We start from the raw sequence: 144,179 nt of genomic DNA, 5'->3' as shown, positions 1-144,179 counted from the left end.
ACCTGGCTTGTATTGTCTTGTTCTGTTCATGCCAAATAAAGGTCTGATGTTGTATCTACCTGACTAGCCTCCGAGTTGTCCGATTGATCTTAACGCCGCTTGCCCATGGAACCTGCTAAAAATATTTTAACGGTTCCACGTTCCTTATGAACATCGCTAACACTCCTTACTCTATTCCAGCCCAGTCAGCATTTGACAATCGCTTACTTCATCTGCTTCGAGCAAATTCCAAGAATACTGACAGGGACTAGGAAGAAAGAGCATATTTCTCCTATATTGGCTTGCCTTCATTGGCCCCCTGTTAAATCCAGAATTGAATTCAAAATCCTACTCCTCACATACAAGGTCTTGAATAATCAGGCCCCATCATATCTTAATGACTCATAATACCGTATCACCCCATTAGAGCACTTCGCTCTCAGACTGCAGGCTGACTTGAACCCTCGGTGACCCTGAATCCTCCCTTACTTATCCTGCAATAAGTGTAGGCTGCTGGGGAATTCCCATGATGCATGGAGTATTTCTTCTTCAGTCACCTTTCTCACTCACTATGTGTTAATAGACCTCTCTGCATTGAATCATACTTGTTATTAATCTCTGGCTCTCTTCCCCAGCATGTCTTTTGTGCTGTCTTCCTCCTCTTACCCCAACCGGTCGTCGCAGATGGCTGCCCTCCCTGAGCCTGGTTCTGCTGAAGGTTTCTTCCTGTTAAAAGGGAGTTTTTCCTTCCTACTATCGCCAAAGCTTCCTCAGAGGTGGTCATATGATTGTTGTTTTTTTCTGTATGTATTATTGTAGGGTCTACTTTACAATATAACGCACCTTGAGGCAACAGTTGTTTTGATTTGGTGCTGTATAAATTTTCAGACGCGATTTAAAAGTGTTAAAAGAGTTTGTATCCCGAAGATCTGGTGGAAGTCTCGGGGCAGAACAACTAAAAGCTCTGAGTCCAATGGAAGTCAGGCGAGCAGGTGGAACAGACAGAAGGGAAGCTGAAGAAGAGCGGAGTGTACGAGGGAGTGAGTACATATGCCGAAGATCAGATATATATGGGGGAGTAAGGTTATGAAGTGCTTTGAAAGTAAGAAACAGGAACTTGAAATTCACACGGAGGTGAACTGGAAGCCAATGGAGCTGTTTAAGAACAGGTGTTATATGTTCATTTGATCTAATTTGGAATATAATACAAGCAGCTGTATTTTGAACTAACTGCAATTTATGGAGAGATTCATGGGGTAGACCATAGAGAGGAGAATTACAGTAATCTAAACAAGATGTGACAATAGCATTGACAAGAATGCCAGAGTTATCAATGGATAATGAAAGACTTCTGGCTGGAACTTTAGTCAACTATGATTTGGTGCCTATTAGAATAGATTCTGTTTTATTGCCATTTAGTTTAAGAAATTTATGAGTAAACTAGACCTTGATTTCACTTAAACAATCACAAACAGATGTGGGTGGGAGAGTACCTGTGGGTTTGGAAGATAAGTAGAGTTGGGTGTCATCTGCAAAGCAGTGAAATTGAATGTTATATTTCTTGAAAATATTACCTAGGGCAGGGGTCTGCAACCTTTTACACCCAAAGAGCCATTTGGACCCGGTTTCCACGCAAAAGAAAACACTGGGATCCGCAAATACTTTTTGACATCTAAAATGAAGATAACACTGTATATATTGTTTTTTATCTTTATGCTTAGTGTGAACAACTAAGGTGTGCTGCTTATGAAATCCATGAAGTGCTACAGAGAAAATTAAATTATATTTATGTAATCAACACATTTTGAACTCTTAAAGAAATATAACAAAAGGAAAGACACCAACCTGAACTAAAATGATCCATGTAGCAAACAAAAACTGTTGTCAGCCGCCACCCTTATATCGCCTTTGGGCTGTTGGAGCCTTGACCTGACTCTTAAAAAATAATTGGAAAAAAGCACTATGCTGCTGAAAAATTAAAAATAGATATTTGCAAAATTCTGCCTAAATATGTATTTTACCTGGTTAATGCGTGCGGCGGGGCGTGGTTTGCAGCGCCGCTGCAGGGGAGGCGGACGCACCTGAACGACACCCGCAATCACGCCTCGCTGCCTTTATGTCTGCGCTATCTGTGCTGTTGTGTTGTTGGTGGTGTATGTCGGGCTGTGAGCTGAAAAGCTACAGCCGGCTGTATGCGTACAGCAACCGTGTGTGAAAAGTGCTCAATAAAGAGATGCTCAAAAGCATGCTCATGGAAACATCGTCGGGTCTGCCGTGATTTGTTTACAATGGGACTTCTGCTCCTGAACCTCTGCGCACAGAGTCCGCAAATCGGGGCTATACGAAGTCAGTTTACGCAGGACTGTAAGCTGTCATCTGTCAGGCGTGAACGGTGTTTGTCTTTAACATAGTTCACGGTGGAGAACAGCTGCTGACATAATGTGGATCCGAAGATCCATAATTGGCCTACCTGGGGTTGAAAGTCTCGATAAATGTACGGCGTTTCGGCGGGTACACCGGCTTCCGCGAGTGTGACGCTTATTTTGAGCGATGAAAAAATAATAGAATATAATTTTATTTTTATATTTCAATATCACAATAATCTTCCAATTTAAAACTACGAGTTAAAAGAACTAACATAAATAAAATACACTTCAGCTAAATACTTCTAATTTATTTGCCCAAACCACGCGGAGCCGCACTATAAGGACTAAAGAGCCGCATGTGGCTCCGGAGCCGCAGGTTGCCGACCCCTGACCTAGGGGTAGGAGATAGATAATAAAAAGTAAAGGACCCAGGACAGAGCCTTGGGGTACACCAGAATTAACTGGACTAAATAGTGATCTGTGAGTGAGTAATTGAACAAACTGTGAATGGCCAGAGAAACATGAAGTAAACCAGGCAACTGCTGTACCACTGGTGCCAATAGATGCTAATCTATGGAGAAGGATGCAGTGGGAGATAGTATCGAAGGCTGCTGTAAGGATAAGGAGAATGAGTCCGGAGTCAGCTGTAAGCAGAAGATCATTTGTGATTTTTACCAGAGCTGTTTCTGTACTATGAAATGAATGGAAGCCAGACTGAAACTGTTCATATGTGGGACTCATTTAATGGGTAAACACAGATTAATGTATTGTAATAGATACTCGGTGACATGGGTGACACTCACGCAGGCACTGAATTGGGCAGCTTTGGGGTCCTGTGTGTTTTACTGTACAGATAGCCTGCAGAGTGCAGCTATGCTAAGCTGAAGTGCTTGTGTTTTGTATTTGCAGTGCAAATGAGCAAGTAAAGAGAACAATTCTCTTTACAAGTGTCATTTGTCTAAGTGTGCAACACATACAAGTTATTTCTAGTGAGACGTCTATGAACCTGTGCCACCTCTTTTCCAGGCTTTTGGCTAGTAAAGGCAAATTTGAAATTGGAGTGAAATTATTTAAATTGGAAGGGTCTAAACCATTCTTTTTCAATATTGGAATTATCATTGCAGTTTTAGCAGAGGATGGAACAGAATCATATATAAGAGAGGACTGTACAATATTAGCAATCAACGAGCCAAGAGAGGGAAGTGAAATGTTTAACAAGATTAGTGGGCAGTGGGTCAAGTTTACACAATGATGGCTTTAACTTAGTAATTACAGAAGATAGTTGAATTATTGTAGGAAGTTCAAAATTGGATGGAGAAGATATCAGTTGAGTAGGAGAAAAAATGCAAGTAGAAGAATTGAACATATCATAGGAAGAGGGAAATTGTTGATGAAGATTCATAATCTTGGTATAAAAAAAAAAGTCCAAAAATTTGTTACAGACTGCAGCAGAGTGTGTATGTATGGCAAAGATATCTGGAGGTTTAACAATATTGTGTGATGTAGAAAACAAAGTACGAGAGCTTCCTTTAGCGGACTTGATAATAGAATTGTAGTAAGCAGATTTAGCATGATAAATAGCTTCTTTATAATGTTGTATATGACTGAGATGCATGTCCTTATGAATAGTAAGTCCTGTTTTCCTGAAGAGGTGTTCCAGGCAGTGTCCAATAGCTTTAAGTTAGCAAAGTTCAGATGAATACCAGGGGACAGAGCGAGAGAAGGAAATAGTTGGAGTTTTCTGGTGGGCCAAGGTATCTAAGAGGTTGATAAGTCCGTTGTTATAGTGAGATACCAAGTCGTCTATGGAAGATGAGGCATCAGTGGTTGGTAAATTATTAATGCCACGGGAAAGAGCTCACAGATCAATGCCCCTAATATTTCTAAAAGTAATTGAGCGATTTTGTTTATTTTTGTACAGTGGAAAACTAACACTGAATAAAACTAATTTATGGTCAGAAAAAGTCATACAGCACAGTTCTTTGGGGTGACACCAGTACAGCAGACAAGATCTGTTAAAAGAAAATTGTACATAATGTGATCAGCTACATGAAATGTGCTCTTTTTTGGATCACTAAGCAAACCACATGCCTACGTGACTTTTCACCGAATAACTCTTGTGATGATGAACTTATTCAGCTACTAACCGCTTCCTGTTTTCAGAGAACATTCACATGTAGAAAAGGGAAAAACCCGCTGCTCTGAGTGACGCTGTTATCTTTGTACACACACACACACACACAGACACACAGACAAGTATAAATAAAGCACGCAGACAGTGATGAGACGCAGGTCTTGCGTTCCATGACTGCCCCTCGCGAGTGAAAGACAACTGCAGTGTTTGTGTTTTCTAACTCAGGTGTCTCAGCTGAAGAACTACGAGGTGATTTTTAGAAATCCCCTGTCATTTAAATTGGTCCTTCGAGCTTAGCGATGGAAACAACAGACACGTTTCTGTGACTCCAAATCCAAGGTCTGTCTGCTACATCCTGGCGTCGTGGGAAGCCAGCACCGAAGTCTGTCGACAGCCCTCTCCAGGTAGAGGAGAAAGTCCTGGGACGTTTTGAATTCGGGTCCAGGCCGGTGTTAGTTCTGGTCCACGACACTGGGATCCAGCCAGACGACCTGAACAACCAGCAAAAAGACGACTGAGGGTGAGAAAACACTGTTTGGTCTTAAACCGATAACAGGATGGCGGCGCACACTGTTGCAGCGGCTTACGGCTCTCCGTCTCTACTGTCCATATGTACATAGCACTGCAGAACTGTACCCCCCCCACCAGCATGTTTACACTGAGTAGGAGATCCTCTGTATCTCATTATACAACTGTATAGTGACAATAAAGGCATTCTATTCTATTCTATTCTATTCTAAAATGCGCAAAATAGGTTAGAAGTAGACGTAATTACTTCGTGAAATGCGCAAAATAGGTTGGAAGTAGCCGGAATTACTTCGTGAAACACGTAAAATAGGTTAGAAGTAGCCGTAATTACTTCATGAAACACATGAAATAGGTTGAGTTCGCCGAAAGGAACTAAGTTTAGGCTGGGTTTAGAGGTAGCCGCAATCACTTCGTGATAAATTATGTTTAGACTGGTTTCAGAAGTAGCCGAAAGTACTTCGTGACAAATTAGCACGCAAATGTCTATGTGTGTATGTGTATGTGTCTGGAAGTAAGTTGATTTTACAGCACAATACGCTGCTGAACTACGTCATCAGGCGGGATGGTCCAGGTCATTAATTTAAGACCTACCATAGAACCAAGTCCGCCAGAGCTTATATTATATTTTTACATGCTGTAGTGCCAATTTTTGGAGCATTTCAAGTTGATATACATCAATACAACCATTATAGCCCAAATTTTAATAATATGTATGCATTAAGTGCATAGTAATTACATAAATTGCAAAAAAGTGCAATAAACTACAAAAAAATTGAAAATCGTTTTTGTTTTTTTAACATATATTTCTAGTTAGAGAAATTTAAGAGGCTTATCCCTCAAAACTGTAAATACAAAAAAGTTGCACAATATAGTTTCCCACCACAGGAAATTTATTTTGAGTGTCTTCATAGTTTTATTTTTGAAATACACCAATTTTTATATACTGCAGGAAAAACGAAAATAAATATTATAGTGTAAATTTGCAAAAAAGCAGCATATGCATCAAAATAAACTATTTCCAGCAGTGCAATTTGAGTTCTAAGCATCCCAGAAACGACACAGAAAGTCATAAAGTCAAAGATAACTTTTCAATTCAATTCAATTCAATTTTATTTATATAGCGCCAAATCACAACAAAAGTCGCCTCAAGGCGCTTTATATTGTACAGTAGATAGCACAATAATAAATACAGAGAAAAACCCAACAATCATATGACCCCCTATGAGCAAGCACTTTGGCGACAGTGGGAAGGAAAAACTCCCTTTTAACAGGAAGAAACCTCCGGCAGAACCAGGCTCAGGGAGGGGCGGCCATCTGCTGCGACCGGTTGGGGTGAAAGAAGGAAAACAGGATGAAAGACAAGCTGTGGAAGAGAGACAGAGATTAATAACAGATATGATTCGATGCAGAGAGGTCTATTAGCACATAGTGAGTGAGAAAGGTGACTGGAAGGGAAAAACTCAATGCATCATGGGAATCCCCGGCAGCCTACGTCTATTGCAGCATAACTAAGGGAGGATTCAGGGTCACCTGGTCCAGCCCTAACTATATGCTTTAGCAAAAAGGAAAGTTTTAAGCCTAATCTTGAAAGTAGAGATAGTGTCTGTCTCCCGAATCCAAACTGGAAGTTGGTTCCACAGAAGAGGGGCCTGAAAACTGAAGGCTCTGCCTCCCATTCTACTTTTAAATACTCTAGGAACAACAAGTAGGCCTGCAGTGCAAGAGCGAAGTGCTCTAATAGGGTGATATGGTACTACAAGGTCATTAAGATAAGATGGGGCCTGATTATTTAAGACCTTGTATGTGAGGAGCAGGATTTTGAAATCAATTCTGGATTTAACAGGAAGCCAATGAAGGGAAGCCAAAACAGGAGAAATATGCTCTCTCTTTCTAGTCCCTGTCAGTACTCTTGCTGCAGCATTTTGGATTAGCTGAAGGCTTCTCAGCGAGTTTTTAGGACTTCCTGATAATAGTGAATTACAGTAGTCCAGCCTGGAAGTAATAAATGCATGAACTAGTTTTTCAGCATCACTCTGAGACAGGATATTTCTAATTTTAGAGATGTTGCGCAAATGGAAGAAAGCAGTCTTACATATTTGTTTAATATGTGCATTGAAGGACATGTCCTGGTCAAAAATGACTCCAAGGTTTCTCACAGTGTTACTGGAGGCCAAGGTAATGCCATCCAGAGTAAGAATCTGCTTAGATACCATATTTCTAAGATTTTCAGGGCCGAGTACAATAACCTCAGTTTTATCTGAATTAAGAAGCAGAAAGTTAGCGGCCATCCAGGTCTTTATGTCTTTAAGACATTCCTGCAGTTTAACTAATTGGTGTGTGTTACCTGGCTTCATGGATAGATAGAGCTGCGTGTCATCTGCATAGCAGTGAAAATTTATGCTATGTCTTCTAATGATGTTGCCTAGGGGAAGCATGTATAATGTAAATAGAATTGGTCCTAGCACTGAACCCTGTGGAACACCATAATTGACCTTAGTGTCTGAAGAGGACTCTCCATTTACATGTACAAACTGGAGTCTATTAGATAGATATGATACAAACCACTGCAGTGCAGTACCTGTAATACCTACAGCATGTTCTAATCGCTCTAATAGGATATTATGGTCAACAGTATCGAACGCAGCACTGAGGTCTAGCAGGACAAGCACAGAGATGAGTCCACTGTCAGAGGCCATAAGAAGATCATTTGTAACCTTCACTAAAGCTGTTTCTGTGCTGTGATGAGCTCTGAAACCTGACTGAAACGCTTCAAATAAGCCATTCCTCTGCAGATGATCAGTTAGCTGTTTGACAACTACTCTTTCAAGGATTTTTGATATGAAAGGAAGGTTGGAGATTGGCCTGTAATTAGCTAAGACAGCTGGGTCTAGAGATGGCTTTTTAAGTAAAGGTTTAACTACAGCCAGCTTGAAGGCCTGTGGTACATAGCCGATTATTAGAGATAGGTTGATCATATTTAAGATCGAAGAATTAATTAATGGCAGGACTTCTTTGAGCAGTTTTGTAGGAATGGGGTCTAAAAGACACGTTGATGGTTTGGAGGAATTAATTATTGAAGTTAACTCAGAAAGATCAATTGGAGAAAAAGAGTCTAACTTAACATCGATGGTACTAAGAGTAGCTGTAGATAATATTACATCTGTGGGATGATTATTGGTAATTTTTTCTCTAATGATAAAAATTTTATTTGTGAAGAAGTTCATGAAGTCATTACTAGTTAACGTTAAAGGGATGGTTGGCTCAGTAGAGCTCTGACTTTTTGTCAGCCTGGCTACAGTGCTGAAGAGAAACCTGGGGTTGTTCTTATTTTCTTCAATCAGTGACGAATAGTAAGATGTTCTGGCTTTGCGGAGGGCTTTCTTATAAAGCAGCAAACTATTTCTCCAGGCTAAATGATGATCCTCTAAATTTGTGACACACCATTTCCTCTCCAGCTTACGAGTTATCTGCTTTAGGCTACGTGTTTGAGAATTATACCACGGAGTCAGGGACTTTGGATTTGAGGCCTTAGTTTTCACAGGAGCTACAGTATCCAGAGTCGTACGTAGTGAGGAGGTAAAATTATTAACAAGATAATCGACCTCTGTTGGAGTAGCGTTCAGATAGCTGCTCTGCTCTATGTTGGTACAGGGCATTGAAGATGATAACAGTGGGTGGATTATATTCTTAAACTTAGTTACAGCACTTTCAGAAAGACATCTACTTTGATAAAGTCTACTCTCCACTGCTGTGTAATCAATTATTGTAAATGTAAATGTTATCAGGAAATGATCAGACAGCAGAGGGTTTTCAGGAAACACTGTTAAATATTCAGTTTCTATGCCATATGTTAAAACAAGATCTAGAGTGTGATTAAAGTGGTGGGTGGGTTCTTTTACATTTTGAGAGAAGCCAATTGAGTCTAGTAACAGATTAAATGCGATGTTGAGGCTGTCATTTTTAGCATCTACATGGATGTTAAAATCACCCACAATAATTATTTTATCTGAGCTGAGCACTAAATCAGATAAAAAGTCTGAGAAATCAGAGAGAAACTCTGTGTAAGGCCCAGGTGGACGATAGATGATAACAAGTAAGACTGGTTTCTGAGTTTTACAGCTGGGGTGGACGAGGCTAAGCATCAGGCTTTCAAATGAATTAAAAGTCTGTCTTGGTCTTTCGTTAATTAATAGGCTGGTGTGAAAAATTGCTGCCACACCGCCCCCTCGGCCTGTGCTTCGAGATTTCTGGTAGTTAGAATGACTCGGGGGTGTTGATTCATTTAAACTAACATACTCATCCTGCTGCAACCAGGTTTCTGTAAGGCAGAGTAAATCGATTTGTTGATCAATTATTAAGTCATGTACTAACAGAGACTTGGAGGAGAGAGACCTAATATTTAATAATCCACATTTCACTGTTTTACTCTTTGGTTCAGATGTGGATACTGTATTGTTCTTTCTTTGTGATTTTTTATGTTTAAGTTGTTTATTGCTGGTTTTTAGTTTGTTTTTTGTCTTTTTGGGAGCTGACACAGTCTCAATGGAGATGGGTTTTTGGGGGGGTAGCAGGAGGAGAGAAGCTGCAGAGAGGCGTGTAAGACTGCAACTCTGCTTCCTGGTCCCAACTCTGGATAGTCATATTTTGGGGGGTTTAATAAATTGGTCCATATTTCTAGAAATGAGAGCTGCTCCATCCAAAGTGGGATGGATGCCGTCTCTCCTAACAAGACCAGGTTTCCTCCAGAAGGTTTGCCAATTATCTATGAAGCCCACATCGTTTCTGGGACACCACTCAGACAGCCAGCAATTTAAGGAGAACATGCGGCTAAACATGTCACTCCTGGTCTGATTGGGGAGGGGACCAGAGAAAACTACAGAGTCCGACATTGTTTTTGCAAAGTTACACACCGATTCAATATTGATTTTAGTGACCTCCGATTGGCGTAACCGGGTGTCATTACTGCCGACGTGAATTATGATCTTACTGTATTTACGTTTACCCTTAGCCAGCAGTTTTAAATTTCCTTCAATGTCGCCTGCTCTGGCCCCTGGAAGACAATTGACTATGGTTGCCGGTGTCTCTAGCTTCACATGTCTGAGAACAGAATCACCAATTACCAGAGTTTGACCCCCGGCGGGTGTGTCGCCGAGTGGGGAAAAACGGTTAGACACATGAACAGGTTGGTGGTGTACCTGGGGCTTCAGTTTAAGACTATGCTTCCTCCTCACCGTCACCCAGCCGCCCTCTTTCCCCAGCTGCTTGGGGTCTGCCGGGGAACAGCTAGCGGGGCCTACGCTATCTTCGGCTGCACCAGCTACAGGGGCCTGGCTAGCTACGGGTGAATGAAGGGTGCGAAGCCGAGTCTCCAATTCAGTAATCCTGGCCTCCAGAGCTGCAAATATGCTACATTTATTACAGGTATCATTACTGCTAAAGGAGGCCGAGGAGTAACTAAACATCTGACACAATGAGCAGGAAAGTGCAGGAGGGACAGGTGAAGTAGCCATGGTGCTAACGAGTCGGCTACGAGCTAAGCTAAGCTAGCGAAACAGTAAAGAGACAGTGAGTGAATACTTTGGCTATAAATTAGGTAGTGAGTACACAGAAAGGGTGATTCAGATGAAGCACGTTAAGATTATACTATGAAAAAGGGATGTATCAAAAGATTTAAATTAAATTGCTAAGCAGAAAAGCTACTCAGAAACACCACTGTGTTTGAGCAGGAACAGGAAGTGATACTATACCACAGAGCGAGCGAACACCAGTATAGGCTATGAGGCCCTGATAGTAAAAAAACTACATTTCCGCAAAAATGACGTCACTTCCGGTTTCGGGCAGGTAATGGCGGACATGCGAAAGTTCGCGCTGACATCTATTCCAACGTAGGAAGTGTTATGAACAGCTGATCGGATCAGCAAAGCGCGTTTCTGGAATATTATGTTTTTGTTGCTGCAAGCGCTTTTTATGCAGTTTTTGCAAAGCTATATGTGGAAGGAAACCGTAACCTAGGACAAGCTGATGGCATAAGATGTAAGTACAACTCCTCAGGTTTCATATGCAAAAAAAATTATTGCTCTAGCTTATGTGGTTGCAGAGCTACCGGGATTTAAAAATAGTTACGCAAAACGGAGCATGCCCGCTCCGACCGCTTTTAAAGGGTTAATGTACACTTTTATACTCTAAATTGAAACTTCAGCAAAGGAATTTGTGAGGACATGCATGATCTGTCAAAAAAACAATTCACAAAAGAGGACATTTCCCCACACCACCTCATCCATTTCACACCATTCACATGGACTTTATTGAATTAAGTGAAAGTCAAGGCTCAAAATATGCTCTAGTGATTATAGACGTATTCTCAAAATGGCCAGAAATTTATCCAGTGAAAAAAGCAGATGCAATCTCAGTTGCAAAATGTCTATGTAATCATTTCATCCTAACATATGGCATCCCTACTCTGATAAGATCAGATAATGGGACACATTTTGTCAATGATGTGATCAGCAAAGTCTCTGAAGCACTAGGATTCAGCATAAGAAACCATTGTGCTTATCACCCACAAAGTGCAGGGTTAGTGGAGAGAACTAACGGCACCATAAAACAGAGACTTAGAAAATGCATGGAAGAAACCGGAAGACCATGGCCTGAATGCACAGGCCTAGTAAAAATGTGGATGAGATTAACACAAGGCTCTCAAAAACTTACAGCATTTGAGGTCGTTCATGGTAGGCCTTTTCCACTACCAGTGACAAGCGAACCTTTAGACAAATCTGTCAGAGAAACAACTCTGGCAGAATGGATGGCAAAACTACTAGAAAATAAGGATATTGTTTTGAACAATAAACTGCCGTACGACTCTTCTCCAGTCTCTTGCAGGTTGAAACCAGGCGATTGGGTCCTATTACGTGTGCTCCAGAGGAGAAATTGGAGCTCGCCTCGCTGGGAGGGCCCATACCAAGTGTTATTGACCACACCCACAGCCTGTAAAATTGCAGAGAGACCCTCCTGGATACATCAGAGCCACTGCAAAAAGGTTGAGGTCCCGGGAAGCCCCGACACCAAGGAGGAAGCACATTAGGGAAATCTCACCCATACTTGGTTGCTTCAGTGGTGAGGGGGAAGTGCTGATTGGGCGTAGGGAATTGCTCGCACTTCAACCTCTAACCTCTGATCAACTCTAGGGCAGCCAAGTGACAGGGTGTGACGGACCTGTGTGCAACCATGGGAAGGTGGACCCTCTTGGTTACCTTGACTACGACGCTCACCCTTACAGGACCCCAGCTGATGCCAGAAACAGCTGAGCCACGAGGCAGACAGAGAAGATGGACGCACGACAACTCCCACCTAAGAGACATGACACAAGACCACATCCAGCCTAGGATGAACAATGCCTGATACAGATACGTGTTTAACAGAACCACAGAGAGAGACTGTTACGTCTGCTCGCACATGCCGAGCATATTAACACACCCAACCATATATGGGAAACACCCTGGAACATGTGCACCAATTCTGATCTCTGACCACACCTTCAGAATGACTTGTGTAAAGTGCACAACAACATCGACATCCTCATCGAGGATGAGGATGTCGATGTTGTTGTCCAAAATATGTCCTTTGGAGTGTGTGGAAATTTCCATATATTGGTGTAAGCCAAAATTGTCCAGACAGGATATAAAATCTCATGGATGAATTTGATGTGCTGTCCATGTGGATATTAAAATCTCCCAGCAGTAGTATATTTGGAGATAAGAGTATAATTTCAGCAAGAAAGTCAGAAAAATCAGTTAAAAAGTCAGAGATTAGGTGGGTTTAGGTGGACAGTAAGCAGCAACTAAAATTGTGGTGATTGGTCCATTAATTTGTATCATCATGGATTTAAACGACGAATAGGCAGGAGCAGAAAGAGAAGATACCTTTTACCTTCTGTTGTGTAGGATCGCAAGGCTATCCCCTCATCCCGACACACGGGGTTGACAGGTATAAACAAATCCAGGAGGAGTGGTCAGACAGAGTTCGGCAAAATCATTTGGACGCTGCCAGGTCTTGGTTAGACATAGAAAGTTTATGATCATTATGCTTTTGCAAAAAGAAAAGTTTGAAGCCTAGTCTTAAATAGTAATGTCGTGTCTCCCGAATCCAAACTGGAAGCTGGTTCCACAGAAGAGGGGCCTGAAAACTGAAGGCTCTCCCTGCTATTCTACTTTTAAATATTCTAGGAACAACAAGTAAGCTTGCAGTGCAAGAGTGAAGTGCTCTAATGGGGTGATATGATACTATAAGGTCATTAAGATAAGATGAACCCTGATTATTCAAGACCTTGTATGTGAGGAGCAGGATTTTGAATTCAGTTCGGGATTTAACTGGGAGCCAATGAAGGGAAGCCAGTATAGAATAATGTAAGTTCTCACCATATCCCACCAACTTCTTAAGTGCCCTACCGGGGGAACAGGACACTGGACCATCAAGAAGAGCTACAGAGCGACACCCCTTCCCCACCTGGGACAATCTGACCTCCTCTCTGTCCTCCTCATCCCTGTCTACATCCTCCTCAGAAAACAGACCCCTCCAAGCACCAGCGTCAGTAGAACATGGCCATATGATGCTCTCCTCCAACTACAGGACTGTTTTGATCTGACAGACTGGTCCATCGTTGAACAGCAGAATCTGAGATTCACTCAGTCAGTCCTTTTCTATATTTGTGTTGTGTAGAAAATGTGACAGTGGCAAGAACTAAATGATTTTTTCCTAACCAAATGATGTGTGAAGTCCAGGCTCTGATCAGGAAGAACCTGGACAGGAGCATGAGGTTAGGAGGAGACTGAGAGCACTGAACCCTAGGAGAGGTAGCAGTCCCAACGACATCCCAGGGGCTGTGGTTAAAGCCTGCACAGACCAACTGGCAGGGATCCTCACCAGGCTCTTCAACCTCTCCCTGATTCATGCCACAGTTCCCACCTGTCTGAAGATCTCCACCATCATTCCCCAGTAGATATTGTGCATACCCATCTTCTAGTAGACCTCCAGAGGGTACTTCACCTAGTCTAGGTAATCTGCCATTGAGTGTCCAGGTTTCCTGCTTAGCCATGATCCTGGTCTCTCAGGTCAGCTGCTCTCGCACTTTCCCCCCTGACCTGGCGTCTTGGCTCCCACATGCCGCAGCATTTGTGCTGTACCTCATCGATCTCTAGTTCCTTCTTCCAAATGTTGGTTCCCTGAGCTACTAGTTGTTTTACTGTTAGCCTAGATGTTAGGTATTGAATATTCCATAGGTCCCACATTCTCTTCGTGTAAAACCTTACACTGGGATTACTTGCATAGTAGCATTTTAATAGCGCCGCATTTTCATCAATGGTACCTTAGGTATAGATTGTCTGTACTTTTGCCAATTCTGAGTAGTATTTTGGAAAAGAGTTTATAGACTTGGCTCTGATACAGTCTTATTACATTATGCATGCTATCATTTTGCAGTTATATTCCAATACATTTACATCTCAAGTAGTTGTTGTATTTAACAAGAACTGTTTGGGTGTTATTGTTGTTGGGGGGTTTTTATTATTTGCTTTCATATATATGTCATGGTCCTCCAGTCAGCGTGTGCTTCTCCACCCTTCTGTCTTTCTCTCCTCTTTTTTCTCTATCTCTCTGATCTAATTTGTTGTGCTCTGGATCACCAGGAAGCTGAGCTGGCAAGGCATGAAAGTATGCTGCGCCACATCTCTGGGCAGCAGGAAGCATTATTTCAACAAATTGTAACAGATTCTGTGCCAGTAACCTCTGCTCCACCTCAGCCTCCCAGCATGGCACTTCAATCAATCAATCAATCAATCAATCAATTTTATTTATATAGCACTTTTAAACAACAACTGTTGACCAAAGTACTGTACAATAAAATAATGAGATAAAATTTAAAAGGAAAGTAAAATGAAAGATAAGAAAATAATAAGAATAAAATAATGACAGACTCATACAGAATTAAAAGCTAAAGAGAAAAAATGGGTCTTTAAACGAGTTTTAAAAGTATCCAGTGTTGGAGAGGTCCTGATATGTAAAGGCAGTTTATTCCACAGTTTCATCTGCCACAACCCCCTGAGCCTGCAGAGAGGCCTCCCCCACACTACAACTCTTTTCTGGTGAGTTGGAGTAAAGTGGGATGTTTCTGACTCAAGTGTTTTCTTGTACTCAGACAACAGATCCGTACTTATTCTTCAGACTGTCCCAAGATAGCATTTCTAGTGGAACTGCTGTGGGGATGTGTATTGAATTGGGTGCAGGCCATTTTAAATAAGTACTTGACTCTCTGGTATAACTCTGAAACACGCACCTTACAGCAGATAACTTGTAGGCTGAAAAGGAAATGGCGTCTCACTTAGGGTTGTGCGATATGACCAAAATCTCATATCCCGATATAAGACATTTATCGTCCCGACAATATATATCATAAAAATTGTACATTTTCTGTAAATTCTATGAATCTCGGGCAACTCGATTTGCCTGAAGTTTTTTTTTTTTAGCTGGTCGTGTACCTGGAATCAGAATCAGAATCAGAATACTTTATTAATCCCTAGGGAAATTATGTGGGTTACAGTTGCTCCAGTACAGTAGCATTAACAAAAACAAACTAGACTATTTATCAATACAATATGTTAAGATAAGGAATAGCACAATATATACAATATATACAAGTCACCAAGTAATAAATATTCAGGGTTGACAGATGTGATTATAAATAAATATCAACAAATTGACAGCAACATTAAGAAAGATTGTGTGCAAAAAGGATGTAACTATTGTAGTGTTTACATTGTATTAGATGGAGGAGTTGTACAGGGAGATGGCCACAGGCAGGAATGATTTTCTGTGTCATTCAGTGGTGCTTTTTGGTAATCTCAGTCTCTCACTGAACGTGCTCCTTTGGCTAGCCAGCATGTCATGGAGTGGGTGGGAGGTATTTTCCAACATTGTCTTTATCTTGGACAACATTTGCCTCTCCGACACCACCTTAAGTGAGTCCAGCTCAGGTACTTGCCTGAGTGGAGTCTCCTCATTTGCCTCTGGACCTGGTATTGAGTGAAAGTGATGGGTAGGGAAGGGTGTCAGGACTCACACCCGAGGCCGCAGTGCTCTGTGAAGAGGGAGGGAGACACAGTGGTGTGGCATTGGATTTCAAGCTGACTGCAGGTGAGGTTGTAGGGGTGTGAGCATTCACTGCAGTGTCAAATCTGTTGAAAAACAAATTCAACTCGTTAACTCTATCCTCACCGTCCCCAGCTCCCCTACTGTTGGTTGGCCAGAATCAAGTGATGGTCTTCATGCCACTCCACACCTCTCTCATGCTGTTCTGCTGGAGTTTCCACTCTAGCTTCCTCCTGTAATTGTCCTTAGCCTTAGCCTCTCTGATCTTGTCCCTTAGGAACACCTGAACCTTCCTCACCTCCTCTTTATTGCCCGCTCTGAAAGCCGTCTTCTTATCATTGCGGAGAGTTTTGATGTTTTGATGTCCTTAGTCACCCACGGCTTGTTATTTGGGTAACAATGAACAGTGTGAGCTGGAACAATGGAGTCAGTGCAGAAGGTTATGTAGCCAGTGATACACTCAGTAAGCCCATTGATATCATTGGCAAGAGGCTCACAGAGTGTCTCCCAGTCAGTCACCTCAAAACAGCCCTGTAGTTCCGCTAAGGCCTCCTCTGACCACCTCCTAATGCTTTTCATGGTCACAGGTTCCCTCTCACAATCGGCACATAGCGGGGGGTGAGGTGAATCAGGTTGTAATCTGACCTTCCCAGTGGGGGGAGGGAGGAGGAGCTGTATGCATCCTTGACATTAGCATACAGTAGGTCTAAGATTCTCTACCCCCTGGTGGGACAGGCCAAATACTGTGTGAATGTTGGCAGTGTATTGTCCAAGGTGACATGGTTGAAGTCACCCGAGATCGCAATGAAGGCACTCGGGTGCTGAGTCTGTAACTGGACTATGGCAGAGTGGATAGTGTCACATGCAACTGTGGGGTTAGCAGAGGGAGGAATGTAAACAGCCACCAAGATTACATGGGTAAATTCCCTGGGCAAATAATACGGCCAGATCCCAACAGCACGCAATTCAATGTCCGGGCAGCAAATCCTTTCTTTGATAGTTATATGGGTAGGGTTATACCACCGGTTGTTAACATAAACAGCAAGCCAACCTCCTTTCTGCTTACCGCTTGCAGTGCTGTCTCTGTCTGAACAGTGTGGAAGCCTTCCACAGATACGTTGTAGTCAGGAATATCCTGGTGCAACCATGATTCGGTGAAACACATCAAGCTACACTCCTGGTATTCCCTCTGACTCCGTACAAGCGCTGCCACTTCCACGAGTTTATTTGATAACGACTGAGTATTTCCCATTATGATAGACGGCGGAGACGGTTTGTACCTCCTCCTCACTTCGAGCCTCTGCTGTCTCACCGTCTCCTTCCTTCTCCTCTTCTGTCCTCCACCTCTGCATTCCCGATGTGTTTTCCTCCAGATTTCAGCTGGTACATCTGCGGGTCTGACCGATGAGCCAGCCGGCACAGGGTGACCAGCTGATCTCTAGAGTAAACAGCCTGTGTAGTATGTAGGAGTTGTGCCACGGTCCCGTTCCTCTATAAAAGTAACAGTTCTGCGGCCACCAGCAGAACAAAAACTCTGTCAATCCACATGATTGAGGGAAGATAATAAAACAGATGAAAGTACGAGTCAAGAAAAAGAATAAGCAAGAAAAAAAAAAGCTAAACTAAAGAGGTTAACTAAACTGTAACAGGCAGCATGCTGGTTGGCACATGCTCACTAGGTTTTGTTAAATATCTACACTTCACCGAGTTCTTTTAATTCCTCATAGGCATCCGATGGAAGACAAAACACTGCTCAGTAGACCATTTCACACTTATTCTCTTACACAATTACTTCTAGAAAGGAGATGCGTCCTGCATGACACGGTGGCGCGGATCTCAAAATGGTGATGCGCCCTAACAGTTTTTATAAGAAGCTGTTCCACTCTAGTCTAAACAACAGTGTTTCACAGGCTGTGCAAGTGGTCACGTTGCACAGCGTACCCATAGGTTATTGTCTATTAGCTGCAACACAACTTTCTCAGCTCGGGCGAAGCTGCGACCTTGCCCCACTTCTTCTCTGGCCGTTTCCCGTTATCTCTACTTTTGCAGCCAAGCATGGGTGAGAGTCTCCTGCAAACTTACTTCTAAGAGAGTGACACGCTATAAGAGCCTTTATTATTCAGGGCCGTGTCCACTTAATACTACATTATATAACTTTATATAACACTTATTAATATAAAGCATAGAACTGAGGCACTTCAAATAATTTCATCTCCACAATCCCCCCTTTTGATCTGATCAGATCAGATCAACACTACTGAAAGTTATCACGCATCATTATGTTGTCTGCCTTGGTATCAGATTCCCAACAGCCCTGTTAACCAACCTTAACAATAATCCTCGGATAAAAGGCACACAACAACCACCACAAATTCCCAGAATAGCTATAAAAACGGATAAAGAAACCCTAATGGACATAATAGAACCCTTCCATTGCTCAAAGACAGATGTCATCCACTCCTCCAATGGATTATCAATTCCAAAATATTCATGCATTTTTAAAATGATGTTTTGAGTCTTCCCAGGGCTCTAGTTACAGAACCATCTGGGGCCGTATTGTTGGGAAGGAAAGTGCAGCACATCTCTCCAAACATTTCACACACACAACCTATTTATCCACTAGGTGTCGATTCTCTTAGTTGTCACGCTTCTTTTCCCTCGCTGGGCCCTCTGTCCCCCTTTAACAGGTGGACCACATGTGGGATGACCGCTGTGTTTGGGCAATTGTCATAAAAATCACAGACTATTACTAAAGCTAATACTCTCAGACCTCTCATTATTTTCCAGCTTCCCCTGATCCCCATTCTGGTTGTTTCCTGCTTCCACCTTTGTGCTCAGACTAGAACCTCTGTCTGAGGGGCTTTTGACCTTCTTTACAGTTAAACAACTAATCTTATGGGACGGGCAATTCTCTGCGCTCCTCTCCTCTTCTTACTTCGACCTCAGGGGTGGACTATCCTGAGGTCTTTTCCATGGACCTGGGGATTATTCTGCCCTGTAACTTGAGGTCTGGGATTTTTTCTGACTCAGCCGAGTCAGGGCTTCAGGCCTCCTTGATCTGGTGCTTATGGATCTCCGCCAACCCCCTTTGTGGTTATTGCTGTGGTTCTGGGATCCTCTCAAGGTGACTAGCAGGACCCCAAACGGCATGACCCTTGACCCCAATTGCTGTCTTGGCAGTCTAGGTGTCTGCTGCGAAGGATCCTCATCTCCGTGACCTCATCTGGTGTCTGCTCCTTTCTCCGTAAGAGACAGAAAAGCGAAACACCTCTCTGCCTAGCCTTGATAATCTAATGTTATTATCCATTGTTCTTCTAGTGATTCAAAGTTCTGCTAAATCAGCTGTCGTCCCCATCCAGTCGGTCAAATGCTGGGTCTTCCAGACCATCAGCCTGCCTCCTCATGTGGACGCACTAGACGAACACAGGCATTTTGTCTTCTAAACACAATTTAGTTTCTTTTGATCATTAAAGCTTAAACATGAAAAGAATGATTTATGCTTCTCACTGGTTCTCTAGAAAAAGTCTGGAGTTCTGGGAAATTCTGGGTCATTATAATCTTAAGTTTTACCGTACCTAAATTGTTAAATACACAAATCACCATAAAGTCATAGAAAAATGATCATAGAACACATTGTTTCATATTAAACCTGGAATCCCCCCCCTTTTTACACACTCCCATGTGTCAATTTACCAAAACTATCAAATTAAAAAGAAAAGGTTAGTGACATCATCAGAATTTCTGATGTTGTCTACAACATCAGAAATTCTCCTCTCGAGTATCGTTGCCCCAGCCCTGCCACCTTGTGTTAGGGAATGAAATCAGTTTAGTTATCATCCTAACCCTGTTGAACTCCTGGCTCCACCCAGAGCCTGCATCTGCAGAACTGCCTAGAAACAAAACCTGTGTGTTAATATGAACTTCACAATTGCAACTCCGTTTTCCCCACTGTCTTTCCCTCACTGACCACAGCAGGGGAATTTATGTCTTGGTTCAGCCATGAATCCAGCTCACCTGATTCATCACTGAGCCCAACCGACACTGGCATCTGATAGGGCGGCACTGCATATTCTTCCCTTAATATCACTGTTTTAAATCTGTTAATTAGAGTCCTTAAACATGAAATAGACCGCATCTACAACGAGTCAATACAGCTGTGCATGTGGCCAATTATCAGTCAGTTACCAATCAATGATAAGATGATAGCTTTTATTTTCTACACGCTTCAGTCAACCACTCACCCAGAGGATCTTCAATCCCAGAAAATTCCTTCTCCTCATTTAATAATGTCTGTCATCCTTCCATGCCCTGGTAACGGGCCCATCCAGAGCTGTATCATTTTGAAATGTACATACAACAGGCCAAACCACAGCTTGATCACACCAGCCCTTTTTCCACCCTGAGAATGTCCATCGCCATCCTAGTCTGGACAGTCAAAAGTGACTTTTACACCGACTGTTCTGACAATCCTGTTTACTACATTCCCTGGTCAGATTAGCCAATCTCTGCACATTAGAATAAACATAATCAACATGGTCAAGGTTATATTGGGTGTTATTTCAAAATATTATAGATTCTAACCCTCAATCCCTATGGGGTTTGCTAAATTATATTTATCTAGAACTCCTCTCTGTCTCTAAATTTTGGAGAATTTTATGCTTTGTGTCAAAATTTTCAACTCAATAGTGTGGATGCTGATTAAGCATCCACACTATTGAGTTCCTGTTTCTCTTTATTCTTTATACTTTATTGTGTGGATGCAGTAGGCATCCGCACTATTTAGTTCCTGTTTCTCTTTATTCTCTATACTTTATTGTGTGGATGCAGTAGGCATCCACACTATTGAGTTCCTGTTTCTCTTTATTGTGTGAATGCCTCACAGGGTTAGGGTTACCATGGTGGCCATTTAGAAGTCGGCCATCTTGGATACAACTTTTGTTTTTTCAATAGGAAGAGGGCCATGTGACACATCAAACTTATTGGTAATGTCACAAGAAAAACAATGGTGTGCTTGGTTTCAACGTAACGTTCTTCTTTCATGAGTTATTTACAAGTTTCTGACCACTTGTAAAATGTGTTCAATGTGCTGCCCATTGTGTTGGATTGTCAAAGCAACCCTCTTCTCCCACTCTTCACACACTGATAGCAACACCGCAGGAGAAATGCCAGCACAGGCATCCAGTATCCGTAGTTTCAGGTGCTGCACATCTCGTATCTTCACACCATAGACAATTGCCTTCAGATGACCCCAAAGATAAAAGTCTAAGGGGGTCAGATCGGGAGACCTTGGGGGCCATTCAACTGGCCCACAACGACCAATCCACTTTCCAGGAAACTGTTCATCTAGGAATGCTCGGACCTGGCACCCATAATGTGGTGGTGCACCATCTTGCTGGAAAAACTCAGGGAACGTCCATTCTGCAAATTCTGTGCGCCGATCTGAGTCGTCATCATTGAGATGCTGCAGTAGCTGGAGTTTGTAAGGGTGCCATTTGTGAGTAGCTACCCAGATAGCAAGGAAACATTGAAACAATGTTTAGTCAATATCAGGCGATGTCATTGAATCAACGTTGAGGTGTGACGTTGACCTAACGTCACTCTTGCACCCTTTTTTAATATTGAAACAACGTCAGGTTTTGATATTGAATCAATGTTGAAACCTGACATTGATTCGACGTTATATTTTCTAATACTGTTGACATTGAAACAATGTCAGATTCTGATATTGAAACACTGTTGAACTATGATGTTGATTTTCCAACTCTTTTGCACAGTTGCTTTTTATTGAAAAAAACAAAAAAGGTCAATAGACATGTATCATTTGCAAAAAGACAAAGTTTCCTATTTACATTTCTATGTTTCACGTCACTTTTTATTATTTACTCCGGGATGGGGATGGATGATGTGCGTCCTGCGCCACCCGTACGATCTGGAGCTTATCTGAGCCATTTCTGGACTGCTTAAGCAAAGACCAACTCAGACATAGAGTTCGCCCCTACCTGCTGCGTCAGGCCATCTAGGACAAAAATAGACACACACACACACACACAAAAGACAAAAAAAGGGAATTAGAGCACATGAATAAGCTCTTGTTAATTGTCTCCAGCAGGGAGAAAGTATGTAAACTCCTAGGCTGATAAACATGACAGTCACCAGGCGGAAATCAGCAAACTGACCTGAAAATGTGACATAGGAAATGTGAAACGCACCCAGCACATCAACTGATACCTTTATTGTTCACTTTAGGCTCATAAAACTACAATAAACGGTAAAACTTACCAAATATGCATCTGCACAGCGCTGTCTCTTTAAATGCCCTTTTTTGCTCTGTAAGGTCCTTGGTTTTTTCCCCTGCCCAGTTGAGTACCGAGGCCAGCTCATTTGGCGGTGCGGTGGACTCGCACCTCCAGTGTGGTCCCTCCAATCAAGGCAAAGCGTCTCACCTACAGACACATTTTAAGTGATGGAATTAGCGTGTCTCATATCTTAAATGTGTACACAAGTGCTTGTGTGTTTAATCAACAGGCCATTGTTATGTATTTTAATCACATCTGACAGCTATTACACTTTATAGTTACAAAGTGTATACTTACCATTGCCTTATTTGCCTGATTGAAGAGCTGCCCCTGCATTGTTTAGCTCCTCCATGTTGTGCAAGGGCAAATCCAGAGGCAATACCCCAGCATCTACAGATTCATTGCAGCAGGGATGGCGGTTGGCTCTGACCTCTTCACAGAGTTCGTTAACTGCATCATTAACATCTTTTGTGAGGTCGCATCTGTTTCAAAGAACAATTCTAGAAAGATTAATGGCTTAAGCAGTGGGAGGCGAAAAACTAATATATCCATAAGTGATAGACTTATATGCAGATTGTTAAGCTAAGTTGTTGTAACTGCTAAAAGTGTAAAACTAGTTTTTGCCTGTCACATATATTTGATATTTGTATATGTAGCTTGCCATCACCAGTGTGTGAATGGGTGGATGACTGAATGTGTAAAGCACTTTGGGGTCCTTAGAGACTAGTAAAAGTACTATACAAATATAGGCCATTTACCATTTATACCATGTAAACTGTGAAATTCCAAGATTTTCAAACTTGCCCTGTAATAGTGGCCTCACAGAGTCTCTGGAATCTACAGAAAAAAAATCACAACAAGATGACATTCAGTATAAATTGGTGTTTTGAAGATAAGAGTACAATGACATTGTGATGCAGCTTTAAAACTATTTTAAAAGCATACCATCTATAGGGAAGACATCAACATCAGACTCTGCATGCTGGGGAGATCGCAAAGCTGTGTTGGTTTGTGTGTTGTGCCGGAGTGGCGAAAGGTGCTGGAAGCTGGGTGGGGCATTATGATGGTTGCTATCAGTGGGCTGGGGGGCAGACTGCGGAGTGGTGAGGGCTGTTTAGAAAAAGATATTTTTTTAAGTATTTAAGAATACAAACAACTTTTCAAAAAAGTTTCCTTGTGTCAGACACAGATATGTACACAGACACTAGACATTATTTTATTACCTGGTATTTTCACTCGAGGGGCTCGAGTATGGTGCTCATCCTCTGAGTCCGTATATGTGTACAGGGGATTTGGTCTAAAGAAAAATTAAAAACGGTCCAATTGTAAATGTGCTTTTGGCATATTTTTTCCTAAAATTACAGTTTGATTTCTAACAACACACAGGAAACAGAGACGTGCAAGAAGGTACAGTATACAAGGAATTTTTGAAGTGCACAAGTGTACACGGCTTTGGAGTTTTAAAAAGTTTACAAACTTCCACTTTTTGGACTATATTATGTGGTGATACTGCAGTATGCAAGCACCACAGATATGTATAAAAGACAAGATCATACATTCTTAACAATCAAAGATATGTTTGTGAATGAAAAAGTTTTACTTGTGCTTTCTTTTAAGACTGGTCTGGGTTTCTGCTTCGGACTGAAGGTCAGACGTATCACAGTGTTCACGTAGAGATCTCTGAAGACTGCGTTTTGCTTCGTGAAATGTGCCTGGAAATACAAACACAATGTACAGCCAGACATACATTACGTGTGGACAAAAGGTGCAAACGCATAGAAAAATCTGCATTTTCAGAAATACGCCTGTACGTGTGGACGTAGCCTTATTCATTATTCAAGGCACAAACGGAAAGTCATGTACGCGTGCAACGTAAAGTTAGGTGAGCGTGCAACGTACAGTCACGTGGGCATGCCGCGTGAGCATTCAAACTGAGTGGGTGCTCTCCAATCATCAAAAGTAACAAAGTCATTCAACACGTTTATACAGTTAACTTTACGTTTACCAATCATATATCACAGATTTACACTTTTTTGTAGTACTATGCTAAAAAGCAACTACAGAGCAAAAGTCTGGGTCAGTGGTCGCCGAGGTGACGGCAAGGCTAACAAAGGAACCCTCGAAGCGTTAGGCTAGCTTTGTAAGGGAATATGACTCAAAAGTATGAAACGAAAATGTTTTATTTGTTGATAGACTTTGTTCGCAGTGCAATTTATTTTTTGCCAGCCTTTAAGATAAAAGTAAACACAATTTCGGGCTCCCACATTTTGTACATTAACGAGTTTTTTTTACTATTATTCAAATGCGACCGTGGAAATAACTAATAGAAGAAAATGCATTCATTCTTACCTTATACTAACCATGGTGCAGGCCAGAGCAGTGCCTTCTCCGGTCAATTCCGCTGAGAGTAAACATAATGTCCCACTCGTTACCTGGAGGGATGTACCACTCTGATAGGGGTGCTGCGGAATAGTCCAAGTGATCGCTGCTTTAATTTCCCGGTGAAATATACATAAATTGCACGTCGACACGATTTTTTAAAGCTGGTGAACTAGACCAAAAGTCATTGATAGCAAAAGAACAATAAATCTACTTTCTCCGGTACTTTATACCCGCTCAGTTGCAATGCAATTTAACGCTCAGCTACAAATCGATGGCTTTTTGATGGTGACCGGCACCGAATGATGGTCAACTATAAATAGACGTTTTCTCGACGTTGTTGTTGTCACCTGGTCAACTACAAATAGATCAAATATCAATGACAAAAAAACAACGGTAAATCAACATCATTACAATGTCCCTATAGTAAGACCGTCGGTTTACAACAGTATTACAATGTTGTTACAACACTGGCATTTCAACCCTGACCATAACAACGGATCGGATGAAAAATCAACATCAATTCAATGTCGTCTTGCTATCTGGGTAATATCCGCCGAAGGGATGTTCGACTAATGCCACTCTCCAGTGACATGTGGCGAGTGCTACGCTGTGGGCTCTTGCTGAATGAAGCTAGGACAGCCACTGATGTTTCTTCATTAGTGACAGTTTTCTTGCGTCCACATTTTGGCAAATCCAACACTGAATCAGTTTCACGAAATTTAGCAAGCTGTTTGCTAACTGTAGCATGGGAGATGGGTGGTCTCATAGGGTGTCTTGCACTGAAATCTGCTGCAATGACCCAGTTACTGCGTTCACCAGATATCAACACAATTTCAATCCGCTCCTCACGTGTTAACCTCTTCGACATGTCAATGGCTGTGAACAAAGAGAAACTTGTAAATAACTCATGAAAGAATAAAGTTACGCTGAAACCAAGCACACCATTGTTTTTCTTGTGACATTACCAATAAGTTTGACGTGTCACATGGCCCTCTTCCTATTGAAAAAACAAAAGTTGTATCCAAGATGGCCGACTTCTAAATGGCCACCATGGTCACCACCCATCTTGAGGGGTTTGCCCCCTCGCATATACTAATGTGCCACAAACAGGACTTTAATATCACCAACCATTCCCATTTTATTACGGTGTATCCATATAAATGGCCCACCCTGTAGTTTGCTTCCTGTTTAAGAGAGGGCCAACTTTGAGTATAAACTAGGTCAGAGGCTGACAGGATGTAGACAGAAAGTGAAACTAGGCAGAGTGTACTCCAGAGTTGTTTTGATCGACGTATAAGAGAACTATATATATACGCATTTGACTTGTAACGTTTTAGACGTGTGGGTGCTTGCTAGTGTCCGCAGCTCTCCTTTTCTGGAAATGTAAAATAAAGATGATTTTTTGAGCTTTGACCACACTGAGTCGGGGTCTTTCTCTGTTGGTAAAAGAATTTAAAAGGAACCGAATTTGATAATAGACAATGGATGGGTGGCAGAAGTGGCACGTCGTGTGCCTGGCGGGACTGTCTATTGAGGACATAGAAGACATCTACCTATTCGGAACCATGATAACAGGGTTCTCCCTGATTGAAGCTGGCTTTTTTTCTTTGTTTCTGTTCTCAAACTGTTCTCCCATTAGGAGCTCAGTCTGAGTGGAGTTGTTTTTCTTATCAGCCTACCTCGCTGACCTGTCTTCCTAATGTGATGTTTGTGTAAACTATGTTTGGTCGAAGGTTTCCTTTGTTAGTGCGCATGCGCCACCTAGCATGCTGCCTGCTGTAACCCATAATTTCCTTCGGGATTAATAAAGTATTTCTGATTCTGAATAATAACTAATAATGAATGAGATGAATAACTAATAACTGTATAGGAGATCTGTACATCTACTATACGGTTATTAGTTATTATTCATCTCTGGCTCTCTTCCACAGTGTGTCTTTGTCCTGTCTTCCACCCCTCATCCCAACCGATTGCAGCAGATAGCTGCCTCTCACTGAGCCTGCTTCTGCTGGAGGTTTTCTTCCGTTCTGTTCTCCGTGACTGTCTCAATCATTTTGATGATATTCAGATTTTTTTTTCCAAGACACTCTCTGATCATGAGCTTCAACTTTGTGAAAGGTGACAAATATGAGTTTCCTGGTGACTCATTTCCAGTGTTGGGTAAGTTACTTTAAATTAGTAACTTAGTTACATTACTAGTTACTTCTCTAAAAAAGTAACTCAGTTACTTCAAGTTACTCGTTACTTTCAAAGTAACTAGTTACTAGGGAAAGTAACTTTGGTTTTACTCAGAATTCTCTTGTTAATGTTTTGCTTCCGTAACTGGATACCCAGCCAGACTGCCAGTCTTCTAGCTTGCTTACTTGCCACAAGTGCACTGTGCCACCTACCAACAGAAAGGAAAAAATAATGTGCACATTTCCACGAGAGAAATCCCACGCCTAGACCGTCGTTGACCGCCGCCATGATTCTAGCCTGCTTTTTACATCCAACACAAAAACTGCAGTCGTGGTGCTTTTGATTGTACTCAGAACTTGGAAATTCTGCCTTCTGAATAGGAAGATGTAGGTAACACCAGACTGCAGATGAGCTGCATACAGAGCTGGACTGGGACAAAAAAAATTGTGTCGGGCATTTTGACTAGAGACCGGCCCACCATTATAGGAAAAATCATAAAGCCTTTGAATGAAAACAAACACTGTTGTGACAGTGATGTACACTGTTCTGATGGTATATATGGATCAATCTATCAATCGTTTGTTGTAAGACTCAGATAATTATTTTTTTAAAAGCGAGACATTTTAAATGAGAATAATAAAGGAAAGTATTTCCTTGTCCCCCCCTTTCCCTGTTAATGCCCTACCTGGCCCCCTGGCAAAACTTTGCTAGACCCGCCCCTGCACAGTTACCAGCTGTCAGCTACGTAGAAAAGGATCCTGGTGTTATTTGTCTCTCAGAAACAGTTCATAACTTCCCTTCAACTCATTCATGTCACCTAAAAGGTAAACCTGTTTCTACATCACTTGTTCAGCTCTGATGATTCAGTAAGGACATCTCCTGGTTTCATCTGCATGTTTCCCTCTCACCAGATAACCAAACCGATATCATGACCAGCAGCTTTACAGCTGTGGCTCCAGCAAACATCAGCTGATACTAGAAATTAATATTAAATAAATTCTAACAACAGCTGATCAAGCTTAAACGTGCAGCTGTTGTTTAACGCAACATCCGCTGGTTTCCTCTTTCTGGCGCAAAGTGAGCGATAAATAAACAAGAGAGAAAAGCCGATCAGCTGATCATTGATCAGTTTCGTGATTGAAGTAGAAACGGGAGAGGAGAGAATGAGAGAAGAAGAGGCAGCTGTGCAGCTTCAGCTTTGTGTCTTTTTCATTGTAGCTGAAGTCCGGGACAAACTGTGTTCCTTTTCACCTCAATACAAAACGCGTAATGTTTTCTCTGAATACCAGACGATTCTGTTTTTTAGGGGACGGTTGGCAACTCTAATAATTAACCGTATGAACAAAATAAAGTTCAACATCAGTAACATAGCACCCACACAGCTGTATAGAAACTCCGTCATGCTAGCTAGCACGCAGTACGAAAATGTCAGCATACCGAAAATAAACTCCACCTAAACTTGGTTTATTATTTTCAGATAGACTGCAGGTCATAACTTCTTACCTGAAGTTCAGTTCACCTGACACGCGGACCGGCGGCCGCTTCGGGTCTCTCCTCTTGCCTCCCTTTTCCTTCATCCACCTGCTGGCTTCCACCACTTGCTAATGTTACTGAATCTGCGGAAGCTCCGCGATATCCACCACACGAAGTAACGAGTAACGAGCCTATCTAAATCCCAGTAACGAGTAACGCGTTCCTGGTTTTGGCATAATAACTAGTTACCGTGCTCGTTACCACAATAATAACGTAGTTACTGTAACGCGTTACTTAATAACGCGTTAGTCCCAACACTGCTCATTTCCTTCCCACAATACATCATTGAAAAAAGACTGATCAACAGACCCAGCAAAGGTCCAGGCAGTGTTTGATTGGCCCATCCAATCTACCCGGATGCATCTACAAAGATTCTTGGGGTTTGCCGATTTCTATTGCTGATTAATTCGCAACTTCAGTAAGCTGTGCGCTACTTCTCACAAATCTCATCTCATGGAATGACCTTACCCAGAAAGCCTTTTCAACCCTCCAAAACCTGTTTGTGTCAGCGTCTGTCCTCATTCACTCTGACACCTCTCAACAATTCATCAAGGAAGTTGATGCCTCGAATTCTGGAGTCACAGCTGTAATCTCAGTCAAAAGAAGATAAAATACATTCTTGTTCTCTCGTCACCTTGCGTCTCCCTGCAAAACATAACTATGATGCTGAAGATCAGGATTTCTCAGAGATGAACACTGTGAGATGCTGACTGAAGTTCGACAATATTCATGAAATATAACTTGTTAAAAATACATCTGGCACAATTCAAATATCAGAAAATAAGTGAATGCTTACCTGATGTATTCACAGAAGAGATCTCTGGGGTGCAGTAATGTTTACTAATAAAGGATTCTATCCTGGTTAACCATAAATCTATGATTTTTAAATATCATCTCTCAGTAAGTTAGCAGCATTGTGGTGCGATGATTGTTGCCTCACAGCAAGAAGGTCCTGAGTTCAATTCCACCACCTGGCCGGGGCCTTTCTGTGTGGAGTTTGCACGTTCTCCCCATGTTTGCATGGGTTCTCTCCGGGTACTCCGGCTTTCTCCCATAGTCCAAAGACATGCAGCTAGTGGGGACAGGTTAATTGGTCATTCTAAATTTCCCATAGGTGTGAATGTGGGTGTGAATCTGAGTGTGAATGGTTGTTTATCTATATATATGTTAGCCCTGTGACAGACTGGCAACCTGTACAGGGTGTACCCTGCCTCTCGCAGGGTAGTTGGGAAAGGCCCCACCCCCCCCACCGCGACCCTGAAAAGGATAAGCAGAAGAGAATGGATGGATTAATGGATCTCTCAGTAAACTATAAATTAATAACTATTGAAGGACATTGATCAATGACAAAAGATCAGGCCATTCACACAGAATTGGGGAATGGCTGCAATCACAGAGAGTTGTACCCTTAGGCCCCTTCCTCCATTCAGATATGGTTTTTACCTTTTCACACAAATGGCCTCCTTGACTCCCTGCTCAAACCCGCGTTCCTTACTGTCCAGGATGTGTACATCGTCATCATTGAAAGAGTGTCCACTGGTCTATAGGTGTAAATAGACTGCGAAGTCCTGGCCTGACAAATTAGCTCTTCTGTGTTGTGCCATCTGCTTAGCCTGAGGTTGTTTGGTTTTTCTGATGTATAAATCCTGGCAATCCTCCTGGCACTTAACAGTGTACACTATATTACTCTGTTTATGCCAGGGGACCAGATCCTTGGGATGGACCAATTTTTGGCGCAGCATGCTTTGTGGTTTGAAAGCCTAAGAGGTGTTTAGAGAAAATTGCTCTGAACTGCTCCAATACCCCTGACACATAACTGATCACTACGGGTTTTCGCATAGGCTGCTGTCCTTCTTCTCTCCTCAATTGCCTGGAGCTTTCTTTAGGTGCCATCCCATCTTTGACAATTGTCCAGCTGGGATAACTACATTTACTAAGTGCCTTCTTAATATGATGTTCTTCTGCTTCCCTGGCTGCTGTATCTGTGGGGATGGTTTTCGCTCTATGTTGTAGCATCCTGATGGCACCCAGTTTGTGCTCCAGTGGATGATGGGAGTCAAACTTTAAAAACTGATCTGTATGCATTGGTTTATGCTACACATAAGCTTTTAAGTGTCCCCCATTACTGATGGAAATCTCACAGTCTAAGGCGACTAACCTTGTCATTTTTCATATCATCCCTGGTGAACTTGATGTGTTGGTCCACCGAGTTAATGAGATCAGTGAATTGTGGTAAATCCTGAGATTTGATTTTCACCCAGGTGTCATCCACATACCTGAACCAATGACTTGGTGGTGTTCCAGGGTTGGCCACAATGGGTGAAACTGGGGAACCCATGGCACACCCATGTTTCTGTTTATAGTACTGACCCTTGTTTGTGAAATAGGTGGAACGAAGACACAGTTCCATGACCAAACACACTTGGTCGGAGCTATGTCCACTGCTTCAGTGTCTGGGAAACAAGTGAAGAGAGATGCCACATCATACAAGATCGTTGTTTCATCTGCCTCCATAATGACATCTCTCACCTTCTCAACAAAATCTCAAGTGTTCTGGATCTGGTGTTTAGAGCTACCTACCAACGGTTTGAGGATCAAAGCCAGAAACTTTAAGATCAATTGTCTATATGATCCACTCAGTCACCTATAATATCTCAAAGGTGCACCCTGTTTATGTATCTTTGGTAAACCATACAGACTTGGTGTAGCTTCCCCTGGGTATAGCCTGTGGTATGAGGTCAGGTCAATAGCATTGTCTTGTTCTAACTGTTTCAGACAATCTATCACCCTCTTTCTGTAACCACTACCTCTCCTCTATGAATGCTGGAGGCAATTTAAGTGGAAAAGGAAAGACCATCTCTGAATAGAGGAGGGGCTTCTAAATCTTTCACCATCTTACAGTGCTGTGGCTGTGCTGAGATTGCAACCCCAACTCTCTGTAAATGGTGCTAATGGCCATTGATCAACTGTCACTGATCAATGGTCATGACATGCATATAACTGGAACAAGAAACTGACGTCACAGCCATTTTTCGGTGCTAGTTTTAGTCAATATGCAGATTTGCTGTTTATAAGGTTGGGGAAACCTGCAGTCAGCTGAGACTGACGAAGTTTGGATGAGCGATAAAACGTTTCTCCCACTAAAAACACTACACCCAGATGAACAGAATCAACTTTTTGGAAGTCCAAGTGATAATAGCTTTAATTTCTCTATTAACTGTAAATCAATGACATTTCAATATAATTTCCTAGTCAACTATAGATCAGTGGCTTTTCAATAGTGGACAGATGGGATGTACCACTTTGAGAGGGGTGTGCCATGGAACAGTCCAATTGATCATAGCTTTAATTTCAGGTCAACTATGAATAGATTATCAATCAATTATAAAAGGAAAACTCTGAATCAATGTTATTCCAATGTCATCACTATTACAGTGAGGTTTCATCGGTATTTTAACACTGATTCAACATTTATTTAGCATTGACTGTGATAATTCAGATGAAAATTCAACATTGATGTCGTCATGCTATCTGGGACAGATGCTGGTAGGATGAGAAAGACATCGCTTGCGGAGTCCTTTGGTGCTATCCAGGGACAGAGAAAGAAAATGTAAAACTGTTGCTGAATTTTGGAAAGTGACTTACATCTAGGCTTAGGTTTTTGTATTGATGAGTAGACAATGGGAATTGCACAGATCCTTAAAAGTAACCTGATCAAAATGCTCTGGACCCCAGACTGGAGCAAAAAAGGTTTCCTTCCACGAGGACCTGAAGCACAAGCCAAGACGAAAAGGGAGTGGCTTTGGGGGCCACTGCAGTGGTCTAGCCACAGCCCAGACTTGAACCTGATTTAACAACTCTGGAGAGATTTGAAAATGGTTGTGCAGACACATCCCATTCAGCCTGATGGAGCTTGAGACGTTCTGCAAAGAATGGAAGAAACTGCCCAAAAATAGGTGAGCCGAGCTTGTAGCACAATACTTATAAAAAATAAAAATAAAAAAAAATACATAAAATGATAATAATAATAGTAATAATGATTTAGGCTTTAATTGCTGGCAAAGGTACTTCAAAGTACTGAGCAAAGAGTGGGAGTACTTTATAATTTTTAACAAATGTGCAAGAATTTGAAGCATACTTTTATTCTTCGCAATATCACTTTGTGTGTAAAATCTGGAAGTGGAAAAATGAATAACCAATTTTGGAAAAAAAAAAAAAAAAAGAAAACTGTAACACAACGAAATGTGGAACAAGTGGAGTGCTGTGAATACTTTCCGGATCTACTGTATGACACCAATAACAATGGTACTGGATATATAAGACACATAAACGAGCTTAAAGGTCTGTAAACATGGGGATTTGTTTTATGATTAAAAAACAAAACAAAACAAAAAAAAACCAAACAAAAAAACCAGTCCAATTAGAAGCAGTAGAAGGAATCAATTTAATGCAAGTCATTTTATAAAATAAAAACAGCCATGGTAAATATATATCCAACACAAGAACTCTAAGAAAAAGGTTTTCAACAAACTCAGGATCCATTAACATGTGACCCCATCTCCATATTTTTATCATCCTCTACTTGATCCATCTTCATGATTTCCTCTCCAGAAGTGCCACCCATGTGCGCCTCAGTTTGTGCAGGGCCAACCTCTTCCTCTTCTTCCTCCTCTTCCATCACAACTGAACCTGATTTTGAATGAACATATCCATTCATACATATAATTCACAAATACAATGAGGTTATAAACTTAAATCAAACCTCATGAACGCAAAAAAGCGGGTATTACCTTACTTTCTTTTTTTAAATAAACATTTTAAACAACATTTGTCTTTTGTTTTTTTCAAGAGAACACAGACTGAGAACACAAACTATTAAAAAACAATAGTTTGTTAAACAATAGTTTAATAAGTCTACGAAACACAAAAGATGGCTATACTTTGTAGACATAATGCTACTTAGCAGAATTAATTTTGGGGTCTGGTGTTTTTCCCATTATAAACCAGTTGTGTGAGTGGCTTCCAATAACACTGCCCGAATGCAAGAATTGAATTCTCAAATACGTTTTAGTTTGTACTGACCTTGTTTGAGATCACGACCAGGAATCTGACCAGCCTGGAGCATCCCTTTCAATCTCTCTACCTCTGCCAATGACGAAGCATTAGCAATGGCATTCTGAAATTCAAGCAAAGATGGAACACTTAGCTACTATACTCCGAAAGCATTCTATTACCAGTAGCCCTTTTACATTTTGAAGAATGGCACAAAAAAAGCCTTGTTCACCAAATTTATTTTAGTACATCATTTTTTTTTTTTTTTTTTTTTTTTTTTTTTTGTTTAGATCTTTACTTTGCAGTTTTCTTATTTTAAAGAAAAAGAATGTTTAAAATACTTCTACCACTGCCCCATTCAGTTAGGAAAAGGAAGAAAATACTACAAGATGGTATTTGCCTCCACCCCCTTTACTAAATCCAGACTGTTGAACACTGAAACTATTTCTAAACAGCTGCTCTACCCACTTCAAAGTGAGTGATATGCATGCAAACAGTCAGATGCATACCATCCACCCATCCTCTTCCACTTATCCCTATCTGAGGGGGGGGGCCCAGCTACTATAGGGCAAGAAGCGGGGTACACACTGGACAGCAGGTAAATGTGATTTCTTGCTGGTATACAGACACCCAGGTAAATGTGATTTCTTGCTGGTATACAGACACCCTTCCATAAAGTGGAATTACAGTGCATTACAATATAAATAATGCAGCATTTACATTCCTAGTCATGCTGCAACAAAATCAGTGACGACAAAATTACAACACAACAACAAAAAAACAAACAAACAAACAAACAAACAAACAAAAAAAGCCCAGCAGCGGCCTGACTTCCTGAGACAACTGAAGAAGGTGCGCCTCCCCAAACCCATCCTTAACACCTTCTACAGAGGCACCACAGAGAGCTGCATCACAGTCTGGTATGTAAACTGCCACACGTCTGACCACAGAGCACGCCAGAGGATTGTGTGGAGCGCTGAGCGCATTATTAGCAGCTCTCTACCTCTCTTTCTCCCAAGCAGTCCGGCTCCTGAACACCATGCTGCCCTCCTCCACACACTTCTTGGACTACATAAGACTTCCCTCTCACTTCCAATACTTGCACTATTCCGTATTGCACCATTCCACTCTGTATGTGCACTATTGTATTATCGCCCCCCTGGTAGTATTGTATACATTTATTCTTATTCTTTTCTATTCAAATACAATGGTATCCATCTATAGAGATTCTCTAACGGTTTAGGTCTCTCCTCTCTGATAGAAGTTTCAGGGCTCACAAAATTTCAAAATCTCTGGTAGCCCTTCGGGCAGGCACTCTTCAGTTTTTGGTAGCCCAAAATAAATTTAAGTAGCCCGAATAAAAAAGAGAGGAATTTTTTAATGTTTTGTTTCCTTTACAATATTATACATTAAAGTATAATATTGTAACGGAAACAAAAATTAATCAGAAAATTGTTAAAATACAAATCACAACAACTGTATAAAAATTACAATCATCAACTCAAATACTTGTTTCTAATTGAACAGAAATTTCTATGAACTTGTAAGAACTGTGTAGAACATGAATCAGTCTGTGTCAGATCCTGAATCTGATATTTCCACTGAAGTCAAGGGTAAGAGGTAAGTGGAACCAAGATCTAGGCCATTTGCTTTTTGAAGTTTGCAAAGACTGCTAAATTTTGACAATGGTAGTTCACTCTTTGCAACATAGTGCGCTTTTGAAAGATTTTTCAGGACTTCTTCTTGTGCTTGGTTTATTTTTAGTATGTTTTTTGCAATTGCTGTTTGTTCTGGGAAAGATATTGCAGACTGGGCAATAATGCATTTCTTGCATTTCTCATGGGTTCTGACGGGGTCTTTCTTAAAATTACTGGTCCCAGTAACAAAGGCGCTTGGCGACTCCGATATCGAGGGAAACTCACAACACACCTGGCAGAACATCATGTTATTTATCTTGTCATATTCCAGCCATATAAATTCTTTTGTCCATGAAACCAAAAGAGCTGAGCTTTCGTTTTGCCTCAGTCTGATTTGTCATAACTTTTCCGTTTTGTGGTAGGCTTTTCATTGGCTGTCCCTTCTTCACCCTGACCTGTCTTATTTGGCTCAGCAGAACTAAAATACCTGCGTAAATCCTGCTGCTTTTACACACGTACTTACATAACGGTCAGTGATTCTCTGCGCAATCAACCTCTCACATGTTTAAGCTTGCTGTGGGAGATTTCACTTGTCACGTTTGAACAGTAAGCTAATGAGTGATAAGACGATGTCAGAGGAATTGGTGCGCAATTAATCGTCACTCACCAATCAGTGCGGCCGCTCTCTACACACCGTTCGCACGATCGCAAAGTGAAAGCAAAAAACAAGCACAAATTCAAACTAGTAAACTAGTTAACGTAAACTTCTTCACAAATAAAATTTTTATCATTAGAGAAAAAAAAATTACCAATAATCATCCCACAGATGTAATATTATCTACAGCTACTTTTAGTACCATCGATGTTAAGTTAGACTCTCTCCAATTGATCTTTCTGAGGTAACTTCAATGATTAATTCCTCCAAACCATCAACGTGTCTTTTAGACCCCATTCCTACAAAACTGCTCAAAGAGGTCCTGCCATTAATTAATTCTTCAATCTTAAATATGATCAACCTATCTCTAATAATCAGCTATGTACCACAGGCCTTCAAGGTGGCTGTAGTTAAACCTTTACTTAAAAAGCCATCTCTAGACCCAGCTGTCTTAGCTAATTATAGGCCAATCTCCAACCTTCCTTTCATATCAAAAATCCTTGAAAGAGTAGTTGTCAAACAGCTAACAGATCATCTGCAGAGGAATGGCTTATTTGAAGCGTTTCAGTCAGGTTTCAGAGCTCATCACAGCACAGAAACAGCTTTAGTGAAGGTTACAAATGATCTTCTTATGGCCTCTGACAGTGGACTCATCTCTGTGCTTGTCCTGCTAGACCTCAGTGCTGCGTTCGATACTGTTGACCATAATATCTTATTAGAGCGATTAGAACATGCTGTAGGTATTAAAGGTACTGCGCTGCAGTGGTTTGTATCATATCTATCTAATAGACTCCAATTTGTACATGTAAATGGAGAGTCCTCTTCACCCACTAAGGTCAATTATGGAGTTCCACAGGGTTCAGTGCTAGGACCAATTCTATTTACATTATACATGCTTCCCTTAGGCAGCATCATTAGAAGACATAGCATAAATTTTCACTGCTATGCAGATGACACGCAGCTCTATCTATCCATGAAGCCAGGTAACACACACCAATTAGTTAAACTGCAGGAATGTCTTAAAGACATAAAGACCTGGATGGCCGCTAACTTTCTGCTTCTTAATTCAGATAAAACTGAGGTTATTGTACTCGGCCCTAAAAATCTTAGAAATATGGTATCTAACCAGATTCTTACTCTGGATGGCATTACCTTGGCCTCCAGTAATGCTGTGAGGAACCTTGGAGTCATTTTTGACCAGGATATATCCTTCAACGCACATATTAAACATATGTAAGACTGCTTTCTTCCATTTGCGCAACATCTCTAAAGTTAGAAATATCCTGTCTCAGAGTGACACTGAAAAACTAGTTCATGCATTCATTACTTCCAGGCTGGACTACTGTAATTCTTTATTATCAGGATGTCCTAAAAACTCGCTGAAAAGTCTTCAGCTAATCCAAAATGCTGCAGCAAGAGTACTGACAGGCACTAGAAAGAGAGAGCATATTTCTCCTGTTTTGGCTTGCCTTCATTGGCTTCCTGTTAAATCCAGAATTGAATTCAAAATCCTGCTCCTCACATACAAGGTCTTAAATAATCAGGCCCCATCTTATCTTAATGACCTTGTAGTACCATATCACCCTATTAGAGCACTTCGCTCTCGCTCTGCAGGCCTACTTGCTGTTCCTAGAGTATTTAAAAGTAGAATGGAAGGGAGAGCCTTCAGTTTTCAGGCCCCTCTTCTGTGGAACCAGCTTCCAGTTTGGATTCGGGAGACAGACACTAGAGCAGGGCAATATGACCAAAAATATTTATCACGATATACATTTGAAAATTTGCGATAACGATATAACTGACGATATGATTGACACTAGATAAAATACTTTACAACTCCACAACTTTATTAGTGCAAAAAACCCCATCAATGTATTTTCACTTAAACAAGCAGCTGTTTTTTATGTGCATCAAAGTTATATAAAAATGTAACAGTGCAAATTCCTTGCTGACAGTTTAACCAAAAGGCATTTCCAGTGGAAATTGGCCGACATATCCTCAGCATAACCATGTATAATATCCACAAAACTTAAAAAGAGGTTATACACACACAATGCAATAATATTATGTTGAAGCACAGTATGTATCACTCCGCGAGGCGCCTGCCTACGATAGCTGTAATGCTCCAACAATCCATCAAGCAGTGCGGGTTCGTAGCTTAGCAAAGTTGTACTAAAACATTTGACAGATTTTCGAGCGCCGTGTACCACATAAAATCGTTTAGAGGTCAGTAAACACAACCAGAATTCATACATAAAGGCACACGGGATTATAAGGGGCACTGTCGATTTTCAGAAAAATCAAAGGATTGATTTTAAGTGTCCCGTATTTTCCAAACAACACGGTAATAACGACGGCCCGCTAGCATGCTCTACCAAAAATAGTGCTTTGTTGTCTATCTGATGGACGAAAGCTAAACCAGTTCCACACCACTGAAGTTGCAGCATTTTTACAAACCAATTCTGGTTCATCCGTTTCATTTAACGATCCACTTTCGCTCTTCTCATTCTGCGTCGCCGCCATGTGTGTATGTAAACATAGGCACTGCACATACGCGTTTTACCCATATTCTATCGCGATATTTCATCTTCCTATCGTTGCCCAAAATTACACCGGTATTACCGTGAATGGTATGATATAGCCCAGCCCTAACAGACACTAGCTCTACTTTCAAGATTAGGCTTAAAACTTTCCTTTTTGCTAAAGCATATAGTTAGGGCTGGACCAGGTGACCCTGAATCCTCCCTTAGTTATGCTGCAATAGACGTAGGCTGCCGGGGATTCCCATGATGCATTGAGTTTTTCCTTTCCAGTCACCTTTCTCGCTCACTATGTGTTAATAGACCTCTCTGCTTCGAATCATATCTGTTATTAATCTCTGTCTCTCTTCCACAGCATGTCTTTATCCTGTTTTCCTTCTCTCACCCCAACCGGTCGCAGCAGATGGCCCCGCCCCTCCCTGAGCCTGGTTCTGCCGGAGGTTTCTTCCTGTTAAAAGGGAGTTTTTCCTTCCCACTGTCGCCAAAGTGCTTGCTCATAGGGGGTCATATGATTGTTGGGCTTTTCTCTGTATGTATTATTGTGCGATCTCCTGTACAATATAAAGCGCCTTGAGGCGACTTCTGTTGTGATTTGGCGCTATATAAATAAAGTTGAATTGAATTGAATTGTTTCTACCTGCTGCCACTGGGCACAATTTTCCAGAAACATAATATTTCTCTCATTTACTTTCCACTAGGGGTGGGCGGTATAAACGGTATACGGTAGAAACGATATAAATTTGGCCAACGGTAGAGATTTTGACTATATCGCTCTACCGCCATAGCGCATGTTGATGGTGTCATCAAGCTGTGGTTCAAAGCATCGCATCATCTGCAAATTATGCCGGGCGACAGTAATAGCAAAGAGACAAAACACGTTTTGGAATATGTGGAAAGCCAACAACTGCGCTTCCTCCACTTTCATACCATTGAATTATTAATGTTGAATTAGGGCTGCTCGATTATGGCAAAAATGATAATCACAATTATTTTCACTGAAATTGAGATCTCGATTATTTGACGATATTTATTTAACAATAACAATGTATTGAATAATGGCTTTAAAGATTGTCAAAAAATAATATAAAATAGTGTGCAAATACTGATTACAGTGCAAATGTTTGCAATATAAAAAATAAATGAAAAATGTAAACATCTATGTTTAGTGAACTTCAAAATACTGCACAATATTTGATCCACGTCTGACTCCGCGAACCCATAATGTTTCCACCAATGTTCCCTCAAATATTTCATGTGTCTGAGCGAACACACAAACTCCCTGAGCGTCCCTTGGACCACTGTGAGCGACATCAGACGTGTGCACTGTGGTCACGCCAGCATCTAATCCATCCAAGTTACATGGTTTATTAAAATAATCAAATTACAGCATTTACATTTATGTTAGACTACTTTTAATTAACTGCTTTAGCCCACTTACAATGAAAATTTAAAAAATTCTGTTCATGACCTGTGTAGTATGTTAACACTATTGGAAGTAAAAATAACTTGTACTCCAATTTTGAAAACACAACTTTCTTTCTTTTTTTCTTTTTTTTCCCATAAAGCTCTGACTTGTATTATGAGCTGGGAGAGTCCTATAACTCTGTCTGCAAAATACAGTATATAATGACCAATGTTGGGCAATTAATTATATAGTTACTACTTCAAAAAAGTAACTCAGTTTGGCAAACAACAAAGTTTTTTGCAGCTATTTTTTTTTTTTTTTTTTTTTTTTTTTTTTTTTAAATGCAGCCAAGGCGTTTTTTTAAATAAATGGTAAATGGCCTGTATTTATATAGCGCTTTACTAGTCCCTAAGGACCCCAAAGCGCTTTACACATCCAGTCATCCACCCATTCACACACACACTGGTGATGGCAAGCTACGTTGTAGTCACAGCCACCCTGGGGCGCACTGCCGGACACTGGCGCCACCGGGCCCTCTGACCACCACCAGGAGGCAACGGGTGAAGTGTCTTGCCCAAGGACACAACGACCAAGACTGTCCAGGCCGGGGCTCGAACCGGCAACCTTCCGATTACAAGACGAACTCCCAACTCTTGAGCCACGATCGCCCCAAATAAACATTTCAAACTATTTACAGAACAATCAGCTGTTCTGCATCAAATCTGATGCCACACAAATTATTTGTGCCACTCCAAAAAATAATTTCTGTCCACTATGAGATAAAGGAGAACAACAGCCTGACACCTGCAGGCCTGACAACAGGAGATGTATCACTCCTGTAACACCTGTAACATTCAGCAGTCGCCTCATTGTTCTGACACACACAACAAAACTATTGACTACACTACACACTAACTACACAAGATTTGCGCTAAACATCTCAAATCTCTCACATCTCAGAACACCGCCGTCACTCCTAAAACTTCCCCCCCATTTCTTAACAACTAGATGCCACGTTGCCATATCATTTTTTGATTGGTCGACACGGTACTTTTTTCGACCAATAGGAAAGGGTGTGGGGGTTTTTGGTTTTGTTTTTGCTCACAGGCGGAGTGTGCTTTCAAGCGTTTTCCTTATAAAACGCTGTTTTTACCGTTTCTTCCCGCAGTAAATATAAATAACGATAGTATTCAGGAAGAAAACCAAACATTGCATATATTTTTATCATAATTCTGGTTTTACGTGGCCTATCAACACAATTTAAAAACACTTTTTCCGTCAATTGTTCCGTCTGTCCTGCTCACATCTCCAATGGTTGTACACGTTGTCATTAATGTGGCTTCACTGCACATCAGCCACGCTGCTTTGCTAGCTAAAACACCGGTGTCGGCGCATAAGGACGCTGTCATAGCCTGTCAGCGACGTTGATTGTCTGCGTATATACGAATGTGAATCGCATTATTGGCTGGACTATAGGATAAGGTGGCATCGTTCTAATCCCATACAGGAGCAGCCAGTCACTTACTGACTAACACTGCAAAACAGAATTGTTAAAGTTTTAATTTTAATTTCAATTCAGGTTAGATTTTTTTTGTGCGCAATGCAGATTTCCTGTGCGCAGAGACCGTGCCAGCAGTGCGCAATTGCGCACGTGCGCAGCTTAAAGGGAACATTGGTTTCCACACCACTGAAGTCGTTTTACCTCTCTTTTCAACCAACGGCATTCTTTCTTCAGCAGCCATTATCCTCTCCTCTCCAAATAACTTCTGCTTAGCTTTCCGAGCTTCCCTCGGATCCTCTTGTGAAGCGTGTTCGAAACGCAGAGAGGTGCGCTCGATTTGCCACACGGAGCAGCGCGAGAGTAAAGCACGAGGGAGGTGCTAATAATCGGCTCCGTCATTTTTAATGATCGTTGAAAACCCAGATCGTAATTGAGATTAAAATTCGATTAATTGAGCAGCCCTATGTTGAATTTTCTCACAGCTGCTCTATTCCCATGTTGTTGCAGTATATTAATGACTAACCTGGTATTGTGGATGGATTATCTCAGTTGTTCTCCTGACTGAAGGTTGGTCCATTTACAGCATCCAGCCATGCGATTGCATTTGTCTCTAACCATCGAAACCCTCCCGTTATTTTTAATCGAGTGGAACAAACAGTTAGCGTTCATCCTCTAGCGTCACTGTTTATGTTATGCTAACCTAGCTGTGTTGCTAGCAATCACGCAGCATATCATTATATACCAGCTATCCCAACTTCAGTAACCCTACAAATGTCACTGCTGTTTAGTTTTCTGTCTTCATTTATGTTGGAAGTGATAGCAGAGCTGTATGTTTTAAATTTTTCAGAAATCTCTCAGTCAGAACATGCTATATCATGTTTAGGTGGAAACTAGCGATTGATTGTTACACCTGATGAAGCAAAAATGCTAATCATTTTATTAAAGATTAAAGAGTTTAGACAGTTTTTAACTCTCAGTGATGCTGCAGTGTTCGTTTGACTTATGACCTGCAGTGGACGGACTTTAGGACCCAGATTACTCCGCGAGGCTCCTGACTACGGTAGCCGTAATGCTCCGACAATCCATCAAGCGGTGCAGCTTCGTAGCTTGCCAAAGTCGTACTAAAACATTTGACAGATTTTTGAGCGCTGTGTACCACATAAAATCGGTTTGAGGTCAGTAAGCACAACCAGAATTCATACATAGGGTGCACCGGATTATAATGAACACTGTCAATTTTTGAGAAAATTAAATGATTTTAAGTTTGCCTTATAATGTGGAACATACTGTATACTGTACAGAAGAAAATAATATATCGCGATATATATCGTTACCGAACATGCTTCAAATTATTCCGCGATATGGATTTTTGGCCATATCGCCCAGCCCTACTTTCCACTGAGACATACTGGTGCACGCTCTGTCCAGCCTTTCCTTTACTGCCTTATTGACATCAGGAGATGGATGACATTCGATTGAATTTTAATGAGAGCAAGACAGATGTCATGTCATTTAGACAGGATGCTAACAGCATCCCATGACTCGACCTCTCTTCTCTGGCCCCATAGGAGAAACTGATGATCACTAATTTAGGAGTAAAAGTGGACCCTTCTCTAAAGTTTGATTCTCATGTGAACACAGTGAACACTGCTTTTTTACAATTCAGGTGACTGTAAAAACTGAACCTTGATGGCTTCCACATCAGCTTGAGAGGGCCCCATCCTCTTCTCCAGCTGTACTGCCACTCCAGGAGTAAATCTGAAAGGAACACACTACATTGAGACCAAATAAACTGATACAGCAGTCCTTTTAAACACTGTGGTGATGTTTCTGACAGATGGCTTTTTTGTGCAGATCCTACGTTTTCACATGGTTTCCCTTTACTGGAAATAATCACTTGCAGGGATGTTTCAATATAGAACAAAAGATGTTCACACTTTAATGCACACCAATAGTGTGCTATTGGTGTGCATTCCTTATTTCTATGTGCAGTGCTTATTTTTATGCAATACTGAATCCATTTTTTCAGCTAGGATCCAGTGATGGTGAGGACGTGCTGTCAAGGTACTCATCTTACGTTTTTGTTCGCCTGGCAATATCCTTTGCAAGTTGAGCACCCAGTTTGCCTTTGAACATTTTCTCTGCTTCCTGGCGTTCCTACAGCAACATCACACAATGAAAGTCAAAACCTTTGTTGCTCACAAACAAAGCTTTAATGCAAGTGCAGCAAAACAAGGCATGTTGAACATCAAGGTAGAAATGTTAACTGTACTGTGCAGGTTCAGTAGATACTGTAAAGCGGGTTTCTGCAGGTCAAGTTTAGGAAAGACTAATATAATTTGTGGGATTTTTTTCTACAAAAGAAAGGCAAATTTCATGATTATAAGTTACTTTAAAAAAAAAAAAAAAACTATTTAGTATTTACAGTTCATAAAGCCAAAATATATTTACAACCTATTACTACTTTTGTGAATAAAAAGGTTTTAAAATACCTCTAATAATTTATAAGTTAATTATGGTAGAAGATGAGCATTATCTAAAGTTCATGTAACTTTTCCTAAAGTGTGGAGTTAGTTATTCTGAAATTTAAAAAACAAAAAACAAAAACAAAAGCTGAGCGCTCACAGGGAAAGACTGAACCAGTCACTGCGAGGTCATTCCATCACAAATTTTCTGATTTGCCTAAAAATCTTATGTTCAAAAGTTTGGACACACAGATGATTGTTGTGTAATTTTAAAGTATTTGATATATAAAGCTAAAGTACATTTTAAAAAGAGAGTTGGTTGTTTTTGTAGATATTTAACAGAAAAATGGATATTCTGCTTGGAAGAATATATAAAATAGTACGTAACTGAATCTCACACAAACTGAACACTCTCATAAACTTATAATGAATCTATTAAAAATACACAGGGGCGGCTTTGTAATTATCTGTAAAGTGCCATGTTCCCTTGCCATATTTGAATACAGAACAGTTACGCTCTCGTGGACCAAACACGCTCAAGCATGTCTTTATATTGTACAGTAATATTAGAACAGGAAGGGGCCATGCCCACACTGTTCCCACAAAGTTGGGAGCATGAAGTTGTCCAAAATGTCTTGGTATACTGAAGCGTTAAGGTTTCTTTTCCCTGGAACTAATGGGCTGTGCCCAACTTGGGAAAAACAACCCCACACCATAATGTTCAAACTTTACGCAGTGCAGTCAGAAATGTACCATTCTTGTTGCAACTGCCAAACCCAGAGGCTTCCATCCGATTGCCAGACAGAAGCTTCCATCCAGTGAAGAGACCACTGCATCGGATGCTTTGGTAAAGTAAGGCTTGGATGGAGGTAGTTGGCCATGCAAACCCATTCTGTGAAGCTCTCTACTGCACAGTTGTTGAGATACATAAAATTTGTAGTCACTGACTTTACAGAAGGTAGCCTACCTCCACGCCTATTTTTTTTTTATTTTATTTTATTTTTTATTGTTTTTATTTGTGGCCGAGTTGCTGTTCTTCCCAATCACTTACACTTTATTATACCACTAACAGTTGATTCTGGAACATTTAGTAAGAAGGAAATTTCACAATCGAACGTTTTGCACAGGAGCCACCCTATCATCACTTTACACACTGTAATTCACCAAGCTCCTGAGAACGACCAATTCGTCATGTCATCCTTATCCTAAAAAAAAAAAAAAAAAAAAAAAAAAATCAGCTACAAGAACCTCCTCCCCTCCCTCCTAAGCCTCTTTTCCACTAGTACCAACTCGCTACCAACCATCTTGCCCCAACTCTAGTCAGTTTCGGCCATTTTCAATTACAACTTGGTACCACCTCATGTGGGTGGGGTCGTTTTAGCAATGCATTGTGTTGTGATTTTTGTAAAGGAATCATTTTCATGACTCATGGAGAGATGCCATTGACTGGACAATCGGTAGCATGCAATCTGTTCATATCACATTTTCGCATCAACTCAGGTCAGAACCCCAGAGCAGGGACTAAAAGAGGTACCTGCAGAAACCCATTGTAAAGTCCATAAAGTTATTCTAATTACCTTCTTATATAAATTGCAGGCATGGTGTTAGTCATGGCTGCAAACACTGTACAGTTCCATTGAGGACACTATTGCACATTAATTATGTTTAACTGAGATTTTTAACTTGTCATGACTTACCTTGAGCTTTACCTTCTGAAAGTCTAGTACTCTGATCTGTGGGATTTTGTTGATGACATAGAGCCTGTAATGCTTCTTGTTTGTCACTGGATTTCTCAACAAGCTGGAATTTCAGTAATTGTTAAAACATATATGAAAGACTTGTGGTGAAGAACACAGTTCAATAATCAGAATTTGTTTGTTTATTCAGACCTGAGAAGGGTCAATGTCTTCACTGAGGCCAGTGGGTCCAGATCACCCTGCAGGAGAAGGACCAAAACCAAGACAAACAACAATGTTAAAAAATAGAGGCTAATCTTCCAAAGAGATTAATGGTAAATGGCCTGTATTTAATGGGACATTACCATCTGTAAAGTTAATTTGTCCAGCTAAATATACTAAAATAATACATTAAAATAAAAATGCAATTCATATAAACATTATTCAATTATTTAGCTCATCTTCCTCAGTTTTGTTTTGTTTTTTGACAATGGCAGAAATGTATATAGTTAAATCTGTTCAAGGCTTCAATTTGTGTGCAATTCATCTAAATGATCCTCTTGTTAGTTAAAGAAAGCCACTACAACAATTTTCAAAGACAAGAATTCTGAGAGAGCAGATGTAAAGAACTCCCATTCCCATTGTTCCTGTTAATGAAATGCACTCACCAGCTCCTGAATGTTGTTGCTTGTGAGGATCAGCTCTGTGAGACTGGGCAGAGATTGCTCCAAGTTCTCACCTATCCGACTAGAAGGAACATGTCATAAGGTTACCAGGACACCAATGTTAGCAAAGGCAGCTTTTGTGTTTCCCCATGAAAGTTAAATACCAAAGACTTTGGACATTTATGTCAAGAATTTCTACACTTCTTACAGCTTCAGCAGATAGAACAGAGTTAAGAGAATGGCATACTGCATTTATACACTACTACTTTTAAACTTTGGATTTGGTATATTTACACAGGCACATATATTCACATGTCTGTATATATCTTAATACCACTGGGATCACTTTGGACTTTGCTCCACTTGCTCATTCAGCCCTTGGTACTTCTCGATTATCTCGTGGTCCTTCTTCCTGATGTTGCCGGGCAGCTGCTCACCAGGCAACCAAACACCTTTGGTTGAGTTTCCCTTGGAGACTCAGATGTTCCAGTATACCATCCCAGCTACTTGCTTGTGCCTCTCAGTATATGCTGCCCCAGCTTGCATTTTGCATCCGGCTACCATCTGCTGGATAGCCTCTGGGGCACCTTTGCCTACTCTACAACTTGGATCCTATCTCTTCTGGGATAGCCTCTATGGATCTGGTGCTTTAGGACTGTTCATGTGCTATGATGATCAGAGCCTCTGTGCTGTCCTTCAAGCCAGCCTTTTTGTAGCCACTGGTAGCCACTTCCTCTGTCAGTGGTACATCCTATGCAAGGGCCAGGTTGTCCATGACGTTTGCTCCTTGTGTTCCTCATCCGTCTTCAGCTTAGGGCTGGGCAATATGGCCTAAAATCCATATCACGGTATAATTTGAAGCATGTGCGGTAACGATATATATCGCGATATATTCTTTTCTTCTGTATGAGGGGCCGTACAAGCCAAAATTCATTCTTTCACTCTCACACACATACATTCTTCTTTCACACACATATATTTTCACTCTCACATACATATATTTTCACTCTCACACACATACATTCTTCTTTCACACACATATATTTTCACTCTCACATACATATATTTTCACTCTCACACACATATATTCTTCTTTCACACACATATATTTTCACTCTCACATACATACATTTTCACTCTCACACACATACATTCTTCTTTCACACACATATATTTTCACTCTCACATACATATATTTTCACTCTCACACACATACATTCTTCTTTCACACACATATATTTTCACTCTCACACACATATATTTTCACTCTCACACACATACATTCTTCTTTCACACACATATATTTTCACTCTCACACACATATATTTTCACTCTCACACACATACATTCTTCTTTCACACACATATATATTTTCACTCTCACATACATACATTTTCACTCTCACATACATACATTTTCATTTATGCATTCCTACATTTTGCTCTCATTTACATGCATTCAATATGCATTTAATCTCACAAATAATATATGTATGTAAGAAGAGAATGCATACATGTCAGAAGAAAATATATGTATGTGAATGAAAGAGTATAGTGGAAACGGAAGGAGTTTAATGGAAACGGAAGGCTGGGTGTCTGTACCGCTGTGATTGGCTGAGAAGCACGCGCGGGTCACTTTCAAGTGTCTGACAGTATGGAGGGGGGAGAAGAAACTCGAGTTCTTCAGCAAGCTATCGGGGTGTTAAGAAATATTTTATCATCTCCTGAAACGGTCACATCGTTGTCCTCGTCACTTGATCGAGATGGGACGGGCTCAACTTTTTTTTTTACGTGCGCTCAAATTTTTTTTAGGTGCGCTCAGAATAGTGGGACAAAAATAAGGCCATAGGTAACAGGCATCTCCGAAAATGTTAGAGCACTTATGGAAATATGTGATGTCTTGATGAATCAAGCAGATATTTGAAGTTTACACAGCACCATTCTCGCATGAAAATATCTTAAAAGTTTATTTTGTGACCTATGGCGTTATTTTTGTGCCACAAAACCAGCCAATCACAGACTTGGATGCAAAAATATCTGATTGGCTGTTCTGGTCTCCAATCAGCTCGAAATGACGAAATGCAATATCTCAGAATCCATTTCGTCCAAAACTCAAACGAGGCAGTGGCAGAGAAGCACAGAGTGGCGGGGTTTGAAATATTACTCTTTCTGGGTTACTGTGGCGTTATTTTTGTGCCACTATTCTGAGCGCACGTAAAAAAAAAAGTTGAGCCCGTCCCATCTCGATCAAGTGACGAGGACAACGATGCGACCGTTTCAGGAGATGATAAAATATTTCTTAACACCCCGATAGCTTGCTGAAGAACTCGAGTTTCTTCTCCCCCCTCCATACTGTCAGACACTTGAAAGTGACCCGCGCGTGCTTCTCAGCCAATCACAGCGGTACAGACACCCAGCCTTCCGTTTCCATTAAACTCCTTCCGTTTCCACTATACTCTTTCATTCACATACATATATTTTCTTCTGACATGTATGCATTCTCTGCTTACATACATATATTATTTGTGAGATTAAATGCATATTGAATGCATGTAAATGAGAGCAAAATGTAGGAATGCATAAATGAAAATGTATGTATGTGAGAGTGAAAATATATGTATGTGAGAGTGAAAATATATGTATGTGAAAGAAGAATGTATGTGTGTGAGAGTGAAAATGTATGTATGTGAGAGTGAAAATATATGTGTGTGAAAGAAGAATGTATGTGTGTGAGAGTGAAAGAATGAAAATATATGTATGTGAGAGTGAAAATATATGTGTGTGAGAGAAGAATGTATGTGTGTGAGAGTGAAAGAATGAATTTTGGCTTGTACGGCCCCTCATACTTCTGTATAGCGTATTTTACACACTATAAGGCACACTTAAAATCCTTTAATTTTTTCAAAAATCGACAGTGCGCCTTATGTATGAATTCTGGTGGTGCTTACTGACCTTGAACTGATTTTATGTACAACGTAGCTTGCCATCACCAGTGTGTGAATGTGTGTGTGTGAATGGGTGAATGACTGGATATGTAAAGCGCTTTGGGGTCCTTAGGGACTAGAAAAGCGCTATATAAATACAGGCCATTTACCATTTATGTAGTACACAGCGCGCAGAAATCTGTCAAAAAAATGTTTTAGTACGACTTTGGTAAGCTACGAAGCCGCACTGCTTGATGGATTGCCATAGCATTACGGCTGCCATAGTCAGGAGCCTTGCGGAGTAATCTGGGTCCAAAACTCCATCTGCTTCAGGTCCCAAAGTCAAACGAACACTGTGGCATCACTGAGAGTTAAAAACTGTAAATTCTTTCATCTTTAATAAAATGATTAGCGTTGCTGCTTTATCAGGTGTAACAATTAAGTTTAACATCCAGGCATCCATGAAAACAGGATTTATTAAATTCAACTGAGTTGAATTTAATAAATCCGTACAGCTCTGCTATCCCTTCCAACATAAATGAAGACAGAAAACTAAACAGCAGTGACTTTTGTAGGGTTTCTGAAGTTGATTGGGCTAGCAAAACAGCTATGTTAGCATAACATTAGTACAGTGAAGCTGAAGGATGAACGCCAACGTTTTTCCACTCGATAAAAGTTAACGTGAGGGTTTCTGGTGGTTAGGGACAAATGCAATTGCATGGCTGGATGCTGTAAATGGACCAAACTTCAGTCAGGAGAACAACTGCGATAATCCATCCATAATACGAGGTTAGTCATTAATATACTGCAACAACATGGGAATAGAGCAGCTGTGAGAGAATTCAGCATTAATGAGTCAATGGTACGGAAGTGGATGAAGCGCAGTTTTCAGCTTTCCCCATATTCCAAAAGTGCTTCGTCTCTTTGCTATTACTGTCACCCAGCATAATTTGCAGCGGATTGTTTGGCTGACTGTTTGCAGCCGCTGCAATTTTTTCGACCAAAACAGGCGCAGCTTGATGACACCATCAACATGCGCTATCCGGTTGTTCAGTGATGACGTGACGAATCCTACTTCCGGGCCTAAAGTAGTCTGCGTTTAATATGGCTTTTGTGTTGTTAACATGTTTAATGTTTTGTATTTTCTTCTATTTAATCTCAAAAAGCTCCTAAAACAGTCAGTGATCACTGTTGACCTCCCTCGGCTTTTATTACCGCTAATCATTTATTTAAGCTCAGTTTTTAAAACCTTACGATGTAACTACAGCACAGCCCATGCAGCAGTATATGAATGACTAACCTCGTATTGTGGATGGATTATCTCACTTGTTCTCCTGGCTGAAGTTTAGTCCTTTTACAGCATCCTGCCATGCGATTACATTTGTTCCTGACCACCGAGAACACTCACGTTAACTTTTATCGAGTGGAAAAAAAGTTAGCTTGTTTATGTTATGCTAACATAGCTGTGTCGCTAGCGGTCACGTAGCACATCATTATATACCAGCTAGCCAAACTTCAGTAACCCTACAAACGTCACTGCTGTTTAGTTTTCTGTCTTCATTTATGTTGGAAGTTATAGCAGAGCTGTACGTTTGAATTTTTTTTCCAAAACCCCGCAGTCAGGACATGCTATATTGTATTTAGATAGAAGCTAGCGAGCTAACTTCTAACGCCGTTAAATGTCATAAATTCCATTTTCATGGATGCCTGGATGTTAAACTCAATTGTTACACCTGGTAGAGCAGAACACTGATCATTTTATTAAAGATGAAAGACTTTAGACAGTTTTTCAACTCTCAGTAATGCCACAGTGATCGTTTGATATATGGACCTGCAGCGGAGTTTAGGCCCAGACACGGCCAGTGACGTCAGACTGAACAACCGGATTGCGGTAGAGCGGTAGTCAAAATCTCTACCGTTGGCCAAATTTATATCGTTTCTACCATATACCGTTTTATACCGCCCACCCCTACTTCAGCTGATGAGGCAATGAGTCCAAATCCTTAGACCCATTGTCCATAGCTTTTCATACAACCACTGTTTTCTATCCAAGCGCAAAGATTCACACTCCAATAGACGCAACAGACACCATGGCCGAGTGCTATCCCAGGTATCTGGTTATGGTGTTCCATTTATGCCCTTGGATTACACAAGGAGCTTTGTTGTTTCGCCCTGGATAGTGGTTCTGACACTCAGTCTTCAGCCATCTTTCGGCAAGCATATGTTTGCAGAGTGCTGGATTTGAGATGTAATCCTTCATGCATGGTATGGAGTTTTGTCTTTATGTCAATATCTCCTCCTTTGAGCACCTTATAATACAACCAGGGTATCGGGTGAAGACAACAGTGGTTGCAGTGTTATTTTTTTCAATAACACACGTACACAGACACACACACCTCTAACTTACCAAATCCTGTTGTTGTTCATTAGCAAGGTTTTCAGTCTTTTAAGCAAAGGGAAGCCATCCAATTTTCTGACTTCATTATCAGAGAAATCTATAGTGTCAAACTGATCCAGAGTAGCTCCAAGATTTTCAAGCACTGGGATTTTATAACCTGGGCGAAAACAAAAAAATAAAATAATTAAAATACAGATAGCATCTTCCCTTTCTTTGCTACTATCTGACTACACATCTCTGTTCCAAATGACATTCTGATATCATTGTTGTAGATCAGTGAATTGATATCACTCTCACTCCTGGCACAGGAGTGAGAGTGATATCAATTCATCACAATTCACAGCTCGATGCTCTACCAGTAGCCGATCTTTTCCCCCCGTGGTGTTTCTGTCAGTTCCCTTCAGGGCCCTACTCGTGTTTTGAGCCTGCTCATCTTGCCTGCTATGATGCATGACAGGAGTTTCCATGCTAAGGCACAGTATTGGCCTATAACTGGCCAATAACCTTCTCCAAAGGGTGCATTAGCTCTCTCTCAGCATAGTATGAGTTCAGTCATTTGGGAGGGGCTCGAAGTAGAGCTGCTACTTCTGCACATCAAAAGGAGCCATTGAGCCTGTTGCCTCCTGGGTAAGGTGTTCTGGCTGGGCATGTCCTACTGGGAGGAGGCCCCAGGGTAGATCCAGGACATGGTGGCTTTCTTGGCTGGCCTGGAAATGCCTCAGTGTTTTCCCTGGATAAGCTAGAGGGAGCGATTTGCAAGAGAGAGGTCTGGGTTTAACTGCTTAGGCCCCGCGACCTGATTTCAGATACGCAGAAGAAAATAGCTGGATGAATTATTTTATTTTAGATTTTAACTTTTATTAAAATGGTTTCCATGAATTGTAGAATAATGGCCATTACTCACAATGCACAACACAAGGCACCACACTTCTCAGTCGCAATTTATTCGTTTTTTGGGTGTTAATTTGTCACATTTTAATAATACAGGAACATCTCTTGAAGTAACATGTTTTGTTTGTAATGTTATAATTGTGACATTGAACTGAGGGTAACTTGTTTTTCTAAAACAAACTAGACAAAATGTCAATGCCCTGTAATTGACAAATAACTATTTGATTTTATTAGATCAGGTTCATGGTTAAGGTGAAATTAAAGAGCTACTTTAACTGCTACTGCGCAGCAGGAATACTGCTGTTAAAAAGCATATGTAAAAAAATAAATAAAACAAGAAAAATATCCTGAAAGTATCTGACTGCTCATATAGCAATAGTACTAAAATACAATACACAACTTTTTAACTCATTATGGAATTATGCATATAATGCGATTAATAGCAGATTAAAAGTCATCCAGTTAAAATAATAATAATAATAATAATAATAATGGATTGCATTTATATAGCGCTTTTCGGGATCCCTCAAAGCGCTTTACAATACCACTATTCATTCACTCTCACATTCATACACCGGTGAAGGCAAGCTACAGTTGTAGCCACAGCTGCCCTGGGGCAGATTGACAGGAACCTTATCACGGCTCCTCACTAACACACACATAATGTGTGCAGATAACTATGTCAGCTCTGACAACAATCATCTACAATCATTTTGTATATCCAATTATTTTACCGTGGGTTTTCTCTTTCTATGAATGCAAACATTTGCTTGCCCTTAAGTGCTATCAGAATGCAGCTTGGTGATGATGTAACCTGAATTAACAGATTATTCAAATATAATCAAGAATGTTTTTAATAATGTATGTTTTTGTTTGTTATGATGGGATTTGTAGCCCATACTAGCTGACCACAATTACATTTTTTGGTGAGAAAACGCACAAATTTTATCTTCAGAGATATTTATGTTCAAACATATTCTCAGATTTCAATTCACCTAAAATACCCTGAAACCAAATTTATATTAAGTCTTCATAGTCTTCATATATGAAGACAAAATTTAATCGCAATTATTACAAACGTTTTAAAACATACAATTTTCAGGCAAATCTGAGTTGGCTGAGCAGAAAATGTTATGGGTTTTTATTTTCTCTAAGATTTCAGATGGAATGACTCAATTTACCCTTTTAATATACAGTACATTATGATGAAATCCGCCTTGTTGTGTCTAGACATAAGCCAGCATTATTTCTGCAGCAGTTCGTATGAAACTGAACACTATCCAGTTAAGTTTTTGAATGAGGCTCACGTTAAGGCCCGCGTAAAATGTGCGTAAGCTAATGAGCACAGGCCTTTCTATGTATGCTGTATTAAGGACAATTTAACTCACCTCTTAAATCCAACTCTCTGTCTCTCACGGGATTTGTATATTGAGCAGCCTGCTCAATAAGTTCCGCGGACAACTTCACCATCTCAACGAACAAAAAGGAACCTTATCACGTCTCCTAAATTCACAGCAAAGCGAGTGTACACCGCTACACCAAGCAGCCCGGAACAAAAGGTTTACATCTTTCCTATCACGTGGCGACAACGTTTGCTTTATTTTTTATAGCGCCTCCCGCGGAGGGAGGGTGGTGTTGCATGCACATTTCGTTTTTTGATCCTTCCACTTTGCTTAGGAATGGTCCTAACTGAGGGACGTGACCCGGTAGATTTTGCCTGTCGGGCATAATAGGATCTGTTTGTTCGTTTGTTTTAAGCACTTTACTAACAGTGACGGGTAGATGACGCCTCGTGGAGTGTGTGGCACAAGTGTGTCGACACTTGCCGTTTGACAATAAGATAAGATAAGATAAGATAAGATAACCTTTATTAGTCCCACACGTGGGAAATTTGTTTTGTCACAGCAGGAAGTGGACAGTGCAAAAGTTATGAAGCAAAAATTAGAATAAAATAAAATAAGAATAAATACAGTACACAACTGTACAGAATAGAATAAAATAAAATACTATATACAGTAGAATAAAATAGAATAAAATATACAATAAGATAAAAATAGAATACAAATGCTATATACAACTGAGTAAAAATACAACGATGCCAGAAAAGATTATTGCACATTAGTGTTATTGCACATGTGTGGATGTGTGTGTTTGATCAGTTAAAGTCTTTGTTGTGGAGTCTGACAGCAGTGGGGAGGAAAGACCTGCGAAATCTCTCCGTCCCACACCGTGGGTGCCGCAGTCTCCCACTGAAGGAGCTGCTCAGTGCTGTCACAGTCTCCTGCATGGGGTGGGAGATGTTGTCCAACAGGGATGACAGCTTAGCCGCCATTCTCCTGTCACTCACCACCTCCACTGGGTCCAGAGGGCATCCTAGAACAGAGCTGGCTCTTCGGATCAGCCTGTTCAGTCTCTTCCTGTCCCCAGCAGAGATGCTGCCACCCCAGCAGACCGCACCATAAAAGATGGCTGAGGCCACCACAGAGTCATAGAAGGTCTTCAGGAGTGGGCCCTCTACTCCAAACGACCTGAGTCTCCGCAGCAGATACAGTCTGCTCTGCCCTTTCCTGTAGAGGGCGTCTGAGTTATGAGTCCAGTCCAGTTTGCTGTTCAGATGAACACCAAGGTACCTGTAGCTGTCCACAGCCTCAATGTCCATACCTTGGATGTTCAGTGGTTGCAGTGGAGGATGTTTGTGCCTGCGGAAGTCTACCACCAGCTCCTTGGTTTTACTGGCATTGATCTGGAGGTAGTTCAGCTGGCACCAGTCCACAAAGTCCTGAGTCAGTCCTCTGTACTCCTTGTCGTCCCCATCAGTGATGAGGCCGACTATTGCAGAGTCATCAGAGAACTTCTGCAGTAGGCACTGGGTGGAGTTGTGGGAGAAGTCTGCAGTGTAGATGGTGAAGAGGAACGGAGCCAGAACCGTTCCCTGTGGGGCCCCCGTACTGCAGACGACCCTGTCCGACACACAGCCCTGAGTCCTCACATACTGTGGTCGGTCGGTGAGGTAGTCCAAAATCCAGGTAGTGAGGTGATGGTCCACTCCAGAGTTCTCCAGCTTGTCCTTCAGAACCGAGGGAAGAATAGTGTTGAAGGCACTGGAGAAATCAAAGAACATGATTCTCACAGTGCTCCCAGTGGTCTCCAGGTGAGCGAGGGAACGATGTAGGAGGTGAATGATGGCATCATCCGCTCCAATGCCAGGTTGGTAGGCAAACTGAAGTGGGTCCAGTGATGAGCTCACAAGGCGCTGAAGCTGAGCCAGGACCAACCGCTCCAGGGTCTTCATCAGGTGGGATGTCAGAGCCACCGGCCTGTAGCTGTTGAGGTCCTTGGGGCGTGAAGTCTTTGGCACTGGAACAACACAGGAGGTTTTCCAGAGCTGTGGGACTCTTCCCAGCCTCAGGCTCAGGTTGAAGAGGTGCTCCATCACCCCACACAGTTGGTCAGCGCAGGACCTGACGACCCTCGAGCTGATGCCATCTGGACCCGCTGCCTTCTTGGCTTTAATCCTCCTCAGTTCCCTCCTAACCTGGGTGGTTGAGAGAGACAGGCTGGAGCCTTGTGTTGAGTGTGTATTGGATGCTGTTGTTGGGGGTTGGGAGGAGTGAGCAGGGTGAATAGAGGAGGTGTGAAGTGTCTGAGGTGGAACAGCAGCAGTGGGGGTGGGTGAGTCTGCAGCCGATGTTGGAGACTGCCTCATGGCTGAATCAAATCTGTTGAAGAAATGAATGAATGAAATGATTCAGTTCATTTGCCCACCTCACATCCCTCCCAGGCAGAGAGTTGTGATGTTTGTGGCCTGAGATGGTTCTGAGGCCTCTCCAGACTTCACCAACGTTGTTTTGCTGAAGCTGGTTCTCCATCTTTTGCCTGTAGCTATCCTTCCCATTCCTTATCAGTCCCCTCAACTCTCTCTGCACCCTTTTAAACTCCTCTTTGTCTTTGGATTTGAAGGCCCTCCTCTTCTGCTTGAGGACAGCTTTAATTTCTGGAGTAATCCAAGGTTTGTTGTTGGAGAAACACCGTACAGTCCTGGTAGGTACGGTGTTGTCCACACAGAAATTAATATAGTCAGTAATGCATGTAGTAAGGCTGTCGATGTCCTCTCCGTGGTCGTCACAGATCACCTCCCACACAGTGGACTCAAAACAATCCTTAAGAGCCTCCTCGCTCTCCTCCGACCATCTCTGCACTGTGCGGGTGGCTGGTGGCTCCCTGCGCACTAAGGGCTCATACACAGGGACAAGGTGCACCAGGTTATGATCAGATCTGACCAGGGGAGGGAGAGGTGATGAACTGTATGCCTGTTCTGCATTGGCATACAGTAAGTCCAGTGTTTTATTGTCTCTGGTTGGGCAGGTCACATACTGGGTGAAGGTGGGCAGTGTGGAGTCCAGTGAGGCATGATTGAAGTCCCCTGATATTATGAGAAGGGCTCTCGGAGATTGTGTTTGCAGTCTGCTGACCACTGAGTGGAGAGTGTCACAGGCTGCATCCGTGTTGGCCGAGGGGGGGACATACGCTGTTATCGCGATAACATGCGAGAATTCCCGGGGCAGGTAGTACGGACGCATGCTAATGGCTAACAGCTCAATGTCTCTGCTGCAGAGTTGTTCTTTTACAGTGATGTGCCCAGGGTTACACCATCTGTCATTCACAAACACTGCCAGTCCCCCTCCTTTCCTCTTACCGCTGTCTCTCGTCCAATACTTGATTACGCAAGTCCGTACTTGCGTTCTGTGTTCAGTGTTTTTACTGCCCCTCGTAATTTTACTGTGATTAATATGTGCATTTTCTTCAATTAACATTTGTATTTTTCAGCACAAATGATTGGCTAGAAAAAGATCATCAATGTGAAACAATTGGGAAAGGTTGCAGAAAAGACTTCCTGCCTTTAGTATTCATGGCCATTGTAAACATCCAGAGATTTATATGATCTGTCTAATTAGCTAAATACAGTTAAACACTCATAGTAAAACACTAAAACACAATAAATACATTACACATGTGTACACAGCTCATGCTACTTAATGAATTTTTAAAAAAACGGGTCTGATGTTAGGATTCTTTTATTTTTATTTTAGTAGACGCCCAAAATGTACAGCTGGTATTTGCAAGAGAATTTAACAAATAGTGAAAACACGTCATTTGGTCATTTCTGGAGCAGTGACATAACGTTTCTAAAACATTTCTGTCAGCTCAAAAAACATGAGCAAACACACAAACTGTTCCTGTTAGTGCTGTGCGATACTACAAATTTTGGTATCGATCCAGTACAAAATAAATTAAGGAAAGTATTGCCAATACCAATACTTTCCTTAATTTAGTGATACTGATAGTTTTAACCTATAAAGGGAGCTTGTGTAACTCAGAGGGCCCGGGCCCTGGTCAGAGGGCCCGGTGGTGCCAGTGTTCAGCAGCCTCGCCTCTGTCAGTGCGCCCCAGGGTGGCTGTGGCTACAATGTAGCTTGCCATCACCAGTGTGTGAATGTGTGTGTGAATGGGTGGATGACTGGGTGTGTAAAGCGCTTTGGGGTCCTTAGGGACTTGTAAAGCGCTATACAAATACAGGCCATTTACCATTTTACCATTTGTGCTATATACTATTTTGAGCTATATTTTTTCATTAAAAAATATTTTTAAAAATACACTAAAAATGTATTTAACACAGTTCAGTGGGATTCATACTGAAAACTGAGGATAGAAAAAAGATTCAATCCAATTGCATTAGTATCAGTCTGATACTGATACCAGTGTTGGTATCGATACTGTCGATATTTGGATCAATCTGCCCACCTCTAGTTCCTGTGTAATTTGTTGCACAGTGTGTTGCTGGATAAAGGTCCAGCTGCTGTATTTCCAGGGAGAGAAAAGAATGAGAGCTAACTTCTGTCAGAGATGGAGAATGATTACGTACTTTGAGAAGCTACACTTCAAGGACTATACTATTTCACTTTTGAGTAAAGATGTTAAATCAGTACTTTTACTGGAGCATTTTTTAACAAAAATATCTGTTCTTCAGCTTAAGTGGAAGAACAGATAAGTGGAGAATGTCTGTACTTTTACTACCTCTGACCCGGAGTCAGGCGTTCTTGTCACTGAGCTTTGAGCTCTCAGTCAAATTGGTGACGGTGTGGTAGACTTGCTTTTCAGGAGCCACTACAGACTAACCAGGAAATAAACACTGTATATTTCATCATTGACATTTTGTGACATAATTTAAACACAGTTCGCCATTCTTATTACTCTTGACCAATTTGACTAGTGCTGTGGCATCACATTTTTTAGCATAGTCTGTCTTTGTCTTTTCTTGTTTTTTTTTTCTTGGTTCTATCTTTCTTAATTATGTGTGCCTATGCCAAGAGGCACACATATTACTATTCCTCGGATTTATTATTCTTATTATTATTATTATTCTCCATCTTCCGCCTAAATTTCGGCACGTATCACGCCCCGCAGTTTTGAGAAAAGCTTCATATATGTTACCTCATTTTGTGCGGCTGGATCTGGAATGGTGTGCTATGACTTTTGGTGTTTATGACTATTATAGTTTTTAAAATATTAATATTTTAGTGAAAATTTTCCCGCGCTCCTCTGCCAAACAGTTTTGACAATAGGGGTACATATGTTACATCATTTTGTGCGGCTGGAGCTGGGCTAGTATGGTGTGACTTTTGGTGTTCATAACTTTTATACTTTTTGAAATATTTAGATTTTAGTGCAAATTTAGGCCAATTTCTAGGCTCCTGAGAAAGATTCTGCTTTTGGCACCATAGAAACAGACTTCATTTGTGGTGTGTTGGCTCTCTCTAGTGGTATACCGGGAGTAGTACGGCCTAAAGGGTGCCATGCTTGGTGAAAACTACATATCCCACAATTCATAGCATGCCTCTACCGAGTCAAACAATGGCGGACACCACTTCGTTTTATATGTCTTTTATTCGTGTTTCTAGGTCACAAAATGCACTTTTAAGATATTTTCAGGCGAGAATGTAGGTGTGTAAACTTCAAATATCTGCTCGTTTTATCAAGACATCCCATATTAGCGACAATTCTTTTAAGTGTTGCTGATAGCCGGCTAGCTAGCCCCTTCGTGAAAAACCACCCAGGCTTGGCTGATAGTGAGGTGGCTAAAATTTGTTTAATCGCCCGATCGCTCGGCAAGGGTCTGTGTCTTAGCTGGACTTATTTTTCGTTTATATGGGCCGATGATGCTGGTCGATGTGGAAAAAATAACTGAGTTGTTTGGTGGTGGAGCTACAACAGAGGGCAGCTATCCACCGGTGTGTGACAGAAAGGACATGCCGCGAACGAGACATACAAGGCGGTGAGGCTACCGCCGATCGTCTGGTGTTTGCTAACGCGGAGGTCAATCATGGATCAGGGAAAGCGAAGGCAGGAGCGTGAGGTGAACTGAATTTCAGGTAAGAAGTTATGACCTGCACTCTATTTGGGTCAGATATAAACCGAGTTTAGGTGTAGTTTATTTAGCAACAGTTCTCTTACGTGTTGCTGATAGCCGGCTGGCTAGCTAGCTAGCGCCGCTAGCTTAGCTAGCTAGCGCGGCTAGCGACCCTTCGTGAAAAACCACCCAGGCTTGGCTGATAGTGAGGTGGCTAAAATTTGTTTAATCGCCCATATCGCTCAGCAAGGGTCTGTGTCTTAGCTGGACTTATTTTTCGTTTATATGGGCCGATGATGCTGGTCGATGTGGAAAAAATAACTGAGTTGTTTGGTGGTGGAGCTACAACAGAGGGCAGCTATCCACCGGTGTGTGACAGAAAGGACATGCCGCGAACGAGACATACAAGGCGGTGAGGCTACCGCCGATCGTCTGGTGTTTGCTAACGCGGAGGTCAATCATGGATCAGGGAAAGCGAAGGCAGGAGCGTGAGGTGAACTGAATTTCAGGTAAGAAGTTATGACCTGCACTCTATTTGGGTCAGATATAAACCGAGTTTAGGTGTAGTTTATTTAGCAACAGTTCTCTTACGTGTTGCTGATAGCCGGCTGGCTAGCTAGCTAGCGCCGCTAGCTTAGCTAGCTAGCGCGGCTAGCGACCCTTCGTGAAAAACCACCCAGGCTTGGCTGATAGTGAGGTGGCTAAAATTTGTTTAATCGCCCATATCGCTCAGCAAGGGTCTGTGTGTTAGCTGGACTTATTTTTCGTTTATATGGGCTGATGATGCTGGTCGATGTGGAAAAAATAACTGAGTTGTTTGGTGGTGGAGCTACAACAGAGGGCAGCTATCCACCGGTGTGTGACAGAAAGGACATGCCGCGAACGAGACATACAAGGCGGTGAGGCTACCGCCGATCGTCTGGTGTTTGCTAACGCGGAGGTCAATCGTGGATCAGGGAAAGCGAAGGCAGGAGCGTGAGGTGAACTGAATTTCAGGTAAGAAGTTGTGACCTGCACTGTATTTGGGTCAGATATAAACCGAGTTTAGGTGTAGTTTATTTTCGTTGTGCTGACTTTTTCAATCACTTACAATGACTCGTACTGCGTGCTAGCTAGCACTACGGAGTTTGTATACAGCTGTGTGCGCGCTAAGTTACCGATGTTACCGATGTTGAACTTTATGACAGCCTCCCCTGTCATTCTCTCGCCTGTTGAAACTTCAGTCATGAAACTGATCAATGATCGGCTTTTCTCTCTTGTTTGTTTATCGCGCTAAACAACAGCAGCACGTTTAAGCTTGATCAGCTGTTGTTAGAATTCTTTTGATTTTAATTTCTAGTATCAGCTGATGTTTGCTGGAGCATGAAGATGAAATCAGGAGATGTCCTTACTGAATCATCAGAGCTGAACTGGTGATGGAGAAACAGGTTTACCCTTAGGTGACATGAATGAGTTGAAGGGAAGTTATGAACTGTTTCTGACAGACAAATATACACCAAGCTCCTTTTTTTGTGTAGCTGACAGCTGGTAACTGTGCAGGGGCGGATCTAGCAAAGCTTTTGCCAGGGGGCCAGGTAGGGCATTAACAGAGAAAGGTGGACACAAAGATATACTTTTCTTTCTTACTCTCATATAAAATATTTAGCTTTTATTAAATAGTTATCTGAATCTTACAACCAAAGTTTGTATAATAATACACAAGATTGGCTGTAGACCATTGTTCATCATTCAGAACACTGTGTAAAAATAACAAAAAACAAAAAGTGAATGCAAAAGTGCATAAATATTTATTTTACGTGTTTGATGTGTGTGGCGGGGCGTGGTCTGCAGTGCCGCTGCAGGGGAGGTGGACCCACCTGAGCGGCACCTGCAATCACGCCTCTCGGGCGTAGTCTGTGCTCTCTCGGCTGTTTTTGGGTGTGTGTCGGGCTGTGAGTTGAAAAGCTACAGCCGGCTGTTTGGGTACACCAACCATGTGTGAAAAGTGGTCCATAACGTAATGCTTCAAAGCGTGTTCATGCAAACATTGTCGGATCTGCCGTGGTACAATGGGACTTCTGCTCATGAACCTGTGTGCACAGCGTCTGCAAATCGGCGCTGTACGAAGTAACTTCATCTTTACACAAAACTGTAAGCTGTTATCTGTGAAGCGTGAGCGGTGTTTGTTTTTACCATAGTTCATGGTGGAGAATGGGTGCTCTTCTGAGTTTTGCTCTCTGTAGCTGTATGAATGGCAAACTACACTGAATAGCAGCGGCATAGGCACACATAAAATTTCTTCTGAAATTTTCGCTTTCTAGTTTAATTTGTTTTTTGACTTAGCAGGAGGAGGAAGAGTCTGCGACAACACTGCACACTCATTGTAACTGTGGAAAGTTTAAATTACAGTTTACTTTTGTAGAAGGTGTATGACCTGGATGACTGAGAACGTTCACAGATAGTTTGTGTTGATGTTTTATTTGGACATACTCAATATTCGGCACAAAATAAGCAAATGTACCTCGTTTCCTCAGCACAAAGCTGCTGGAGTTTGTTTACCCTCAGAGTGTCTGAAAAGATGCCAAACAGGATTTAAAAGGAGCAGTGGCCATATTTAGCCATAACATTTCCCATAACACCTGGTATTGATTATTTAAAGATGATTTGCTTTTCACAATAGCCATCAACTGTCTGTGACTATCACTAGTTAACCTAGTGAGTTTCCTGAATATATTCTTATTTTGAGAGGTTGATCTGCTCATCTGAGCAGATTGGTACACAGGTACCAATCCAATTAATGCGCATCATTAAATCTATTTATTTGAATTGCAAATTGCCCAAAGTCTCATTAAAGCAACAGGTTCATTTATAAAGTGCACTGTAGTTATCCCAGTATCCAGTCACCACTGCTCCTCTTAAATCCTGTTTGATTTATTTAAAAATTAAAATAATGTCACTGTTGTCTGACGATGATATTGATATGTGTATGCATTTGCAGAGACATATCAGATAAGAGAAGACACTTTTGTGAAAATGACGAATCTGGATTCAACATCTGGAACACGGAGTGTGGAATATGCAAACAAATCTAACCAGTTAAACTGGAACACCAGATTATTGATGGTGTGCCTACTCCTTAAGGAGAATTTTGTCCAATATCTCATTGACTGGGAAGGTTCAGGCCTAGGTCCTGCTGGTTGCGATTTTGGACAAGATGATGCATAGTAGTTTGAAGCTATGTTTCAAAAAAGATAACACAGCCCTTCAGAAGCACTGTGTCGAGGACTGACTTGTCTGGCCAGTGTCACGTGATCAGTGAAGTTTGAAGCTTCATTTAGTATGTCACCACTTCAGTACCTAAATCAGTTGTTAATAACGAAGTTAATCACTGGTGGGATTTGTGGTGTGTTTTTGTGCGAGAAATAGCAAACCTGTGTGCAACATAATGAGAGACATGGAGCCAGCAAGAAAGTTCTACCTATTCCAAAATAAAAACCAAATAGAATAACCTTATGTCTTATGTTTTTATTTTACCCCAAGTCAAAAACATACATAAGAAACAAACTATACATATAAGCTCTAAGATATTCTATATAAATGTACCTGTCCACTGATCAATTACATTTGTGTTTGTGTTTTTATCTATTATTTTTAGAAATTTCAAAAAATCACAAGCAAAGGGAGAACACACCATGACACATGTTTAAACAAGGAAGGTTTATTTATCAAAATTAATCATTAATTTATTTATCATAACATAATATTTTCATCCCCCAAAAACACATGTGGGTGAGACTCATTCTGGGTCCTGGTTTGACATTAATTAAGACTCCAAGAGGCTCGACATTTATCTTTTAATCACCCACCTGTCTCCATTGTGTTCATCAGGCCACACTAAAGGTAGTGGCCAGCAGGCATTCTTTGGATCATGTGTAATAATCCATCATTACGTTACATAGTTTCCTTCCCCAATTTCTGGTGAGTCTTAATTGAGTCAAGAGTTGAGCTAGCTTTCTACACAACTATGATACCAATCTTGCATTCCACTACATCCCAAAAGTGGTAAGACCTGGTGGCTATGGAGACCATTTCAATACGAGACCTCTTTGTTATGTTTAACAAACTATTCAGAGATGATTTGCTCTTGCATTTGTGTGTGTCATTGTTAATGTCTGAGAACCTGATAGCTCAAAAAATTTTAAATGTCTGTCTGAACGCCAACAAAGATACCCAACGGATTTACTTTACCAAGTGAATCGTCACGGTCCATTTGATCAACCTTTGTTGTTATTATTTATTCTATTTTATTTTATTTTATTTTATTTTCAGTTGTTACAGACGTGACAGACATGGCTGTGGGATAAGACAGAGAGAAAGAAAGAGAGGACGGAAAAGAAAAACAGAGGGGAAAGGGGACAGTGAGAAAGGACACTTAAAAAGAAAAAATCTCCTGGATCACCTGTTAAGAGAGAAAAAAGAGAAAACAAGCAAGAAAAGACAGCAACATAATAAACACAACATCGTCACATTAATCTTGCTAACAGTAAATAACAGTAGATACCATGTAACGATCTGCTAGAGGGTGTGGGGAGCCATAGCCCCGTCCCCCAGGGCATGAAGCAGGCATGGAGGAGATCCAGGCCCCAGACATCCAGAGGCCCCAGAGTGCGAGAGCCCTAGGAGGACCATCAGAGGGGCATCTGTGCCACACTTCTGGGAAGAGCTGAGGAGATCCCTGGAGTATAGTACACATTCAAAACAAGGTATAGAAGAACAGATCACCAGAAACACTGAATAAAGACTTGTTTGTTCTTTTAAATATTAACTTGATTCAATGATAAAATTCTATAAATTGCTATTTTCGTTCATTTACTTTAAAATAGCTTATATATAATGCTTTACTTGTCATTTGTAATTCTGTATCCTCATTTAAATATATACACTTCAACCATCAAAACAGGTATTATTAACTGCTGAAGCAACTATTAGTTACAGCCAGACAAAAGCAAGTAAAGTATAACCAGGCACTTGAAAAAGCTCAATAAATAAAGTTAGCAATATGATCCCAAGCAAAACATGACTTAGTATTTGCACACATCTCTGGAGGGATTTTGGTACAGTCCTCTTTACAGAAACTGGACGCAGCTCAGTATCATTTTCAGGGCTAAGAAGGTCGAAGTGTTCTTTCCATAGTTGGCCTCAGCCTGAGTCACTAAGGAAGGCGGGTCCACTGAGCCATGTAGAATGAGACAGATGTTAAGAGGGCAATGCTCGTGTGGCATGGTCAGTTGGGTTTAGCTGTGTGGGCACATAATGCCATTGCTGGGTCTGGGTAGAATGCGTGATGGGCTCCATATGGTTATGCACATAAGCATAAAAGCGTCTCTTTTCATCAAAAATGTATCCAAGGACTACCTTAGAGTCTGTCTAGAAGTTCATTTCATCTATTGTAGAGTCAAGCTCCTGCTGGGCCATTTCGACCATTTCGACCACTTCTACAGCCAGTGCAGCAGCACAGAGCTCTAACCCACATAGTAGACAGGTCTGGCCCGGATCTGGTGTCAAGCTGGCACTGCTGGCTGATTTCTGGCATGGTAAGTGGTATGTCATCCAGATATGGGCCAGGCCTGGCGTAGATGGCACTGTTTATAGATGGCTCAATTGTGGTTTGGTTTATGTGGCCCAGGTTCATGGAAAACAGGTCTGGCTCAGATCCGGCATCAAGCTGACACTTTTGACTGACTGGTGTCATGGCAGGGTGTATGTCAACCAGATGTGGACCAGGTCTGGCAATGATGGCCCTGTTTATGTTCCTATTTTCCTATTTTAGTTAGAAGACCTAAACCATGTTGCAATACTATACTGCTATGGTAGCCAATTTTTCAAATGCAGGTTTGACAGGTTTGTGAGTGTACACTTTATCCAAAACCTAGTGAGGGCTTACTCATGCTTCCTACTGGGTGGCTGTAGCTGAGGACGTAGAGCATGTTACCTACTGATCGGAAGGTAACTGGTTCGATCCCTGGTTCCTTCAGTCTGCATGTCAAGGGTTTGAATGTATATGAATGGGTGAATGTGGCATGTTGTATAGAGCACTTTGAGTAATCCGGGAGAGTAGAAAAGAACTATCCAAGTCCATCTTTCTTTTGCACTATTATGTTCTGGCACATGTTGTTATTGCATGGCTTGATTAAGGTACACATTAGGCTGACATCTGGGGCCGGAGCTGAAACTGTTCTGGGCCAGCACAGTGCCACCAGTGTGTCTGCAACTGGCCCGTGGCTGCACACAACTTACACATGGCCCACATATCGCAAAGAATGACGGCCCTTTGGTGGCCCAGATGTAGTTTGCCAGAGGTAATCCACACATGGGCCAGCACAGGACCACCAGTGTGTCCGCAACTGGCCTTGTGCTGGCCCATGTGTGGGCTACCTCTGGCAAACCAGATCTGGGCCACCAAAGGGCCGTCATTCTTTGTGGTATGTGGTGTAATATTCCTTTTTCAAACTTATGAATAAAGAATTCTTAATCTGCTTCGTGAGCCACCATTTTCTTTATTTGCCGCTCGTTCAGTCCAACATAACACACATCCACTTCCGTAAAAAAACACGCCCCGCTGCCACTACGGCAAACTACAAGGGACAATAAGCACGGAGTGCAAACATTATAAACAATACAACATCTCCCTTTTTTTTTTAAATGTCCGCCAGTGACACAGCTGGTATGCATTTCAAGATAGAACATCCTGAACATGAGGATAAGGAACAGTTTTTTCAACACTGTCATGTGTAAAATTACTGCGGCATGAGACCAACAACAACAATGCAACACGGGATATGCACTCATTAGTACATCGACATTTGACATGTTTATTTTTTTTTTCTTTGTCTTAGGGCAGCGATCCGCCTACACCCTTTACAATCACAGATCAAGGATGACCCTTGGTTTGGCCACTCGTCCTGATCTGGTGGTCAGTGCAAGGCTAGTGTCCATGGCTGGTGTTTTAGTGTCTCTAGATGGCGACAGGGGCTCTGCTTGTTGTTGAGCTGCACTATCTGGCTGGGTTACCAGATCGGATGTTGGTGCTGAAGGTGCCGGTGACGCCTTAGCGCCTCTCAGGTGCCATCGGTTACGCCGTATAGTCTGTCCCTCGCCAGTGCGGATCACAAAAGAGCGGGCAGTCTCTGCAGGTCGGATGATGACAGCCGGTTTCCAGCTTCCGGACTCATGCTGAAAGCGAATGTGGTCCCCCTGCTGCAGCCTCGGTAGTGGTGCGGCGCTGCGATTGTAGTATCGCCTCTGATGCTCTTGTCTTTCCATCCGTGTTTTTTGCACGACCGTCTGGCTTATGATGCGAGGTACCAGCTGGTATCCGGTGATGGGAAGCACTGAGCGCAGACGTCGACTCATGAGGAGCTGCGCGGGTGTCAAAGGAAAATCGTGTATATGTGATCAGCTAACATGAAATGTATTCTTTTATTGATCACTAAGCAAACCACATGTCTACATGACTTTTCACCTAATAACTTTTGACATGAACTCTTCTGTGATAAACAGCTTACAGCTTCCTCTTTTTGTTTTGGAACATACAGACTTAGAAAAGGGGAACCTCAGCTCTGAGTTCTGAGAATAACTTTGCTATCTTTGTACACACACACACACACACATACAGACACACAGAAAAGTATAAATAAAGCACGCAGACAGTGATGAGACGCAGATCTTGCATTCCATGACTGCCCATTCGCGAGTGAAAAACTTCTGCAGTGTTTGTGTTTTCTAACTCAGATGTCTCAGCTGAAGAACGGCAGGGTGATTTAAAGAAATCCCCTGTCAGCGGGTGACCTGAAGCCGTCGACTGGCGTGTTCCTTTGCTCCAATAGAGACAGGTAGGGATCTACTCCCTGAGCATGAGCTTTATCCAGAACTGATTTGGCTGTTTTGACTGTTCTTTTGGCAAGGCCGTTGCTTTGTGGGTACAAAGGGCTTGAGGTCGTGTGGACAAAGTCCCATGTGACTGCAAAATCCTTGAACTCTCGAGAGCTGTACTGTGGGCCGTTATCAGAGATAAGCTTCTCTGGTATACCGTGTCTGGCGAATATGGCCTTGAGCTTTTTGATGACGGACCCCGCAGTGGTAGAGAATAGCCTTTCAACCTCAAAGTAGCGGCTGTAATAGTCCACAACTACTAAGTAGTCCCATCCACGCCATGTGAAGAGATCTGAGGCCACGGCCTGCCATGGTCTCTCAGGAATCTGGTGTGGAATGAGAGGTTCTATGGGATTCGCTGCGCACCTCTCCTGACATATGGAACAGTTTTCCACCGTGGTAGCTATGTCCTTGCCCATACCTGGCCAGAAGAGGGCGTCCCTCGCTCTCTGCTTACTCCTCTCAATCCCCATGTGCCCAGTGTGGATTCTCTCCAGCATATTGTTTCTTAGGGCTGTTGGCACTATGATTTTGTCACCTTTGAAGATGATGCCGTGGAAGTGTGAAATTTCATCTCTGAAATTCCAGAAGTCCAAAAGGGTTTTGGGGCATTTTTTCCTGTCCTCAGGCCAGCCATCATGCACGGTTTGCTTCAGCAGGGTGAGCTGTGGGTCGCATCCCGTTGCAGCCTGTATCTCTGAGAGCTTTTTGTTACTTACTGGGAGGCTGTTTATCACTGAGTGGACCTGGTCCTCCATGCCTTCACTCAGCGTGCTGTCTTGGTTGAGCAATGGTTTCCTGGACAGAGTGTCGGCCACAGGTATGTCTTTTCCGGGCCGGTGCACGATCTCTATGTCGTATCTCTGCAGCTGTAACAGCATGCGCTGCAGACGAGCAGGGGCTACAAGATTGGCTTCTTCAGTATGTGCTCCAACAGCTTGTGGTCCGACTCGACGATGACTCTTCTGCCGTATATGTAGGTGTGGAAACGCTTGCATCCAAACAACACTGCAAAGAGCTCTTTTTCGATCTGTGCATAGTTAACCTCTGTTGGGGTCAGTGTCTTTGAAGCATATGCTATTGGGTGTCCGTCCTGCATCAACACAGCTCCCAAACCATACTTCGATGCATCTACCTGTAGCCGTAGCTCCTTGGTCGTGTCGTAGTATGCCAGTATGGGGCCTGGTTCTCTGGTTATGAGATCTTTCATTTGGTGGAAGACTCTGTCGTGATTCTGATCCCAGATGAACTCCGAGTCTTGCTTGAGCAGCTGACGCAGCGGTGCGTTCACTTCTGATAGTCGTGGTGCGAATCTGGACAGGTAGTTCGCCATTCCAAGAATTGTCTCGAGCTCATTCTTATTCTCAGGAGGTGGCATGTCCTTTATGGCCTGCAGCTTCTTTGGGTCTGGCTGGATGCCCTCCCGGGTGAGTTTGCGTCCAAAATAACTCACTTCTGTGGCGCCTATGACACATTTCTCTGGATTGAGACGCACTCCTCGCTCCCTTGTGCGCTCAAGCATGGCACGGAGGTTCTCGTCGTGTTCCTCCTTTGTCCTGCCAAACACGAGGATGTCATCCACAATGGCTGCCACTCCATTAAGCCCTTCGTATGTCTCATCGATTTTCCTTTGGAAAATGTCCTGTGCTGATATTATCCCAAAAGGAAGGCGCAGAAAGTGGTACCTGCCAAAGGTCGTGTAGAAGGTGGTGAGGAGCGATGACTTGGTGGTTAATTGGATGGCCCAATAGCCTGAGCGAGCATCCATGACACTGAACTACTGTGCTCCTGCCAGCTTTGGTGTGATGTCATCCAATGTTGGAAACGGGTAATGGGGTCTTTTGATGGCTTTGTTTAAATCGCGAGGATCAAGGCACACTCTGAGCTTCCCATTACGTTTCTCTGTGACCACCAGTCCGTTTACCTATTCTGTGGGTTCTTTTACTTTGACGATTATGCTGTTTTTCTCCATGTCATCCAACTCCCGTTTCAGTTGTTCCCGCAGTGTGAAAGGGATCCTCCGTGGGGGGCACACGACAGGCATGGCGTCTGGGTCAGTGTGTAAGTCACATTCTCCTGGGAATTTCCCTATGCCTTGAAACATATCAGCAAACTCCTCCATGACGCTTGTGATCTGTACTGACATGACCAGCTTGACTAGGTTTAGATCCAGGCATGCTCTCAACCCTAGGATGGGGGGTGCTGCAGTTTCTACTATGTCAAAGGTCAGCATCTTGTGAATGTCTTTCCACTTGCACTTCAACTGGAAGGTGCCTTTGATGTTGAGTTTTTCTCCTCCATAGCCCGATAGTGTGCATGTGGGTGGTGCCAAGCTGACCTGCTTGAAACACTTCATAAACAATCGGGCAGGGATGACGTTAGCAGTGGCTCCTGTGTCAAGCTTAAAACTCACAGTGTGATGCAGTGAGCCTACTTCTACGTCAGTGTAAGCCTGTTCATCAGCTTCCCCTTCATTGCACTTTGTTATGGAATCTATGAATAGCTCCACTTCATCGCTTGGAGTGTCAGGGTTAATAGAGTACACTGGGTTGGGTTGATGTGGTGCTTCTGAACGGCATGCTTTGGCAAAGTGGTTCATTTTATTGCACTTTTTGCACCTCTTCCCTTTTGCAGGGCACTCCTCCTTCTGGCTGTGTGCTCGTGTACATCTTCCACACAACTTTCCCATCTTATTATGATGAGGTGCCCTCCTATGTTTTTGCTGCATACTCGTGCGCTTAGCGGATACTGCATGCGCAGGCGCTGCTCCCTGCAGGCTCGTGTGTGGGTCGACCATGGCTTTCAATTGGTTTTGTGAGATCTCATAGGAGCGTGCAATGTCTATGGCTTTTTCTAGAGTCAAATCTGACCCTTGGCTCAGCAGCTTTTCTCTGACTTGTGGGAAACTGGTTGCAAAGACAATCCTGTCTCGGACCATTTCGTCACTGTTAACATAGCCACACTGCTTGACGAGTAACTTTAACTCTGTCACAAAGTGTTCAAATGACTCCCCTTCACCTTGGAGTCTTTCATTAAACTTGTATCTGGCAAAAATGGTGTTTGTTTTCGGCATGAGGTACTGTTCTAACCTGTCTAGATAGGTGTTCAGCTTTTTAGCCTCTTCATCAGATAGCTGCCATTGTTATAAATGTCTCTGCCTCTTTCTCCTACCCACAGAAGAAGATAGCTGCACTGGGTCTCCTCAGGCTTGCTGCTTAGGGGGCTGCTAAACATGAGCTTCACATGTTGTACGAACCTCCGCCAGGCATCGGGAAGATTAGCTGAATCCCAGTCCATTCGTGGTGCAGGAACTCCCGACGAATCCATTTCGCGCTGTCAGTGGGCGTTTAGTTCGACTTTCTCTGACACCATGTAATATTCCATTCTCAAACTTATGAAAAAAGTATTCTTAATCTGCTTCGTGAGCCACCATTTTCTTTATTTGCCGCTCGTTCAGTCCAACATAACACACACCCACTTCCGTAAACAAACACGCCCCGCTGCCACTACGGCAAACTACAAGGGACAATAAGCGCAGAGTGCAAACATTATAAACAATACAACATGTGGGCCATGTGTTAGCACATTGTGTGGACCAGATCCGGGCCATACCAATTTTGCTATGTGGGAATCTGGTGATGTCTGGTTTTGGAGCCAGGCTGACTTTCCCAAAGAGAAAACCAACTTCACTGAGACCATTAGCGGCTGTGAGTTTTGTAATAATGTGAATTATTGTAAACAGGCTGAGTTGTGTTCCACAGTAGGCTGTGTTGCTACACGGACGTTTTAGAGTGTGACACAAGGAAATGAGTGTAGCGACAATGCTGTATGTTGTTGTGTATCGCAGCAGAGTCAATTGGAGTCATGTGATTTGTTAATAAATCTTACTACCCCATTGGGTAGGAAACAGATATTCTGGAGTCTGTCATAAATGAGACCACAATAGAACATGGTGGCAGCAGTGCAAGTAGCGGCACACGCAGCGGAGCAAGCTGAGCGGGGGGAGTGAATCTCTTGGAGAAGACTGTCGGTACAGTGAACAACTAGTGGCTAATCGAGTTAGCACTGCTGCAAGGAATGGAGGGCCTTAAAGCACTGCCGATGCTGGTATTGGACTCCAGTAACCTGTCGAGGACATGGAAGACCTTGAGGGAAGAGTTTATGCTCTATGTGGAGCTGACCGGGGACCCAGATGGTGAACAGAAAAAAGTAAGCCTGTTCAGTTACCTCGTCGGTAGGAGCGGCAGGGAGCTGCTAGACGCGCTAATGATCGACGTGGCAAGAGATCAGTGGACAGTTAAGGACATTATTAAGGAGTTTGATGATCACTGCAATCCCACAGTTAATGAAACTGGGGAGTGTTATCTGTTCTTCACGAGAAACCAAGGTGGCAGTGAGAAAATCGACAGTTATGTGACGGAGTTGAAACTGCTTACCAAAAACTTGCGATTTTGGAGTATTAAGGGACTCACTGATTTGTGACAGGATTTTATGTGGATTTAACAACCCGAGCTTGAGGGAGAGGATGCTACGTGAGAAAAACATGATGCTGGATGCGTGCATACAACACCGGAGAGCTGCAGAGCTGTTGCGGGAGCACAGCAAAGTAATTTCAGGAGCTGCAGTGGAAGACATACATGCAGGGTGGGGAGTTGTGTGCCAGAAATGGATCGGCAACACAGTGGACTAAAGTTTTGGGGCAGAACACATGAAAAGAAGAAAGAAAAATTTCTGGCATACAGACAAAAAATTCAAAAAGTGTGGCAGAGAAACCCACTTTGCAGTTAAATGCAAGGCCCATTCAGAGCAGAAGAGAAGAACAACGTGAAACTATGTGAGAGTGATGAGTACGAGGACGTTCTCTGTGTTACAGAGGCAGACACACAGAATACAATAAACACAGAGAAAGTGAGAGTGTCATGTAATTAATATATATTCTTAATGCTTATTTTCTGTTTATATTGTTTTATAGAGCCCAGTGTAGGAAAACGCCCTTGTGAGTTAGAATGTAGGCCAAAAGTTACAGAGTAGACTGCACATCTTGTGCAGAGAACAGGAAGTTTCAGTGCACGGCCATATTAATAAATCGGACACAAAAAAGAGGAACTAAGTAAACTGAGTTTGTGTGACGTGCAGCGGAACTACAGGGAGTGCAGAATTATTAGGCAAATGAGTATTTTGTCCACATCATCCTCTTCATGCATGTTGTCTTACTCCAAGCTGTATAGGCTCGAAAGCCTACTACCAATTAAGCATATTAGGTGATGTGCATCTCTGTAATGAGAAGGGGTGTGGTCTAATGACATCAACACCCTATATCAGGTGTGCATAATTATTAGGCAACTTCCTTTCCTTTGGCAAAATGGGTCAAAAGAAGGACTTGACAGGCTCAGAAAAGTCAAAAATAGTGAGATATCTTGCAGAGGGATGCAGCAGTCTTAAAATTGCAAAGCTTCTGAAGCGTGATCATCGAACAATCAAGCGTTTCATTCAAAATAGTCAACAGGGTCGCAAGAAGCATGTGGAAAAACCAAGGCACAAAATAACTGCCCATGAACTGAGAAAAGTCAAGCGTGTAGCTGCCAAGATGCCACTTGCCACCAGTTTGGCCATATTTCAGAGCTGCAACATCACTGGAGTGCCCAAAAGCACAAGGTGTGCAATACTCAGAGACATGGCCAAGGTAAGAAAGGCTGAAAGACGACCACCACTGAACAAGACACACAAGCTGAAACGTCAAGACTGGGCCAAGAAATATCTCAAGACTGATTTTTCTAAGGTTTTATGGACTGATGAAATGAGAGTGAGTCTTGATGGGCCAGATGGATGGGCCCGTGGCTGGATTGGTAAAGGGCAGAGAGCTCCAGTCCGACTCAGACGCCAGCAAGGTGGAGGTGGAGTACTGGTTTGGGTTGGTATCATCAAAGATGAGCTTGTGGGGCCTTTTCGGGTTGAGGATGGAGTCAAGCTCAACTCCCAGTCCTACTGCCAGTTTCTGGAAGACACCTTCTTCAAGCAGTGGTACAGGAAGAAGTCTGCATCCTTCAAGAAAAACATGATTTTCATGCAGGACAATGCTCCATCACACGCTTCCAAGTACTCCACAGCGTGGCTGGCAAGAAAGGGTATAAAAGAAGAAAAACTAATGACATGGCCTCCTTGTTCACCTGATCTGAACCCCATTGAGAACCTGTGGTCCATCATCAAATGTGAGATTTACAAGGAGGGAAAACAGTACACCTCTCTGAACAGTGTCTGGGAGGCTGTGGTTGCTGCTGCACGCAATGTTGATGGTGAACAGATCAAAACACTGACAGAATCCATGGATGGCAGGCTTTTGAGTGTCCTTGCAAAGAAAGGTGGCTATATTGGTCGCTGATTTGTTTTTGTTTTGTTTTTGAATGTCAGAAATGTATATTTGTGAATGTGGAGATGTTATATTGGTTTCACTGGTAAAAATAAATAATTGAAATGGGTATATATTTGTTTTTTGTTAAGTTGCCTAATAATTATGCACAGTAATAGTCACCTGCACACACAGATATCCCCCTAAAATAGCTAAAACTAAAAACTACTTCCAAAAACATTCAGCTTTGATATTAATGAGTGTTTTGGGTTCATTGAGAACATGGTTGTTGTTCAATAATAAAATTATTCCTCAAAAATACAACTTGCCTAATAATTCTGCACTCCCTGTATATATATAACCATGCTGGCTTCTAATGATTTCAGACCTGAGCTTGTGTTCGTATGCTCAGCTCTCCATTCCCGGGAATGTCAAATAAAGATCATTTTTTGAGTTAGACCACTTTGAGCCGTGTTTTTCTTCGCCGCCAAAAGAATGCAAAGAACCGAATTTAATAAGAGCCACTAAACTCTTTGCAGGCATGCTGATTGGCAAAGAGATTGTAAATTTTTAGATGGACTGTAATGTAATGGCAATTCACATGCTAAGCCTGCACACACAGTTAGAGGACACACAGACAGTGTTGATGATGTCCAACAAAAGTAAGATAAAGCTGTTAGGAAAGTGCAAAGTTAAGATACGCAACCCAAGAAATCAGAAACTCTATCAGTTGGAGTTTCAAGTGGTTGACAAAGAGTGTAAAGTACCACTGCTGGGCAAGATCCGAAACCCTCAAATAAAGCTCTAAGACGGAGCCACTTTCCATTGCCTACCATTGAAGACATTTTGCCTGATCTGTCGAAGGCTAAAGTGTTCAGTGTCTACAATGTGAAGAGTGGATTCTGGCATGTCAAATTGGAGGAGTCAAGCTCCTTGACGACAATTCAATTCAATTCAATTTTATTTTTCGAGCACCAAATCACAACAACAGTCACCTCAAGGTGCTGCATATTGTAAGGTAGACCCTACAATAAAAGATACAGAGAAAAACCCAACAATGACCCCCTGTGAGCAAGCACTTTGGTGAAAGTGGGAAGAAAAACTCCTTTTAATAGGAAGAAACCTCCAGCAGAACTAGGCTGATAGTGTCCTCTGTGTTCTTTCTTATACTTGGACCCCTGTTTGATCCATGACTACTTCAAAGCATGAGGAAACTTTTCCACAATTGGGTTTATTTCTCTTGGACTGTCGAAAAGTCTGAGGCTGGCAGATATCCATCGGAGCAACTCTGGGAAAGCTCTGTAGGCATTTGAACAGAGAAGCTTTAATTACTTTAGATGAGCCATAATACCTGCCTAGCCTTTGCCATAAACGCTGAAGACCTGCTTCTAGATTATTAATGTGAACAGCCCTAATTCTCAGAGAATGCTGGAGAGACTCACCGCCAAGCCACTTTGTGAGTAAATCAAGCTCTTCACTGCATTTTAGATTTAAGCCTTCAGTGGCACTGTGGAACATAGATCTCCATGCTATATGAGTCTCAGGCTAATTATCAAACACTGTCAGTGCTGGTGTCAGTAGGCCATGACGTGAGAGGAGGGCAGAGAGGTCTGATACCTCCCCTTGTCGCTGTGGTGTGGCCGCTTCAACGTGGTTGGGCCAATGGGGAGCTGGAAGTTTGGGCTGCCACACAAGCGGAGAGCTAGAGGGGTACTCATGTGAATATGCAGCCGCTGTTGATATGTCTGGCCTTACGTTGTCCGTCTTCCGTATTAGTGTCATTGTAGAAGTGGGTATCTACATACGCTTGAGTGCAGCCGATGCCCATGGCTATAATGGCAGGAAAGTCTGGCGGGCTTCACAGACTCCACTTAGTCCTGAACCGCATCCTCTAGCACCCTTCCTGCTGCAAGCGCTGCTTTGGCTTTGCTGCCTCCATTCGGGCCTTTTTGGCCTCCATGTCTATTTGGTTTTTAGCGCATACTGCTCTGGCTCAGGCAGCTTCAGCATTGGCTCGTGCTTGTGCTCCACTTGGGCTCGCTGCTGAGCCACTTGACCGGTGTTGTATGTTCACCAGTATGATAATGATGAAGCAGTAGATTCAGTTAACGTGGTTTTATTAACCAGCAGAGCAGCAGACAACTTACATGCTTGGACTCACTAATGGAATGCCGCCTATACCACTCAAAACATACACAGACCTACATGGAGGTACGGCAAGCAGATTAGGACAAAATACCAAACTGACAGCAGGTTATCTACATCCCCCTTCTTTAGTACATCCCTAACCGGATATAAAGTTTAATGCATGCTAAACAATAATAATCACAGCATTAAAAGGTGACATACGCTGATCCTTAGGAACATTTAAATTTGCAACCAGATGGAAGAAATAAACATGACAAAATATCATTTTGCTGTATAAAGTTAAATATGATTACTACTGAAAATTACCTCAAACAGAATTTTAACTTGAAACGTGGACATCAGTTACTGTTGGATCAAATATCAAACCTGAACAAGTTCTGTGTTTTAACTAGTACCCGATTAATCCCTATATCTTGGATTTGGTTTGCATACACGACCAAAGCATGTCCTGTAAACACCATCACTCCTGGAAGGTCTTGGAGAATGCAAAACATCAGAAGAGCTCTCAACATGAGTGCTGTCTTTAAACTGTTCTACATCATTGTTTTCACCCACGCCCTGGAGTCCATCATAATGATGATGATCAGTGTCTTTCTGAACAGTAACAGGCTCAGGCACAGGCAACATGTGTCTGCAATTTCTCCTGTAAATGTTCCCATCTGACTGTACCAGGTAGGATCTAGGTTCTTTACAAAGTTCCTTCACCACACCTGTGCGGTCATAACCCTGTGGGGTCTGTAGCCTCACTACTTGTCCTTCTTCAAGAGGTGGAAGTGGTCGGCTGGATCTGTCATAACAGACCTTCTGAGTCAGTCTCTTGTTGAGTAGCTGGGCTTTCACTCTCTCAGATTCACGGTGTTTTGGTTCGAGCAGTTTAGTTGTGATTGGGAGCGTAGTTCGAGTCTGTCTGGATAGAAGTCGTTCTGCAGGGGAACCCAGGTTAACATCACGTGGAACATTCCTGAGATTCAGCAGGTTGAGAAATACATCTGTGCCATCTCTGTGAGATTTCTCCATCAGCTGTTTAGCACTGCGCACTGCTCTCTCAGCAAGCCCATTGGATTGAGGATACTCTGGACTGCTGGTGACATGTCGAAAGTCCCACTGTGAAGCGAAGTCTTTGAAACGATGGCTTGTAAACTGCCTTCCATTGTCTGAGATCAGAGTGTGTGGAACACCATGAACTGAGAAGTGTCTTTTCAGCTTCTTGATGACTGTCGCTGATGTCAAATCCTTCAGCAGGTCAATCTCAAACCAGCCTGAGTATGAGTCGACTACTACTAAATAGTGCTGACAGTGCCGCTCAAAGATATCTGTGGCCACAGTTGACCAAGGAAGATCTGGAACTTCATGCAGATGAAGGGGCTCTTTTTGTTGATGAGGTTTAGTGCTGTTACACACCGAGCAAGAAGTAACTGTTTGTTCAATATCTCTTGACATGAACGGCCAGAAGACGATCCCCCGTGCTCTCCGCTTGGTAGCTTCTACGCCAGGATGTCCTCTGTGCATGATGGTGATGTAGTCTCCTTGCAGTGACTTTGGGATCACGGCTTTGGAACCTTTAAGAATGATGCCATCATCCACAGTCAGCTCATCCCTGAAAGGAAAATATGGATGAACCGCCGTGGGAAGGTTGTGGAGTCGTTGTGGCCAACCATGTTTGATGAACGAGCTGAGCGCTTGCAATGTCTCATCCTCGGCTGTGTGTCCTTTAAGTTCCTCCAGGCGCGAAGAAGAGATGCAGCTCACCGTCATGACATCAAAGTTGTCCTCTTCTCCAGACTGCTGGAAAGTGGATCTGCTGGGAGCACGAGACAGCGTGTCAGCCAGATACATTTGTTTTCCACATTTATATGTGAGCGTGATGTTGTATTTTTGGAGCCTTAACAACATCCTCTGCAATCCGGCTGGTGCGGCGTGAATAGATTTCTTTAGTATGGTGACCAGTGGCTGATGGTCTGTTTCCACGACCACAGGCTTGCCATAAATATAGTCATGAAACTTCGTACATGCGAAAACAACAGCCAATAGCTCTTTTTCTATCTGAGCATATCTGGTTTCAGTGTCTGTCAGAGTACGTGAAGCATATGCTACAGGTTGCCCTTCCTGCAAGCAAGCTGCACCAAGACCATACTGTGATGCATCGCATGTTAGTGTCACAGGTTTGCTGACATCATAATATGACAGAACAGGTGGATTCGACATGTGCTCTTTAAGTGCGTCAAATGCAGTCAGATGCTGTGTGTCCCACATCCACTCGCTGTCCTTGTGCGTGAGCTGTCACAGAGGAGCTGACAGATGGCTGAAGTTTGGAATGAATTTTCCAAGATAATTGACCATCCCCAGGAACCTCTGCAGGGCCTGGACATCTGTTGGAACTGGCATCTCTTTGATTGCAGCTGTTTTGGAAGGGTCTGCTTTAAGTCCCTCACTTGTGAAAATGTGTCCGACATAACTGACCTGATTCAGCCGGAATTTGCACTTTAATGGGTTTAGTCGCAGGTTTACCTCTCTGGCACGATCAAGGACTTTTCTCAGGTTGTCGTCATGTTCTTTCATGGTTCTTCCGCCGATCAGTATATCATCAGCAATGATGGCACATGGATACCCAGCGAATATCTGCTCCATGGCTCGCTGAAACACCTCGCTGGCAGCATTAAGACCAAAAGGCATTCTGAGGAACCTGTAACGACCAAAACAAGTGCTGAAGGTGGTCAGCATGGATGATTTCTGATCCAATGACACCAGCCAAAAAGAGTTCTTAGCATCCAAAACAGAGAACACAGTAGCATTCGACATTAATGCGGCCACTTCTTCTACTGTGCGCATGGGATGGTGTGGTCTTTTCAGAGCGGTGTTTAAATCTCGAGGATTAATGCATATCCTTATTTCATCTTTGCCTTTCTTGTTGGTGGCTACCATAGAAGACACCCAGTCTGTCGGTTCTGAGACGGGAGTAATGACGCCTAATTTCTCCATCCTGTCCAGCTCTGCCTTGACTCTGTCTTTCATGGCCAAAGGGATGCGATGTGCTGGGCGAACAACTGGTTTCACATCTGGGTTCAGTGTCATGCGATAGGTGACTGGCAACCTTCCAAGCTCATCAGAAAATAAGTCGCTGTATTCTGTGATAAGCTGTTGTGACAGGTCATCTGTAGACGTGCTCAATTGGTGGACGTCATTGCTGAATGATACAAGTCCCATTTCTCTGCATGCACATAGTCCAAGTATTGGCTGAACATCTTCATTAATGACAAAGAATGATAGCACATGTGACTGTCCATGCAGAAAACACTGCAGCTTAATTACACCTGAGGTTTGAATCTTGCTGCCTCCAAATGCTACTAGGTTAACGGACTTGGGGTGTGCTTTCATTTGTTTATATGCTCTTATAATGTTAACCGTTTTCTTGGGAAGCACATTACATTTAGCACCTGTGTCCACTTTCATCTCAACAGGAATCCCATTAATCTGCACGGTGACAAAAACTTCCTCTTTGTGTTCCACATGCACATCAGTCGCATGGATTGCATATTGCAGGTTTATTCCATCAACGTAGAATGTGTCATCTCCGCTGTCGTCAGCTTGGTCTGGTTCCACATGATGAACTGACTTTCTGTGTCTTGCTACATTCTGGGTAGGCTGAATGGCTCTGCACCGTTTCTTAAAATGATTCCACTTTTTGCATGCATGACACTGCTGCCCAAAAGCCGGACATTTACTCTTTTTTGCAGCATGAGCACCCCCACTGTTAGTACAGTTAGTGATATGCTGTGTTTCAGACCTGTCTCCTTGATTTTTCATTTTATCTCCTCTGTGCTTTCTTGTAAATTTGGGCTGGAGCACATCAACATTTGTTGCAGATTGTTGAGGAAAAGCAAGTGTTTTATTATGCTCTTCAGTCATTTCATGAATCTGGCAGACAGATATGGCTTTTGCTAGTGTTAAATCACTGTCACGCAGTAGCACTTTCCTTAAATTGTCATTGTTGATGCCACAAACTAGTCTGTCTCTTATTAGTTCTTCACTCAGATCACCAAATCTGCAGCTTTTTGCTTTAATCCGTAAATCACTTACATAGGATTCAACAGTCTCACCAGTCCTCTGATTCCGCGTGTTGAACTTGTGTCTTTCCATCGTGACGTTGGTTTGTGGGCTGCACATTTCTCTCAATTTCCTTTTGAGGCACTCAGGATCCTCCTTCGATTCTGCAGGAATGAGAACTCGTCCTCCATCGCCGGGCTCTCTCACTTCTGGCGCGTAAACAAAAGACCGCTCCCGTTCTATAGCTTCGGGACCTGCTAAGTTGAGCAATATGTAGGCTTGTGTGCGCGCTGGCTTGTCAGAGTGTGCCACCGCTATAAAAATGTCATACTCTTGCTCAAAAATCCGCCAATTTTCAGCAACATTACCATCGAAAACAAGCGGGTCGGGCCTCCTGAATCCTTCCGCCATGTCGGCTGCAGTCCGGATACAAAAAAAAAATGCACCCACAAAATAGACTGGAGACGGAAAAAAAAATACCGTCAAATACGAAGTACGTGTTCCGTCGCTTCTGACACCATGTTGTATGTTCACCAGTATGATAATGATGAAGCAGTAGATTCAGTTAACGTGGTTTTATTAACCAGCAGAGCAGCAGACAACTTACATGCTTGGACTCACTAATGGAATGCCGCCTATACCACTCAAAACATACACAGACCTACACGGAGGTACGGCAAGCAGATTAGGACAAAATACCAAACTGACAGCAGGTTATCTACAACCGGTGTGATCTGCACTCTGCCCTAACTTCCAGTTGGGAAAACCGCAAGGTGTCTCCTTGGTTGGACATGTCTGCTGTTGCTGGAGGGGAGTGTCTATGGATCTTGGCAATCCGCTTGATGTGAGGACAATCTTTTTACTCTTCTTCCCTCACCTGAATGCTTCTATTCGGCTTCTATTCGGCTTATGCAGCAAGCTAAACATAAATTGCTTCAGTGACCACTCAGGAGACAAAGAGTAAGGTCCATTTAGGTCCATTTAGTGTACATACATAAATGCTGCATTCAATATTGTTACCATATGTAAAAAACCAATACGAGACCACAACATAAGAATAAAAAAGCATGGCAAGTAGTGTAGCAAATCCCATACACCGGTGTGTTTTTTCCATGCTAACAGGTAAAACAAAGCATGAACAGCTAACTTACACCAGTAAATGTAACAAACTCCATAAACACAAAAGAAGGTCATCACTTCACTGGACAAGGTACTAATAAGCTGTACAATAAATCATTCCGCCAGATTATGCCATCTCAAGTGAAACAGAAGCAGGAACCATCAGAAGCACGAAACACTGGACCTTCCCTGCTGAGTGCTAGGAGCAAAAACTGCCTTAATAGGAGCTTCTAGAAGCTTCTGCTGTTGACCCACTAGATGGCAAGCTTTTGCCAGGAGCATCCCAGGAATAAACATGTTCGTTGACAGATCTATTCAATTACTTACAGCACAAATGACTATGACCCGTCCTATAACTAACTCATAACATATCTCAGAAATCATCCGAGGGACAGAATACATTACAATAACAGTTTTATTTTTGTCAAAAATAAAAAAGGTCCCCAAACTTTAAAATGAAAAACCAAAGGGTTTTTTGTTTGTTTTAAATATTAACAAAAAAGCAAGACTTGTCTTTACTGCCCTCTTCTGTCTAAAGATCTAAGGATGTACAACTACGAACTATTAACTCATAAGGCAAGGCTAATAAAGGTTCTGAAAATTCTGAAAACATTTTAATGAAGACCAACACAACAGTGTTGTGATTTTAAATACCTACAGGGTAGTCCAGGGTGTAACCCAATTAAGCCCTAAGACAGCTGGGATAGGCTCCAGCTCCTTCCCCTACCTACATACTAGACTTAGAGGGAGGGCTCTAGACTAACTATTTGCCACGGTTGCACTAGTGCCCCTAACTTTTTTTCTTAGGTGCACCAGCGCAAAAGTTAGGTGCACCCAAATTTTTCAACCACATCGCTTAACACTGCAGTTTTACATGTGAACTTTTTGGGACTGGGGGGAATTGCTGTCCATACAGACAGTATTGATTTGGAGCACCGTTCTACAAGATAAGTTACTCAAAAAGTGCTTGTGCTTAAAGTGCTTTGGCACTCTTTGGCAATATTGTAGGCAATGTTAAACCTAATCATCATCTCGGCCTCCACTGACGACCAGTTTACTACTGCCTGCCACTGAACGGCAGTGGGGAGAGGGGACACTTGGGCAGTGCATTAATCACAGCATATAATGTGTTTTCTGGATACACTGTGCTTTTTCAGCGTTTCAATTCAAAACGTATTAGCACTAGGGCTGGGTATCGTCACTGATTTCTAGAATGATTCGTTTCCGATTCACAAGGTCCCGAATCGATTCGATCCACGATTCGATTCAATTCGATTCGATTCGATTCAATTAGATTCGATTTGAATCTGGGAAATTTTGACAGTCAGAAATATTATAATTCAGATCAGTACATTTACATATTTTTGTATCTATAAAAAGGAAGCTGACACACGCAAGACTTTATCAAAGGTGTAAGCATCACATCAGATGCCTTTGTGTCAAAGTAGCTGAAGATAAAACACAGAAAAACATGAAGGTGGTTTTCCTGGTCTGGGATTTTATAAAAATATTCTGCAGTACATCAAAAACGAAAGAAAACCATTAATCAACATATGAACGTTACCTCTGACGTTACAGCGGTTTTATTAGAGACACGGCTAAGCGTTTTGCATTTTGCATAATTTTAAAAAGTTTTAATTTGTTCAGTATTGAACGGCAGAAATTAGGTTTTCTTTTCGGAAGTATGTAAAACGAAAAAAGAAAAAACAGCGGCCGACAGTGCTGTAAACAACAGTAGACTTGTGTAACAAGCAAGCGAATAATGCAGAAAACAGATTTTTAGACGGGAAACTGTTCTTGAAGTATACAGAGAGGGAGAGAGAGAGAGAGAGCTGTGCATGAAGTGTGATTTTAACATAGTGGAAGCAAAATAGTAAAAGTCAGAGTGATTTCATGACGATGTTTATGTGAAGCGTAGTTTGGATCTTCTTTTGCTGCTGGTTCAGTCAGTATTGTTTGGAGAGAGATCAAACTAACAGCTTTAGAATCAGCGCAAAAAGGGCGTGAACACAAAGCGCGGACCCGCCGAAACATCAGAATCAGCGAGCTGTAGGCTTTCAGCCCCGACCGTGTCCGTGCAGTTGTTGTGCCAAAAAGTGATTGTCTGCCAGAAAGTGATTGCCGTCCGCGGGAGCGCGCGCAGCCGCTTAAAGCTGCAGCACCCGTCGGGTGAGAAAGGCGACATCTCAGTGATTCTGATCCGCGGGTCCGCGCTGTGTGTTTACGTCCTTGTGCAGAATCCGTGTACCTGCTCTCATTTACTGTCTTAGCTGTTTGGTGGTTGTTGACATTTTGTGAGGTTTCACCTGAGATTCTGGCGTTTCGGGCAAAATAAATTTATATTAAAAAATCGATTCAGGATTTTAATGAATCGATTTCACGTTATCCAAGCCAGAATCGATTTTAATCGATGAATCGATTATTAAAACCCACCCCTAATTAGCACCAGTCACCAGTATTGCCGGCCATGGTCTTTCCACATCATGACAATAAATGCAGTGCATCATGTTGTCAGCTTTACTGTATCTTAGCCAGTGAAACTGGTCAAGCCACTCTCTTCCAAATGCATACATTTTCCCCCTTTTACTTTCAGTGGGCTCTGGCTCGGAGTCAATCATATGTGGCTCATTATGTGATGTGGTCTCTGAACCAGTGTTAGACATAACCCAAGAGGTCAATGGCTCAGTGTCAGTGCACTGGCTATGAATTTCCAGATGGATTAGCCCTTAATGAAAAAAGTTATCAATCATTCTTTTCATCTTTTCATAATGCAGAAAACAGAGATTTGAGATGGGAAACTGTTCTTGAAGTACATTTTGGTAGGCGAGGGACAAAACCTGCAGCTCAGAATCTGTGAGCTGTCGACTTTTAGCCCCGATGGCGTGTCTGTGTTTGTGCCGTCGGGTGAGAAAGCCGACATCTCACTGATGCGTCAAGTCCATGCTTTGTGTTTACGTCTTTGTGTGGAATCTGTTTACCTGCTCTCGTTTACTGTTTTAGCTGTTTGTTGGTTGAAATAGTTTTTTGAGCTCCTGGCGTTTCTGGCAAAATACATTTATATTTAAAAATCGATTCAGGATTTAATGAATCAATATTGCGTTATTCAAGCTAAAATCAATTTTATTCGGAAAATCGATTATTGAAATCCACCCCTACTACTCACCTCTGTCTATCCACCTCCACTTTCAAATGCACATACATGGCAGACATGTATCTGGACTACGGCCAATCAGAGAGTTCCCATCCCTGACATACTTATGAATACATTTACATTTTGCTGTTTGTTATTAGTATTAAAAGTACATATATTTTAAAAATCTATACTTTGAACGATTAATATCAACTAAAAGTATAAATCCATTAAACAAGGTAAAAGAAATCTGGGATTTGTTTTACAATTATACCTTTATATACCTTGTAAAATAGCTACTCTTACTGATTTATTTTTAGCAAAAGAAAACCACAAACCATTGACTCCTTTAAAATGTTATTTCTGCTTCCAAAGCATGATATTTGGGTTTGAGGTTTGGCTAAATGTTTTCCATGTTTTTTAAAGTCACTACATCAGCTCTGCAGCAGAGTTCTTATATTATATCACCTTATTAATTAATTCTATTCTCATGTGCTAGCATCTAAGATGGGAGAGGCTTAGACACAGAAACAAGATCAGGCTGTATAAACTGAAAAATGAGACAAAAAGCTCAAGGTTATTTCCTATAATAGGTAAAGGAGTGGCTGTTTTACTTTTCACACTACAATGTTTAGACTCCACACAGCCATTTATCTTTAAGAACACTGTGTGGTGTTACTGCTGCTTCAGTAACAACAACAACATTCAGTTCTTTAAAGATATGCTGTGGAATGTCTGAGAAGCACAATGAGTACTGGTTTCCACATTACGCACAAAGTAAATAATACAGTAACTGTTAATAAGATGACACATTTAAAATCCTGCAGACTGTATTCTTTATTGTATAATGCAAATGAGCACAACAATGTACAGAACCTCCTTCCATTTTTATATATCAATTTTTTCAACTATATAATCCGAAAGTTCAATTTCATTCTGTTTTTATCCACCAGCTAGAGTCCTGGAGTAATATAAACTATTAAGTTATAGTGGCACACTAAGGTATAAACAAAATAAAATATATAAGGAGACCCCCCCACCACCACCACCACCACCGACCCACCCCCCACAGCCCCCCCCACCCCCCACACACCCACACACACACACACACACACACACACTGGTTGTGTGAAAATCATCAGCCAACCCTACTGGTTATAACCGTTTATAGGAATGGCTTCATGACAAGCAATTAATTTTCACTTCAGTTATCTACTAAAAGCATACAATGGGTTGAAAGTGAATACCAAAGAGAAATTAAACATGATGCAGGTACATGTCATTAATTATCCCAACTGATCAACAACTATGAAGTATGCTCAACTCTAATAAAGCGTGGAATAGGTGACATTATCAGCTTAATTTCCACAGCCAGTGTGAACATCAGGATGTCAGAGGTCAAAGGTCCAGCAGTTCAATGCCTCCAACCTTTTTTAACCTCATCCACCAGATGAGGGTCCTCTCATGCCAGGTCTCCAGGAACAAGAACCTCCTCCCTGTCCAGTGAGGGGATTGTAATCTGTAAAACATGCAAAGAAGAAAGGAAGCAGACAAATGGAACACTTAACACATATTAAAACTGTTTATTAAGCTTGTTGTTCTAAAACGCATAGAATTTAGTTTTTTTGAGTTTTTGCTTTGTAATAAACTTCAAATCTGTGTTTCAGCTGATCTGTACGGTGTTCAGAATGCTAAATATTTCTTAAAGCCAATATTCCAGTGGGGAAAAAAATTATTTGATCATTTGTTCACTTTCAAACTTCTTTTCAAGTTTGTTCACCTCCAAAGAAACAAAGAGTCTCTAATTTTTGATGGTAATTTCATTCATTTAATTTCTTAATGATATAGAGAGAATATCAGTGAAAAATGTCTTGATGCAGTTAAGGAAATTCCAAGTTGATTCGGTTCCTTTGGATGTAGTGTTTTCACTGGAAGAAACGTTTTGTCATTCATCCAACTGCCTTCTTCAGTCTCAGCTGAATGCAGGTTTCCCCAATCTTATAAACAGTACATTTGCATAATGACTGAAACTAGCCCACTGAATGAACAATGGGCTGTAAAGTCAGTTCCTTAATCATTAATATGCAAATTGTCATGACCATTGATCAACAACCACTGATCAAAGGCCATTGATCAATAGCCATGAGTACCATTCACAGAGAGTTGGGGAATGGCTGCAATCACGGCATTGTAAGATGGTGAAAGATGTACCCCTTAGGCCCCCTCCTAGATTCAGATATGGTCTTTCCCTTTTCACGTAAATGGCCTCCTTGACTCCCCGCTCAAACTCAATGTGTATATTGTCATCATTGAAAAAGTGTCCACAATGTCACGTGATACTGTCAGACTGAGCAGACGGTCTTTCCTCAGCTCCCGCTGCTACAGAGCATTTCATGTTTAATTATTCCTACTTTCTGTACAACCTTGCAAAAGACTCTCCAATAACACTCCGTCAAAACGCCTCCCACAAGAGCTGCAAAATCTGTATCCAACAAATCTCCTGAAAAGTCAGAAGTAAAGGAGAGTGAAGGAGGGCTAAGGAGGTCTATCTGATCATTCATTAGTAAGTATAACTATTTACTGCCTTATTTTGACCCTTATTCCCGCCAGTGAAGGATGACTCCATATTACTCAATAAATACAGTAGTCCTGTATTTATTGAGTATATCTCTAAACAGTGGAATGTTTTTATATAAGTCCATCAACAAGAAGCTTGGTGAGAAGGTGACAACTGTGATTATTCAGAAACAGAAGAAACATCAATCACCCAGGGTCTGGAGCTACATGCATCCTTGCTCATGGTGTGAGGACGATCATGAAAAAGGAGGTGGATCAGCCCTGAACTACACAAGAGGAGCTTGTTAACTATCTAAAAGTAGTTGGGACCAAAGTCACCAAGAACACCACTGGTAACACATTATGCCATATTAGACTTATCTTGCAGCACCCACAAGATCCCCCTGTGGCGTCGCATATACCCGTATATTTTTAAGACTATCAGTTCTATTCTAAATGTACCCCAGGCGACCACCCTGAAAGCCTTTGCTGACACATGTAATCAATTCCTTTCTTTGTAAATAAGGTTGAGTCTATCAGGTCAGGAATAGGATTTCCTACACAATCATTCCTTGGGATTGAAGTGTTTTGAGAAACTGGTCCAACGCTACATGATGTCCTGGCTGCCCCCAACACTCTACCCACTCCAGATCACATACAGCAAACAGATCAACTGAAGGCGCCACTGTTACAACGATGCACACCACAATCTCCCAGCTAGAACAACAAGAGGGCGTTACACCAGGCTGCTCTTTGTTGACTTTAGTTCTACGTTAACTGATACTCATAGACAGACGGATAGTAAAACTGCTGGATATTTGACTTCCTTTTACCAACTGCTGCTAGATCAGAAATTTCTCTCGGACTGTGTACAGAGAGTTAGAGTGGGACCTCATCTTTCATCAGCCCTCAGCCTTAACACCGGCTCTCCACAAGGCTGTTTACTAAGTCCCCTACTGTACACTCTGTACACACATGACTGTGTCAGTACCCAACCAAGACAATGCAGTCATTAAGTTCACAGATGACACCACCGTAGTGGGGCTCATCTCTGGGGGAGACGAAACAGAGTACAGAGCTGAGGTTCAGAGGCTGTTGGATTAGTGTGCAGACAACAACCTAGTATTGGACTTCAGAAGGAGGAAGTCAGTGCTACACCCCATCAGCATCAACGGGAAGTATTTGGAAAGGGTGTCCAGTTTCAAGTTCCTGGGTGTGCACATAGACACAGACCTCCAATGGAGCTCAAATACCTGAGAGGTTTTAAAGAAGGCCCAACAGCGTCTCCATTTTCTGAGAATCCTCTGAAAAATGGACCTGAAGAGGGAGCTGCTTATTGTCTTCTACTGTTGCTCCATTGAAATTGTGCTGACATACTGTACTGTATCTCCAGCTGCACCATGGCACACAAAAAGGCACTTCAGAGGGTCATTAATATGGCCCAAAAAATCATTGGACACCCTCTGCCCTCCCTGAAGGACCTATACAGCGCTTGCTGCGCTTGCAACATCCTACAGGATTGCACACACCCAGGACACTGGGTGTTTAACCTGCTGCTGTCTGACAGGAGATTCAGGCTGCTGAGGTCACGGACAAACAGACTCAAGGACAGCTTTTACAACAAGGCAATAGCCCTAACCAATGCTAACAGCTGACCTGATTGGCTACCTCCCTGGGATTTTCTGGTGGGAAATAATGTGCAATAAACATTCATTCTTTAATATATTAGGCCATACCTATTTGCACTTTTTATCCACTTTAAAGTTTACTGTGCTGTGTTTTGTTGTGTTCAGTTGTGTGTAGTGCCGACGTGGGACAATTGTCCAATTTCGTTATACTATTGTACTACGTATGACTGTGCAATGATAATAAAGAGTTATCTTATCTTATTGTGCAATCAAAGCTTCATTATCATCACACCCCCTTAACCTGAATGTAGGGAATAACCCAGCAAAAATTTATGGGAAAGAATCGTATGAATCCTGACGATGAATAAATAAACACTTTAATAACACAACTTGTTAAATGTATTACGTAGTAGAATAGAATAGAATAATCCTTTAATTGTCCCACAAGGGGAAATTTGGTACATCTTAACAGTAGTTTTACTAATAATGTATGGATGCAGTATGAGACAGTTAAGAGAGCGCAGACTGTCATTACCATCATAGCAAATTCTTTTGTCACACATCAGGTGATCGTTCGAACAGCTCTCCAACCCCCATATAAGGCCAACGACTTCACATGTAGACCATATTCCATGAATCATTGACAGGAAGTATTTACAGAACACTGTTATAAAACCAATCCTTTTCGTTGTATTTTCCCGAACTTCCCAAAGTTCAAATGAGGGATTTTTGTTTTTCTTATTTTAGTGCCTGTTGTTCAGCTGCTGTGCTTCATTTGCATATTGCCACCTGTTAACGAAGAGCCTTCTACAGACAAGCAGCAATTCATTCATCAGAGTATCATATTTCCGGGGGGGGGTGTGTGTGTGTGTGTGTGTGTGTGTGTGTGTGTGTGTGTGTAACTGTGTTGACTCCTCAACACATATGTCAGTCTGGTATCATATAAACAAACCCTACCTCATCTACTACGTACCTGCACTGCGAAAAGGCCTCTTGTCCTTCTTTGGTTTCAGCACCGTCTGGGATGAGCTGGCCTCATCAGTAGTCTGCAGTGACACATATTAGAATAGAATCTTTATTGTCACTGTTACAAGAACAATGAAAGGCAGTTTGGCATCTCTCCATGTGTGTGTACACAACAGCGTAAGTATTTACACAATAACAGACAAATTTACATTTACACTAGAAAGATATGTACAAGTTATACATACACCTGCATACATACAGATACACCCATACATACATACATACATACACGCACATACATACATATATGTATATATACATACATATATGCATGCGTATATACGTACACACACATATTTCCACATGCACATACACAAACATACACATATTAAACAGATTACTACAGTGACATGGGGATACAGTTTACACACTATAGTGAGCTGTTAGGCAGATTTCTGTCAGTAAGAGCAGTTGTGCATTTAGCTAAACAGAAAAAAACCCCTCTAAAATCATGAGTTAGAAGAAACTATGTAAGTGTAGCTTACATTAAGAGGTGAAATACTAGGGAATCAATCTGGAACAAGAAGTAGAAGCCAGAGATGACACCTGGCTATACCCCCTCAACAAACTAATTACATTGTGTTGTATGGCTGTGTGGAAACTGCGGGAAATCATATTGCTTCTTTATTTCAATGTGAGGCCACATCAACAGCTACATGAGTAAATATACTTTAACTTCACAAGCTTTACTGAAATTGTCTAAATAACTTGTTAAATGAACGAGTATCGTAACAGCCGTACTTTAAAGAAAATGACTTGAGGACACACACTTTCACAGAACAGCACAAATACAAATGTTTCAGATGAAAAATTACCTGAGAGAGTTTTGTAGCTCCTTTATAACTCTTTCCCTGCTGCATACTCTCCCACATCTCTATTTTCTGCCTCCTCTTCTCCTCTTCTTGCTGTCCACAAATTAAATAAAAACAATGTGTTGACATCTGATATTGTGGACAGAAAATCATCCTTCTTTGATTTTTTTTTTACAAATTTACTCCTCTACCAATTTCTGTTTCTCTCTAAAGATGGACGCTTTGGCATCAAGCTCTTCTTGCATCTTCATCCTGGCTGCTGCCATAGCCTCTTGTCTCCTTTCCACTAGTGTTGGATCTTTATGTAACAAATAGAAATCGAAAGTTAAATCAGGACAATGCAATAACATATCTAATAACATGTCTTCAAGAGAAATACAGGTTACCAAGGGCAGATTTCTCTATATACCTATAGATCAGACACTTTGTAAAGACAGATAATAATTTTGAAAAGGTAGTACCCGAAAAATCTGACTTGTGTCTAAGGGGTTCCAAGTCAAATAATATTGCATGACGTTCTAGCTATAGTACATTACAAGGACAGAGACAAACAAACATGGAAAGAGAACTGAGAATAGAAAAATTCAAAAACATGTGGAAAAGGTTTTTAAACGTCATGTGTCCCAAATTTGTTTTCAAAGACTTACAAAATGCATATAACACCAGATCCCCTTTTAATTACATAGAGAACACAGCATCAACTCCTTCCCTACAGCCACCTGTGTGCAAAAAAACTCTGTGCACCTCAGCCCCCTTTCTTCTCCCACATGTTTGCACTGAGTTGGAGATGCTCTGTACCTCATTGTACATCTGTATAGTGACAACAAGTGCATTCTATTCTACTCTTGTCTTTTCTTTTCTATTCTATTCTACATATGTATGTAACACTTGTAACCCTTGAAGCCTGGATAACAACAGTGACCAATACCCACAACCTAAATGGGATTCGATACATCAAAAATAGAAAGGACTGGAGAACTTTAAATGGGCCTGCGATCCATTATTGTTGTAAATGATGATTTAATTGATTAAAGACAAGACATTCTAACCTACTTGATCCAGTGTGAAAATGTAATTGCCCCCTAACCTAACTAATGGTTGTGCAACCCTTGCCAGCAAGAACCCCAATGAATCATTTTCAATAACAGCAATGCATATTTAACATTGCCTGGGGGGGAATTTGGGGCCAGTCTTCTTTGCAGATTTTTTCTTTTTTCTTTTAAATTAGCTACACTGTAGAGTTTGAGGATGAATAGTCTGTTTAAGGTCATGTTGAAACATTTTAATCTGACTTTGATCAGGCCACTCCAAAACCATATTTTTTTCCTAAATTAATCATTTAGAGGTGGTCTTGTGAGTGTGTTTCAGGTCATTGCCAATAACCCAAGTGTGCTCGAGCTTCAGGGTACAAACTAGTTGCTGGAAATTTTTCTGCAGGACTTTCTGGTACAGAACAGAATCCACAGTTTAATCAGCTATGATGTTCAGTTTCGTCTGCTCCACTCTGCATATCAAATATCCTTGAGCAAGATCCAACGTCAAGTTGCTCTCAAGCAGGCTGTATAAAGCACTTTGAATGCTCAGTTAAAGTAGAAAAGCACTATATAAGAACCAGTCCATTTGCCATGTTTGACTTTTGGTATGATGGTCTTTTTATGATTTGTTATGTTAATTTTATGACAGATTTAGCAGAAGTAAACCTTCCAAAAAGTTCCAGTTTTGTCTAAGGCCACATACTATTTTTCCAGGCAGTCCTTGTCTGCCTTCTGAGCTAAAAGAGTTCTGCAGTTCTTTAGAGGTTGTTCTCAGTTCTTTTGTGACCTCCTCTATATTGATTCAGCCTCTGAGCAATTTTGGTAGACTGGCTGTTTCTGTTTGCCACCATTCCAACCTTTCTCTGTTTGTATATAATGGCTTTTATGGTTGCCTTATAAATAGCTTTGTAAACCTGTCCAGACCAATAAATTTAAATTACTTTGTGTATCATCTGCTCTTGTTTTTCTTTAAATTGTGTCATGATCTTTTAAGCTACCTCAACTTGTCAGAAAGGTTATATTTAAGTCATTGTAAGTGAAGACTGAACTTCTCTCCTTTAGGGCGCGAGTATGTCCTCTACATTTGTCGCTTTGCGCACTTGCAATATCATATCATAATATTGTTGCAATATCATCAAGACACAGGAAGTCACTGCAGGGTTCTGCTTAACGATAGGCATTACCCCCACATATACGCTTTTATAGGAAGAGAAGAAGTCAAAATAGGAAGCAAAGTCTTTGAGGAGTGCTTTTTGCAAAGATTTTTCCACAAAGCCTCATGGTTTAAAAAGTCTTTCTACATCTCTAAATGTATACATTGGTATATCCCCAAGTTTCTGTAGTGGAATTTCATTAAAATGGCAGTAAAACCATTACAGTCAGGTTTGTCTGTGAAGGTTCTCAGTCATCCAGGTCATCGTAATCTAAGGAGCTTGGAAAGAAAAGCGTCTGGACTTCTTTAAGTTGCTTGAAGACGTTTCACCTCTCATCCGAGAAGCTTCTTAAGTTCTAAGGTCAAATGGTGGAGAGTTCCAGATTAGATCCATCTGCATCTGAAGGACAAAGGACACTCTTTCGAGGATCCCAATGTTCACATTTTGGATAGAGAGGACAGATGGTTTGAAAGAGGAGTAAGCCATTTATGTCCACTGTGAGCGACCATCTTTGAACAGAGGCGGTGGCTTACGACACCAACTGTCTGCCATCTATAATCCAGTTTTGAGTTCCCTTCCCTTCCCAGACGCCTTAACGCCCACTCACATCCTGGCCCATCTGACCCCAGGAAATCGCATGATAGGGCGGGGCCAGGTTTCACAATGAGCTCACCCGAAACCCTGGCTGATTGTGACCCACACCCGTTTTCACACCTTGGCTCATGTGATTAGGTAGAGGATCATCAGGGGGTCCTTTTGTCCCTCTTTTGGGGGGAAACTCCCCCTGGGTTTAAATCTGGGACTCTCCACCCTTTGACCTTAGAACTGAAGAAGCTTCTCGGATGAGAGGTGAAACGTCTTCAAGCAACTTAAAGAAGTCCAGACGCTTTTCTTTCCAAGCTCCTTACATTACAGTCAGGGAAAAAAAATATTTGAACCCTAATTCATTTTGTAAGTTTGCCCACTAACAAAGAAAGGATCAGCCTATAATTTCAATGGTAAGGTTATTTAGACAGTGAAATTCAGAACAATCACAAAAAACTCGGAAAAAAAATGCATTTCATTCGCGCTAATGGATGTGGCGCAACACACCATGTTACAGAAATCGCTGAAGCACCACACAATGTGACGTTAAACTCAGAGCACAAACCAGTTAAAGGTGGTGAGTACCATACCTCCCTTGACAATAGGGTGGGAAGGGACCCCACTTTTGGAGAAAACAAATTTCCACCGCTTGGATCCGAGATCTCATTCTTTTGACCACTATCCAGAGTTTGTGACCATACATGAGAACAAGAATGTAGATCAACCAGTAAATTATCCAGCTGGAGGTAACAACTTGTTCCTTTCATCACTTTAACTGGCTGAAGACCATAACCTCAAACTTAGAGGTGCTACTTCACACTCAGCTCTTAATTGCCACAGAGTGTCCTACACCCACGGGGAACAAGCCTGACTTATTGCTGAAAATGTGGACGAAGCTCTCACTGTCCTGCTGTAGCATAAAATTGGATACTAGAAGCTGCACCTTCTCCTGATATAATTCTTATCTTTGTAATACTGTAGTTGGTGTACAAACAGGGGCAGATCTAGAAGGGTGGCATGGGGTGGCAAGTGCCACCCTAAAATGATCCCTTGCCACCCCAAGTGCCACCCCAGTTTTGCATATGACAGTGTTGTTTATTAAAATAAGATAGCATTAACAGTTTGAGCATAGTTACAGTCAACAGTGAATATAAATGCTAAAACTGAATATATTGCATAGTGTTCCCCCCCCTCCACCATTAACAAATGGTTCAGCCCATAGCAGGTCCGGCTTTTTTCTTGTTTTCGGTAGCTAGCGATGTTTATGATTGTGCCAGAGCACATTTTGAACAACACCATGGGAATTTCGCTTTTTACACAGGTGGTTGGATGTTACACTCTGGAAATGGAAGGAAGGTGAGTGTTATTAACCCTCTGTGGTCCACGGACACGCTGCACCGCCAAATCACCAGGGTTTTAATAGTTTTGCAATTTTCATTAGTTTTTATTTTTATTTCGTTTTGACTTCAGATTTTCAATTTTATATTAGTTTTAATTAGTTGTTACCAATTGTTTGCTAGTTTAGTTTAGTTTTTATTTTTTTGAAAATCCTTAGTTTCAGTTTAGTTTTGATTAGTTTCAGTTATAGTTTTAGTTGTGTTTGCAATAAAGTGTAACAAAATCCCAGTTTCATCATATCAGTCATTCTCTTCTGCTTATCCTTGGGTATGTTGCTATTCCAGCTACCATACCCTGCACCCTGGACAGGTCGCCTGTCTGTCGCAGGGCTAACACGCAGAGAAAGACAACTCACATTCCCACCTATGGGTTCTTTAAATAAATAAATAAAGGCAGATGAACAACCATTGATACCAGGCAACTATAAAATGTATATCTTGGCCCCAATGAGACTATTAACTCTTGCAGCACTGGGTGTTAAGGCAATTGACTCACACAGTTATGTAGATATCCCAGTCCTGTTGTCTCGGGATGCATCACGCTGCCTTGCCTGGGGTTAGCTTCTGTTTCTGGGGATGAGGGTTGAGTGTGCTCCCTTACCTTCTCCAGGTAAGCTAGGTTAGCCTTCTTGTGTGAGCTTTTCAAGTGCACTTTAAGGTTTGTGGGATGTTTTTCCCTTTAGAAATGTCCCTCATAATTTGTCTCTTTCCACTACAAGACACTTGCTTTATCCAAAACACAGTCATATTCAAAGTAATCCCAAATTGGAAGCTGGCGCTTTCTCCAGACTTTTCCTGACGCGTTTTCTAAGGACAGCGCGAAAACAGTAAAGAAAGGGGAAAAAAACACCTCTTTCCTATCGGTGGAAAAATGTACCATATCGACCAATTTAAAAAAAAGTCAACACGTGGGATTTGGTTGTTTAGGAAGAGGGGAGAGTTTTGAGAGTGACGGTAACGGCAGCGAAACAGAGCGAGTGAGTGAGAGAGAGAGAGCGAGAGAGAGAGTTTTTAGATGTGGGAGATTTGTGACGTTTAGTGTGGAGTGTATACTTAGTGTGTTGTGTTGTCTTGTGTAGCTGTTCTGTTGTGTAGTCGTTTTGTTTTGTGTGTCAGTGAGGGCACTAATGAATGTCACAAAGGCACATTTGCAATGTAAACACTGTCACTAAGTAGAAAACCAGCGGAGTGATACACCTCCTGTTGTCAAGCCTGCAGGTTTATCCCTGTGATGTTCTCCTCTGTCTTTTGGTGGAAAACCTTTTTTTTTACTGGTTAGTTTTAGTAATATTTTGAAATGGTTGTACAAAATGAAAAAAACGGCAGGTGTATTGGCTGCATTTTTAGATAAATAGTTGTATATGTTTACAAAATGTACATTTTATATTTGCATTTCAAGTTATAAAAATTTACTCAACATGCCTGTGGGGTTTTTTTTACAGTAAAAAAAATACTACTAGGATTTTAAGTTCTTTGTGTGATTTCAGATCAGTAATACTAATGCAGTATGTCAGTGAAAAAAAACAACTAAATTCAGTTGAGCTGAAAAGAATGATACCAAACAAGGCAAGGAGGAATAAAATAAAATGAAACAATTTGAGGGTGAAATACAAACGTAAACTCAAAAGGAGTAAAAAATGTCCAGTTGTATTTCAGACCTCAGTGGGTTAATCCAACAAATCATGAAAAATTAGGTTTAAATTTTTGTTCATGACAGTGCAGATTTCTGACATTTTGTGTAGTTTAAGCATGTAACAATGGGATTGTTTTCTAACAAAAAACAGTGTGAAACTTAAGTTAGACTTGTGTTTGTAAATGAACCACCCCGTGTTGTGTAGCTTTCTGGATTTTATACTTATTGGGCTACATATTTATTTATTATACAGGCTATACAGTACATAAGATCAAAACTCACATGTTTTATGTAACTACGGTGTGTAATTATGTGGGCTACAGACAATAATTAAGTTATAGACTATATTTATATGAAAAACGTGTATACTTACTGCATTTGAATTATTTTAACCATATGTAACCACCTGCATATGTGTTTGAAAAAAAAGGCTTTGATTTTGCCACCCCATTTGATTTCTTTGCCACCCTCATGCCACCCTAAGAAAATTTCTCTAGATCCGCCCCTGTGTACAAATATAAAATGAGTTGTGCTGACCTTGTGAGTCTTGTGGCGTTGGGCTGTGCTGGCTTGATCTCCTCTTGTTGAAGTGCAGAATGAGCAGGTAGAACATTACAGCTCCAAACAGCAGGTACCAGCCATAATGGGCCACGAACTCCTCAACTACAGTAATTCAATTACAACAGAAATAAACAATAATCTAAGTAGCTGTGATATTGTTAACAACGAAACGCTGGAAACAACATTTTTTTTTCAATAAATATAATCTTAAAGGAATTAAATACTAAATATTTGGGGGTCCATCTTCAGCTCAACATGTCGCCTTTATCCCACCTTAACATGAGCTACAGTGGAACGACAGATAAGTCTTACGGACGTTAGTAACTGTATTCCTATATTCTTTATTATTTAAGTTGGCTAATTAAACGTGCAAGCTTACCAGTCAGGCTTAGGGAACTCAAGTCTTGGTTTTTTAAGGGTGGCTTCTTCACATGGAAAGTGGAATCATAATCGTCTTCGCTCGTTACATCATCCATTCCACACTCAAATGAACTGACCGTTTCAGTCACAAAAAGCGTCGTTGTACAGAGTAGTTTTGAAAACCTATCAGTCTTGTATTAGCTTGTATGGTAACTTATTTCTTTGCCAAAGATCTTCTTTAAAACTTGCTACACAAAATGTAGATGGTTATTTACGATGACGTGTTGGCGGAAGCCAGATGACTCATTCTAGCACACGACCACGTCACGCAAAAGAGGTCACTTCCTCTTCATACCTTTCATAATAAAGGTTAGAGACACAGATCATCAAACAAATTTAAATGTTGGGAAAAGATAACACAAGTAAACACAAAGTGCAGTTTCTAAATTATTAAGGTTACAAAAGATCCCAGAACAACACCAAAGAATACTATATCATCGTCATCAGGTGGGGACAATGCAAAGCAAACGTAGCCTATGTTTTACCTGATGGGGTACAGTGTTGCTGTTGATGGGTTGTTGCTGATAGTGCTGGAGAGCTGAGACTGTAGACATTAAAATCTCCATAGGAGAGCTGGTAGCTGATTAAACAAGTGTTATGAGATAATCCTAAAATGCAAAGATCTGTGACAGTGCTTGGAACCATAAGGCGACAGATTTTTTTTTTTAAAAAATTGTGGGAAATAAACTAGGCTCTGCCTGTGACTTACTCTTTGCCTCGCTTCCTCCTTCCATCTCCTCATCTCATCTATCACTGTCCATTTGCTGTTCATCTGAGAACAAGGCACAATTTGTTATTGCATTAATCTATTATTTTATTATCCACACTTAACAACTCTTGCACCATTAATCCATAATAAAGTAATGATAGAAAAATGTTATAGAACCAAAACATTGTAGTTGTGTTTATTATTGTTTTTCTACTTGAACACCTCTGCAATGCAACAACTGGTACATGTGTAATTGTTACCTGTGCTCTTTGTAATCCAGTTGGTGAGAGAGCCACTGTAGCTCATGTATTCACTGTTTCCTCCTCCTCTCCTTACAGGGCCTGTCTGGACAATGTTATATTGTGAGTAATAATTTTAAAATATCTATACACATAAAACATGCACACGCACATGCACGTACAGTGACATATTATACCTTCTCCAGAATACTTTGCATACTACAGCAACAGGTTTCAATTATGGTGCTGATCCAGAATCATTTCCTTATTATTTATTTCCAGTGCTATAATAATAAAGTAATAAGAATTTTTTCTGAAAAGTAATAAATATAAAATAATGTATTTATAATGATTCAGTTTGTTTGACTATCCACTCAGTGCAAGGCTTTCTGCCTTATTAAATGCTTAAACTTTAAAGATAATAATTTTGCTGCTATAAAATCAGCATTTGTCATATTTGAAATATAAATCTAATATAATCTGTTTCTTAATGTATTGTCTTTAAAATACATGAAATATCTTCCGCTTGTTGCTTTTCCTTAGTAGTAGTTTCTTAGCAGCTATTTGACCATAAAGACCTGATTCACACAGTCTCCTCTTAACAGTTGATGTAGAGATTTGTCTGCTACTGTAACTCTGTGTGGCATTTATCTGGGCTCTAATCTGGGGTGTTGTTTTGTGATTTCTGAGGCTGGTGACTTGGATGAATTTATCCTCAGCAGCAGCAGAGGTGACTCTTGGTCTTCCTTTTCTGGGGCTGTCCTCATGTGACCCAGTTTCGTTGTAGCGCTTGGTGGTTGTTATGACTGCACTTGGAGACACATTCAAAGGTTTAGCAATTTTCCAGACTGACTGACCTTCAGTTCTTAAAGTAACGATGGACTGTTGTTTCTCTTTAGTTAACTGATTGGTTCTTGCCATAATATGATTTCTAATAGCTGTCAAATAGGGCTGTCATCTGTGTACCAACCAGACATCTGTACAACACAACTGATAGTCCCAACCCCATTGAGAAGAATTATATAAATATAATTGTAAATATTTTGCACAATATAAAAGAAAAAAGAAGACCCAGGACTGTTGAGCAGGTAGAATTCATATCAGACAAGAAATAGACAACTTTCCTCTCCCAAAATTGCAACAACATCTTATTTCAAAAAGCAGGAACTCCAGCAACACTTGAGGAAGGGGGGGGGGGGACATAACCCCCATATCACCCCCATGTCAACCCCCCCCCCTCCTCATCATTAATGATCTAGTCCAGTATTTACTTGGGTGTGACTTAACCAATTAACCAATACCTACCTATTATATGTCAGCTGACCTATCTATGAAGTTTTGACTGGTTAATTTGAATTTCATTTTTTTCTGTTTCCTGTCTTGTATTTAAGCAATTCTTTACAATGTTTTACTGTGACCCTGATGAAGGCCACAAGCCGAAACGCGTTGGTCAATTATTAAAGTTGTTCTTCTTCCCTCAAGTGTTGTTGAAGTTCCTGCTTTTTGAATTCTTTTATCCTCTCCATGCACCTTGGAAGCAGGTGAAGTTGTGCCAGAAATTTTTGCTGCGAACAACACCTTATTTCCCAGACATTTGATTGAGTGTTGTTAAAAGAATGCAGGATGGTATACAATGGTAAATATGGCCCTGGTGGCCCTGATCTATCCATCCATTTTCCTCCTCTTATGCAATTCAGAGTCACTTCAGACTGTAAGACCACACTGACCAACCTATGCAACACCTAGATTGGCTACAAGAAAGCCCTCAGTCCCTCATATATGAATCCTGAAATGCTTAGAACTATAGAAGATGAACAGGACCGAAAGAGTCTTCATCAGGAATTTGATGGGAATGTGGTCAACAACCAAAGAGAGGGATGGTAGTCAAATTGAAGGGATTGTACTGCCAGAAGTCCTGAGGAGTCAGGACTTGCCTTTTATCTCTCTCCCTTTACCCCCAACCAGTTGAAACAGATGGCTGACACTACCTGAGCCGGATTTTACAGGTTTCTTCCTGTTAAAAAAGGCTTGTCCTTACCACTGTTGGCAAACATGTGATCATCGGGGGGCGTCTGATTTTTGTTATTTTCTCTCTATTATTGCAGGGTCTTTACCTTATAATATAAAGTGCGACTTGCACTATAGAAATAAAATTGAATCGAAATGACATATATATGGGAGGTGTACTTTGTATTGCAGAATTAAAAGTAAACATGGTGATATTTTGTGCTCAGTATTTTTTATTATCTCAATTGAAAGCACAAACAAGAAAAATCTTGAAAATAAATCTTCTTAATTTTTTTTAACTGTTAATAACAAAGGATTGTGTCGTTTAATTTCAGAATGTTCAGTTTGACATTTTTGACAAATAGGGAAACCATTGTTTCTTAAGAGGGTGGTATGTGTCAAAAAAAGAGTGCCGGCAGTCTTTCATGACGACTTTCATGAGGTTTTCCCAGCAGAACGTTGCAGTTCACAGAGACCGTCAGTTTAATACACGTCAGAAGCGCTTTTTATTGTGACTTATTGACGCGGCCTAAAAAGAAACATGCTGTAAAATCTTCCACAATGAAGACAAGGCACAGTTTTCGACGTGGTGACGAACACCACCACAATCACTTGGGGGCGCTAGATCACAGAACAAGCATGCTGCATTTAAGGACGTTAGACTTTCAAAACTTTATTGTGACTTGTTCTTTTATCGGCCACAGATAAAGGTAAAAGACAAATCTTAATAAATGACAGTGTAATAAAATGACATACCGATACAAATTTTTGTCTTGGAAAAACAATATTATGTTAATAGGGTTTTACATGTCACACTTAGCATTATCAGCATGTGTACACAATCAAGCAATTTGACTTTTGTTAGAACAGTTTCACGCAATAGCTTGTGCATTAGTGACACTTATAGTCACTAACTATATAACTACTACTGCTTTAATATAAAGATTTATGAACTATGGCAAAAAGAAGCTACGCTTTGTCTACATTTACACAGCAGATGAATTTAGATGTGTGAGTAGGGTTTCATACGCAATTTAAAGGCAGCACCGTCGGGCCCTATGCCACGGGGGTGGAGGCGATTAGAAGATTTCTACGGAACTGCCGTTGGGTCAAACCACTGTTAAACCCTTCGCGATCATTCTTCTCGACATTCTTGCCATGGCGAGATAATGGTGAGAGTCGGACCGCTATTGAACGCTAAGGGATAAAAAGCAACTGCGCTTTTCGATCGCTGTTAAATTCGTCCATGATCGACAGCGGGGGACAGCTTGATTGCCAGAAGGAGCAGGGACAGAGAATTGTTCAAGTGACGGCTTCAGTAAGACTGTTGCGATGCTACGTAGGCATCTGGAAGAAAAGGGCTTTTCTACCATGAGAGATTGCGCGTGAGCCCGGTTTTCTGGCGGAAAACGAGCTCTATCGACCCAGTCTTTAGTATTTGTATCGAGACGATCTAGTCTTGCTTATTGCTTTTACCGACAGAGCTAATGAAGTTTGGGGGAATGGCAGGTCGAAGTCGAAGAGCCTGGTTTAGTGTTCTGTTGGGACTGGTTGTTGGGTTCACACTGGCTTCCAGGCTGATTTTACCCAAGGCGAGTGAGTTAAAGAAAGCTGGACAGAAAAGAAAAGCCAACTCTGCCGGGTGTGGGCTTAACGGGGGTCTCGGAAAAGAATACGGGGGAGTCTTGTGGCCTGAAGTTAACGGTTCACCGCCGACCGAGAAATCTGCTTCCAGATCTAACAATTTCCTATTTGTTGGTGTCATGACTGCCCAGAAGTACCTGAACAACCGTGCCGTGGCAGCACACAGGTATGTGATGCGACTTGGAGAACAATGCCCAAACCTATCAATTTAATATAAAAGAAATAAACTTGGAAACAATGGTGCACGGGCCTCTTGTACAGTAGCCCATTTAGTTAGCCGGCTATACTTATTATAATGTGAAATATAATAATATTTATATGTTACCACAAAAACATGCCACATTATGTCTTATGTGAAATGTATAGCAATGTTCTGTCCGCTACCAGCTCGTATGGAGTGTAAAACTGACTGTAAAACTCCTTTAACTTCGACTTTGGCATGGTTGTGGCTAAGGAGGTAGACGAGATCGTCGGCTGTAGATAATCAAACTGGATGAAGTTAATCAGAATTTCTTCTTTTCGTTTTTTTTAAACATATTAGCAAACATTTGACCCTATTTTAGGCAGACATACCTGATGGCAAGCAGATAGAAAAACCTTTAACTTTTAAAAATATTTTTCTAACAAAAATATCAAAAATCAGTCTCTGTTATAGGCTTGCTGAAAAGTGTGACCAGTTGTTTGAGAGTTTTACTTGCATGTAGCGCCCACTTCAAATTTCTTCACATCTCCTCAAAAAATTTAAATTGGATTCAAGTCTGGACATGTACAAGGTAATACCATGAACCCAGTTTTTGTTTTTTCGCTTTTCAAGCCATATCTTGGTTAATTTACTGCTGTGCTTAGGACGGTGATTCCTTTTTAAAGTTGTAAGTCCAGTTCAGTTCAATTAAATTAAATTCAATTTACATAGTGCCAATTCACAACAACCTCAAGACACTTCATATTAAAAGGTATAGACCCTACAATTTAGAAGAAAGAGAAAACTGAGTAAAACCCAACAGTCAGATAATCTTTTATGAGCAAGTGGTTAAGGACAATGAGAAGTAAAAATAAAAAATGTTTCAACAGAAAGTTCTCACCATGACCCAGGCTTACGATTTGGAAGCCATCTGTTGAATGAGCAGAAAGAAAAGAGGAAAGTACTCATCTTTCTTTAGTACCATAGTACTGTAGACAGTCTATGTTCCAAAAACTGTAGTTCATCTGGAAGTGATAGGAGCACATGGGTACAGCGTTTTTTTTGTTTTGTTTTTGTTTTGTTTTTTTAAAAATGGTGAAGAAAAAAGATGCCTATCCTATACATGGAAGATGGTGACTAATGAAGCTCCTGTATTAGGTCTGATACAATTCGTTGATAAGAGTTGGGGTATGGAAGTATTTTGCATTGCTATCCTTATGTATACGTTACACTTTTTTGTTTGTTTGTTTTTTTTAAAGACAGCTGGCACTGTCATTGTGTAATATGACCCACAGGATAATATACTGGCAATCGTTAATGTTATATGAATGCTTAATGTAACTAACATTAAACCTCATAGTAGTGCTAGTAGTCTACTTGGCAATCATCCCAACCTTTTAGTCTGTTGTGTCCAATAAAAAATAATGTTAAGTTTTTAAATAAATGGTCCTCAAAACTAAAGATGGTAGTAGAAGAACTTTCAGGTGAAGAAAGCTTTATAAAACTTTATTTTTGGGTAGGGTTGAGAAACCTTTCAAGCAATTTTAATCAGATTTGACTGATGATCCCTTACATCTGATTTTATGTCCTGTTATTTAACAAATGTTTTAAAATAACTCTATGAATAACTACTAGAAAAATTTAAAGATGGCTGCCATGATGCAAGATGGTTTTCCAGAAGACCTTTGATATGACAGAAGGTCTGCTAGTAGTACACAGTGATGATGCTTAACATGTTCAGATGCTTAACATTTACAATTTATGTTTTGGTTGAGATATCTGGGAAATGTGCAAGTTTTATGATAAACTGGTTTTGGAATTGTGACTGCAGTGAACAAAAAGCAGTTCAATATAGTGTAAGATAATGTCTGAGTCTGATATGTTGTAAGGGTAAGTATTTAAACAAAATGTAGCAGTGTTACCTTTCAGTTCACTCTACATTAAAGATTACTTTTGCTTTTATGTTTATTTTTGGAGAGGAACCATATTCCGTCAGTTTCAGTGTCATTAAAAAGTTTAAAATTTAGATTTACAGTTTGAAATAATCTTTATTGTCCTTTTCTGGCCAGTAATTCCCACAGAACTCGACTGTGGTTGTGGTGATGTTGAGGCATAATGTGTAGATACACACATACAGGGTGTCTATGTATGTTTGTAGAAAGAGGCACATACATGGTTTCTTAACTTATTTAATAAATAATACCATATACAGTTTGTGACAGTTAAAAAAAAAAAAAGTAATACTTTCTGTACATCTTGTAAATTCCTTATGAACTAATACTTTACCATCTTGGACTGAAGCTGTTGGTATTTTTTTCTTTTCTTTTCTTTTCTTTTCTTTTCTCAGCTTACTGACTGTCCAAACAATTTAGCTTTTGTCTATGCTTTTACACCAACTTTCTTCTGATCGGCTGTTCCTTACTGTTTCCAGAGTTGAGATGTCCACATCTTCTCTAACTTGTCTCACAGCCTTCGGTATTTCTCAAGCTGCTGGTATAGCTATATCATCACAATGGGCGTCTTCCTCTGCTTATCCACAACTACAATGTCATATTGGTCACCCATCACCAGCTTGTCCGTCTATACCTGGAAATCTCACAGGATTTTAGCTTGGTCATTCTCAACCAACCTAGGGTGTGTATCCCATTTTGACCTTGGGACTTCTAGACCATACTCGGCATAGATGTTCCTTTATACTATGCCAGCCATTTGGTAATGTATAAATTAATCTGTATAAAGTCTTTAAAAGATTCATTTATTTGTTGTGGATCATGAGTAATGTTCCCAGTGGAGTCCTTTATAGAATAAATCGTTTTTTTCTTCTTTTTATAGCTTTAACAAGCTATTTAGCAAGGAATTTTCCAGATTTATTACCATGTTTAAAGTCCTCCAAACGCAGCCTTTGCATCAGAAATTTTGTTCTCTCGTTAAATATTTCATTTTATTTTAGTTCTAGTTTTCTCAGGTTAATAATATATATGCTCTTGTGGTGAGGCAGCATAGGTATATTCTAATGATTTAATTGTTCTATTTCTAATACAAGCGGGGGGTGGGGTTCTTTCTTTTTCTTATATGAGCTGTAAGATAATGTTTTGCCACACATTACTACTTTTCTTGCTTCCCATAGAACACATGGCGATATTGCTGGTAGGTCATTATCTAAATACATTACCCACTTGTTTTTGAATTATTTAAGGAAATCTTGTTCTTTCAGTAATGATGTATTAAATCTCCAGGTCCTAGTGTCAGAGAGAGAGAGGGAGAGAGTGATTCTATCACTCTCAGCAATCATTCACCAGTATCTGAGTGTCTGTGATATCACTTATAATTGAGCTGCTAACTAAAAGATAATCTAAGCGAGATTGTAAGTGCTGTACTCACCACCAGTGAGTGTACCAGGTACCACTCTTTCAGTGACGAGCATTTACAGCATTGTTTGCCAGTAGTGCAAGTTTTAGTCATTACGTAACTGTACTGTTTAAAAGGGAAACCTGCAGTCGCTGAGACCGAAGAAGTCACTTGAATGGGTCTCTTTTTAACTAGAAGCCACATACACTTATTCATACAGCACTTAATCCTATGCCTTAAATGATTTCTCTCACGCTCTGGATGCATCAGGAGATGTTTTGGGGTTTGGTATCTTGTCTTGACGTGACTTTAGTTATGTGGAGAGTTTTTGCCCATTTGGACAAAGAAGCAGAGTTCTGCAAACTGTGTCAAAAGCGTGTTCCCAAAAAGGCAGGTAACACCATAAAATATTTTTAACATCTTAAGTAGTGCCATCCTTCACAGACAATGCAGAATTTTATATGCACAGGTATACTTTTTTTCCCAGTCCGCGCCTTGTGACACAAAATAAAGTGACAGTGATATCACCAATGCAGCAGCCTATTTTATTCTAAAAGACATTATACCAGTAAGCACAGTTGAAAATGTTGGATTTTAAGCATGTTTTTAAAGTAATTGAATTCAAGTTGCCAACTCTTTTGGCCATGAACATTTCTTTCAGACGGCCTGTGCCCTGTTGTAAAGAGGCTAAAGAAACAGTTGAACAGCAAAGTCAAACATTGTTACCATATTGGATTTGTGGCTAGTCACAGGAGCACGTTCAGTGAGAGACTAAGATTACCAAAAAGCACCACTGAACCACACAGGAAATCATTCCTGCCCGTGGCCATCTCCCTGTACAACTCCTCCATCTAATACACTGTAAACACTGCAATAGTTGCACCCTTTTTGCACATGACAAAGTTCAGAAGTTAGAGTCAAATGTTAATCATGTATATTCCACCGCTGTAATATTCGTTGTCAATGTTCTTGATATTTATATTTGAGCGATTTGTATATATTAGTGCGGTTTGAATTGAAAATTTTTAAAATTTGTCAAATCTGTAACATATTGTATTATTTAAATAGTTTAGTCTGTTACTGTTACTCTCTTGGGGCTACTGTAACCCACATAATTTCCTCAGGGATTAATAAAGTATTCTGATTCTGAAGTTGCACTTCTGATCCGGAGATGAACCTCACAGTTTGCTTTATTGAGACACTATTGGATCTCTTGTGTATGTAAATGTATTGATTTTTTTTTTATTTGTGGTAAGCAAATAACAGAATCGCTGAATTTGTCAATTTTGTTTATTTTGTCCTTTGTTTACATTAGAAAGTTGTTTCCCAATAATACAATACAATTTGAATCTATACAAAATAAATTGCATGCTTTTGTTTTCAGAATTAAGATTTTAGTTTTTCATACATAGTACAGTTGTATAATATTCTCTAGTATGGGGTCACTTTGGGAGGTAGAACAGATTGTCTACCAGTCTGAAGGTCAGTGGTTTACTCTCTGGCTCTTCCAGTCTGCAGGGCTATATACTCTGTCAGATTCAGCAAAATCTATAGGACAAAGGATGTTCAAAATGGGTCTTGCAGACTCAAAATATGCCTATGCTATAACCTACTGCACAGGCAAATCCTACGAGAACTATATGTATGATATGGGATCTTGTATACCTGTCCAGAGGTTCTGGCAGAGGATATGTGAAGACTGATCCACATGGTTTAGCTGCTGTAGCCCAACCTTAGCCAAGTTGCACATCTTAGGTGACATAAGTGAATTAGATATGGAAACGCATCACATACAGTCCTCACTGCCCTATGCACTGCTCAGAAAATCAAACAGTTTGTGTACTACTCAATATAGAAATGTATTTCTAGATCACAACAGTTTGGAGAAATGTCTGCCACCTTTTAAAAAAAAAAACAATTGGTCGGTGGGCGTCTGTGGACGCATGGTTGTTATCCTCGGATCTTCAGTTCTCTTGGGTGCGGTGGAGGTCCGGGGCCTCCTGGGCATTTCCTTGTCTGCCTCTGGCTCTCATGGGGTGGGATTATTGCAGTCTCTCGCCTTCACTTTTCAAGTCCCTTATATGACAAACACAGGCATTCACATCCTCTTACTCCCTCTCTCTCTCTGGCACACACGCAGATGTTTCTTTTGGTTTTGTTTTGTTTTTAATTGTTACCGAAGACAATCTGAAGACAGGAATACCCCCAAAGAAGCAGGACCTGCTCCAAAAAAATGCCTGTAATTAATAAACAGTTACATTTTGTTAAACCTCTTGAATTCAAGCTGAAAGTGTGCACTTCAACCATAACTTCTTTGATTTTAAACTCCAATGTGGTGCTATATAGAGACAAAATGACTAAAACTGTCATTGTCGCAATATTTGATGTTTAACAGGAATATTATGGTTATGATACAAATTAGGAATATCACAACGGGTTCACACTAAAATATGTGCTTCCTACCTCTGAAATAACCGCTGGTTTCTAAATGCTGATGATGTCAGTGTTGAACATTTATGACTGTGCCATCTGTTTCAGCCACAAAATACCCAGATGAATGTACCTAGTGGTGTACTCTGTAGAATACACACATATTTTTGGTTGGGTCTTAGACATATCATCATAACATCAGTCCTCTCCTTTTGTCTGTTTGTGTTCCTTACAGGACATGGGCACAGACAATTCCAGGTCGTGTGGAGTTCTTCTCCAGTGAGGGATCTGACACCTCCATACCGATCCCGATAGTGGCTCTGAAGAATGTAGATGACTCATACCCTCCCCAAAAGAAGTCCTTCATGATGCTTAAGTACATGCATGACTATTACCTGGATAAGTATGAGTGGTTTATGAGGGCTGATGATGATGTCTACATCAAGAGTGAGAAGCTCGAGAGCTTCCTGCGCAGCCTCAATAGTAGTGAGGCCATCTTTCTGGGCCAAACGGGAATGGGGGCCCGGGATGAGCTTGGGAAACTGGCTCTGGAGCCTGGGGAGAACTTCTGTATGGGTGGGCCAGGCGTCATCATGAGCCGTGAAGTTCTTAAGAGGATGGTACCCCATATCAGAGAGTGTTTACAGGAGATGTACACTACCCATGAAGATGTGGAGGTGGGCCGGTGTGTCAGGAGATTTGCAGGTGTTCAGTGTGTCTGGTCATATGAGGTAAGGTGTTTGTTTATTTATTTATCTGTGTAGTAATGTAGTTGTTGTACACAGGGCTTCGAAGTGTGAGGTGCAAGGGAGTTATGGGTGGATTTGAGTGTATGTGGGCAGAGGAAGTTGTATAGGACTTATCTGGAAGAATTTAAGACCGATTTAGCGTAACATGCTGTTATTTCTGATGAATAAACTTCCATAAATTCACTTAGTAATCACAACAAAAAAAGGCTTCAGTATCTTTACCAGCTGTATCGGGATGCATTACAAAAGTGCTAACAGCGTATACTTTTAATGATGCCAGTTGACATACAACATATTTTAGTGTAAAACAAGTCAAAATTGTAGCCAGCTGCATATAAGCTGACTCCCAGGCAACATTATGCTTCCTGTTTCCATTTTCCATGGACCCTGTATGACAGTTGTGGTAATATTACAACCCCAATTAAACTGAAAAGAATCCAATCGTTTGCAAATCCCATAAACCCATATTTTATTCACAAAGTAACATAATAAACATTACATTTTTAAACTGAAATAAATGTGCCATGTTGAGAGTAATATTAGCTCATTTTGAATTTGATTAGTTCAACAGTTTTGGGTTTTTTGGCTTTTATTGGAGAGAGACAGGAAAGCGGGGAGAGAGAGGGGAGAACCCGGCATATGTTCACCTGCTCATCCCACTGAGCTAAACTGGAGCACGAGTACAACAGTTTTCAAAAAAGTTGAGATAGGGTGCAACAATAAGGTTGAAAAGTAAGTGGAAACTGGTCAGTTGCCAATCTCAGAAGTAAAGATGGGTTGAAGTTCACCAGTACATAAAAACTGCATCTACAAATTAAAATTGCAAAGACTTTGAATATCTCATCATCTATATCATCAAAAGATTTAAAAGTGGAGAAAATCACTGGATGCCCTTCATGTTGTCAGTTTATCATACTTTGCAATAAAAATCCAAAATCCAAATTAATACCACTGTTAGCCCTCTTTTTCCGTTTTGGTTGGCTATCTACTCTTGTGTGCAATGGAGTGTAATCCATCCTTGCGTTTGTGATTCATGTCATAGATACACTAAAGCTTCTCTGCTGAGTTAAAACCAATAACCTCGGCCATGCAAGTGTGTGATAGTGTTGCCAGCATTTATACTTTTGTTTGTTGGGCCTGCATTACTACTGAATTTCCCCACCAAGCAGGAGTTGGTTATTTGGGTTCTCTCTTCAAGTTCCTTTAAATTCCAGTTACTAAAAAATGGCAGCCAAAGAAGTAGTCAAATCAGAATGACATAACTGGTCAGTCACAGTCATTCTGGGCTGTTAATTGTTGATGACAGAAGTAGTCACATTTTTAGATGAGGCCTACATAAGATCAGAGCAGGGGTGATCAAATAATTTTCCCAAGTGGTCACTTGAGAAACTGGAACTGTTACAGGACACCAATAAGCTGAACTCAGTTCTGCTTGGTATTCATTTTTTCTTATTATATATTGCTACCTCTAAGAGTAGTTACAGTTAAGCAATGAAAATGTGAGAAGGGCATGGTAAAATTGCCAACATTTTATCACCACTTCATCATTAAATAGAAACAATTGTGAAAAAAATGTGCATAACAGGTGATTATTGAGAGGGGATCTGTAACTAGATCTTCTACTACTTTTGTGGGTAAAGGTAGATCCAAAGACACCAAACTTTTTCTTTCTGTCTCCATATATGTAGAAACTTTCCCTCATTAAGAGAAGAATAAAAATCCAGTAGTGATACTGTCTTAAAGTGCTCTGGCAGTAGAGGATCAAATGTGCAACTGACTAACTTATCATTCAGTGTTCATGCAGTGATGGAGTTAGCTGTTTTAGGTACAAGATCAGCAGCATGGTTCATTTTTAGAACAGATTTACAAAATACCTCCTGGTGTATAATACAATACAAAAATATCAATTTCCATTGTTTTACTTTGTCTTAAAATCTGCTTTGAAAGTCTGACATTTTTCCCTGTCACATTTCAGCAAATACTGATTATAACACCTGTCAGTTTACCATAGCATGCACTTACCTCTGAGAACAAATCACTCTCTGGAGTAGTCCCTTTTATTCAGCAGACAGCTAGCTAGCTAGCTCCCCTGTAATCTAAAACTTGTTTTTTTTTGGTTTGTTTATTATTTTTTTTTTAATCCAATCTACAGCATAAAGTAATTGGGCTGTCCTGCAGACATCACAGCTCTCATTCAGAGCCAAGCAGAAAAGCTTTAGATTCTCAGCAATGATCTTAACCTATCTTGTTATGGTTTATCTTGTCAGGGGCATGTTCTCAAATGCTTATAATTTTTTTCTCGGGGCATATTGCTATGGCAGAGTCTGCCAAAACACTCTCTGATAAACTCCCTGTCTGAGAATGGCCTACTGGCTTTTGTGATTTTTGTTATAGAAAGTCATTGGCTTTTTTTGTGTGTGAGCTGATATCTTTTTTTTTTTTTTTTTTGGCTAGCATAAATGTTATCTTTCATAAATGTTAATCCCAATGCTTTTACAAATGAAATGAAAGCCATAGTACAAAAAAAGCAATTGGAGTGAAAAAATAAATCATGGAGTTGACTTATAGACCATAATGTATTCTAAACCACCTATGGCAGATATAACAGCTGCACACATCCGTGGCATTCTTTCTACAATAAAAATTAAATATTCTTCAGAAAGTTGGTCTCATATCTGTTGCAGAAGTTCCAATAAATGTGGACCTTGTAGATTGCTTTGCTTTCACTCTTCTGTCCAGTTCATCCCAAATCAGCTTGATGGGGTTTAAGTCTGGAGACTGTGCTGGCCACTCCATGTTTTCAAGCTTACCATCTTGTTCTTTTTCCTGAGGTTGTTCTGGCATAGCTTGGACTTATGATTTGGGTCATTACCTTGCTGTAGGATAGAATAGAATAGAATTAGGGCTGCACGATTTTGCATAAAATGAGAATCACGATTTTTTTTGCTTAGAATTGAGATCACGATTCTCTCACGATTTTCTTTTCCAATATAAATATTTATTGGACTTATTAACTGCAAATCAACTTTGTAACAGTTGAAACTGAACATAAAAACAATAAATAAACATAAAAACAATAAATGTCTCACATTTTGTGGTTGCCGCAAAATGTTGTACTGCTTGAAATTCTGTCTCCACCGTTGCTCGACACTGCGTGTATAGAGCAGGTAGTGCAACAATAGAAAAGTAGTTGCGGGACGGCACTGTGTAGCGTTTGTCTAGGGTGTTGATCATTTTCCTAAATCCCTCGTTTTGCACAGTGTTGATATATCTTTGGTCAGGTGATGAGTAATAGCCTCCGTAATTTCTTTGTGCCTGCGGGAGTTCGACGTGTATAGGGAAGCGCTGTATAAGGTTCCCGTTATTGATGTTCGGGTGGTTGACCAGGACGGATTTTCTCCTGTCACTTTCTCGTCATCCCTGACGTGTTCTCCGTTGTTTTTTCCCTGCCAATCCGGTTGTTCAGTGATGACGTGACGAATCCTACTTCCGGGCCTAAAGTAGTCTGCGTTTAATATGGCTTTTGTGTTGTTAACATGTTTAATGTTTTGTATTTTCTTCTATTTAATCTCAAAAAGCTCCTAAAACAGTCAGTGATCACTGTTGACCTCCCTCGGCTTTTATTACCGCTAATCATTTATTTAAGCTCAGTTTTTAAAACCTTACGATGTAACTACAGCACAGCCCATGCAGCAGTATATGAATGACTAACCTCGTATTGTGGATGGATTATCTCACTTGTTCTCCTGGCTGAAGTTTAGTCCTTTTACAGCATCCTGCCATGCGATTACATTTGTTCCTGACCACCGAGAACACTCACGTTAACTTTTATCGAGTGGAAAAAAAGTTAGCTTGTTTATGTTATGCTAACATAGCTGTGTCGCTAGCGGTCACGTAGCACATCATTATATACCAGCTAGCCAAACTTCAGTAACCCTACAAACGTCACTGCTGTTTAGTTTTCTGTCTTCATTTATGTTGGAAGTGATAGCAGAGCTGTACGTTTGAATGTGTTTCCAAAACCCCGCAGTCAGGACATGCTATATTGTATTTAGATAGAAGCTAGCGAGCTAACTTCCTGCTAACTTCTAACGCCGTTAAATGTCATAAATTCCATTTTCATGGATGCCTGGATGTTAAACTCAATTGTTACACCTGGTAGAGCAGAACACTGATCATTTTATTAAAGATGAAAGACTTTAGACAGTTTTTCAACTCTCAGTAATGCCACCGTGATCGTTTAATATATGGACCTGCATCACGGCACAGCTTCTGTATCATGCAGTGTTGCCAACTCCTCAGTAAGGAAAATCGCTATTGGCTGTCCTAAAAGTCGCTAGAAGTCGCTAAATGACGTCATCGCCTAATTTGCATAATTGGTCATGCTAATGTAATTGTAACCTGTTGGAGAGAGAAATAACATCGTGGAACACACAGTCAGTATAAAACGTCCTAAATGCATTTAGAGTTTATTTAGAACTACAAATTAAATTTCTTTTTGCAATTATTGTTTTTTAATGTCACAATTCCAACCCTGCTCCTTTATTCGGGCTTGGACCGGCAAAAGTGACCCGAAATTGGCACTCTGGTGGAGTTACTTTGTGTGTGTGTGTGTGTGTGTGTGTGTGTGTGTGTGTGTGTGTGTGTGTTTATAAGTAGTTTTAAAGCTTGTGATCCACAAAACAGCATAACAGTAAAATAAGATCTGACTGCGTTACAGTCAGTGTGGGAGCAGCGGCTTCGCTCATGCACGATTCATTTGCAGTTTGGACGCATAGGTGTGAACATGTCCTGCCCTGATAGCAGCTGGGGGAGGACTATCCTCCGCCTGTGAGCGCTTTGGCACGGGTGAGGTGCCCACGGCAGCACCGCTGCTTGTTAACAGTAAGAGTGATACGCGCTTTCACGTCAAAAAGTCATCATAAATAAGTCTCCAATAACACCAGAAAAAGTCGCCAGATTTGTCGCTAGTCGCTTTTTAGAAAAAAAGTCGCTAAGGGGGTCTGAAAACTCGCTAAATATAGCGACAAAGTCGCTAAGTTGGTAACACTGGTATCACGTGGTATAAGGCTCCGCCCTTGTCATTTGTTGAGCAGGAAGAGTGAGCGCTTGTTTTCATGCAGATTACGTCCCGGATCAAAATGCGGTACAATCGTCGTCGTCTTTTTTTTTTTTTTTTTTTTTTTTTTTTTTTTTTTTTTTTTGTAAATCGTTGTCATTTGGAAATGAGATCGCACATAAGTATGAATCGAGATCGCGATTTTCTAACGATTAATCGTGCAGCCCTAAATAGAATAGAATTCAACTTTATTGACATTGCACATGTCACAGGTACAGGGCAACGAAATGCAGTTTGCATCCATCCAGAAGTGCTTTAGCCATGATATAGATATATTACAATATATATTAGCAATAATATAGATATGTAAGTATATTACAGAAATGGGTCTATTATGGTATGTTATAATGTACACGGTATGAAGTATGTTATGAATATGCTATAACTATAAGTATGTACAGGCTGTAGTGAGTACAAGCTATGTACAGGATATAAATATGAAAAACTATACAGAAATATGAGATATACAGTTATACAGAAATGTGAACTATGCAAGTTATGAACAGTTGTAGGATTAAAAATTATCGTATGTACAGAATAATTATTTACACAGAACTATACAGTAGTGCAGTTAAGATAAGTGAGATATGTGGATAATTTCTACAGAGGCTGTATAAAGTGCTAGTGGTTGTGAGTGGTGGTTCAGTCCATGTTATTATTGTGTGTTTGAGGGTACAGCTGTCCATTTTGTGTGTGTGTGTGTGTGTGTGTGTGTGTGTGTGTTCAGTCCATGAGTTTAACGTGGGTCAGATGTCAGGAGGCAGAGTTCAGGAGTCTGACAGCTGTGGGGAAGAAGCTGTTCCGGTACCTGGTGGTCTTAGTCCTGTAGCGCCTCCCAGAGGGCAGGAGGGTGAAGAGTCCATGTGATGGGTGACTGGGGTCTTTGATGATTTTCCCAGCCCTTTTCAGACACCGCTTCCTGTAGATGTCCTTTATGGCAGGAAGTGGTGCTCCGGCGATGCGCTGGGCAGTTTTCACGACCCTCTGCAACGCCTTCCGGTCCGAGGCAGAGCAGTTCCCGTACCAGACTGTTATACAGTTGGTCAGGATGCTCTCGATGGTGCAGCGATAGAAGTTCACCAGGATGTCTGAGGACAGGTGGTTCTTCCTCAGAGTCCTCAAGAAGAAGAGGCGCTGGTGAGCCTTCTTGACCAGCTTGGAGCAGTTGGTCGTCCAGATGAGATCCTCGGAGATGTGGACTCCCAGGAACTTGAAGCTGCTCACAGGCTCCACAGCCGTCCCCTTAATGTGGATGGGTGGATGTGGGTCAGCATTCCTCCTGTAGTCCACGATGAGCTCCTTAGTCTTCTCGGTGTTAAGCAGCAGGTTGTTTGTGTCACACCACTCAGCCAGACAATCCACCTCCTCCCTGTAGGCGGTCTCATCGTTGTCACTGATGAGGCCAATCACCGTGGTGTCATCTGCAAACTTAATGATGGTGTTGGAACCATCAGCAGGTCTGCAGTCGTGGGTGAAGAGGGAGTAAAGGAAAGGGCTCATCACACAGCCCTGTGGTACACCGGTGTTCATTGTGATTGTAGATGAGCAGCGGTTATCCAGCTGGACATGTTGGGGGCGGTTGGTCAGGAAGTCCAGTAACCATTTGCAGATGAGGGAACTGATGCCCAGGTCTGTCAGTTTCCTGATGAGTTGTGAGGGGTGGATTGTATTGAACGCTGAACTGAAGTCTATAAACAGCATTCTGGCTTAGGTGTTGTTGTTGTCCAGGTGTGAGAGGACAGAGTGCAGTGCGATGGAGACTGCATCCTCTGTGCTCCTGTTCTGGCGGTATGCGAATTGGTGGGGGTCCAGGGTGGGGTGGGGGGGGGGGGACAGGATTTGAAGTGTGCTAAGACCAGCTGCTCTAAGCACTTAGTGATGATGGGGGTGAGTGCTACTGGGCGGTAGTCATTGAGGCTAGATGGGTTGGGGTTTTTGGGTATCGGGACGATGGAGGTGGATTTGAAGCAGGCCGGTACCACAGCGTGGGCCAAGGACAGATTGAATATGTCTGTGAGCACTCCTGCAAGCTCCCCAGAACATGCTCTGAGAACACGCCCGGGGATGCCATCAGGACCTGCAGCCTTGTGGACATTGATCCTGCTCAGCACCGCTCCTACATCGGTGGGGGAGAGAGTCAGAGGTTGGTGGTCTGGCGTCGTGTCTGTTTTGGTTGTGGTTGTGGGGTTCCCTCGCTCAAAACGAGCATAAAAGTTGTTGAGCTCATTGAGGAAGGAGGCATCAGAGGATGTGGGGGAGGGTTTGGTGGTCCTGTAGTCTGTAATGGTCTGGAGTCCTTGCCACATGCGTCGGGAGTTGGAGAAGTGTTCTTCTATGGATGAATACATGCCAGAGGGTGCTGCATGGCACTGCAGAATGCTGTGGTAGCTGTTTTGGTTCAGGGTGCCTCTCACTCTGTAAAAGTCACTGACCCTGGATCCAGGAAAACAGCCCCAGACCATCGCACTTCCTTCTCAATGTTTGACGGTTGATGCCACACACTGTGGAACCATCCTTTCGCCTGATGAACTAAAGATTTCAAATTTTGATTCATCAGTCCATAATACCTTCTTCCAGTCTTCAGTAGTCCAATGGCGGTGTTTAATGGCCCAGGCAAGCCTCTTTGTCTTATTCTGACATCTTAGCGATGTCATAAATGTGTCAATAAATTTATTGCTGTAACTCGTCCTTTCAAACCTGCAGCTCAAAGTCTTCTCTTTCCAGTTGAAACTGAGACTTGCTTACTATGACCACTATTAAGTAATTGCAATAAATAACTGGAAAAATTGGTGTGTTCTTAAACAGTAGTGTATAAACCAGGTCATGCTGCTCCTGCCGTGTAGCAATAGAGTCACATTTTGAATTGGGTAACTTATCATCAATGATGATACCCTATTGAAAAACAAGGATGGAAAATTATCTTTTTTTTTTTTCTTTTTTTTTTAAACCCTTTTACGCATAGTGGTCACTACAGTGGACATGTTTTTAAAAAAAAAAAAAAAAAAAATGAAGTTCAAAAATCTTTTTTTCATGACTAAAGATGAATAAAAAGAGAGACGGGCTACCCCTTACCCCTTATTTCTGAATTTTGTCAGACAAATGTGAGTTCATAAAAACAAACTGAAATATTATTATAAAAATTGTGGCTGATAACAATAATATGATTTTCCCTTGTTGATATACATGTTATTTTGGCTGGACACAAATCTCATGTGAAAGAACTCATATTGCCATCACAGAAAGATTTCCAGTCTCTTAGACTGATGTAATACCGCTTATTGATTAAACAGTGGAATCAAATTATACCTGGGAAAAAACTACATTGGTCCATCCCATCGCTGTACTTCACTTTCTCTTGAATTAGTGACTTTGTCATTTGTATACTTCTTCTTAATAACTTTTTTTTTTTTTTTTGGAGAAAACCCTTTTGCTCCCATTGCGCTTCTGCTGCACTCTCTGCACATTCTGAAAGAAAACAGTAAGAGACATTTAATTGCCATTGAAGTTCTCTCCAGGATTATTTTGACATACAAAAACAGCCAAACCTAGTAATGACAGGGTGAACTTTTGTTTTGTTTTTTCGTTTTTGTATTATGCAACAATACAGAGCAGTATTTCCCTTCTTTTTTTATTTTTATTTTTGCATATTTGTCACACTTGACTGTTTCAGATAATCAAGCATATTTCAATATGCTTTAACACAGGATACAAAGAGATCCCAAATAATTTCAAAATGCAGTTTGATGATTTCATCTGGGTTTTTTTTGTTTTTTTTAGGAGACCTGAAATGTTCCTGTCTCTAAAGCAGTTTATGTCAACGCCTGTTGGTTAAATGTGCTATAGGCTGTAAATAAAATAGACTTAATGGTCAACGCAAAAGTTTCAGGTGTTTTTTAGGTATATTTTTTCACTTCTAAAAAAATAAATACATTTATCTAACACAATTCAGTGGGTTACATACTGAACTTAGAAAAGAGAAACAAAGTATTGATCCAATACAATTACCATCTTTGGTATCGATATTTAGATCAGTCCGGTCAGCTCTATTTCAGAGTATTTGAGCAAGCAGGATCTAGCTTCTGGATGGCTTCTTTGCTGAGTTCTAAGTGTTAGATCTCTGAAAACAATGATTTTCATTTGCTTCTCTCATGCAGTAGTTTAATGCAATCAAAAATGAATATGAAATATTTTACATTCCGTACCGCTCAATGTCACACAGTGAAGGAAAGAGCTAATTAATAAACCAAAATAATAATGAAATGCTGGCTATTTGTATTTGAAACTGTTTCCTCCTGCCGTTACCTTAACAGACATTATATAGTACCCAACTGAGGCTCCAAATGTCTAACTACTCATACAACTATAATGCTTCTAAAGCTCACAAAACAATGAACAATGTTATGTCTTAACAATGTACAGAATAAAATATACGTGCCACATTGAAGCGTCAAGAGTTTCATCTAGCTTGTGCTGGAGGTCTTACTTGCATGGAAGCCATTTTCCATTGTTAAGATGGGAAAAAATGGTGTCTCAAATGCAAAAGTAGAACCACAGAATTGTTACTTTGGTTCTGTCAATGCAGTAAAGGCCTTACTGGCTGTCCAGAGGCATTTAGAGGCATTCAACTAAGTCTGGATCTACTCATTGTCCTAGTGTGTCTGGTGAGACTGATTCCAATCAGCCATGCTTTCTTGCGTTTAGCCTCATGTGGCTGTGTTAGGGGATATAGTAAGATCCAGACCTCTGTCACACTGAATTTATCTGTTTTTTGTTTACTGTTTCCCGTGCTAGAACTAGAATTTCCTGTGAATTCTAGTGATGCAACATAAAGTGTAGGCAGTATCTGTGTTTGGCTGCTTTTACTGGAGCAGAGATTTCAAATGTCTGTTAGCAAATATAGTATAAAATCTCATTTTCTATCATAATTCAGTCTCATTGTGGAAAGAACCACAGTCTGTGGCAGCACCTTTAACGATCAATACCTATAACTCATCTGATTAATCGGGCCTATAAATATTGTTATTTGTCACAGAACCATAAACTGACAAATGAACGATTTTCACAAAGATCTGGCCACTGACAATAAAGTATGAAGGAAAGTGATGCCATAAATAGCTTTTCTTTACCAATGAACTTCATTAAACTGTAGTTAACAGATAAATAGCCCTCAATCAAGGCATGTAATGTAGTCTGTAGTTGTGTTTTTGACAGCTGCCATTTATCTGCTATCCTCAGCAGTACAAAGACTGTTTCTTCTCCTGCCATGCATGCCAGCTGAAAAAGAAACTTCCAACCATGCTAATGGGAATCACAAGGCTGCACTGCTTTGAATCCTCCTCCTAATCCTAATTTTTACTGAGTGGTCAGCAGGGCTGTCAAACCAGCGCACTCTCTGTAATGTGCTGCTCTCCACCTGCCAACAACCACACCATTATATTTCTACATGCATGTTCTGAGTATGTTTTCATCACAAGGGCGGTTAGCATAGGGTCTAAACACACATCTTGTGCTTGTTTTGGTCTGTAACATAATATAACAACTTTGCTGGGCATTGATTCGGTGGATGCAAGCTTGTTCTTCAGGTTGCATGGTTGCTATAGGTTTTCTTGATATTGTCTTTTCTTCCAGTTAACACCATATACAGGATAACAGCCTTTGTCTAAGCTTCAGATTCACTAGTTCCAGTTCCACAGGTGGGATTACTCTAATTCTTGGTCACAAGGGGATTTTCCAAGTCCTGTATCAACACATTCCACTCAGTGCATTATTTTTTTTTTTTTCTCACTCAGCAGCTTCTGAGAGCTAACGGTTAACAGCATTGGATGCTCAGATGGCACATACTGGTTCACTTGATTGAATATATGATTTGGTCAGCTGGCAAGTTCTTCTAGATTTGTGTGAATAGAACCAAATTAGCATGCGACTTTATGAGCCATTGTAAGAGCATATAAACAGGGTCTACTCCAGGTTGGAATAAACTAGAATTCTTGCATAAAGACAGCTCTGTGGATGTCAGCAATTTCTCTTTATCACACTATTTGTTCCAGAAAGGGACTGCATCAAGGGCAGGAGGACGATATGTTTAATAACTAAAATTGATTGCATCACTATTTGACAATCCTTGAGCTTTAAGATTAGAAGCAACAATGAGTTCTACCGAGGCTTGCTAGCAGACAGAAAAATGGAGGCCACTGAAAACTCATTTGGCCTTGTGAAGCATGGAGCTGACTTTGTGCGGAGTAGATTCTGTGTCCCTGTGCGAGTCTCCCTGTTTGAACAGTTGATTCCCAGTAGACTATATGCAGATTATGCAGGAACTGCTGCTTCTGAGTTTCAGACATGAGTGACATCACAGCTCGTTCAACAGCTTTGAATACTGATGTGCATGTTTACTGGCATATCCATATTTGCTTTTACTTAATAGTGCTGTTGTATAAACAGCATACACAACTCTTTTTTTTTTTTTTTTTTTTTACCTTAGCACAACAGTTTTGACTTCCCTTTCAAAATAAATTCATCCATGACTGCCTAAGATTTGCCCTCTTTTCTCTTCCACCTGTGCAGAAGAAGTAGTGCACTCTCTCTCTCTCTCTCTCCCTCCTCGTGCTGCTTCCTTTAGTGGAAATGGTTGTCTCACCAAAGCTACTGGTTCTTACAGTAGATCCTCAAACTTTATAGTTAAGCTTGTTTTAAAATTCAAGGTGTCCTGCTTTTATTCTGTTATTTGCAAGGAGAGGTTTTTTAGGCACTAGTGGTCACAGCATAAACCTGTGACGGTGCTCATGGTGACAGAAGTGTTAGACAGGTGGCTATTTTTTATTTCAGATATGTGTGATATATCCAGTAAATGTCAGATTGTTTAGACTCATTCCACAATGGTGATAACAGTAGGGCTGCAGACTGACACAGGGGCAGTAAAAGTAAAGAAACGTGGAGACAAAACTGATTTCCACAGGGAAAGCACCACCACCACAACAACTCAGACCAAAACTAAATAAGAAAAAACAAAACAAAAAACAAAAGTACTTAAAGTAATTTGATGAACTCAGTTGATTACTAGAGTTATAATGCTTGTGCAAAACAGCACACCGGGTTTAGTTGTCCTAACAGCCTTGCATGATATGCATTTATGTGATGAGTAAGCTCTAATAGTAGAATGGCTAATTTAAAAATAGGAAGAAATAACGCAGTGTTACCACCAGTGTAGGACTGGAATTCAACAAAACAAGCAACAGCGTAATATTAAAACAATTGGAACCATTAGTCCCAGCTCTACCTATTAATGGTTTTTGACACAAAACAGTTCAAAGATTCTCCAAGGAAGTTGGGTAAATTGCCTTACCTATTCAGTTTAAATAATCCACATGTGTTTTCTAATCTGGGTAGGTTAAATCAGTTCTTGCTGTATTTAAACAATACCAAATATGTTTAAGTGCTTTCCCATTGATATTTATGTTGTCTTGTCATCTTCATGCTAGAAGAAATGCTCAGAACGATTTTAGTAGACAAAAGTGCCATTCCAGAAAACATGATCATTTTGAAAAACATAAAACTGTCTTTAACAAAATATCTTTAGTTGTTGGAAGTCATGTTTTACCATTTTCTACTCTTATTAATTAAAGTCAGTCACTATTTTATTAATAATAGTCAGATCTGTAACACTATAATTAACTAGTTTCCAGGTTATACAAATGTCTGTAAGGAAAGGTTTCCCACTACACCACTGGTCGGATACGCAGATGGATAGTTAGATTTGATCCCTTTTTAATCCTTCCGTCCTCATGATTTCACAGCTTCTGAGAGGGTGAAGCAGGAAAGACCTGCCCCACAGCAGAGCCTGCGTATTTAACCATCATATTTTGACACACTGATGAGTCCCCTAAACATGACAGAGTGAAAATGTGGATTTTAAAATTCAGATTTGTTTCTGTAGTGGAGGCATTGTTTAAGGCAAGGAGTATATTTATGGGCTTGATGTGTGCATATTAGAAGGATTTGTCTCTTTTCCTACACCCATGACCCAGTTCCTGTTTATCTGGCTTCCTTGGGCGGTGCTCACTAAATGCTAGCTGCTTGGACCTCCACGACTCCACAAATATGCTGCTGCCCACCACACAACTATAATTACATTCAACAATAAAAAAAGAAAGGAAAAAAATGACCAATATTGGTTCGTCCTTTGCTTTTCTGGGAGGTTCTCATTTAGCCTTTTGTCTCGATGTTACATAGCTGTGGATCCGCCCATGTTCTCTTCAGCAGACAAACAAATGATAGTGAAGCAGCTGTCATCTGCTGCCTTCTTATTAGACTAACTGCTGTGGGCCTAAAGTGACAGGAAGGCCTTACTCATATCATATTCAATCAGACTTGAAAAACTTCTGAGTCTGTCACTGCAGGTCATTTTAGCGAGTACTACAGTGTTATAGCTACTTCGTTGGCAAAAAAGAAGTCAAAGAGACTAGGTGGGGGCAGCTATGAAGAGGATGAACACTAGAAGATGACATAACTGTGGAGGTATGGAGATGTTTAGGAGAGATAGCAGTTGACTTCTTGGCCAGATTATTTAATAACTCAATTTTGGAAAGTAATCTCTGAGAAATGGGAAAGACATGTACTGGTACCAATGTTCAAGAACAAAGGTGAACAGCACAACAAGTACCATTAGAAATATTTTCATATGTAAAAATAAGTACAGCAAAACAAGTGAAAATAATGAAAAATATCCATTCTATTGACTGTGAGTCTGGAATAAAGACTGACTGACTGATTTCACACGAGTAATTTTGCAAGTGCCAATATGGTTGGTAGTCTGATACAACACGCTAATTCTACTTGTATATTATACTCATTTTTGCTCAATCCAGCATAAATATGAGATATTCATATTCAGACATTGCCTGAAGTGGGACAATGGACCAAAAAACGATTTTGAAAAGTATTTGATCTATGAAGCTAAAATTTCACAGCAGTTATTATATATGCAAACTCTGTGCCATAATTTTTTCAGGCAAGTCTGATACTGTGAGCAGCAATATGTATTCATGCCAAGAAAAGGCGCTTGCTTTTAACGCCAGAGGAGAAACCAATGGTCATCTGGCAGAGAACATGTCTCTACTGCTTCAGAGTCCAGTGGCGGTGTGCTTTATTCCGCTGCATCTCATGATCTGGATTGTGCTTGGTGAAGTAAGGCTAGAATGCAGCTGCCCAGCTGGTAGTGGTGTAACTGTGTTGGAGACAGTTTCTTGGCACAGTTTGGTGTAATTTGAACTGAACACTGTTAAAATGCCACAACGTGCCTGAGGATTATTGCTAGGCCTGTCCATGCCTTTAGGCCTATAGTGTACCAGTCTCTTGATGGATACTTTCAGCAGGATAGCACAACCTGTCACAAAGGTCAAATCACCTCGAGTTGGATTATTGAATTATTGAAGTTCACTGTACTCAAATAGTGACCAAATCTCAATTCAATGAGGTGCCTTGGGGAAATGGTGGAATGAGGGATTCCTGCATATGAAGCTGACAAATGTGTAGCATTTCATAGCAAATAGCTCTGTAACAGAGCTGATGACCACGCCCATATGTAGCTGTGGACAGTTTCCTAAACTTCTTTGCCTCAAAGTCATCATCTTGCCTTAGCACAGTAAAAGACATCATTAGCAGTGGTATTGTAACTGACGAACAAATACAGGAAAATAAGTATGTTGCAATGATTCTGACTCATCCTATCAGGGTTAGATTGAAGCTGTGAGGAATCTGAGTGAGTAGTAGTGAATGTCTTGGATTATTTTTCTGTTCTACATTTCTGTCCTATCAGAGCTTAGTAGTGATATATTCAATGTAACACGAGCTCCATAGTTAGCTGGAACCAAAGTGAAATGAAGTGATGGGAAAGATGCACACACTATATAGCACCAAATCACAACAGCAGTTGCCTCAAGACGCTTTATATTGTAAGGCAAAGACCCTACAATTGCGTGTACACTGAGTGTATCTTTCAAAGTACACCAATATTTTGGTAGAAGTTGAGCAATTTTGTAGTTCTGCTTTTGCTTGGAAGCGTGTTGTTGTGTAGTCCTCTCTTATAGTTTATCTACATGTAAAGTGGCGAATGTACTCTATATCTCCAAGATTGTTCTGTTCATAATGACAATACAGAGAGTGCACCATGCTCACACATAGCGTTCCCCAGAGATAGAGCTCTAGTGTGTATGTGTAATAAAGAAAAACACCATTCTTAATGAATGTCATTACAGGTTCATTTTGTCTGATCACAACTGTACTCAAAGATATGTTACTGTTTAGTCAAGACTAAAGCAAATTAAGCACATTATAGTATGGTTTTACGTCACCTGAATCAGCTTTTCAAGGTGACTGTGCACAACTGTGAGCAAGATCAGCTCACATAAAGTACAGCAAGCGTATGTGTTAGTTTGTCAGAAGAAGTGTTTGGATTGTCCTATAATTTGTGATAGTACCATTTGAGTGCAGGCTTACTTGTGGTTCCTATGATATTTAAAATTAGAATGGGAGGCAGAGCCTTCAGCTTTCAGCACCCTCGTCTGTGGAACCAGCACCCGATTAGATTTGCGAGACAGACACCCTCTCTACTTTTAAGATTGGCTTAAAACTTTACTATACTGCCATAGGTCTAGGCTGCTGGGGGATGCCCATGATGCACTGGGTGTTTCTTCTTCACTCACTGTCTATTCATACACACATTGCACTTAATCATTAGTTATTATTTATCTCTGGCTCTCTTCAACAGTGTGTCTTTTGTTCTGTCTTCCTATTATCACCCCAATCGGTCATGGCAGTTGGCTGCCCCTCCCTGAGCCTGCATCTGCCAGAGGTTTCTTCAAAGGGAGCTTTTACTTCCCACTGTGTGAAATTTAGTTCAGGTTTTGTTATTATTTACTTTATGAAGTTAGGTGAGAATTTTGAGATTTTTTTTCATGGTCTTAACCCCTTAATCCTTTCTGTATCATGTTTCATACATACAGTTTTTGTGAGTTTTTGAGACTTCAAAAAGTCACAAAAATGTTACACCATTAGTGTGTTTTTCCCTCCCTTGAAAAACCAAAACAACTTGCACAATATATTTTTAAGCAATAGATTTGGGGGGGGGGCAGATGTAGGAAATATGATACAAATTGAACTTAAATCATGTAAATTAATCTTGACTTTTATTTTTAATTTGTCACTACAGTTAAATAAACACTGCATTTTCAAAAATTTTCTGCCAAGTATTTGTTTCAGGCTTTAAAGGGTTAAGTCTCTTTTCTATTTTTCACATAATAGCTCATATCTCCCATCTTGTCTGGGTAGCCTGAACTGAAGAAGACATCTGTATAGTGGACTGAGGGAACAAAGGGCCTTTTCTGTTTTCTGTCATCCATCCAATCCTCAGATGACACACAAACAAAGGGGTCTGTTCAAATTTCACTTTAGGCCTCTTACTATGCTGGAGCAGTGTAGTCCGTGACAGTGTTATTGGTACTAATCAAGGCGATAGTGTTGCAATGCACCACACATAAATCATGGGGGATTTGTTTTAATATTATTATTATTAAAACTGATGTTAAAGTGGACATGAAACACTTCATTGATAAAGGCTAAGTTACACCATTGTGCCCTTTCTTTGTAGTTGGATTAATTTTAAAGCGCCATCTTGTGCAAGTACAGAACATGACATAATCGGGTTGGTTGGTTGTGGCTTAAATTAGACTTAAATTAGTTTATGTGAGCTAACTGGTAACAAAACCAATAACTTAGGGGGAAGTCCATCTAAATGGGTAAGTTTTGTGCTGCCCCTGGCAGAAACAATGAGTTTTATGTTAAGGAACCAAGGATATGCTGTCCACTTTCACTCTGTCTCTTAAGCAGTAAGTCTTTCTTTATTATTTGGCTATCGGCACGGACATGGGAAAATCCAGCTGTTAGCTGTAAAGTTTGGGTTTGTAAAGCACTTTATGAATGGGGACAGTGTGGAGGAGAGTCAGTTGACAGGTGGTTCATCGGACCAACAAGCCGGAGTCAGAAACTCCCATGTTTCGTCATCTGAACCTTTCAACCAATCACTAATAGAAAACCCTTGCAAGTCATCAAGATTTTAATATTAAAATAAAACAATAAAAAACTAACCGCTTAACTTAATAAGTTTCCTAAAAGAGAAAGCCACTCTATTTTTTTTTTAGTAGTTTCAAGATCGTGTTTCCCACAGGCATTTGAATATAGTTCTTTCAGTAGTGGGGACCCATTGGGTTGTCCTTTTGCTTTTCTGGGAGGTTCTCATTTAGCCTTTTGTGTTAATGTTACACAGCTGTGGATCCATGTGCATGAGCATGTGTGCGGGCTCCCAATCTTTGGTAAATTTAATAAAAAATTAGGTACTTGTGACAATAAAGAACAGAGCAATAATCACCTGCCTCTTTAGTGAGTTCCTCATCTCATGGATTAGCCCCACTGTCTCAAACTGCAGCTAATAATGGTAGTCCTTCTTCTGCTCTATAGCCTTGATGAGCTTAGCAGAGAGACACATGATTTAATTCTCCACCTGCTGTGGGGTTTGGTTAGAGTGACCCTCTGGTTCAAAGCCGATCTCCAGGGCAAAACAAAGACTATTGTCCCCAGTTTCAGTTCAGACCAAGTGAATTTGGTCTTCATTAGGCTACTTGACAAGAGACTTTCTGCTTAAATAGCTGAAAGATATCAAGGGCAGCTGAAAGATATCAAGGGCAGCTGAAAGATATCAAGGGCAGCTGAAAGATATCAAGGGCTGCTGAAAGATATCAAGGGCTGCTGCAAGAGTAACCTGGTCAACCTGCCAGTGTCGCAATAAAGCTAGTTAGCAGTGATTCACATTGTCCACGCAAAAACGTGAAACTGTTTATCTATTGTTATCTACTGGATCTGAATGTGAGAGGGTTTTTGTGGTAATATAGTAATAAGGTTACATTATATCTACAAGTTTTTATGATACAAATTTAGGCAGTCACATTACCTCATGTCTTCTTCTTTGGCTCTCGGAGGAGGCGGACGCACTTTTTCTCCTCTCCCTTATCTTCCCTGCTTATGTCCTTGTCTAGTCTCGTGTTTTTCTTTGTATTTTCCCTGGAACACTCTCTCACAGTCTGTTCTCTAAAACCTAAAAGAGGAATTATGGATTGGATCAACTGGTCCCTAAATGCAATTGACACCCCTTTCTCAACGAGAAGTTTGGGCTTGGGTGAGCCTGAGTGGTGAAGATATCTACCTATTCAGAACCATGGTAACAGGGTTCTGGCTGATCGGAGCTGGCTTGGCCCTGACTTATCGAAGAATTAAGAAAGCGGAACCGGCTGTTCAAACCCCCACAAGGCTGCCCGCTGGGATTGGAATGATGGGAGAGGCGTGAGTTTCTCAAAATGGGCTCATTGAGTCAGCACGGATAAGATCTTGGAGAGGCTACGGCTGCTGTGAATACTCAGAATAAGATCTCTGACTGCAGACTGGATACATCTTGGAAGGGCTAGCCCGGAATAACATCTCTGGGCGCAAAATTGGATGACATCTCGGGGAGGCACACTGCCGTGAGTTCTCAGACATTGGCTCCTTGAGCACAAGAAGTGACAACATCACAGAACGCAAGTATGGCGAAGCTCGCGGCTCTCCAACGGGAGATTGAGAGACCAGTGTTGGACTGTAGAACTGCTTTGAAATTCATATGAGCTGTTTGCACTAAAGTAAAAAAATAACATCACTTATGCGGATACCCCTTTGGCGCCAGCTGCAAGGCCAGAGCTGAACAAAACACCCTGATAACGACTGTGTTTAGTCTGTTCCTTCCCATTCCATGCAAGGCCACCTGGGTTGGCTGGAAGACTGTTTACTTAGCCTGGCAGGGCGAAGGACACTGTCTCAGCTGAACTCTGGACACGCACACACATACATATACATATACTGATACTGATAAGCACTCACCGACGCATCATCCTCCCTACCCCGGATCCAACGCCACCTCCAACGCTTACCTCCCCTCTGATGTGGACATCGGGTCAGTTGGAGGCGCAGTCGAAAGATTGCAGCGGTCCCAGATCAGATGTACACACTGGAACTCTTTCCCATGTTGCTTGTCTGTGTTTATTGTGCTATGGTGTGTTGATATCTGTGCATTCCTGTATTATCCTTTTGTGTTACACATTTCGATGTTTTTTTCCTCGCTACCTAGCCTGACCTGTCTCCCCAATGTGATGTTTGTGTATTGTATGTACGGTCGGCAAGGTCTGTCATCTCGGTTGCGGGCAAAAGACCTGCAACTGACAAATAAAGGCTATCTCATCTCATATATGGTCGAAATGTCCTGATATGCTAGCTCTATGCCAGCATATCAGGATGTGTACAAACCTTTTTCATCAAGTTTCTAACTGTAAATACTGTCTCTTGAGGCAACTGTTGTTGTGATTTGGCACAATATAAATAAAACTGAACTGGGAATTGAAATACCGGAGTGTAATGTAAAATTCCCAATCCAAATTTTACATCAGTCCAGACCCAAAGAGTTGCTGGCGGTTTTCCTTTGTGCTGTTTTCAGCTCATGTAGAATTGTACTAGAGCACTGAAGGCTCAAAGAAGTCTTGAGTCGTGCTTAAAACCAGCAGTTTTAATTCAGTTCAATTCAGTTTATATAGTGCCAGTCTACTGAGTCCACTGTCAGAGGCCATAAGAAGATCATTTGTAACCTTCACTAAAGCTGTTTCTGTGCTGTGATGAGGTCTGAAACCTGACTGAAACTCTTCAAATAAGCCATTCCTCTGCAGATGATCTGTTAGCTGTTTGACAGCTACTCTTTCAAGAATTTTTGGTATGGTACTGGTTTAAACTTTATTTGTGAAGAAGCGCATGAAGTCATTACTAGTTAACCTTAAAGGAATAGTTGGCTCAACAGCGCTCTGAATTTTTGTCATCTTGGTTACAGTGCTGAAGAGAAAACCTAGGGTTGTTTTTATTTTCTTCATTCCATGATGAATAGTAAGATGTTCTAGCTTTTCGGAGGGGTTTCTTATAAAGCAGGAAACTATTTCTACTGGCTAAATGATGATCTTGTAAACATGTGACATGCCATTTCCTCTCCAGCTTACGAGTTACCTGCTTTAAGTTAATCGTTTAAGAGTTACTCCAGAGTACTTCTGATTTGAGGCTCTCTTTTTCACATTAGCTACAATTTCCAGACTCATATGTAATGAATAGGTGAAATTATTAAGAAAATAATCGACCTCTGTTGGAATAGCGCTCAGGTTGCTGCTCTGCTCTGTGTTGGTACTACAGTTTGCAGGTTCGGTGGCTAATCATCTGGTGTCTAAACGCAGTCACTGGAACACCACCTTCCATCACACATGCCAATACCAGAGCTATTGTGTTGCCGTCTTTGGTGCGGGAGGATTTTTTCTGAGTTGAAAAATTTGTTTAGACAGAGCAACCCTGCATACAAGAGAGCCAATTACAGCAGCATAATGCTGTCTCCAATTAGATTCACAAAGTGCACTCTGAGGCAGGCACTGCTTATTGTCCTGCAGATTAAACCCAGCCGGAATGGCAAGCATACTGGCCCTCTGGCCTCACTGCCTGCTGTGAGCCTCAGGCTTCTTTTTTCCTTTGCCTGCAAGTCAATGTTAATGCATGAACCCTGTTGAGCTAATTGCAATCATGAACTGTCACCTAAAAATTTCAGGTGAATCTTCAGACATGTTTTGGATTTGTGATATCTAGCACACTGCTGTTTAGAGGTGAAATGAAATATCCTTTTCTAAAAATAACTAGTAGTAATTAAATTAAATCCATAAAAAATAATGTCTGGGTTACTGGGGGTGCACTGAAATCCAGTCATGAGACCTTTAAGGTGATAATTTAACCATTTAACCATCATCAATTCCTTTGCCCTTCTTTGATTGGTGACACCATTGTCCAGTGGTATAATCCTAATATACTGCATAACATCATTATGATACCATATCATTCTCAAACTTGTGCTGTTTAGTTGTGTGTTTTACAGGGAATTTTCAGCTAAACAAGGATCTGGCTAGCTTGTCTTGATTTCCAAAAATCAAACCTTAATAGCACAAGAAATACTGACAAACTGACTCTACTGCTAATCCTACTATACTAACCCTAACAGGCCTCATGAAAGCCTATAATTGTTTGGGTTTTTTTGTTTGTTTTCTGCCCATTTTCGTCTTGTGCATATTTGATGATATTAGATTTTTTGGCTTTGTTAACAGTGCTAGTAGCAGCAACCTTTCTTCCTTCGTTAATTCGAAAGGTGCTCCATTCAACTCAGACACCCTGTTTTTAATAAGCAGTCTCTTTTTGCCCCCAGCCAAATACAGCGGACTGTTAATGTAGCACTTTTCTCCTTATGAAAATAAAAAAAATATGATTGACTGACCAATGAGAATTTGGTTGGATTAGAGGGAAATATGGCCCCCGAGACTAAAGTCCTTATTTACATACCCTAGAGTAATCTGAGTCAAACACAGACTTGCAGTGTCTGAGGATTCAGTGAAAAAGCACAAATCTTTGCTGCCTCATCCCAGGGTTGTGTCTAATATAATGAATTCAGTGTAAGAGATGAGACCTTAGAACAGCCACTGTGTATGTAATGAGTAAGAACAGTCACTAGAACACCTGGGCCGAAAATGAGGCATACAAGGTTTCAGCTTGCAGCAATTACTTGTGACTTCTTCTTGGCTTGGCTTTGCAAAAGAACTGTTTACGTTGATTAGCTAGACAGGATGTTGTGATGTTAATGACTGTGAAGAAATTGCAATAATGAGTTTTAAGTAAGAAGTGAGTTGGTGTTAATAATGGTGAAGCAATAGACAGAGGGGCATAAAAACACTGTGGCTGTCAGCCGATGATTATCTGATCTTCCAACATCAGCATCAACTAGACTCAAAATTACAATCCCAATTTGCAAAAATGCTGTGCAAAAGTTCAAATAAATTTTTAAAAAAGTTTAAAAAACCCATTTTTTTTTACTTGCTGTACACCTACCAAAATATACACATATGTAGTGCAACTTGTCAGGATGCTCAAAGTTTTTAAAGCACATCAATATGACTGATTTTGTGAGAGGAGGGCCTTTCTCACAAGTATGCCAGGGAGAAAGCTGGTTTTCTCATGTCATGCCTCCCTGATATGAATATCATTTGTGGATTGGTTGGCCTGTGTCTGCCCATAGTCCTGATCTCACCTCTAAAGTAGCTCTTTTTTAACTGTGTAATGTATGTTCCTTACTTTAGTAATGCCTTGCTCTAAACTTGTCTCTATAGAACTGGCATCTGGTACACCAAGAAGAGACTTGGTGTTGCTATTAAATTCATAATAACCTTTTTTGAACGTTTAAACATTAAGTAAAGCAACACGTACTTTACCATATGTGCACCGATTTTGCTTAGAGATGTGCATAGTCATCTCAAAAGGCTGATTCATGCTAGTTAAAACCATGTTAAGTTGTGGCTATTATGCAGGCAACATGCCTTTTAGTACAAAACGCTATGTCCAGATGAACGGAATCAACTTTTGGAGACTTTTAGTACATACATTCAGCAATGTCAACATAAAGTAATAATATCAGTTAACAAGGGTGTTCATCCCAGCTTTTTTGGAATTGGGGTTATACATTGCAATCACAGGTTAAATCAATATCAGATCTGATCTATAATCAGAGATACTGTCAGACAAATCTGCTGCAAGTCTTTTCAATTTCTGCTTGTTGCTGCACATCCATTCACATAGTTAAACATTTAAAGGTTGAAGACATCTCCTTTCCACTTTACTTCCAATTATGAAGAAGTTGCAGCATGTTTTGATGGACTGTTTTCCCTCTTGGGTGCACTGAAATGTAGGTTAAAGTCATGGAAAAATAAACAGAAAGTCAGGCCCTTGCCCTTCCTGTGATCATATTTAGCTGTAGGTTTCAATTTGCTCTCAGACTGCTCCTCTCCAGTTTTCAGTATAGCCTGTCCAGAGTTGTCTTCTCAAAATAGACTTATTGACTGCAGCCGTTCTGATACTACCTTCATTGCAAGGCAGCGTCACAAGCGCTGCCTTCTTCAACGGCTCAAAAACAGCTACTCCGGTATTTACACTGTCAAGCTCGTGCCATTCGAGGAGCCGTAGGTTTCTAAAGCAGGCCTAAAAAAAATATTATAACACTCGTGTTTTCAGCAGTGTGCAGTATACTCCTTAACACATGGAGATCTCATCAGCAAAATATTATACAATAACTGCCAGTGTTCCAAGTAAGCACTTAAATAGAAAGAAACGCATGCACACAAGTATATTGGCTATTCAGAGATTAGAATTATCATGAGTTTATATAATCAATGCCCACCGGTTTTAAAGCAATGATATCCTGTCTCCACAGATGCAGCAGCTCTTCTATGAGAATTATGAACCAAACAAGAAAGGCTACATACGAGATCTCCACAACAGCAAGATTCATCGAGCCATCACACTTCACCCCAACAAGAACCCTCCCTACCAGTATCGCCTTCACAGCTACATGCTCAGCCGCAAGATTGCAGACTTGCGCCACCACACCATTCAGCTGCACAGGGAGATTGTCCAGATGGGGCGCTACGGAGCAGTTGAGCCTGACCGAGAGGACCTCCAGCTCGGCATGCCCCCTTCGTTCATGCGCTTCCACCCACATCAACGAGAGGAAGTTCTGGAGTGGGAGTTTCTGACGGGAAAGTACCTGTTCTCATCGTCTGACAGTCAGCCACCCCGTCGTGGCATGGATTCCTCTCAAAGGCAGGCCCTGGATGACATCATCATGCAAGTGATGGAGATGATCAACGCCAATGCCAAAACACGTGGTCGTGTTATTGATTTCAAAGAAATTCAGTATGGCTACAGGAGGGTCAATCCCTTGTACGGGGCAGAATATGTTCTGGATCTGCTGCTGTTGTACAAGAAACACAAGGGAAAGACCATGACAGTTCCTGTAAGGAGACACGCCTACCTGCAGCAGACTTTTAGTAAGATCCAATTCAGAGAGGAGGAGGAGATGGATGCCAGAGGTCTGGCCAGCCACATCAACAAGGAATCAGACTCCCTCTCATTTCTGTCCAACTCGCTCAAGATGCTGGTGCCCTTCAAGCTGGCTACCTCTGGTCAGGATCAGAGGGAGCCCAAAGAAAAGAAGGTTAACATCTTGGTACCTCTGTCAGGCCGCTATGACATCTTTGTGCGCTTCATGGCTAACTTTGAACGAGTATGTCTGATCCCCAACCAAAATGTTAAACTACTGATCCTGCTCTTTAGCACAGATAACAATACTGAGCGGGTGAAGCAGGTGGAACTTATGAGGGAGTATCACATGAAGTATCCTCGAGCAGAGATGGAGATAAAGCCTGTCACCGGTTCCTTCTCCAGGGCTTTGGCTCTGGAAGTTGGTTCTTTACACTTCTCTAATGATTCCCTGCTTTTCTACTGTGATGTGGATCTGCTTTTCTCCAGTGAATTCCTCAAAAGATGTCGGACTAATGCTGTCCTGGGGGAGCAGACGTACTTCCCCATCATCTTCAGTCAGTATGACCCTAAAGTAGTATATGCTGGGAAGGTCCCCAGCAACAACCACTACGTCTTCACCTCTAAAACAGGCCTGTGGAGGAACTACGGATTTGGGATTGTCTGTGTATACAAGAGAGACCTGGTTCGAGCTGGAGGGTTTGACACTTCCATACAGGGCTGGGGATTAGAGGATGTAGATCTTTATAATAAATTTGTCCAGTCAGGGATTAAGTTGTTTAGAAGCACAGACACAGGAATAGTTCACGTTCATCATCCAGTCACATGTGACCCCCACCTGGATGTGAAGCAATATAAGATGTGCCTGGGCTCCAGAGCTTCCTCGCATGGCTCTACCCAGCAGTTGGCTGAGCTCTGGCTTGAGAAGAACAACCACGGCTTCAGGAGACTGGCCAGCAATAATGGGTCAGTTAGGACAGCGTAAGAAATGCTGGGTTGTCATTAATTGAACTCACTTTCCCTTCTTAGTAGTAGTTTCACTGCTTAATTTATTTTTTAATGAAATTAAATAATTCACATTGATATATTTTTAAAATATCTCTTTTGAATCTTTCTTTTTTAAAGAAACATCATAATGAGCAGTTCCCAGAAATAGTCTGGGCCGTCTGTTCTCTTTCCTGATTATTGCCGGGGCTCCTTTTGCGCAAACGTTATCTGTCAGGCTACTAGTTAATTTGGTCATTAATGTTCGCCTCAGTAAAGTACACAGTCTTTCAATTTTATATTTGGCGTGTGTGTTCAAAGCAGACTGGTGTCCCTGTCCTCTCAGACCAACAGTGCTCAAAACTACATTCAATTGCTGATTGTGTATGATGAAAATTCCAATCAGAGCTATCTCAGTGACTGCCAGGGCCACTTCTTTGGAAAGCAAATTTGGGTGGTTTTCTTTTATATTTACTCTTATGGTTTTGGTGATATGACTTAACACTGTTTTGTTTCTTTTTTTATATATATATATATATATATATATATATATATGTATATATGTGTGTATATATATATATATATATATATATATATATATATATATATATATATATATATATATATATATATATATATATATATATATATATATATATATATATATATATATATATATATATATATATATATGTATGTGTGTGTGTGTGTGTGTGTGTGTGTGTATATGTATGTGTATATGTATGTGTATATGTATTAGTATTGTTAATTTCTGTAGACCCAACTGCTGAATCTGCAATTCATTATTTTCTATCTAATTTATTGAATTTGCAGGCTCCATTTTCTACAATCTGCTGAAATGTGTATGTGGGACAATTGTACAGCCATGTCAGTTGTGGTATAGTTTTCTTTTTTTCCTTAAGCTCTCTCACCAAAGAGTTTTGCACAGTCTGCTTTTACGTTTCATGTTGCCTGTGTGTGGGTGTGGGTAGGTAGGTGGTGTTTTGCAGGCATGAACATGAAGCTAGCTCCATAGTGGAGGATACACAAAAAGCTCAGTCTATCCCAGATCTTTTAAATGGGTGAAGTGGGTGCAAATTTGGCTCCCACTTCAAGCTTGATTTAGCAGCAGCACTTGGATTGCTTAAGTCGCATATGGTTTTCTCTTTATTCCATATCAATTCCTCTTATGTTGACATAAGAGGTGTGTCATTCCTGTCTAGTTTTACAGGTTTGATGGCAAATCATTTCCTCTTTTCATGCCCCTGCCTGTGAACTTCCATTGTAGCACTCTGTTGGGTTTATGCTCTTGTTTCAGCATTACAACATGATTTATAACACTGATCACACGAGCAGTTACTGTGCTGTCATCATGCTTTGATTTTCTTGGACTTTTTTTAAGAAAAGTTTTGTTTTATTGCTTTCTAAATGGACAAGCTTTTCTATTTAAAAAGAAATAAAATTGGGGGAGAGTAAATGCATTGTGTCATATTTTTTCAGTCTCAAGTAACAATTCTGCATGGTTATAGTTTTCCTTCTACCAACTCACATACTCTGTGTGTTTTTTGCCACCCGACTGATCCCTGAGCCTGGTTCTGCCAGAGTTATCTTCCTGTTAAGACACCACACATTCTTCTCATCCTCCCTTTTGGTTTCTATGTATTGTAGAGTCTTCATCTTATTTAATAAAGCTCTTTGAACGGGCATGTAATTAAATGTAAATAACAAACAAACACAACAACCACGGATTATCAGAAACCCTGAGGATGTGAGGCCTGTTGTTAATCCATCTTTTGAGGCATTCCTGCCCTAGCATTGATTACCAGTCCATAAAAAGAATCATTTCACAACAGGCTCAAACTTCAAAGTCCTAGTAATTTAGATTGTGTGAACAATAACATGTCCGCAACAATAAATCTTGTCCCTCAGAAGCTCCACTGAAGGAAAGTGGGAAGGAGTTTAAACTTACTGGTAGTTCAGTAATCTCTTCCTGAACTTTTCAACGACATTGAGAAGTAACGTAAAGCTTTCCTAACATAAAAGGCTTTATCTTATCATTCTTTAAAAATGAATACAATCTTTTCTGGTTGTAAATAGACTAGTGCTTATATAGTGGTTTTCTAATCTAGAAAAGCACTGTATAAGAGGCCGGCCACTCAAAGGACCTCGGACCTACAAGCAAAGCTACACACTTTAGGGAGGTTGTCATGTGAGAATTTGCTCCAGGCCCAACAATGGCAGCAACCCATACAACAGAGGGGTTAGACTCAGGCAATTTTCACCAGGAGATAAAGTGCTTGTATTACTCCCTTCTTCTAGCTCAAAATTACTCGCCAAGTGGCAAGGGCCCGTCATGGGGATTTGGACTTTCAACTTAACCTCTTTAAAGCATGGAGACAGGCTGAAACTGCTTCTCTGGTGAGTCTGGTAAGGGAGAGAGATGAGTTGGGGTAGGAGGTGCCAAATTCCACCAATCCCACCTCCCTCCATTGTGATAACCATCTCACACAGGCCCAGAGAACGGATGTTACTGCATTGCAACAGTATTTTGCAGATTTGTTCTCCCCCCTGACCAGTACAACTCCCATCGAGCACCATTGAAACGCATCGTGGCGTGATGGTGCATTCACAAGGTTACCTGAACATAAAAGGCAAATTGTTGAGTGAACTGGCAGAGATGCTAAAGCTTGGAGTAGTAGAAGAGTCTCACAGCGCTTGGTGTAGCCCCATAGTTCTGGTTGTAAAGAAAGATTGGTCTATACGGTTCTGTGTGGACTACCGCAAGGTGAATGATGTGTCACGGTTTGATGTCTACCCCATGCCCCAGGTCGATGTGCTCGTGGACCGGTTGGGCACAGCCAGATGTTTTTTACAACACCGGATTTGACCAAACACTTAACTTTTCCCTCTTTTTGTTCTGCAAACAGATTCCTCAAACAGAGGGCTGTGGGCCGTTTTGTACCAGCAGGTAAGGGGAGTCGACCGCCCGGTTGTTTAAATCAGTTGGAAGCTGACCGACCGAGAGTGGCGATCCGGTGGGTGGTCGATTCCCTTCGCTACCTCCTCGGGTGCTCATTCACCCTCTGCTCAGACCACATCCTGCTGCAGCGGCTTCACTGCATGAAGGATGCCAACGCCCTGATCACCTGGTGGTACCTGGTTTTGCAGATGGTCCAATTTCCTCTCCTTTTGGCGGGGCTGGAGGGGTAGGTTCGGCCGGATGTAGCCCCGGCCTTTTTTTCTTTCTTCATTGTTTTATATTATTATTTTATTTACATTTGTTTTTATTGTGAAGTATTTTGTGATTTTTATTTATGAAAAGTGTTATATAAATAAATTTTACTTACTACTTACCCAGTCGGCCAGTGGGGTGTGTGGCAGAGGTGTGATCTCTTGCTCTGCTGCAGTGGAGGGGTGGTACGGTAAGCTCATAGGGCGGTGCTGGGATGTTGGAGGGGACAGTTTATTAAAACAAAGCAATGTCCTGAGTCAGGAAGGAGCGGTGTGTGGTGTGGGAAGGAGCTGGAAAGCTGGCTTCCCAATTGAACATAAGGAGCTGAAGCAGTGGAAAACGCTGTGTTTCAAAATAAAGGTGCTATGAGTGACACTCAAATGCTGTGTGGGTCCTGTTCATTTCGCAACCATGTTTGGAGGTCAAGAGGCACTGCATATCACCCAAAAAACACTATTACCAACAGTGAAGTTTATAGGTAAGGAACATCATGGTTGTTGGGTCTAAACTCAGACCCCGCTGTATCCAGGACTTATTCCCGTGAAAGAAAAACAAGGCAACAGCGTTCGATCGTTTACTTGCAAGGGAGGCCTCGTTGGTATCTCAGCTCATTACGAATGACCCCGACGATGGCCTCCTTTCGCTGCCTTTTATTGAAAACATTCAAACAATAGTTTACAAACACCTCCCCTCGTAACCCCCCTTGGTTACAAAGACAAGGCACTGTATGCATGTGTGTGTGACCTCCTGCTGACCAAAAGGGTCATAAAAGCAGGAAGCTTACAACACAAGAAACAGATCTTTCAGATAGGATGTATCTACAATAAACCCTCCCCCAGCACAGAGTGGTTGGAGAGGTGGTCAGGATCAAAGGAATGGCTTTGATCCTACTGCTTGAACTAAGACTGTACAAATTTAAGAAACACAATGGCAACATTCAACAATTAGACTTAACATTTCCCCCCCTTTTTGTCATTGTATACTTAAATTTCAACTTATGCACCCTTTGTTTGGACAGTGTCAGTGTAGATTTCATTCATACACAGCTCCCCTTCATTCACCTTCTATCGCTGCAAAAGTTCACAGTTAATACATGTAAGCAGTTAACCTGCTTCTCGTTGATCTCATACACTGTAAACTACATCCTATACATAAGCAAATTAATGTCAACAGTCCAAAAACAGGAATTAATATTTTCAAAAGAACATGCCACCAAGGACCAGACATTAACCAAGCTATCCAACCTCGTGGTGCATCTACTCCTGTCGTGCGAGTCATGTATTTCTGCAAGTAAACAACTGAATGTCACAGTCAAACAAGAAGAATCAACATTCTCAAAAATCATATGTCACTACAATACAACTGTATACAGACATAGGCATTCAAACACATCAGTTGACTTTATTGTTTGTCCATGTGGCTCTCAGCTAACTTCAAAGCTGTAGCCTGTTCAACACCCTTCTTTATGACTCCTATCAACCCCCCAAATCTTCTCACTGTAGGCATCCTGTGGGGGTTAGAGTCAACTGGTGAATTATCTGCATTTACAACTCTTCTCCTGTCCTGTTGTCACCGCAAAAAAAGCTTTCTAAAGGAAATTGGATCAAGGTGTTTTGATCTTCTTGGCTCAAAACCTCAACCAGCTTAGAGAAGTGTTTATGATGTAAATGTAGACAAAAGCTTCTCTGTTTGCATCCTTCTTGCAGAGGACACAAAGAATAGGTGACGTTGCACAAATTCCATGATAAATCTCCAACTTGGACTAATCCATTGCCCTTCATACACATAGGCAACTAGCCTATTTCCCGTTCATTTAGCTGTTCAATGTCCTGCAGCGAGTCAGATTCTTGGAGTCAGACTAGCAGGTCTGTCTTACCAGAGCAGTTCACCTTCCCGGCTACTGGTGAATCAACCTTCCATTCAGGTTCAGAGGAGCTGAAAAGTTGGCAGTGTTCCAAGTATGTTTACTCCTGGATGTGTTGCTAAGGCAACCAAACAAACTGTCTCGCTCTCAGTGACGCTATATGGCCACAGTCCAGAAGAATGTGGCATCACAAGCATAACCATTGGTCTTGTTATTTATGTGAGCGGTTGTGTTCATAAACTGCCACCAGTAGTTTGTTGAAAACCCATGCGGGTACTGGGTGAGGTTTGCTCTGTCCCAGTGCTCTTCCTGTCATCCCACTCAGGGTCCACAGGCTCAAGAAGGTGCACAGCACATTCCCAGCCATTCTGATGAGTACCTGTGGCTCAGTTGGTTTCTTCACCGGATTGAGACGAGGCTTTCCCCCCCTTTTGTACCCGGTCTTCCTGCCACTTACCCCGAGCTGGCCTGGATGTGTGTCACCTTCTTGCAGTGCGCTTGATGTATCCAAATGTTCCTTTCAGCAATCTTCACTGCTGTGGTCATCGTCAGCAGCATCCGATAGGGACCTTCCCACCGTGGACTGGACCAGCACTTCCTCTCCATGGCCTTATCAACATCCAATCTCCAGACTTCAGACTCTGCTCCTGCGGAGAAACAGAATCATCTGGCAGATCATTTGTTCTCCAGACTTCTTTATTTTTAAACATTTTAAGCATCTAATCTGCTAATATGCTCTCTCTTCTGCTTTTCTATCATCACTACAGAAGACTAGAACTCTAAATGCTCTACCATATATAATCTCAAAGAGTCAGACCGTTCTCTGTTGGAGTAATCCTCGTGTACATCTTAACTAATTCTATACAGTCTAACCATGTCCTGCGTGTCTCCTCCACTGACTTCCTGAGTCTTAACATTACTGTTCCATTAATTTTCTCTACCAACCCTGCACTTTGTGGGTGATATGAACAATGATGTTTTAGTGTTATCCCTAGATGTTGTGCCATTAATCCAATCACTTCATTTACAAAGTGTGGACCATTATCACTATAAATGGTCTCTGGAATCCCATGTTCCGGGATGATATTCTTACATATTGTTTTGGCAACCGAAATGGCATCTGCTTTTCTAGTTGGGACGATCTCTACCCACTTTGAAAAAGGGCAAACTATCACTAAACAGTACTTATAGTTATTACAGTTGGACAGCTCTATAAAGTCCATGTGAATAACTTGAAATGGGTGACTGGGTCTGGGGAATTTCCCTCTCTTAGGTCTCAAATTACCTCGAGAATTGTGCTTGCAACATATCATACATGACCTGCAAATTTTTTTTAAAGGTATTTAATCTTAGAGTATAAACTACTGCTGTCATCATCTCCCTCCTGTTGTGACATGGCAAAGCCCATGGCGCAAAATAGCAGCAGTCTTATACAAATTCTAAGGCAGTTTTGGTTCATCACACAGACAATAACACCATCCTGCAAGCTCGCTCCTTCTGTAAGTCACAACTGTTTTCCTGCAGTAGGTGAGTGGCCCTGCATGTCTACCAGTGCATCTCGCATAGTAGGCAAAGTCTGCTAGTGTTGCACTGCTAAAATGTTAACACCGTGTGCTCCTAAAGTTGCCTGTCTTGCGATCTTATCCGCAAAAGCATTCTCTAATGCAACTGGATCTTTCCCTCACATGTGTGCTGCACATTTACAAACAGCAATTCTACTGGGTAATAACACTGTGTCCAGCAGATTTTGCAAGAGTGTAGCGTGTTCTACAGGTTTCCCTGTCGAAGTTGTCATACCTCGTCTTGTCCACTGTGCTGCAAAGAAATGTAATGTAGCAAATGCATACTGGCTATCAGTGTATATTGTCACATCTTGTTTCTCTGCAGCTTTACACACTTCCGTTAAAGCTACTATCTCTGCTGCTTGAGCAGACATAGAACATGTTAGTTGTCCTGCACAGATAATTTTCTCACTATCTACTACAGCAAAACCTGTTTTAGCCTGTCCCTCTGATGTTTTAAAACTCGAACCATCAACAAACCAAACCTTTCCCTCACTTAGTGGCACATCTGTTAAGTCATCCCTCGGCTTACACTCCTTCTCGACGTGCTCTCTACACTCATGAGGAGTGCCCTCTTCCTCCGTTGGCAAAAGGGTTGACGGATTTAGAATTGTGCACCACTTTATGGTTTTGTATGGTTGCGAGAATAATAGTAATTTTAAAGACAAGTGTCTTGTAGATGACAGAAATGTAATTTTAGTCTGCAGTAGTAGACATCTACCTCGTGTTGAACTAACAGTGTCAAAAGGTGCAATAAACTATTTTCTGAAACATTGCACAGCTTAAGTTGCTACACATACTGATCTCACGCATGGAGGTAAAGCACAAGCAACTAGAGCTAATCTGTTAGGATAGTAAGTTACTGGCTTCACTTGTGGAAAAAGTGCTGTTAGTTATTTCACAGTCACCTGGCATTTGTGCTGTTCACAGAACCACAAGTCCATCGCTGGACCTCCTCTGCGCTGTCACTTTTGGAGCTTGGCACGCTCCCTCAGGTTCTCATGTTCCAACGCTGCTGAAGATTTTAAAGGCAGAGCACGTCGTACACCTTAGTTGTCTTCCTCAACGTCAACATCAAACTCTTTCATCTTATTTAAGATTTTGCTGTGCAAAGTCTCCTCATGACGATCTCCTGAAAGCCCAGTAGCACAGCTCTCTGTGCTGAAGGCGATCTCCGATCCTCCTGAAGACTCTCTCCAGGCCTCAGCTCCCATCTTGTGGACGATCCTTTCAGTCACTCCTTCTCGTCATGGCGTCTCATGACATCTGCAAATTAAAATGACACTTCTCTCGCCACATGGCTTCCGCCATGTGTCAACTCCCCTATGAGACATGTACAAGAATGTTGCACAGTCTCCCTAAAACAGTCTCCAGGGTTTGTCCCTTGGAGCAGCCATACTCCAACCTGTAACCCTGTGTAAAAACATCAGTCAGCAATTAAATGTTTAGCTTGTCTAACTCTCAGCTCCACCTGGAGCCTGTATCCTGGAAGACAAAGTCTTTAAATCAAACTTCACATTTTCAACCAACTATAGATCATAAGAGTAATAAAGTATTCAGCATAAAAGACAAATATCATGTGCAGGTTTCCTCCAATCATTAAATCACTATTATTATCATAATTTGTCCCAAATCATGAATCATCCCAATTTATTCCACAATTTAATCGGTGACTTTCCTTAAGCAATGTCACTCCACTCATTTTTATCACTGTGAGCTCAATAGTGGCCAGCTAATGAGCCCCATATTCAACTATTCTGTAACCACTGCACATTTGTTCAATTGTCACTTGTCTGTCTGTGCTGAATCCTTTACAAGCACTCTTAAAGAAAAACAACCATTAGCCAAACACACGGTTCATCCTGGTTGTCAGGTGTCGGCCATCCAGATTCCAGAGGTGCTGTAAAAGGTCATAAAGTTAACACTCTGCTGTAAAAAGAAGTAACACTGGTTTCAAACAGTGTCACACTGTATTCACTTCTCCCTTGTAACATTCATATTTTCTCCACAACACAGTGTAACAACATATAGCCTGTAACCACAGTTTTCTTCACACAAAATCTCAGTAATCCTGTGATAGAAAAACATCATTAAGTTGTGTCCTGTTATAAATCACATGATCAAATCACGTGATTAACCATCTGCTGTAAAAAGAAATGTAAATGTTAGCGCTGCGCAGGTGTATACACTCTTTCTCACAGTAAGCTCTGTGAGCAACACAAAGTAGTTAATAACACACCCATGGTGAATTCACAGACACAGAAAATTTTAAACTAAAAAAGGTTAAATTTACAGAGTTCACGTAGTCATGTGACCCAAGTTTCCTCTTGTGGTCTCCTTCTGTTCCTGCAACAGAAAACACACACAGAGATACAGCCACACCTTTGTCAGGTGGGGGTTAACTTCACACAATGGTGTTAAGTCAGTCAGTTCCCCATTTATTTAAAATTCTCACTCACTCACTCAGTGATTCTTTCTTTTGCTGATAGTGGAAATTATCGCCGCATTTTCATTTCCACCCACAGCAAAATGACGTCATTTCAAAAGAAAAAGAAGAACTTTAGATCGGATTACCTCGCTGAATCTTTTTTGGGAGGGACTTGTTTTCTGATTGTCCCAAATAAGTGGCTTTCTCCCAAGCCCATTTTAATTTTTGGAGAAACTCACTTTGCAACAGTTTTCTCGGTGACGAGTCGTATAACGCTTCTGTTCTAAACGTGCATATCTGCTCAAACAGGGATCATCAACCGAAACTTTCAGTGCACCATGAAAGTAACAAAATAAAAAGAAAGGAAAGAAAAGAAAGGAAAGGAAAGGAAAGAAAAGAAAGGCCTTGTTTAAGTCATGACACGTGTTTTTCATGCCAGGGGGATAAATCGTAAAAACCCATTTGGCAGGCTCAACTTAGTAACAAAAGACAAATCAACAGCTAGATCAATCTCAAACATTCATGCAATCAGCCACACACAACATACAGCCTAACCCTGTTGTCTCATCACATAATAAGTTTCTTCTCATGTAACCAAATGTGTGCCATGGTAAAACTTCTTCACACACCAGAAACTCACAATCAGCTCACTCATTTAAGACCCCTCATCAGCATTCTGTTTTCCTCTATGATGCGGTCATCTGTCCTCCTATAATATTCAGTCCACTAGTCTATGTATCACTTTCATCTTATTAGTGACTTGGACAAGATGACAAACAGAATCTCATGCTTAAGATGCTGTCTGGTCTTCATAAGTATCATTTATTGTGTATGCATGTAGGGTTTGCATAGTTAATGCATTTTCTGTATGTTTTTGTGTTCCTCTCTCATCACATTTTCATTATTCTCATCACTGCTTAAAACAACACATATCTCTCGCTCTGTTTTTTTTAAACTGTCCTTTTCTCCAAAACAGAAAATAGCATTACAGCTGTTTCAGGCTGAGAAACACCAAACACTCTTCGTGCTATCATTCATCAACACAACTATTTTATTTATTTTTGTCCACTGGGCAGGTGACCTGCAGAATCACGTCTGCCCCAGCTGGATACCTTTTCACACACACCGTGACGTCAGACACGCTCACAATCACTTCTGCTTAGAGCACAATTTCACTTCATTCTTCAACGATCCACACACCACGTGCTGCCCAATAAAAACTTTGCAGTGTATTTCATCCTCTTTCAAGGCAGACTTACTCAGTTTATTCTCACACAAGACAACAATCAGCCACACTCACGCAGACCACGTCTGGCCTGCACACACACACAACATAGGCCTATCGCTTGCGTCTGCACGCACAGCTCTCATGGACCTGCGTCCTTCCCGCACGGCTGGCGCACTCCCGTACCTGCGAGAA

The 144,179-nt window shown here is 41.2% G+C and overlaps 3 protein-coding genes and 1 long non-coding RNA gene across 6 annotated transcripts; 1 reads left to right on the top strand and 3 right to left on the bottom strand.

Annotated features, from left to right (window-relative positions):
- Window positions 1-22,439: 22,439 nt before the first annotated feature.
- Window positions 22,440-23,239, bottom strand: LOC102077584 (uncharacterized). The gene is made up of 3 exons (XR_002060346.2): window positions 23,201-23,239; window positions 22,740-22,924; window positions 22,440-22,589 (listed from the first exon to the last, which is right to left on the bottom strand). It is a non-coding gene; the product is annotated as an uncharacterized LOC102077584 (long non-coding RNA).
- Window positions 23,240-32,955: 9,716 nt separating this feature from the next.
- snrpa1 (small nuclear ribonucleoprotein polypeptide A') lies at window positions 32,956-53,922 on the bottom strand. Its single transcript, XM_005465468.4, has 9 exons — window positions 53,729-53,922; window positions 51,459-51,606; window positions 46,132-46,210; window positions 45,677-45,723; window positions 45,485-45,587; window positions 43,400-43,479; window positions 43,008-43,080; window positions 33,618-33,711; window positions 32,956-33,224 (listed from the first exon to the last, which is right to left on the bottom strand). Exons 1-9 carry the CDS (start codon window positions 53,808-53,810, stop codon window positions 33,067-33,069), a joined length of 864 nt encoding a protein of 287 aa, XP_005465525.1. The 5' UTR covers window positions 53,811-53,922; the 3' UTR covers window positions 32,956-33,066.
- Window positions 53,923-85,610: 31,688 nt separating this feature from the next.
- On the bottom strand, window positions 85,611-97,514 carry selenos (selenoprotein S). The gene is made up of 6 exons (XM_003459754.5): window positions 97,212-97,514; window positions 96,809-96,934; window positions 90,660-90,766; window positions 90,472-90,561; window positions 89,604-89,676; window positions 85,611-85,965 (listed from the first exon to the last, which is right to left on the bottom strand). Exons 1-6 carry the CDS (start codon window positions 97,306-97,308, stop codon window positions 85,886-85,888), a joined length of 573 nt encoding a protein of 190 aa, XP_003459802.1. The 5' UTR covers window positions 97,309-97,514; the 3' UTR covers window positions 85,611-85,885.
- A 3,752-nt stretch (window positions 97,515-101,266) lies between these two features.
- chsy1 (chondroitin sulfate synthase 1) lies at window positions 101,267-137,280 on the top strand. 3 transcript variants are annotated; one of them, XM_019355588.2, is made up of 4 exons: window positions 101,267-102,017; window positions 108,046-108,541; window positions 132,082-133,655; window positions 136,601-137,280. In XM_019355588.2, the coding sequence occupies exons 1-4, from the start codon at window positions 101,695-101,697 to the stop codon at window positions 136,881-136,883; spliced, it is 2,676 nt and encodes an 891-aa protein (XP_019211133.1). In that variant the 5' UTR covers window positions 101,267-101,694; the 3' UTR covers window positions 136,884-137,280. The 3 variants fall into 3 exon arrangements, with proteins under 3 accessions (XP_019211133.1, XP_019211134.1, XP_003459801.2); XM_019355589.2 differs by lacking the exon at window positions 136,601-137,280 and adding an exon at window positions 134,508-135,150 and having other exon boundaries at window positions 101,268-102,017; XM_003459753.5 differs by lacking the exon at window positions 136,601-137,280 and having other exon boundaries at window positions 101,268-102,017; window positions 132,082-134,078.
- Window positions 137,281-144,179: the final 6,899 nt, after the last annotated feature.

Source organism: Oreochromis niloticus, unplaced genomic scaffold, assembly GCF_001858045.2.
Source record: "Oreochromis niloticus isolate F11D_XX unplaced genomic scaffold, O_niloticus_UMD_NMBU tig00001974_pilon, whole genome shotgun sequence".
Lineage (NCBI taxonomy): Eukaryota > Metazoa > Chordata > Actinopteri > Cichliformes > Cichlidae > Oreochromis > Oreochromis niloticus.
Note: the sequence above shows the minus strand (reverse complement) of the source record. Positions and strands in the feature narration are given on the sequence as shown.

Excerpts from the sequence above, each read along its gene's own strand:
- snrpa1 (XM_005465468.4), bottom strand. The coding sequence starts at position 53,810 with ATGGTGAAGTTGTCCGCGGAACTTATTGAGCAGGCTGCTCAATATACA. Across the intron at positions 51,607-53,728 it reads CAGAGAGTTGGATTTAAGAG|GTTATAAAATCCCAGTGCTT; the intron begins GTGAGTTAAATT and ends GTTTTCGCCCAG. Across the intron at positions 43,480-45,484 it reads TTCAGAAGGTAAAGCTCAAG|GAACGCCAGGAAGCAGAGAA; the intron begins GTAAGTCATGAC and ends ATGTTGCTGTAG.
- selenos (XM_003459754.5), bottom strand. The coding sequence starts at position 97,308 with ATGGATGATGTAACGAGCGAAGACGATTATGATTCCACTTTCCATGTG. Across the intron at positions 96,935-97,211 it reads GAGTTCCCTAAGCCTGACTG|TTGAGGAGTTCGTGGCCCAT; the intron begins GTAAGCTTGCAC and ends GAATTACTGTAG. Across the intron at positions 90,767-96,808 it reads AACGCCACAAGACTCACAAG|ATCCAACACTAGTGGAAAGG; the intron begins GTCAGCACAACT and ends TGTTACATAAAG.
- chsy1 (XM_019355588.2), top strand. The coding sequence starts at position 101,695 with ATGAAGTTTGGGGGAATGGCAGGTCGAAGTCGAAGAGCCTGGTTTAGT. Across the intron at positions 102,018-108,045 it reads CGTGCCGTGGCAGCACACAG|GACATGGGCACAGACAATTC; the intron begins GTATGTGATGCG and ends TGTTCCTTACAG. Across the intron at positions 108,542-132,081 it reads AGTGTGTCTGGTCATATGAG|ATGCAGCAGCTCTTCTATGA; the intron begins GTAAGGTGTTTG and ends CTGTCTCCACAG.